Source organism: Clavelina lepadiformis, chromosome 7, assembly GCF_947623445.1.
Source record: "Clavelina lepadiformis chromosome 7, kaClaLepa1.1, whole genome shotgun sequence".
NCBI lineage: Eukaryota > Metazoa > Chordata > Ascidiacea > Aplousobranchia > Clavelinidae > Clavelina > Clavelina lepadiformis.
Window position 1 is genome coordinate 18,289,197 of NC_135246.1, and position 115,978 is coordinate 18,405,174.

Below are 115,978 nucleotides of genomic sequence, written 5' to 3' on the forward strand. Positions count from 1 at the left end.
ACCTATATACACCATTTAAGTCGTGGTGTGTTTCTCCGTAAAGTAACTTTTTTAGCCATACGTGTACTTGCTATGCCAAACATTTGAACTTTTAACACTGGTTTTACACTTCAAGGAACGATAAACTGACTACCGGACCGCATCATTGCGTGCGCACCATCAACACATAACAACTCGATTTTGACAACGTTCCAGATATGAAAGTTTAGGAAGGTCCCAGTTTGTAAAAAACGTGCATAACTTACGTTGTATTTTGCGGCAACACTTGAATTCGCGTGACTGCTTATGTAATGATCCGTTGACTAAGCACACAGCTCAGTTCGAATTTCCATAGTTCTTCGTATCAAATTCATGCCTTTGCTCAGCAGAAATTATGCTCCCTTGCAGTTATTTACATTTATTACACTGTAATAACTTGGCACAGCTTACATCCTGTCGAAGACACATTCCTATGACAAGTTTTTATTTGTATGTGGAGGCACTGATTTAAAAAGAAAGAATTTGATGGTTCCAAAAGATAATTTTCAAAAGGTTTCGTTTGTGATTTTTTATCAAATGTGCAAGCAATTTGAATACATTGAAATGATTACCTTCTATTGGCTCCGTATGAAAAAGAAACTGGTGCGACTCCACCATATCAACTTTTAGAACAAAATTTCTGCCGTTGTGTGCGATGTTTCACAGCTACCAGTATGTCGTTGGATTTTCGACTTGAGATAATTCACGTAAAGTAAAACAAATTGAAGTATTTATAATAAATATGACATCATTCTGTTTTACTATTTTGCGTATCAATCAAATTGATGACAATGTCGTTTTGGTGAAAATTCGAATTCTTTGAGGGTAATAGGTTGATTCCGACTCTTGTTACTAAATATAGAAAGGAGCGAATATTGTTGATTATTGTCGATTTTGGGACATTTAAAAGGTTTCTTCTTCTACAGCTTTCGTTAGTTCAGTGGAAGTGTTAGTTATTGCAGTGACAGCAAAATTTATTTTATTAGTTAAAGTCAAAAGATCATAAACGTAATTAGATCAAAAGGCGATTGTAATCATTTTAATGATGGATAAAGCTCGTTTAAATAACATCTGGTGGTTTTTCTATCGTCGGCTGCGTTCAGCCGTAAGTTGCATTTGCATTGTACTACCTGTAGAAATGAGTTTGTCAGTAACTATATACTAGTTGTTTCCTCAACATGTGTGCGTTATGTTTTTGTTTTGATTCAACTTGATGCATGAAATGTATTAGAAAGCTGTTGTGAATTTTTTATGCTTTGTTTTACGTTTAGCTTTTCGTCATAATTACAAAATTAAAATACTTATTTTTTTCTAGGTGGAGGCGAAAACAAATATGGCTGCCGACTACTTGATAAACGTTAAAGTAAGTAAGAATCTATTATATACACAAAAGAGAAAAATTGTTTGTGTAAATAGGTTTACTCCAAATATTACCATAAATTATCTTGTAGGAATATTACGTCTTTGCAACTTCTTGGTGTCTGATTTATGTTACATTCAATTTTAGTTTTCAAGTCAATTTTCTTAAAGATTTTCCATTGTAGCCAGACTTGGTTTGAGTGCATTGTGTTACGTGGTTAGATCAGAGTCTAATCATCAGAGTCTTTAAATTCAGCAGAATGTCTGGTAAACACGTTTTGCCAGAATATGGGTTCTTCTAGTTGCACTGTTACTCGTTCATCCTGTTTTATGTTAATTTTGTTAATATGTTTTCCTAATTCACGAAGATTATACACGTTTGTGACGTTCGTCTGATCACTCATTTCATGACGTGAATTGTTTCAGTTGATACTAAATCGGAGTAGTGTTAGTAACAGAACATTGTTTATGCAAATATCGAAAAGCTGAAACGGCCTCTGTACATAGTAAGGAGATTGATAAACTATTTCTTGCCAAAAATCCTGTTTCGAGCAACGCATCTCTCTGCAAACGTGATGAAGACCATGGTTTATCGCATTTTCTCAAAATTTGTCAAAACCTTTGAGCTCTTCTGTCGCATTTTCCTAGAAACACTGACCCGATCAGTTAAAGCGATATCAAATATGTTTTTGAAGAGAATAAACGAGGCACCAAGCGCTACGTCCACGCTTGGTAGCGCGGTTTGTGGTCTACTCCTGATAGCCTGGTTCTGCGCCAAGTACTGAACATGGAATACAGCTTGTTTTGAATAGGCGCTCACATTCGATAACGCATTGTTTGTCTAAGTATATAATTATTACCATTGATCCCAGTTACTTTAACGTTCAATGGAGTATTAATCAGCATAAGGTTATGAAATCTTGTGCTTTCCCTTGTCGAATCTAATGATAATTTTGTCGATGGTTCCCAAGGTGTTTTTTGTAAAACATGGCGTCTAACGGCATACTTGAATAGATTAACCTTTCACCGAGTTTCTTTCGGCATTCAAACCGTGCAGGTAAAGAGTTCAAACAACGTTTAGAGTTACAAAAATGGCGTTCCCTTCATCGCGCTTCAGTTTAGAGTCGTTGAGGCATGCTGGCACTTGAAAACGGTATGGTGAATAAGAGCAGTTATAAATACCACCACTTGCCGTTATCTCCAAGTGTAGTTTGACATTTTCCACAAGCTCAAGGCTAGCCAGCTTACAATAAAACCTAAGGCGCGGCCTCTTCAAATTTCGATAAACGTCCAAAATGTGGGGTTGCCGTGGAAACCACTAAAGGTGGTAAAACAGACTCGCGTTTCGAATGAAATTTGATTGATGAGTTTTTGATTGTCTTGATTGGCTGACGACGTTTATGCGATTGTCTGAATGGGGTCTTAAGTTGTACAGCCTCCCTTCTTCTAAGACTAACAACGAAGATACGTGACTTGTTTACGAAGACCGCTCTCCCTTCTGGACACACGAGTGGGCATAATTAAGGCTATATTACGTCATAAAGGATGAGCATAGACATATTTTGTGACGTATCGATGAAACACTTAGAGATCCAGATGCAAATGAGCAATCAAAGATGTGTTATCTTGAATACAAGAAGAAAACTCACCAGTTTTATGGAAGGGTTTACAGTGCCACACAGAACATAGAACCCAATAAAGATGAATTGCCGCCTGTTACGTAATACAGTACATGCAAGGCTGCGCTCCCTGTCTTACGTAATCACTACACATTTTATACATTTCTGCTGTTACATAAGCAGCGTACAATACGCTATCACAGACATCGCATATTGGAAATGGAAGTATGTCGTGTCTTGGCTTCTACTGTAGCTTTGCCTTTCAAAGATGTTGGATAAGCTGCTTCTAGCTAATTGCTATTTGCGGAAATCAACGCACTTCTGATATATGCTGTTGTATAGGTTTGTGGTTCGTAACTATTTTTCAAACTTTGTGAAGGTTTTATTCATCCGGGAGATGTTATTTGTCTAGCTAATGTGTTTGTCTTGTACAAAAGCAAGGCATTTTTATGAAATAATAGGTCTTCAAACGTAAGCCAACAACTTATCATATCACAAGCATTCCCAGTCAGCACAACAATTTCATCGGAAGTTTAACATTTTAACTTCCGTTAGAAAATTTGCTGTATAATCATTACTACGGAGTTTTTATGTAACCGACGCCGGTTTTTTGTATGGAGGGTCGTTTATTACGATGCTACATTGGAGCGAGTCCATTGTTCAAGCATTGGCATACGATGTTCTGGAATTGTTTGTTCTTGTTTTGACGTCACGCGCGTCATATGACTTTACAGAAGAGTGGGAGGTGGCTCTCACACGCTTTCTCTTTTTTCATTCTCTTTATTATCTTGAACGCACGCTCTTTTCTCTTCATGGAGCTTTCGACTCTGCCGAAAAATGTCCAAAGTCGAATTTGTTGACAAAAGATGTTTATCTGAGCACCAGGCACCTGTGTGAATTTGCCTTACCCCGCGCTGTAATATTTGTTAAATCTTTGGTGCTCGCTTTATCACCGCTTTTTGACAGAATCACAATAAGACCTTTATTATTATCTTTTAATTCCTCGTTTGTCGCGCTTTATTAGAAGCGACTTCGTTGAAAGACAAACCCTTTATAGATAAAATCACAGTTCTGTCAGTATTACCACCATAAAGAAATCTTTGTTCTTAAAATTTTGGTGAATTGACTTCCGGTACGAAACAAAGCTTTGCCATCCATCTGCGTCTTAGCTAACGCATTGAGCACGAAAGTCTGTTGGCTAGGTGGCGCTTTTGTTACCGTTGTTCAACTTCATTCCATATCGTGTATTGCAGAAGTTGCATAGATTTTACTCTCTTTTTAAGGCTAGCAATGTTTTAACTCGGCATTTACACTTGAATGGGGTTAAATAAAATAAATTTTCTCTGTTGTCACCACTTTTGCTGTGTCGTAATCCTGTTGTAAACCAAATTTGTTTGAGTTTGATACATTTCTTTCGCTTGCCCTTGAGCCATGAAAATTTCACTTTGCTAAATCGTGACGACCACTTCTTACCTTTTCTATTCTTGCGTCACAAACTTTTTTGATTGAGCAGCCGAGCCCTTTGATCTTAAATATTTTATTATAAACATCGTTGTGACGTAATAAAGCTTAAAATGGAATAAGCCAGAGGGTGATGTTTTTCATTTGTTCGTTGTAAGGTCGAAGTTGTCTAGCCCGGAGCCTGTTCCAATATAGCCGCCTTGTTTTTCCAGAACTCGTGACTCTATAATACTTCATGATTATCGATATTTTAATCGCCGGCCAGTTTGTTTTCACAAAGCCGGTTCTTGCTGGTTTATTACATCATAATGCTGTCATAGTTTAAACACATGCCCTTTCTCCTTTCGCGTGCCTTTTGTCGCCTTCGAAATCTGGCTTCTAGCATCCCTGGAAGCCGAACCATGCATATGTGTGTTGCTTCCCAAGCATTAGAGGTATTCCTGTCTGTATAAGCTTTAATTCATGTTCAATTACAACGTATTGAATCTTATTTAATTCTACCCACTATGGGTGTGTTTGATCAATAATTACAATGGTTAAACACAACGCGAATAAAATACGAGCGTGTGCTGGAGACCCGTATTTCCTTGCTGTGATAAAAATGGGATGGATTGATTTAAAATTGAAATTTATTTCCTTGTCTCTATCTATTTAAATTCATAACCTTTTCGAGTTTGTGTTTGTAACGCGAAGTTAAAAGCATGTCTTATGACGTCAGAAAGGCGGCGTGTTTTAGGACAGAATGAAATCTGAAATTTCCCAGAATTATGTCAAATATAGCGATACATCGTCGTTATATGTATTAATAACCAAAAGTCGTGTGGTGGAACCATGTCATTTGTTGTTGAAATTTTAACTGGGTGAAAGGTGACGTGAAACTGACTGGCTCTTTTTTGTCCCGTGACGCCGTTAGTATTCTTCTCTGTGATTGGCTGAAGAAAAACGTGTAAATAATTAATCGACTTAATGTAAGCACATCCGTTTGCTACGTAACACAGATAAGCGATCTATAGCTCTCCAAGTGTTTCGTTATATCAATGTAAGCTATTAAAGTTTCACTATAAATATAACCGTAAGAATTTCAACATGCTACAGGAATATATTTTCGTGTTTTTTTGAATATCTTGTCATCGTATCTGTCAGACTTTCGGTTAATTTCCGTTGTGTTCAGCAAACTTAGAAATCATTATTTTTCCCTGGTTTCACTTTTCTTTTTAGCTTCTTCGTTTGCAGGTCTAGCTGAAGGGTCAACACTGCAAAAGCTCTATGTTAAATCAATAACAAGATAGGCCACCATGATACTGTGTTTTTTGTTGAAGTAAAAACTTTTCCAGTATGTCGCATGCAAAATTCAAGTTTTTAGATAAATTTTGGCAAATCTTTCGGAAAAAAACAGAAATATTTTCTCTACAAATCAATTTACATATAATTGGTTGTACCCCTCCCCGGTCACTCCGGCCCTTGTAGCTCTCAGCTCCCTTCTTCTGGAACCATCTATTATTACGTCATAAAGGGTCATGTGATCGCACGCTTGATTGCGTTCAAATTTTCCTTGTCATCGTCAGTAGAACGCTCTTGTGAACCAGATGGTGGTTGTCCGATACGCGTTCCCCAACAGAAAATATTTCAAACGAAATAAGCTTTAGAACACCTCGTGGCATTATTTCAGACAAAGGAATTGTTCGTGTTGGCAGCTTTCGTATGGACTTATATTTTGAGCGCTAAGGTTATGTTTATTTATACCGGTAGGCAGTACTGTGCTGGGATGTAAAGTTTGATCTGCGCTGGTAGGCAGGAATGTATTCTCCACCGACTGGCCAAAAGGTTTGGCAGGTTAGCCTTAGGCCATCCGTACTATATTAGCTTAGTAGCATCTGGTTGGTTGTTGACGATAACAGAGTTGATGTAGATCTACCGCTAATCATCTCAGAGGCTGTTTGTTTGAGTTTGGACGGTGACATTCGTTTTTGAATCATTTGTCTACATGTTTTTACAGTTCCTGTAAGTTATTTGTTAAAAATGATCAGTTAAACGTGCAAAAAAAATTCTCTGCAAATGTAAGCTAGAGCTGGTACAGCCAGCGAAGGTTTCCTGATTGTTGAAAAATCCTTTTAAGCTGTGACCAGAAGGCTACAACTGAACACAGATGCAGGTGGAGCGGAGGTGGTGGTTGAAAAAAGATCCCACATTCTATCTTCTCGATATTGCCATTCTGCTGGCAATATTTCGTCAAATAAACAATGACGACCAGTGGCTTGGTGCGCCATATTCTAATTTTATTGAAGATAATGGACCACTAGTTGGCGCTGCACCAACTGTGCACTATCCTCATCAGTTCGATGGGCCGTTGTACTCGAGCAAAATGTTGTCTATTGACTTGGACAGAATCACGAGTGATTATGAAACTGTCATGGCAGATGCACTGCGCAGAATACCTGGCACTGTTCGCTCACAGTTGCGCGGTGCGGACATTACAGCGTTAATGCTTAGAATACCTCGCACTAATGTGACTGCGCACTCAGAATCTTCGGCAAATAGTTTTAACCGTAATTTAACCGAACATACGCAAAATTGGATGAATGCCTGGAATTCAACCCGCTTAGACGTTTTCAACGACACCATGTCAAATGCACATGAACATATCGAAGATTTATTAAGCAATAACTCTCAAATCACTGAGCAATATAATAATTCTGACGATGTAAGATGGCAAAGTTATTTAGCACATCATAACCAAACTGAGAAACACTGTGACCAAAATGATGCAAGTTCAAATTGCACAGACGTTGGCATCTTGGAAGATTTGGAATCTCTGGAAAAAGTCAACAATGATGAAAGTCGTCTTCGTACTACGTCAGTTCGTAGCGTAGAAAGTGGGATTGAAATTGAGTCAGAATTAAGTACTCCTAATTCTCAGAATCACACCTACCATGCTTTTAATACACTACTTTCACCAATTGCTTCTGAAGAATCGCAAAGTACTGAAGATACTTGTCAGAAGCACTCATCCAATAGCAATCATTCAAATCGGCAAAATGCAATATGGTCAGAAGTTGAGGTTTGCTTTTTGAAACAGTCTGCTTGTTTGCTTCTAGATAGTTAGATTATTCTCGTATTTTTTCTGGAATTCTTCGGTTGCATTGTTGACTTGAGGTGGCCTTACCTTTTTGTTTGCTAAATTATCTTTTTCCATCGCCTTCAATTTTGTGTATTCTAAGTTAAGGCAATTGTCGTAAAAGTTATCTATATCTAAAGTCCGTTATGCGGCAACTTAACCATTCTATTTCTCTGCAGGACATGGACTTGATGCAAATGATGTACGAGCAGGATTGTGACATTGGTTTTGACTGGCATCATCTTACCAACGAACCAGTTAAACAAATTAAGGATGTTGATGATGTTAATCTGGAGAAGAACAACAATAGTGCCGTAAGTTACCAGTTTGTTTTTGCTGGGTTTTTGATTTCGGTCAATGCTCTTGAAGAGTCAAGCTATCTTACATTGTAACCTATCATTGTATTTTATCTTTATCAGGATCTTGATAATTTTATCATTGATGGAGAAACAGGAGAACAAATTCCTGTTAAACGCAAGCAAACCCCACAGGTTGGTCCCCATTAAAGAAAATGATCTGTTTGCTGCAATTAATTTGCTCCGAAATACTCAAAACGTTTTTTAATGCCTCGTGTTTTGTTATCATTTCACGCTGAAGTTTTGGTGCAATTATTTGCTTCAAAAGTGATAACAATAATTCATTGTGTTGTTAAGGTCACCATTACCCCTCCAGCACAGCAAATGACGCAATTTGTTAGTAACACCACAACAACCAACAACAGTGGCTTAAACATTGATGATTACTTGGATTTATTCAATGAGTCGGTCAATGAAATGCAAGCACCACCTGGTGAAAACAACAAGGTAATTTTGTGTTGATCATTATCTGTTGGAAAAGGCTATGTTTTGTGACAACTGACAAGTTATGTTAAAGTCCATACATGCTAGCGAGTAGTGCCATTACAAAGCACTCAAACTTGTTTCAAACCATTTCACTTGGCTTACGTAACCTTCAACAAGTGCTGCGGTATCATTAGCCTTGTATAAGAACACTTGGGTTGATCGATATTTTTTCACAAATTCATAACCATTTTCCATCATTTTTCTGTGCTATTTTGTCAGCTCACTCAAGAGGAAAAAAAAGTGATTGTCAACAATCTTACATCGCTGATGAACCAAAGTAACAGCAACAACACAGACATGCAACCGGTAAGTCGTTTTGTGATAGTCCTAGCACTTGCAATAAAAATATCCTGTTAGCATTTTATTCGGCCATTTCCTGTGAAAGACATTTGTATCAGTGACAAATTTAGCCTTAGGTTAAATGTTCAGTCTACCATTAAATTTTGTGTAAAAGCTCAATAATTTCGTCTTGGGTATCATTAACTTATTTGTGGTATTGCTTATATTGGAGATCTTCATTGCCTTGTATTGTTATATTAGAATGAAGACCTATGGGAACAGATTGCCGACCTTTCAGAACTGACTGGGATCAATTTGCAAGGTCAACAAAACGTACAACAATTATCACCACTTCAACACAATGTAATAAATACAAACGTGAGGTAGGCATGTTTTGAATATAAGGGTTTTAAAGAAATTTGTGTGTTGCTGCAGGGAACACCCTTCTTCTTGTATGAAAAAAGTTCAATTGTACTGCAAACCATAATACCCAAACGCAAGCTTTTCTCTTTAAAATTACTTGAGGGTTCACAGAGACTTAGTGATTTGAAAATAAACATGCACCACTAGAATGTATGAAAAGCATACCGTGATGATGCTTGCGTCACGTTTTGGCTTCCTGAAAGCGATGTGAAGATAGGTTACATGAAGTTCAATTCATTGTGAAAACTGTATTTGTAGAGTAAAATGCATGTGCTGGGATATAATGTTTTCCAAGGAAACTTGTAATGTTGAATCTCAAAGTTGAAAAAGGGCTTCCAGAAACGAATTTAATGTTTACTTAAGGGTACAACTTTTCGAGCCATATCTCCGCAATGCGTAACGAGGCACATAGGTTTTCATGACATCATACGGCGCATCGTAACATGCCTTACTTTACAAGAACCGAATATTGAGTTCAAACAAATTAAAAAGTTAAAAAAAAGCTAAACTATTCCATCATTTTCGTTCCAAAATATAATCTGTTGGAAAGTCTGACACAAGACAAAATAGAGCTTACACTTTGCATCACATTTAATTTAACTGTTACAAATATTTTTCCAGCTTAACAAGCCCAAGCATACCACAACCTACAATCATTCAGCACAGGATGTTAGAAGAACCTACAACTAACACATTTAATCAATCATTTAACCAATGCACTGGTAAGTTTGTCCATTTTGTCTTGTTCCAACATTCAAGTAAATTGCTGATTCCTCAAGAACTCTTTTTCTGTACTGTTGGTAACCATGCTTATTCTGATTTTAGATAACCAGTCAGCTTTTAGTAACCCTATTAGCTACGGAAGCCCTACCTATAATAACCCGTTGCAAATGTCCCCCAATTACCTGCCATCCCCTGTCAGCTCAAATGATGGGGTTCCAATGGATGGGGTCAGCTTCTCACCAATGAGCAGTAACTCAGATTTGAGGGTAAGTTTTTATTTTTGAAGTTTCATTTTATCATCGTGTTGAAGGATATATAGGGTGTCTGCTTAAGGTAATGATTTGTATTTGTTCACGTAGGAACCAAACATGCTGCTTGATCAGCTGAACAGTTTCCAGTTTAATATGGACACGAGGGGCTCCTCCCCTCATGACACTACGACCCCCATCACGTCATCTCAATCAGAACCGGGTCAATTGTTTTTCGAGCAGAATCTAACGCAGGATCTGTCGAACACAATATCGGACTTAGTACCAATCAACGCAATTGATCCCTTCCCTAATAATGTGGTAAGACTTTCATGGAGTTCTATTTTCTAGTGCAGTTAACAAATCGTAGTTAACTGCTCAGTGAACCGGAGAATATTTGCAATGCATTGGTTAACCATTGTTAGATTTTCTAATCATACTTTTTCTGTTTAGAGCGGCCCCTACCTAAATCCATCAACCACCCCTTTTCATCCACCTCCCCTGGGCTCGTTGTCGCCTTCTGTGGTCAATTTTTCCAAGGAGTCTGAGCCGTTAGATGGCAGTACAGTTGACCACAGTGCCATCTCAGATTACTGTGAATCTGATTCTGGCATTTCACTGGATCATAGTCCTGGAGGTTTTGGTTTCAAATCTCGGGCACTTAGCGAAGATAAAACTTTTAACAGCAGAGGTTCGTATATTTCTTGAATGGTTGGCATGCTGTCAGTGCTCTGACCTCATTCGCTATGCAATTGTTTCAACAGATTCTGGCATAAAGAGCGAGCTTGGTTATTCTAACCACGACCAAACCTTCAGTTTATCGGAGCTCAAAGCGATCGAACACAATCACACGTACAATGGCACGGCTGGAAAGCCAAAGATCCCTAAAAAGCAAGTATACTTTGACAATGTAGCCATATTCTTTTAACACGCCTTAGTACTTGAAAAATGATGTTATGGTAAAGTAACGAAAGCAGAATAGAAATGCTTACTGCAACCACAAGCGTGTAACTGGATTCATCTTTCAATCCAGGAAGAATGATAAATCTCTTCTAAGTCTCGGGAGGGAGTCTCGCGATGAAAGAAAGGCTCGGGAACTTAACATCCCGTTCACCCTGGATGAGATCATCATGTCTCCCGTCGAGGATTATAACGAGATGATCTCACGCACTCCTCTCACCCCCCCGCAGCAAGCTCTCGTCAAGGACATCCGAAGAAGAGGCAAAAATAAGGTGGATGTTGGCTCTAAGACTCTATGTGATACTCTTACTATTCTATTCTGTTTTATTAAATTGTCATTATTCTACTCTACCTATGCAAACTATTCTATTTATAAACTATGTGGGCCGCTTTGAATATCGCTTCCACGTGTCTTGTGGTCTAATACGACATTGTCAGGAAAATATATGACGTGCGTTTTAAGTCTTTTTGACTCGGCGTAATTCGCAATATTCATAACTTTTTCGATCAACAGGTGGCGGCACAGAACTGTCGGAAGCGCAAGATCGAGACGATCTCGAACATGGAAGACGATGTAGGGGTGCTTCGTATGAAGAAGCAACAACTTGAAGATGAGAAGCTGGAGCTTGAAATGACAAAGGAAAACATGAAGATGCGATACAACAGCTTATACCAGCAGGTAACAATCACCTCTATAACGTCATTAACTATTCACTTTTCCCATCTACGTCATGCCACTATGACATGCTTGTGGAGAAGCTTCTTTATAATTGCTGGTTTAACATTTTGAACCATCCCCGATCGATTTCCTAAACTCTTCATCGTCACTTGTAGATTTTCACGACCCTGCGCGATAACTCCGGTCGTCCCTATGACCCCTCCCGCTTCCGCCTCGAACAGGCGGAGGGCGCTGTTCTTCTCGTTCCACGGATCTTCCACCACGAGCTCCACCATGGCAGCCAGTCCATGGAGCAGGATGAATGCGGAGAGATTGATTTTTCTAAAGTTAAGATCGAAAAGAGTGACTAACTGTGCCATGTAGCTATATACGGACCAGCTGACGTCACAGGCGGTACATCTTTCATGACAGTTTTGGTTTGATGTGGGGATGTAGCTTCTATGACGCCATATTTGATGACGGTTACGTAACTAGGAGCGATAGTTACGTCATACTACGATGGGTTTAGTATTTTTCCTCTTGAAAATTGTTCACTTTTTAAGTTGCAACCTTTTTATTACTTTTTAAATCTATTCTTCTGTCTTTGGTAAGTTGAACTAAACTCTAGAAAAGCTAAAGGGCGCTTTCAGTTTGAATGAAGAACTGGTTTATGCTGCGGGCTTCTTTATTGTACATAAGTAGTTTGTTGCCTTGTGTATCTACTATGTGAATAATAACCCTGGGTCTTTTTCCAATCATCTCTGATTTTTCTTTTGGAAATTTCATCTGTATTTTATCGACACAAGAAACTGCTCAACATTTTTAGAAACTTTCTACAAATTTCAAAATTTAACATTTGAAAATGATCGGAATTATAAATTTTGTTCAATTGTCGCTTTTTGCCTTGCGTAGAAATAAACTTTCAAAATAAAATTTCTGCCTTGTCTTCATTCAGCTAGTTTGTCACCCGCGACTGGGTTATTCTCGTGTGGATCCTGACAGATCCTTTGAATACTCTTAAAGTGGTTCTGGCAAGGAAGCAATTGTCAAAATGAGCAAAGGGAATTGTCTAATAGATTTCATTTTATATTGAGAGCATCGTTGTATGATTGTCCTTCAAGGGAGTTTCTTAGGAATTTAAGCTCTTTCATGCTGTGATGTGTATCTACCAATAAGAGAAAATTAAGAAACTAACTCGAAAAAGCTTTACAGTGATGAACATTGTTGTGTTTTGGAGAAAGTTGCAAAAGCATTCCAATGTTTTATGTAGTAAGCTACTGCATATAGCTCTGACACAGTACCAGATCTTGCAAGAATTCTCTGTAGGGGCTGTAGTACGATTTTCAGTATTTTAAAACGGCAACCCGGCGATTGTTACGAAGGTCGCATGCAAGACGTCACTATAGAAAAAGTATCAATGGTTCCGGTCCAGTGCGCATGTGACCTTAATCTGTGGAGGTTTGCTGTTGTTATGGCGTGTGCGCAGTGTAGGTTCAGGCTAAAGTTAACGTTTTGTGTTGGTTCAAAGTTAAGGCTTTTTGGCTGATTTTTTGGAGAAATGTAAGGGAAAAAGTTGTTAAAAAGTTGAAGCATTTGGTGCGAGAATTTCAGATACGAGAATTTTCTCAAAATACCGCATTAAGTCCTTTTGATCTACATCTCGGCGGATACAAAAACTCAGCAAGGTGACCGGGCTTGTTTAGAAGCAAATTCAAATTGAAAAATTGTACTTTGCATTGTTTTAGATAGGGCTTCAGATGGACCTACAGCCCCTGTAACAGTATTAAAAAATGGTGGGAATGCATGTGAAATGACCGTTAGGTGACAGCAAAAGCACTAATACTTTATTTTTCATTTCATTTGATGTCACTTTATAACGGCACAAGGATGTGCAACTTAAAGCTGTAACCAGAAGGCTACAACTGAACACAGATGCAGGTCGAGCGAAGGTGGTGGTAAAAAAGATCCCACATTCTATCTTCTCGATATTGCCATTCTGCTGGCAATATTTCGTCAAATAAACAATGACGACCAGTGGCTTGGTGCGCCATATTCTAATTTCATTGAAGACAATGGACCACTAGTTGGCGCTGCACCAACAGTGCACTATTTCAAAGAAAAACAACGGAATCGGATAGAAAACTGAAACTCAACCAACTAAAACAATACTATAAACTAAAAACAGAGACACACTACAGCACCGACAGCAGATTAAAAGAAACTTTCAAATAAATCTACAACCATAAATTTATTAACTTATTCATAACTACCCAGACAGCACTTCCCTTGCACAAGTCCAATTCTTAATAGATATGAGAAATATTTATGAGACTTAATTTTTTTTATAGTTTAGTAATTTATTCCAAAAATTAGGTCCTCGAAATCATAACTTTTTTTAACCTTTTACTGTTTTGGTTCGGGGCAAGAATAATTTGTCCTGTCATGAAAACTCATTTTTCATTCTCATTTTTTTGTAAGAAATCCCGAGTTCAGAAGCCTTTCTCCGTGGAGCTAAAAACGGTAGTATTTAGGCCAGGGGTGTCCAACCCGTGGCCCGCCGGAAAGTTCTGAGTGGCCCGCGCAGAATTTGTCGAAACGACTTATATTCTCAACTGAATCGCCTACGTAATTTATGGCGAACTTACATTCCGAGAAATTGACATTAATTGTTTTTTTACTAATTTCTGACAACCATGTGGAAAACTTGCTTCGCATTGCTACATTGTCCATCTCACCGAATATTGCCAAACTTGTTAGAGAAAAACAGTGCCAAACTTCACATTGAAATGTTGACGTGTAGTAGAAACTTTGTTGACTTTACTATATCTTGCTTTGTTTATTGTTCTTATAATTGTAAAAGAGGATGATACGTGTTTCTGAAATTAGAATTTTGATGTGAGAGTTTTAATTCGAAATTAGCAGTAAACACTCAAGTGGCCCGCGCAATCATTCGTAAATCGCATGTGGCCCTTTGGCCAAAAAGGTTGGACACCCCTGCACTATACAATAGTTATATAGGTACTAAAAAGATCCTTGTGAACTATATGGTGCAAAATGTTTAATTCACATTCCCAAAAGTTCTAACGTGCCTCAAAATGTTTATTAGAGTCTAATAAGTAAATAATAAGAGTATAATAGTTAACCAAAAAAAGGTTTGTCTGTTATCGTTAAAAGAACTTAACTACAACATATGCACTATACCAGGGGTCGGCAACCTTTTGCCAGTCACGGGCCAAATGTCGAGTGTACAACTCTTTGGCGGGCCGGAATTTTCATTAATACTATAATTCACACTCACTTCAGTATATTACGCTACATTGCTGCAATCTCAATCATACCAATCACAAAAAGAACAAAATTTATGTATTCACACTTCAACAACACAGCATTAATGTGACACTTCATGCTGCTTGCTTTGTGAAAGTTTTCAACATCTGGTGACAAATCAGATGAAGCAAGAACCAGAACATTTTCTAAATGGGCGTCGGAAATGCGTGATCTTAGCTTGCTCTTCGTGAATTTCGTTGTTGAAAACATTTGTTCACATGTGTACGTGCTACCAAACATCGATGCCATTTCTTTTGCATTGTTGGTCAAGCTGGGATAAAGATCACATTCAAGAAGGTACTTTTTGTAAAAGTCAAGCAGCGATATGCCCTTTGTATGAAATTTTGCCTTCAATTTGTCACTGCATTGCATTTGAAGAAGGTCCATTTGAAATTTTTCGGGAATGGTATTGGCGTCCATATCAAACGGAGTACTGAATAGCCTGAATTTATTTTGTAGAGAACGAATGTCGCATCTCTTTTTGTATCTATAACCACTAGTCTAGTCTAGTCTATAAACAATCTCGTACTTATTACGAGTTACTAGTCTACCGCCTTCGCACCAGATTTATGGCGTAACAATAGACTAGTACGACGTACTTATGGCGTAGCAATACCACAATTTTTTCAAACAGTGCTAACACTGCAGTTTGAAACTCAATAAGAAACGGCGGGCCGTATTCTTGTGATAACTAATTAATATGTCTCGGGCCGGACGATTTCGCATGGCGGACCGTAGGTTGCCGACCCTTGCACTATACAATTATAGTTATATAGATACTAAAAAGACCATTGTGAACTATATGGTGCAAAATGTTTAATTCACATTCCCAAAAGTTCTAACGCGTCTCAAAATGTTTATTAGAGTCTAATAAGTAAATAATAAGAGTATAACAGTTAACCAAAAAAAGGTTTGTCTGTTATCGTTAAAAGAACTTAACTACAACATATGCACTATACCAGGGGTGTCCAACCCGTGGCCCGCGGGCCACATTTGGTCCGCCGGAAAGTTCTGAGTGGCCCGCGCAGTATTTGTCGAAACGACTTATATTCTCAACTGAATCGCCTACGTAATTTATGGCGAACTTACATTCCGAGAAATTGACATTAATTGTTTTTTTACTAATTTCTGACAGCCATGTGGAAAACTCGCTTCGCATTGCTACATCCTCCATCTCACCGAATATTGCCAAACTTGTTTGAGAAAAACAGTGCCAAACTTCACATTGAAATGTTGACGTGTAGTAGAAACTTTGTTGACTTTACTATATCTTGCTTTGTTTATTGTTCTTATAATTGTAAAAGAGGATGATACGTGTTTCTGAAATTAGAATTTTGGTGTGAGGGTTTTAATTCGAAATTAGCAGTAAACACTCAAGTGGCCCGCGCAATCATTCGTAAATCGCATGTGGCCAATTGGCCAAAAAGGTTGGACACCCCTGATTCTGGCCAATTCATTGAAAATTCTTCTACTTTTGTTTGACGCACAATCTGTTGTTTATTGTGTTGGTTTTAAATGTGGCATACATAAATTAGTATGACTACATTCAAGACTTTGCAGTAACCTCCAAAAATGTTATTTTCAACTGATAACAGCTAATTTGACCTTTATTTCAAAAAGGTTGATTTTTAAGCTTCAATCCAAAGTTACTTGTAAACAATGTCGCGTCTACCACCATGATTTGTTGAACTTAAGCGGCACGCCTTAGTATAAATAAAGACGAATTATGTGAATAAGCTTCTAACCTGTGACCACGACGCAGGATAAAAGACATTTGTTTCCTCACAATGCAAATAAGATATTTTCGCGGTTACTCGTTCACAAGCTTTTTAGGCCAAGCTTTGCAAAGTCCTTAATTTAAAGATGTATTGTTTGCAAACGCACAAAGGTTGCGTTTTCGTTGATGTGTGGCTGCTCGCGGTTGGCAAACAAACATTATTAAGTCATTAACAGCAGTTAATCGCTTTGTAATAATTCTTATCATTACGGCTGTTATGTAACATCGCTTAAGAGTTTGTTTGCCATAAGAAGTGACATGTCACATATTCGGTCAATATTTGCAGCACATTGTGCATCCTGACTTGTGATAAGATGAACGTTGAACACCAAATACTGAACCTATGACCTGACCTACTGACATTAACACTAGTTGCTAGCTTTACCAGATCGTATTAAGCAGAACTCACAAGCATAAGCGAAACTTTATCGTGGGTTCCCTGTGCAATTAGTGGTGTATTTAGACACCGGTTTTTGTTTGAGTTCCGCTTTGTGAAGAGAGCAAACATTTTGTTAGAATTCAAGCATCAATTGCTTGATATAGTTGATGTGAAAAACTGCTGTAAAGTTAAGTTTGAACGACAAAAACCAAAGAGCTATTTCGCAAGGTTTGCTTCTTTGCAGTAAAATTGTTTTATGGGATGTTGTTTGATTGATTAGATTGGTTGCTGTTTTGATAATCGCGTACTTCAGAAAATTGTTTTTGCGGATAAGCAGTTTCAGTTCTCTAACAACAACTTCAAAACAAGTGTAAGGCATAATTTCCAGTGTTTCCTTCCTTCAACATATCATGCTTCTTTACATGTTTCGGCTACCGTTGACGTCAGAGCCATCATGGAACTAACCAGGAAGAATTATCTAATTATTTATACGCGAGTAGTAACGTGTTCCATCACAGATTCAGGAGATTATTTCCAGACTTAAACGTGTATGGCAACGAACAGGGCAAATCATAGAAACATCCACCTGTGATGTTTATGTATACTGCGGCCGTGTGGTGGTGCTTTTCATCTCGGTATTTGCTCTCATGACGATTTTCTCGTAACTTACGTCTTTATAAAGGAAGTTGTAAGACCTCTATCAGTGCGTTGTTAGTAGTATTTTAACAGGTGAAACTATTTTCAGCCATTATTAAGCGTTCCATTCTAAATGGTAAAATTTAATTCATGAGCATGCCGTAACTGCATTAGAAAGTTCAAAAAAGTTTTCAAAACCAACCTTGACTAAGGCAGAAAAATCCTGGAAATTATTGAATTGCATTTCACCATGAATGGCTAACACATTAGCTATCAGTCAATTACCTTGATTATGCATTATCTTCATTAGTAGCTTTGATTACGTTATAATTAACCTACATTAGATAAACTGCGACGTTTAAAATGTTGCTTTATAAATGATAAGGTCTTTTAAATGTTGTTAATAGCTAATTGCATAAAATCGCTTGGGAGGTGCATGGCCTACGATTTTTCCGGTACAAGTTTGTTTGGTAAAACGGTGACAGTTTGCTGTAAATATTGTAACATCTTTCAAATAAACACGTTAATTAAGTCCCAATTAGATGCCTATGATGCATTTATAATGCCCTATGATTGCCTTTGACGTTTTTGCCACGGTGGTTCACCAATTAACGAAAATCCCATTTAGCGCCATTAAAACATTCCTCCTACAAGCTATAGCCCTGTCGCTAACTGAAAACATGTTTGATGATGTTACTTATAAGTATTCAGAAAATGCTGTTCACTCATGTGTCTAAACATCTCATAGCGAGAGTGCGTAAATAAATGCCTTAGGGAAGGCCAGAATCAACTCACTTTTGAAAGGATGCTCCGCGAAAAACTGTTCGAATTTCGGAAGCGTTACGATAAACTCGAGAATTTGACCAAATGTCAGGAAATAATGTTCATAAACTGCAAGATTTTCCTGGATGCGATACTTTCGTTGTGATTGGATTCATTCATCATCATCTATAGGGATTAATGTAAAGGATCGGCTTTTCAGAAAAGAATTAAAGTTTCATGCGATTTGTCATAAATTTGCAAGGTTCTATTATAGTTTCAAGCACAGCATTCGCTCATCTCTCAGAAACCAGGTTAACGTTTTAAGTTGAACAAGTTTAAAACCTTTATGTCAGTTGTGTATGTATAGAACCAATGATAAGGTGGTAATGGTAAATTTTCGCGGCAAGTTCTAAAATAAATAGTTGGCTGTGCTTACGTATGTCGGAGGTAAACCACATAAAAATCTTCGATGCTTTTTTTTAGTTTTAATGAGGCCTCGTTGACGCCAAATCTGACTTTGCACGGCGACAACCACATGAACAGACTTTTAAGCAGATTTTATTGTAGCCGGAACGTCTTTTCTTCTAGACCCCATTGCAGTTAAGGTGTAATTAGAGCGTTCCCAAGCAAGGTAGTGGTCGTTATAGACGTGTATTGTGTTCTTATTAATGCTGCGGTTTCTGCTGCTGTACAGCCATTAGGTAGATGAATTATTCAAAGTTACAGATGTCCGATTAATTATTATCAAAAAGAATTCTTCGAGGCTATTAATGCAAATTAGTCGATTAGATGGTTCGACGGCGTTCTTCCTTATAATGTAAAATGTTGAAGTATTGTTGGCATTACAGCACTTACAAAAAAATTGTTGACGTCCCGACGCAAGTCCCTTGTGTAAAAAGTAAGTGATGTGTTTCTGTAAAAACGCCATAAAGCTTCGAAGCCGTAGACCTGCATCATACATGATAAACTGCTTCCAACATTCGTTATAATCAACTCAGTAAATTGGTATTATTGTAATCTGCACTCACTTACCGAGTTGAAATTGGTTCCTACGGAAGCCTAAGGCTACATATACGTTGCCTAGCGCTTATTAAGTAACTTGTAACCGATTTCATTTGCAAAGACTTAACAGCATAAGAAACCATAAAACAGGTAACCAAGTTTACGTTTTCAACAAGTAACCAAGAACCCGGTGACCAATTTTACGCCAATCGCAAGCATACTGTGCAGTGTACATAAAGTACTCACGGCAATAATTTAAAGCAAACAATGACCCAGTATTACGTTCCTCTGACGTATAATCACACGCATGGCGGGATGGCATTTGGGGCGTGCCGCCTCCGCCCCCGAAATTGTTTGCCTTTTAAAAAACTGTACAACTTATCGTGCGTAGCTTATGCTGGTGCAGTAGTGTGAAGTTTAAGGCGGCGACCCGTAATTCACCTACCGGCTCTGCGTGTGCAAAAATTATTCTGCTGATAGCGAATGCATAACTCTGCATGTGCTATAAAGCATAAATGCGCCGATCAGGACGTTCACTGCACATCGCTTATTTGTAAACAAATAATATTGAACTTGCTGCGATGTTAGTTTTACATCCTGTTACGTTTTTTTACGTTACGTAACGTAAATTTCAAAAAAACAGAAAAACTTCGAAAAAGGGCATCGAAGTTGCTGAAGTATAGCGCCGTTATATCCATTGTTAAACTTGAAACTAAAAAAGTTTGATTATGCATATGGAGCAAGATGCTTATTTGCGACAAACATATTCGATTTTGTTCTAATTGTACAGCTAATGCCATGTAAAAATTAAATGATAGCAGACGCCGAAGTGTTTACGATTTTTTTGATTGCTTTAGAAAATTAAATACTTTCGCCTCAAAATGTTTGCTGGGTTCGGGCCGACGATGACGTATTCACTAATTCCCAATCTACCTTTATTTGATGCGGCATGTACTGTACGTTTGCGCAAGATTGAAAAGCATTCGGCAATTTTATGGTATGTCATTAAGATAACGTCACAATCCATTTAGACTCTTTTCAACATTCGCAGGTTGTAGAATCTGTTCGTCTAATACTCTAATTCGTAATCAAGTTACGACGCCCGAAAGCACGATCGGTAGAAAAAAGCGATATGTTTAGAAGATGACCCTATTTTTATAGCGGTTTTATCAGAATTGATTTTGTTTTTGCCACGTTTTGCCACGAAGTGCGGTCCCAAGGCGTTTACCTTCTAATGGCTTGAAGGCGTTGTTTTCATATCTCAAATATCTTAAGTAAATGGGAAGATATTTGATCATTTTGTTGACGAGAAGCTTTTTCAAAAGTTGAAAGTGAATTTTTTTTATATTATCGCGAGTTATACTTTGAGCAGGTAATTTGCATCAAAACAAAAACTATAGACAGACAAGTCAGCAGTTATCGTTGATTGAAATGTGAGTAAGATATTCATTTTAAAGAATCCAGATGTATTGAGTTAGGCTACAGTACGGAACCACTGTTCTCATCGGAACCGGACTAAACCAATGCTTCTTAAGTTCTCCTGGTTGCTACTTACTAACCCATTTGAATTAATATTTTTGTATCAAAACATGTATAGTTCTAAGCATTGCCCGCGCGTAAGTTTGGTTGATTGCTGGTTGGAGTTATAAAGTTTTGGTTTAAAGATGAACTCGGGTGTGACGTAGCTGAAAGATAATAATTAACTAGAACGCTGCGGAGTGACGCGACTCAGAAATATTGGTGCAAGTTTACAGCAAAATGCTAACCTGTAAGTAAATTACATTTTTTAGGCAATTAAACAAGTTTTTCAGTGATTTCTGTAGACAAGTACCACGTAATTGGTATTATAACAATTGGCGGCAGATAGATTCAAAATAAAATATTTATTTTTATTAAACATTTATAGTACAGTTTCGGACGTGATATTTGTCTTTTTTTTCAAAGGAAATTTAGGTTAAAGTTGACTTCACGTTAACAAAACGTTGACAAATGTGAGAGAAATGAGCAAAACCATTCATAACAATCGGTCGAATTAACCCGATGCTTTAATTAGTGTAATTGCAACTATCAAGAGATTTAGAAATCTCTTTAACTTATCCCTAAATAAGTTTTCAATGAAGATAATGTAGATATAACATAGACTTATATAAGTAACGACAATCATCTGTTTTTAGATTAATTTACTTGTACAGTCACAAGTATTTTTCAAACGTCGTATATTTAGAAAATTACTTCTTTGGTCACACAAATCTTTTAATGAGTTAAAAATCTTTGTCTGTGGGTTAATCGCAGCAGGTTTTACTAACACCTTTATGGCTTGAAGCGAAGATTAAAAGATATATGATATAATACTTTGATGAGACGGCACGCGGCACATAATGATAGTAATACTCAGTAAAAAAATCTAAAATACAGGAACAGTTTTCAAATTTTTCGTGTTATTCTATATTCATCATTCCTGTAATAATATTTCACATGTACATTAAGTCCTTTGATATCGTATAGGCTAGTCATGAAATTTATTTGTACAAACGATCTTATTTCGTGGCAAAGTCCTTCGTATTTTGTTGAATAATATGGTTGGATATGGCCATGTACTTATTGCGCCAAAATGAAAGTTATCCTTAGCCAACACCCGAATAACTCCACCACACACTAGAGATATAGCAGAGAAAACAGTAAGATTTTTCAATAATTCCGACAAATGTGACATTTTTGATAAATCTGAGAGTTTGGGTTATGATTTGGGCATTTGCATTGAATAAAGACGAAGAAATGGTCCAAAGTTTTTAGCTCGGTTTCTTACTATAAATATACTATGAATTATTCTGGCGTTATGGGATTAGGATAAGACGTAGGCAGCCTACCTCCAGTCTGAGTTTCAAATGACCAGAAAAATTAAATTCGCAGTGACAGCAAACGCAGATAATTGAACCCATTGTCTTGAAAGGTTTAGTTCGGTATTGGTTGGTGGAATGTTTGTGGCCTCTCTAATAGCAATCGTTTTTCTAGTTAAACGTTTGATTTTATTGCGTTGACTCATCAGTTGTCTCAATTCTGAACGTTTTGAATTAGGATTTAAAATTTGAGACCTTTTTAATAGGATTTTGTAATGTATTGAAGTGCTATCTTTATTGTATTGTCTTATGATGTCTATGTTGGATCCCTACCTTATGGTTTTGACATCCGGGTTAATTCAGTCTTTATAGAATCGTGTTTGTGACTCGCGTGCTAATGATGAATAAAATACAAAAGTAATAGAAAATACGACAGATTTCGGGTCAAACCTCACAACTTTGACAATTATACATAATTTTTTAAGCAATATTGGCGTAGTAAAGCAGAATTTCTTAAAACGATTCTTACTAAACACAACCACTCTAACGCAACTGAAGGAAGTAAAAGCATTAAAGTGAGTGAAAAGTTGAAAAATGGCACGCTACCCTTCAATCTGAGTTGTTTTAAAAAACCGCTCAATCAAATTTAGCTCTAAAGTCATAAAAAGTCAAAAGTGTAAAAATTTTTAAATTGCACTATTTTCACTTTTACCATTTTTTTCGCTTTTAAAGTAAAATTAAAATGATTCGCGGGATTTCATCACGTAAACTTCCTTTTTTGAGATTGAATTTTTCAGCGTAATACTGTATTTATTTTTTAAGTAACGTATTCTGGAATATTATGAAAAAATTTATCGTCATTCTCTCGAAATACTCCTTTATTTTCTAGAAAAATCGATGTGAAAAATAGCACGTGGCACTGCTAGTGGTCAATATATAACCCCTCAAAGCCCTGCCTCAATCTACTTTTGCACACGGCACGTCGGTCGATGACAAACATTTTGCAAGCGGCACTAAGCAGGATTTGTACTGAGTGAAAATGTTTGGTAAGTCTTGTTTTGGTTGTATGTGTTCATATGAGTTGGTGTTTCGTTTACACGATCTACTTAATTTACACTTGGTTTGTTTAATTTTGGGATATTTAGGTTCGTAATATTAAACTTTTTATGAGTGTATAGCCGTAAAATAATGTACTAAGCTAGGCTGCGCCAATAAATCAATTGAGTTTTGTCGTGAATTCTGGTTCTGATTTAGGCCTAATTAACCCAGAATTTTAAAGTTAGACTCATAATTTGAAATACCTACGTTCGTAGTTTTGATTAGTATCCTGTTGTTTTATTATAAACGTTGCTCTATTTTATAGCCTACTTATGCTTACAGTTAAATTACTACAGTGTTATGCTGCTCATGTTTGACTGTTAAATATAATTATTTTATTCAGCTGGATCTACTTCTGTTCACAGTATTGGAACAAAATTATCTCACAGGTATGAATTTGAACATAATTTGCTATGATCAGTATGTGAGGTCTAGTATACAAGTGCGCAATCACAGGATGCCTTTGTATTCTAGACCCCAACTACTCAAATTGTGACGTCATCTGGTTGTGCATTTGTATACCAGACCCAATTTGTGTTTTGCCTAGTTGGTATATACTTGGTCTGCTTGGCAATTAATTTTGCTCAGGCCTGCTGAATATTTAGCTGTTAGCCATTATTTTTTCAATTGATAATCTATTTTTCAATTAATAAATTTATTTGTTTTTGGCTAAATTGGAAAGTTTGCAAAATCTGCTAACGAAATAAAATCTGCAAATGGTTTTTTTGTGCTTTTACCACGAAAATATTTTAAGATAAAAACAGCACATTTTCCAATCAAGTTGTGATTTGCATTAAATTTTATGTTCCATAAAGATATACTTCATTATCAATTGTTTCCCTTTCTTAAAATATATTCGTGAACTAGCAGTTCGTAATCGCACGCTGGTTGTTTAGTTAATAAAATATGCAAGAGCTTTTTTCTGTTTAGTAGATTTTTTATCTTGAAACTCTGTAGCCTAGGCCTATGTTATTTGGAACGTTTTATAAATGTCACTGAGTGTCCACCCACTACTATAATGCTCATCAGTTACTGTTTGCTTGTCACCTTATAACAGTTTTGATATTACAACCAGGTTAAATGGAAATCAAGTTTCAAAATGGTTCTTTTTTGTTTTGTCTGTTCAACTTTTACTATCGACGATTTCTGCTCAAGGTATAGAAATGTAATATTGTTCTGAGTTATGCCTGTTACTACATATGTAATGTAACAAAGTGTGACGTATACGGTAACAAAATTGTTATCTTCTGTAATGGTTCAATATTATCAGTGAACAAAACATATTGGAATGCCTTATGTTTGATTAAGCAGATACCACAGTGGGGCATCCGGTCGGTGAAAGGAGTGCAAGCACACCCACAACCACGCCCACAAGTACATCCGAGCCTGTGAAAGCAAATACAGATAACAATGTTGAACTCAGTGTAAAATGTGAAAGTGGGTCTTGTTTTATACGAACAAAGTCTTCAGAAAAGGTTTGTATATATATATATTTACGTTTATATAAAATTAGGTAAGTTTTAGTTTAAATTATGTTTCATTTCCAGGTTACTTTGGTTGGTGTCGATTACACAAAGAAGATTTTTGAACAATATCTTGATGAAGATGGTAACTTTACTGTGTCCAGCCTCAAAAACTTCATGGAAAACGTTGGAGTTCTTAAAGTGAATGGTCATGAAGATCATGATCATGGTGAACATGAAGATCACGATGAACCCCATGACCATGAAGAAACTCATGATCATAATCATGAAAACAGTGAATCCGGAAATCATGCTCATAAATCAGACGAACTTGAAAAAGAATTTGACTACAGTTACTTAGACTTTTTCTTCATGGACTACGAAGATAAAATGATGGACTACTCAGATGAAGATAAAAAGATGGTAAGCTACTACTGGCTTGTGTCTTGTAACTAAGTGAGATACTTTTTGCATAACTAAAATTTGCACAAGCCCGGTGCATCTACTGTATTTATATTTGCCATTTACAGTGTGGCTCATTGTTTTGGGTTTGTACTAATTACATGTCTTATCCCTTGCCATGAAAATAATCAAGCTAAAAGAAAAATCTCTTGTTGATGAACTCTACATAACCGATAATTTTTTAGTCATTCATAGCTGTTGCTGTTAGTGTTGCTGCAACAATTGAAAAATCTTGATAATTGTTTGACATGTTTCTTTTCTCTTGAAATCAAGCTTAGTTTTGTGTGTCAGTTATAGCTATTCTAGTGGGTTTTTGTGGAAAATAGATGGATAGCAATAAAATATACACAAAAACATTTAACATTTAATAAATATAGTATTACACTGGAACTTTGTAAAGCACATTCATTCATTGACAATGTTTAGTTAATGACTGGTCTCTTACCTTAACCGTATTAAATATTGGAATTCCATATCAACACCAAGCAGGAAACATAAACTGATAGTAGCGTTAGGATAATCAGATGGCTTACTATCATCCTTTCTATGTAGATAATTCATATTTGTGTAATTATGGTATAGCATTTACCCTGTAGCGTGGTATAAGCATTGGATGCAGTGCATGTTTAAATAAGCACTTTTATAATAAGAACTTACAAGGTCAAACCTACTTTAAACAGCATGTAAAATTAATTAGTTTCTTTCTTTGCCATCACGTATACCGGAAAATGTATAACTGGAGAATATATATTTGAACTTAACAATATTTGTGTAGTCATGACTAGAGTTGTGAATGGTTGGTATCACTGCATGTTTAATCATGTTTGACAAGCATTCGTCCTACTGTACATTCCTATATGCTCGATATGTTTTTCTTGGAAGTGATGCTTTGTTTGCTTTCGTTGTTTGAATTCGTGAAATATGCACTCTTGTTGTTGGTGATGTCTAAAGAAGCAAGATCTAGTTGGTTGGTAGAAAAGTTTCTATTGTCTTGTATTTTTTGATTTGTATTAATATTTCAAAGCAGTAGTGATCTATTATTCATCCTTTTTAAACTCCTGGGATTTTTAATGCGTGCACAATTATCAATAATTATGGCTTGTGTGGTAATAAGTTGGCTTCGATACATTTCGAATGAGGAATATTGATTAGGTTAGCTAAGTGGTTCTCTTAACATATAAGAAGAAACAACAGTTCTCGCATTGAAATTATGTCTGCACTGGTTAATGATTCATGACATGTTGGCAGTTTTAAATAAAGCCCTGAGATAGAGCCAAGTAACATAAAAACAACACACTTTTCAATCAGATAGATATTCCCAAAGCAGTTGATAAATTTGAAATCTTTCGCAACTACAACTTGTGTCAAACTGCAAAACTGGCCATGTTACATTGAATTTATTTTGATATTTCATCTTTGAGCTTGTACTGGATTGTAGCATTTAAGTTTGATCTTAGACTTTGACAGGTGTCTTGATTTTGTTTCAATTTGATTGCTATCTACAATTATGTTTCCTGCATTGAAATGGTTTAAATGTTTCAGTGCCTTCAAACACCTGAAGATGTCTTGTCTGAGTTTTATTCGAACACGAGTGCAGACGAGGTCAGAATAACTCTGTCGGACTTTTCTGCAATATTACCGCGCATCATCTTCGACTTGCAATCTCCAGAATGCACCTCTGGCTCAGGATCTGGCTCAGGTAACCTAAATTGCTTGGTTGTTTTTATAATTGTAAGTACCGTAATTGAACATGGAATAAAAATTTTATGATTTGCAGATGCAGAAGAACATCATGAGAGTGAAGCTCCCAAGAACAATCGTGGAGAAGGTTAGTTTTGTTGCGTAATAATGAGCATTGTTCCCTCAAAAGTTTACCTTGTTTGGGTAAATCATAACTAATTCACTGATAGCCGCATCACACAAGGCCGAAGCTGTGTTGAGTTAGAAATGCGCGCATACATTGACTTGTTGTGACAGTGTGGGCCATTACTTTGGGATCAGTGGCAATTATCAGCGCGCTCAGCGTGATCGGAATCATCATCGTCCCACTCATGAGCAAATCGAAGTTCTTCAACCGTTTTCTGTCTCTCCTCGTCTCTCTTGCTGTCGGGACCCTGGTGGGAGATGCTTTGCTTCACTTGCTTCCTCACGTACGTCACGACCTTGTCAATAGCTCACTCTGTGACTCATTTCTCGCACAGTTTCAATATTTTACTTTTTGTAGACGAAGTACACAGCCGTGTAAAAGATCTTATTCTGGCATAATTTTGCCGATTTTCCAAACTTGAGCACAGTGCTAGTGAATACTACTTTCGATATCTTAGCAGTGTATTTAAAATCATGATGCATCGAAATAAGTGATTAATGGACACTGTTGCTTCCACGCAGGCGACAGGCGGACACGATCACGGCGCTCATGACCATGGCAGCGAATCAGACGAGAAAGACACAATCATGAAGAATCTTGTGGCAGTTCTGGGAATATATATATTCTTCGTGTTCGAAAGTGGAATGGGTCTGCTAAGGAAATACAGACGAAATAAGGTAGGGTTGTGTTTATGATGACGTACCCTACATCTGCCAAAATAGCTGTCGTGTGTATCCTTGTACGCAGGTCACAAACTAATGCGTCAAATGTCTCTTTTTGGTAGCTACTGTGTTTTTGCATCACGTATGTAAATATGCCATGTTTGTTATACCCAGAGAGAATAGCAACGCGTGTACGTTTTGTTTCGTTTTTAGCGCAAAGAACAAGAGTCAAAAGAAAAAAAATTCCCTTCTCCCAAAAGCGACGAATGCTTGATAGTGCCTAAGCATGAGTCAGTCGGTAAGATGAGAAGAAAATATTGTTGTTTGGAGCAATCCACCCGACATAACAGTCACATAACTGCGATTTCAGTTCAATTCATAAGGAATTCTTAATTATTTCTATTTGTCAGATCCTTTGCTGGTGAATTCCAAGAAAAAGTCACCAAACCAAGTCGACACATTCGTGGTGGAGTCGCCACACGACAGCGGACTATCACTATCGGTTGGTTAAACGTTGCGAATATTTCTTTATTGGTTCCAACTGCATTGATCTTATCATGTTAGAAATAGCCGAAGAATGTTGTGTTGTGAGAATAGCGCCAAGTATTCACGGTATTTTCTGTATTACTGTATTCACGTTTCAAGTATTCACGGTTTCTGCAAAGCTCTTCAATAAAAATTCATACTTATCACTGATTGTCCGCTTTGAGGCACTGCACAGACTGAATCTGTTGTAAAAACAAATAAAGCAAGCCACGATTCCAAGTATTACGTACGTCAGTGGCAAGAGAGACAACTTGGGGTTAACATAATACTGACTCATTCGTTGGCACTTACTAGGAAATGTTCATGAATCGTACCAAGCGTATCTGTGTTACTGGATCGATATTTGTATGAAACATTTTTACAAAATTTAATCCTGTCACATTTCCTTTAACCTTTATTCACTTTTATAATTAAATATTTTTGCAGAACGGCGCTGTATTTAAATTTCCCAACGCAAGTGAACAAGTGAAAGTCAAACGACAGTTGAGCAACGGTAAGTTTAAATGAAAACCTTGTGAATGAAATAATCCCATAAAACATATCCCGTTAGTCTAAGATTTACCGTGGGGGCCATTTTCAAGGCAAAGATTGGCTTTAATTCAATCACGATTGTTATTACCCCGGGGCGTAATCGTCAGCAAAACGTCAATAGAATTGCGTCATTAGGTTGTTGTGGTTTGTACTGGCTGAGTTAGAAAAACGCAAAATTCGTTCTTGTTCCAGGTACCCGCACACCGCCATTTCCGCTTGATTTGGACGTTTGTGAGAATGGACGCGCAAGCGAAGCCACTACAGGTGATTGGTTGCTACAGTCGTTCGTTGCAGAAGTAATAAATTTAAGCCAGAAAAACGTCGCGTGCAGTGTAACACCTTTTTTATGTCTCCGATAGATTCGCCGTCGTCATGCCAACAACATCACGAAAATGAGACAGCCCACGTCTTGGTGCGTCATCATCATCATCAAGATCACCATCACCACCACCACCATCCCGACCTCTCTAAAGCTCAAGGAGTCAAGGACCTGGCCTGGATGATAATTATGGGAGATGGACTTCACAACTTCAGCGATGGACTCGCCATAGGTCAGTCCTCCAGTAAAAGTGATGCAAATTCTGGTTGTCTTCGATTGTACCTTACTCTAAAATCGCCAAATCGCCAAAAAGGGGCGTAATCACAACGCGCAATCGTCGAAAATTAAATTGGAATTGACACTGAAGAATAAACAAACACTCCTGGTACTCCACCAAACTTATCATACCGAGTTAACCGGTTGACAGTTGGACTGAGTTTAATTGTTTATCCGATATACGCAGTGGTTAGAGACGAAGTGATAAACTACATGAACAAGAACTAATTATTTGACCCGACATATCTGAACCGAAATTACTCCATTGATTAACGTTGAAGCTAAGTTTAACTGGTTAAGTGATGAGGACTTAGCAAACAACTCCCGCGAAATAAAGCGGTTTAATCGCACGTCGGAAAGCTGTGATTGTTGTCGAGTAGTTCTCGGCTTGTTTACGACCTTATCCTTGTATGACCCCGTCAGAATTTGAGCACTTTACACCACGACTAACATGCAAAATATTTTTCAACGAAATTTAAATTTTCGATAACAATTTACCGGAACTCATTTGAAAAATATACCTTGTAAAACAAAAGAGTCAATATTGTCGTAATCGTATTAGAACAACGAATAACAGTTTACATAGCGTTCTATGCAAAACAAGAGAAGACGAGTACAGCAACTCTTTTCCAACGGTGGGATTTGAAAACACTTCAAACTCTTCATCGATCAAAACTTGCGCATAACTGTTCGACGAGGTGGCATAACGACCACGATAAATCCCGCTTAAACATGAACCGAACATTCCCCGAAATAGCACGGGCGGCCGCAAATGAAATCCCAGATAAGCTGCCAAATATTTTTAGCTTGCCAGCTGGCGAACGACATAACTTCATGATTTCCTGTTTTGCGGTCACCTACTGAGTCTCAGTCCAGTCTGCAGGAATTCCCATGCCTTGTGCTAAAAAAGTTTTGCAAAAACACTCAAAAAAACAATAGTATTCAGTTTAAAACAAGAATAAAACTAGAAGCAAGTGTCTTACAACGATATTCACACCAGCTACGCAATGCCCTTCCCAAGAGAAATTGGTCTAAAAAGCCAACGTTGATCACAGGAGCCGCTTTCAGTAGCAGCATCGCAGCCGGACTGAGCACGTCACTGGCAATATTTTGTCATGAACTTCCTCATGAACTTGGGGATTTTGCCATCCTCATTGATGCCGGTATGTCAATCAAGAAAGCTCTCCTTTATAACGGAATGTGCGCCTGTCTCGCTTTTGTCGGAGCTATCATTGGTAAGCCTTCTAAATAGATTCCAATGATCGACTACTAGTGATTATTTACGCTGTAACCAAACTTCAATAAACATTTGTTGCGTTTAGTCCAAATCTTCCTTTTCGGTTTTACAACACAAACCACTGTGCTTTTGATTGACAGGTCTTGTCATCGGAGAATACACGGTGACAGTGAAGCTCTGGATTCTCGCCATCACCGCTGGCGGCTTCCTGTACGTGGGCCTGGTCGACATGGTAGGTCACACCGAATGATTGTCAATTTTAGATATTATTTGCACAACACCGTGCTATTTAAACTTGAACAAAGTCCCCCTTGTAATGACAAAAATAGTAACTTTATAGTAAATAGTAACAAATGACTGACAGGTTTGTGAAATATAGTTACTATTAGTTAGGTTTATGAATAGTATATACCAGTTAAAAGATTTACTTAACGACAATTGAACACAACAAGCCAGGGATGACCCGCGCAATAACGCGACACTCAACGACATTTCTTCACGTGTTTCAGTTATCTCAGATGCTCCAGCATTGTGCTGAGGAGGACGGTTTGAGCCGTTTTATCTTCCAGAACGTCGGATTTCTCGGCGGAGTGACCATCATGCTCCTCATTGCTCTCTACGAGGATTCCTTTATGAGCATATTCGCCTCATCTGGCGTCTGACTCGTGCCAGTAACGTGGCATGGCGCCATGCTTATTTTATTATCTGTATTTCAACGTAGTGGTTCGCGCCGGTGTTGGGAGGATGAGTAAATGTTGTCGTGTTTATGGATCAATCATATTCTCAATCTTTTGCGTTTAGATTAATAGAGCTCCCTCCCTGTCTGAATTGCAGTGTCTTTTTTTCTGGGCCGTTTAGGTTTCCTGCCTCGTATAAGCGTGGTCAGATTCAGAGAATTATTTATTTCTGCCTTTTCAAAGTTTGTTTATCTTTAAGGTTTCACAAAACTGTTTCAATCGAAATTTTACACTTTTTGCTGCTGCACTGTTTGTGTTTGATTTCCAGTTATCGTTTCATCCTATTTATTGTTTGATTTCATAAGAATGACACACGGAAGCAAACCGTCATGAAGTTTATGATGCAATAATACTGTGCTGCTCCTGCATTTCAAAAATTCACTTAGATTGCGTCATCTTGCGATTGTTTTGATTCCGTACTTGTTCGAATGTACAATTCATTTGTGTTTTGTAAAATTTTACCATTTTGTGCTTGTCGCTTATCAAGCAAATTTTGTGTGCGGGTAGTTTTTGCTGTGAATCTTGTTACGTTTAGTTAGATGATGTCTTTGTGTCGGTATCTAGTTCCGATTACGCTGTCGCATTTTCAGCTTTCTGCTTGACAGCTAACCAACCATGTTATATTGTTGTATGCGGCCCTTACAATAAAACATCTTTGTAGATCTATACTTCACACATGCACATCAATACGTGTTATCTCAGCCCATAGAAAGATTGCGTTATTACAAACAGAGGTACATTCCACAGCGGTAGGTAATAGGATGGAGTAGGATAGGATAAAGATAAACGTCTCGGTATTGTCGAGTAGGCCTCTTCTCCGTTTACAGATTCTTAAGTATTTTCATGTCATGATTTGTACAATTCGGCAGCTTCGCTTTACACAAATATTGTTGGATATTTCTCTTTGTACAACTTGAAACATATTTCTGCGTTTGTACTTTCATTGAAATACTTCAGTATATTGTCGAGTTTATTTTCGTCTGCTTGCAACATCTCTAGCAGCAAAGTTTCTTTACGGGATTATAATTACAATGTCTATACCAAATATTGTTACATTATTACATTGTTTATTCGTTTTTCTCTTTGGTACAGGTTTTTAAGATGTTTATTTCCTTTCTTACGTAACCCGTAGCCTAGAAACCTGCAAAATATTTAACGCGTGGTGTCGCTATGGATCTAAAATTACCCATAACCTGTAACCCCGATTTGTTTTGCAAACCCGACATCTCTAGTTGCCTTGTCAGAATTTGTGATAGCTCGAAGCTGCGAATCGTAAATACAAAAAGTATCATTTCATAACCACAAACTGTCAGATGAGTCTGTGAAAACGTCATTCATTCCAACGCAACCGTATTCCCAGATAAGTCTTTCCACAAACCCAAGATGTTTATTTCGTTTCTTATCTAACCCTTAGTCTAGAAACCTGCAAGATGTTTAACGCGTGGTGTCGCTATGCATCTGTAATCTGCAGGCAATGCGGTTCGTAGGGCGGCCAATCTATACTACTGATGTCTTCGGTATCTAGTTCCGATGCCACTGCTCTCGCTGTCGCATTTTTCAGCTTTCTGCTTGACAGCTAACCAACCATGTTATATTGTTGTATGCGGCCCTTACAATAAAACATCTTTTCTTCACACAGTTTTTGTCGTGTTATCTCAGCGGATAGAATGATTGCTTTTTTACAAACAAAGATACATTCGACAGAGATAGGTAATAGGATAGACATAAACGTCTCGGTATTGTCGAGTAGGCCTCTTGTCCGTTTACATATTCTTAAGTATTTTCCTGTCATAATTTGTATAATTCGGCTGCTTCGCTGTACCAAGATATTGTTAGATATTTCTCTTTGTACAACTCTAAACATATTTTCTGCGTTCGTACTTTCATTGAAATACTTCAGTATATTGTCAAGTTTATTTTCGTCTGCTTGCAACATCTCTAGCAGCATATAGCGGGCAGAAAAAAATTTTTAAAGCTTGTAAAAGAGAGCGCTATAGAGCGTAATTTCTACGTTTTCATTCTGTTAAGGTTGAGAATTAGTCAAAAATTAAGCTTTTCATGAAAATATTAAATTCTTGCTGAGGCCTTTAATGATAACTTTTCTAGACCAATCAGAGGGTGATATGGTTATTTTAACTTGTAAACAACCCTCACAGATGGCATGTTTGAAAGTCCCAAGTCGCATCTATTACTTAACCATTACTTAAAATTTGGCACAAGCAGGACGAAAAGTGCTTTTTCATAGCAAAAATTTTAGCCTTGACATTAGCCCTTTGTTACAAGAGCTCGAGTTATGAGATTTTCTCCGTATTCCAATATGAGCTGCTCCTAGTATACTTAATCATGTGCGTAAATTTCCAGAAAGCCCAATAACGGGATTTTTCCAGTAGGCTAATTGCGTTGTTAACTTGTTAGTAGCTTCAAAACGCAAAGAAACAATGTTTGTACTTAAAAGCGATTAGAATTGCAACAACACGAGCAGCAAATATAAGATTAGAACGATAATTTGAATAAGAATTGTCTATCTTCAAAGGTTAAGTTGAGTAAATATTAAAATCGAAGTTGCTCTGGAAGAAGGAAGACGTAAAACTAATTTTACTCAAAAATTTGTTAAGGTATTAAGGTGAATTTGTGAAAATTGGTTGGTATAGGCACGAACCAATTACTTGCACGTATTAGGCCAGTGGTTCTTAACCTTTTTCATTGCTGTACCCCTTTGAAATCACAAACCAATTCTCGCACCCTCTTCCGAAATTAGTTAAGTAACCAAGTAGGCCTAATTGAAATTTAATTTTTATGCAGATAAACTGACTACGCAATAACACAATACTAAAATGTGAGTTAGTTTTGCAGTAGCAAAGAAGTGATTTGATGGATTAAACGTCATAATGGTCATAATGGATGCAACGTATAGAATGGCCTGGTATTTATATAGACCTAACCACGCACCACCTAGGAACAGATCTCGCACTCCTGGTTAAGAAGCCCTGTATTAGGCGGTGTTTATACGGTGTGAGAAAATTTACCAACTTACGTCAGAAATAGATGAAATGAAATGTGCAATTTTCCAAGGTGACTTACATTACGGAAAGTTACATTGCAGAGTTCAGTAAACTTCTTTTTTCTTTGTGTAGAGGGAACCTAGCGTACACCCGTTTGCTGAATGGTAAATTCAAATTCATGCTATCCTCAATGAACAAAAACATTACACTTGGGGAAAATTTGGATTGAAAATAAGAAGAGGCTACGAATTCAAATGCGTTTTCAATAGCGCTCTTTGTACAGCGGTGACTCTCTTTGGTGTTACCAGAACCGCGACTATTAATAAACTTTTTTAATTGTAAGAAATGTTTCCATCCATTGTGTATTGAAATTACACCACAGAGACCTCCGCTAAGGTTTCCTTTCTCATAAAGATTTTTTTAACTCAACTTTGTTGTTTTTACTTTAAATGGACTTCCTTGCTGATTTAAATACACAGCGGTCGAAATAATATTTTTTCCGTGTCATTTACATCGAAGTAAAGACGAATTAAATCACTAGAGACGTTCACCTACTTGCTTACTTCTTCAAACTCTGGCTTAATAGAAACATGATGTACAAAAGTATGTGGCAACGACTTTAGTTTTGCGAATAAAATTGCTGAAAAACTCTAGCCCTTGTTAATTGCAGGCAAGCAGAAAATTACGCAAGACCGCATGGTATGATGTGGAAATGTACAAGTTTTAAAATATATTTATCAGCACTTATTATGGAGATGTCATGCGTATATCACGCAGCAAGTTACACGCTGTTACTTTTCTAACCAATCATGTTTCACTGTAAGCGTGATCAGGATCCAGTTTTGTTTGTTTTTTATATCTGAGATAAGGTTACTCCGTGTCATTGTGCAGCTGCGTTTTCTAGTAATGTTTTCTGTGTTTTTTTTCTCTTTTATGTACAATAAACTTATTTACACATTGTGGAAAAAATGTTGTTTAAATATATTATAAAATATTATAAATTGGATCTACATTTAAAATAAACTACAAGTTTACTAGTACGGTTTTGTGTACCGATATTGTAACACAAGTCTTTAAAATCATTTCAAATAATTTTAATTCCAAATATTTACGTGGAAAACGCCGGACAAGTTGGACAACAATTGTTTCACGGTTGACTGTGCACAGCTCGTAATACAGAGCTTTGCTTCTACAGTTTTCACCGCGAAGGTCATTTACAAATTTCAACTACGTCCTAGTGCAGTGGTTTTTCGTTCACTTAAGAAGCTTTTGTAAGCGTAGTATAGTGTCAAATGTCTTCTAAATACAGCTTCTTTAATGAAAGTAGTTTTGCTTGCAGTCACATTTAGGATAGGAATGCTTTTTCAAAGCAGGATTCTTTTTGACAATATTTCAGTCGGATTTTTTGTGCAATTGCATAGGTTATATTTGCAAGTGTATAATAAGATAACATTTTTTTGAATTAATGAGAAAAAATTACGTATGACTTGCTTTTAAATTTTCTCTGGATATGTGGACGACATACCGTAAGGGTGAAAATTCCTCATTGAATGCAGAACTACATAAAAAAACGAATGTGACAACACTCTTGGGTAAAAGGAGTCTCAGCTTGGCAAATGTATCTTGTCATTTTGTTGTGTACTACACCCAAAATGCTATATTTGATACATTATGCATTTTAGTTTATATGCCAATGGCTGAGAGTGTAAAGAGTTTGTCAAAGGCAGCCTTAGTTTCAAAACTAGCCTATTATTTTAAAAGTTTTGCTTTAGCAGTATGACTACAAATCCTTAGGTCTGTGCTCGAGTTACCGGTGATATTGGTTACCTTAGTAGAATTCATTTTCCATGAAGTTATTAGAAAGCAGCAGTGAAGGAAGTTTAAAAAAGCTCAAAAAATGGTCAGCTTGTTTCAAGCCGTCAACTGAAACATAAATAGTAGAAATATACTAAATTGAAAAAAGTTTGGTATTTGTATGAATACGAATAGGCCTACTACCGGTAGATTATAATATTCTTGTGGATTTGAATTTGCAAACTGTGCCAATTTCATTTAATCAAAATTCCTGAAGAGCAAGAAAATCAAACGTAAACTTATCATGTTGTCAATAACTTTGCTCATTTTGCACTTATACCAAAAATAAAAATGATCACAACCATACCATTGTTTTTACGGTCAATCATACCATAAAAAAGTTGATCATTTTGTTTTTCACTTCATCTTTTATAAATGCAAATCAGAGAATTTCGCCTAAATCTACGTGAAAGATTTGGACTTGTTAGGATAACGAAAATGGTTGATACTCAAGTTTAATATTCAGATTTATGTTCGATTTGACACATTTCTAATAAATAATCATTCAGGTGTGATGTATTTTGTAAGAAAAGGTGTTCACAAATAAATTTTCATTGGTTTTTTGAATTCTCAGTACAAAACATGCCCACTTTGTTACTAAGTCCGTTGGTACAGTTTGTTGTTTTCCCTTTTATTGACAATATTAAGTACTAATACTCTCCACTGTTATTACATAAAATACAAATAGTGAACAAAATGCACATGGCAGATAGCAGATAGCATCATTGGCGATGGTTTAAGTGTCTTTTACCAAAACCTCTGTGGGGAAGTTACATCATGGTTTTACTCAAAATATGACGTGAAAATAATAAGATTAGCTTCCTACAAGATGACGTCACTTCCTACAAGAGTCAGTCAGTTCAGTTGTTACAATCTTCGAAGATTGGTTATGATTATGATGTCATCATACATTTATTTGGGTATAAAATCTTTATATGTTTGATAAGCAGAATTTGAAATCAGCTATTTACGGCGGCAAATTAGTCAGCAGTTTGTAATGGTTCCAGTGTATTAACTGGATGTAACTGCTCAGAATGATTTCACTTTAAATAATTCTCATTTAGAATTATCTGTAAATCTTTGCATTTGTAAATTTAAGTTACAGTTGCTGTTGTTCGAGATTTTGCTAGAGTAGATTATACTGCAGAAAACTTTGTTCTTCATATTGTGGTATTTTTAATGACTGATATTACAAGTAAATCTACATTTTAGGATGGCTTATATCATATGCAGTAAATCTATAGATATAGGTATGGATAGACCTATATATATATATATATATATATATATATTTGCTTCTTTTAGGCATGGTGCTGATTAGATAACAAAATTAGAGAAGTTTTAATCAATTTAGTGAAAACTGTTAACTTCACCTACTGATATTGATGAAAAATGACCCAAATAGTAGATTCACATCAGCTGAGAAACATATTTCTCAAGGTGAGGAAGCGTTCTATTTTCAAACTGTTAAGTTTAATGCCATGGAATCAAGATCCGATTGTCTGCTTTAAAAACTCTTTTGTTTTAAATGTTATATAACAGAAGCCTAATCCATAATTTAGTAAAAACTCAAACATTGGATAAAAAAGTTGTCATTTTAACGCTATATATACATGTTTTTCGAAAGTCATTGATTTTAGCAGCTGAACTACTCTTCACCTTATTGCCACTTATTTTTTACCTAGACAAAATTTTCTATTTAGACCACGTGTATAGAATTGTTTTATTATGTGATATTTTTGTGGAGGCGATATTTTTGCATTGTTATTAGAACATGTTTTAATATAGTTTAATTTGTGTATAAAAACCAAATTCGAATTAGTAAAATAATTAATAATGTCAATAAACAGGAATGAATAACTGACCAATCTACTTTTGAATAAATTGTATAATTGGTGTAAGAAAGGTTCAAAACCACAAATTTTGGCTGGAACCATAATTGAAGGGTCCAAGATTTTTTTTGCAATACCCTAATAGATATACATCAAGACAATTTCAACTTAAAACTTATCATTTCATACTTTACTATATTTGTAAATTTTTAATTTTCCAGTATGCCTCCGTGGAACGGAAGAATGAACACTTCATGACATCATCGGATTTCATTCGATCTTATTTGCTCATGATGCAGCAAGAAAATTATAACAAAGAAACGACTGACCTGCTTGCTGCCGTTGTGGACTCAACTGGTGACGGGTAAGAAGTCAAAAGCCACTTGATCAAACAAGGGTTTTTGGCATTCGCTAAACTTGCACCTTTCATGAATTCTTCGCATCTTAGTAGCATATCCAGTTGTGGTTATTTTGGTATGCGACTAAGTTATTATGTGTTTTTATGACTTAGTCGCACGTAAATGCTTTGATATTTTTAAGGCTAATATCTTGGCCAGAGTTCCAGGCGTTTGAAGCTGTCCTTAGTTTGCCGGATTCATTATATCATGTCGCGTTCCAACTCTTCGACAAGAATTGTAATGGAAAGATTGCATTTGGTGAGATTGTGTAAACAATTAAATAAATGCTATACAAACAGTTGCAAACTAAATAGTTGCAATTTAAAGTTAACTTAAATCAATAATCATGATCCTGTGATTGTTAAATTGTTGGTAGTGCTTTAGAAATATCTCTTTTTACTTTCTAAACATATTACAAAATTTCCCAATCAATAGTTAACTGTCGATTTGTCATATGTATTTTCCAGATGAGGTCAAAGATATATTCAGCAGGACTTTATGCCATCAACATATTCCTTTCAACTGGGACTGTGAATTTGTTAAATTACATTTTGGCGCCAATCACAAAAAAACTATGAATTACTTTGAGTTCACACAATTTCTGCAGGTGAGATAGGATCTGTATCATTGATGCTGTACAATTTTCAAGGAATTTGTATATTTCTAATACATGTCACTGAAATTGTGGTTAATTGTGAGTTTTTCTATTAAAAATATCATTACAAATGTTTGCATAGTGACAGATTAGGAAATGGGTCATGGATCGACATGTCAAAGGTTTTGAAGTATCATATTGTTGTCCCTAACTTCCGCAATTTTGCTTCAAGCGTCAGTTTCGCATTTTCATTTTTTGTGTATCAGGACTTACAAGTGGAACACGCTATTCAAGCATTTGAAATGTACGACATCAACGGTCAAGGAACAATTACATCACTTGCATTTAGAGAAATCATGGAAACCATTAGGCCGCATTTACTAACCGATTTCGTAAAGGAAAAGTTAATTGCTGTAAGATCTCAAACTATTCCACTGCTCTTGTTAAATTCGATTAATTTGTTTGTTCGCTGTGGTAACCAGCAATATTTTCATAATAATAATTTCTAATTTACGTTTGTAACAATTGTTTGCTCGTTTGTTTGTGACTAACATATGCGTCTGCATATGCTTGATAAATGAATATACATAACACCACAAAAAAATAAACATCTGTAAATGACCAATAATTAGAATTAGTTTGCACTATCGTTACTTTCATGTCAATATTTATTTATATTTTGTTGCAGGTAATGGCTGGTTGTGGGCAGCAGTCAGTCAGTTTCACTTACTTCCAAGCCTTCAACTCGTTGCTCAAGAATATGGAACTTGTTAAAAAGATTTATGAGAGCATCGCAGGAAAACGTGAATCTCTCAAAGTAACAAAAGGTAGTAGTTTGTATTTTTAGACATCATATAATTTGTTATTTTGTTAATTTTAATTTGTTAACGTCATCATTTGTTGGTTATTATATGTGATTTGTTTTGCCATTTCATGTTTGCGTTTTTTCTTTTAAGAATGATATATCATACTACACGTTTAGCATCAGGAACATCATGTATTTAAAATAAAATGGCTTTGTTTGTTATGACACTCTGAATTAAGCTCTTAACTGTGGTAATTAATAACGCAGTACAGTAGATTACATCTATCACATATTAGTAGGGATGTGCCGCGAGGAAGATTATTCGGGTTCGTGCGAACCCGAATATCATGAAGGTCGACACAAACGAATCCCGAATCTATTCGTATTAGAACCAAACAATTAAATTTCATCCAAATTTTGTCAAATCTTGCTTGTAACATGATGTAATCGATAAACAAATCGCTTTCTTTCGAAAAATAATGTTTAAAAAAACGATTGAAAAAGAAAAATCGTTAGGCAAACGACCTTCATTATAAGTACTGCTGACTCTAGTTTAGCATTGTCGGGAAACTAGATCATCATTTTTAACAAAAGTCAGTAAATTTATAAGTAATATTGTATTCGGGTTTGCCATTGTTGGTATTCGTGTTCGCCCGAATCTTCCATAAAGGCGATATTCGGCGAATCTATTCGGGTTTGGGTTCGTATCGGCCCATCCCTACATATTAGTGCTCTGCTATGAACAAGGTGTTGCGTAGTGCATGCAGACTTTCTAACATTTTTATTGAGACTCTTTCCACATTTTGCAGAGGAGTTTCTGTTGGGAGCACAGCGAGTGTCTCGTCTCACCCCACTTGAAGTTGACCTTCTTTTCCAGTTGAGTGACCTTGCAGGGGGCAAAGGTCGTATAACAATGAAGACAATTGACATGTTGGCACCGATGGAAGAAGGGTCTATGCCTTACAACATCGCAACCCAACAAGAGGTTTGTGATAGACTTTTTATATGACGGCCTGTTGCTCAAAAATTTTAAAAGACTGAATCTTGTTTATTTGGGGTTTATTCGTCCAGTTAAGAAGTTAAAACCATCATAAAGTTGATTGTTCTGTGTTTACTAGTAGTTCATCTGTTTGCTTTGTTGCTTTAAGAAACGTGATTTAACTATATCGAAAAGCAAATAGTTGTTACTGATGTAGTAATTCTAATCAAGTTTAGTCTTAAGAGTTATCCTTAATGTTGCGCAGGCGATACCGACTTCTCGACCATTTTATATGACGTTGCTGGAAAATGCTTATAGATTTTCTCTAGGAGTAGTTGCTGGAGGTGAGTTGCGCCTGATTATGTGCTGAGCATTTACTCCAGGGCACCTCTATGTTATGCCTGTGCTCTACCCCTACATGTGTCATCGTTGAAACATGCCTTACGTAAGTTATGTGCTCAGGTGCACAACATCATGACCTATGGTGCCCATAGCCCACATGGCATATACAGGTCATGACAATCACAAGTTTGAGGCAGAGCAGGGTAGTCAATGAACAAATAAAATCAACAACTAACTCATAATGGTTGTAAAATTCCATATTTTAATTTGAAGAATAGTAGCAATGCGAAAATATGTTTCAAGCTCGACCGGCAAATATTTATCATCATTACTTTTCAACAACAGGTGTCGGGGCAACAGCAGTTTATCCAATCGATCTGGTCAAAACAAGATTGCAGAACCAAAGATCGTCCGGGTCCTATGTTGGTGAACTGATGTACAGGAACAGCTTTGATTGCTTCTTTAAGGTCAGTGAATAAAATTTTGTTGTTATTTTATTAACTTGCAATGTTTTTTGGTTTGACTACATTTGCTTGCTTTCAAAAGCTTTTGATAATATGTTATGTCGTCTAGGTTTATATGAATTCAACTACAGGTACTTGTTTTAAGCATGTTGTAGAAATCTTATTTCCTTCTGCAGGTGCTACGCCACGAAGGTTTTCTTGGGCTTTACCGAGGTTTGATTCCACAATTGGTCGGCGTTGGTCCTGAAAAAGCGATTAAATTGACAGTAAGTCGAAAAATAAACACACTTCTGGATAACTTTCACTTTCCAGTTATAAATTATAATCAAAGTTAAAAGTCAATTAAGAAGAAATTCATTCAAGAACGCACTCAGTGGACAAAGCAAAGTCAGTGGACTGTTGGCTGAGGTGCAGTGCTGCTCCAGTACCTCTACAAGCTTCAATTCATACATGAAATGTGACATACATAGAAACGATGTAGCAATTGATAGTCTTCTATCTGGCCGTTGAGTTTCGTTCGTGCAAAGACTTGCCCATTCCAAGGACAATACTCTTAATACTATATCGATGCAATTAAGTCAAATTGCTTCTTTCGGATAAGATCATACACCCTTGACAATGAACTTGCTTTTTTCCAGATGAACGATTTCGTAAGAGACCAACTTCGTAGGGATGGGGAAATCCCACTATGGGGAGAGATGATGGCTGGTGGATGCGTGAGTTGGATTTCTTTCTTTACTGAAATGCATCACGCACTAAGTTTCGAATTTATTTGTGTTTATTTTGAGCTGTGATGGCTGGTATGCGGGTTTCACCTGTGCCTTATGTAAAGAAGTAATCACAGTGTTATAAACTAAGATTTCAAGCAGACCTTACAACTTTGTACAGCAGGTTTTGTGTGTGACAGTGTTTTTCAAAGACGCCAGACTGCGAAGTAAACCCGCGCACAAGCCTCAACACTTCCAATGACGTTGTTTTGTAACTTTTTCAGGCGGGCGGTTCGCAAGTTTTGTTCACAAATCCCCTTGAAATCGTGAAGATTCGGCTGCAAGTGTCAGGCGAAATCGCCGGTGGCCCGAAAGTTTCCGCCGTCGGTGTAATTAAGGAGCTTGGTTTCAGCGGCTTATACAAGGTAGGTACCTGATACATTTATCCGCTAGTTGTGGTAGATGTATGGCGGCTTTTAATACTGTGTTAGGTCACTTATATAAGTTAACTGTAAAGTTACGAACCCTGAAACTGTGTCAACGTAGCGCTTGAGTTGAATTTCCTTGCACACGATACTTATTAGCACCCAGATCGCTACCCAGCGAATGATTAAGACGTCGTTAAGATGCGTAACTACGTAATTAATGCGTAAGAATCATGTCGTGCAATCGTACCTAGAAATGGCAACGTTATGCGCGTGAAGAAAAGGTCAAAATTCAGTCGTTTTGCAAATTTATGCTACTGTCCATTGTTACGTAGTTATTACGTTATAAAGCTTCATGTCGTACGTTGCAGAGTGCTATTACCACCACACCTTGTGATTGTTTGTAACGAAACGGTAACGCGTCAACGTATTTGTGATGTAACACAGTTCTGTTTCTTAGACAGCAAAAATAAACCAACCTTTGCAAAACGTAGAATAGACTTAAATTAACAACCGAGTTATAAACAACAAAATGCAGCCTACGAACTGTGTAGTTAACCTTACTCGGATGCCGCACTCAAAAGTTGGTGGCATTCGAACTTAAAAATAGATTGTTTGCGGATATACGCCGTTCTAAAATTGATGGTTCCAATTTTTCTCAAAGTACGCGATAATTTAACGATCATTTTAGAGTAGCACAGTTTGTGGCTGTGTTTAGGAGCAGTTTAGTTCGTTACAGGCGGTGTTGTTGACTTGATCCCATCGCTGCTGAAACGTACGAGACTGACCTGGCAACATTTCGCAAACGAAAGCAGTAACTGGTATAAAGCTTAATTTTACTTAACATCCTATTTCCAGGGCGCGAGGGCCTGTCTGTTGCGAGATATTCCCTTCTCGGCCATCTACTTCCCGACCTACGCCAACATCAAGACCGCCCTTGCCAGTGACGACGGACACGTGTCCGCCTCGAAAGTTCTACTCGCGGGAACACTCGCTGGTTTGTCTGATCGACTTAATTTACTCTGTAAAATCGATCACAATGATATGTAGATTAGAGCGAGATGTTCTACTTCTGTCATTCGCTTAACAATGGCTTTTATCAGCAGTATCTTAGGCTTTTAAATTTCATTCAAGCGATTTCATTTCACAACTTTCTGTGTCAGGTGCCCCCGCTGCCTCACTCACTACGCCGGCCGACGTCGTCAAGACGAGATTGCAAGTTAAAACCAGGGATGGCCAGACAGTTTACAAGGGCATGATCGATTGCTTCAAAAAGGTTAGCGGTGTTTTTAGGTATTTTGGGACGAACTATCATGTCTGATCTGCCATCGCAGCTTTTAAAGAATCCCGTGCACTTAAATCTCAACAACTGCAAATGATTGTCTGACAATATGACAGAAGCTGGAATAACAAATTACACGTACAAAAGAACAATATGATATAGTAACAACAACGTTGTTCCCCAGGTCTACCAAGAGGAGGGGTTCACGGCGTTCTGGAAAGGGGCCCCGGCTCGGGTGTTCAGGTCCTCCCCGCAGTTCGGCATCACCCTACTCACCTACGAGATACTGCAACGATTTTTTAATCAAGATTTCGGTGGCAGCAAACCGATCGGTGAGTGGTTGCTGCTTTCATGCGAATTGCGATGTGTAGTCTGGTACACACCACACCGAGGCGGTATGCATGTAAAATTTGGATCAGTAACAACATGATAGTATACAAACGTAGTCACGTAAGTCACAATGATTGATTAAACTTCGAAATCTCGAGCATATGTTGTGTAGCATTCAGTTACTTCCTTCTTTCTAGGTTCGACTCACAAGCCAAAGTACATCCACGTCTCAGATCTTCCTCCAATCAGTCCTGACCACGTCGGCGGCTTCAGACTCGCTTCGGCCACATTCGCCGGCGTGGAACGTAAATTTGGACTGGCTCTGCCTAGGTTTGAACCCGCGCCTCAAGCTCCTTTGTCTTGAGGGTCTCATTATTGTTTGTTTCCTGCTTCCTCGATCGACTTTTGCAACTGACGTCTCTATGCTTGCGCTCAACGACGCCCACTTGCGGCGTGCATATCCAGCAAGCTTTTGAATCACTGTCGCAGAATAATTTAGATATTTTATTGGTGAGGACGAACCGCACAGTGTGCTACAACGTCGCCACCAACTCGGTTGTATTTCATGTTGGCCGATATCTTTTTTTACCATTGCATTGCATTAGGATCAAATGCTACGAAACGGTTGTGCTGCAATTTCATGTTCAAATCGCTTGCCAGGTCTTTGGAACGAGTTGTTCTTGTTTTCTTTCAAACTGCTTACAGGTTTCTGGGTTTGGTGGATTAGTTACAGCAATGAACGTCATCTAATTTCTAGAATTTCCTGCAGAACCTGCCATGTCTGTTTGTTTGTTTGAATATCAACGCAAAGCATTTTTATATCGTATTTTGAGTAAAAAAGCTTTTACAGTGTTTGGTGTATGAAATGCGTCGATCGTTTTTGGTACTTACTTATCTTAATTGTTTTTTTTTGGTCGCAAAAGTTTATAAACGTTTTTTTGCATTCAATAGTAGAATTAAGACAAAATTGCCTCGATATTTGTGTTTGGCAAGCGAAGTTGCAAGATGGCGGCTTGGCACGGCTGTTCATTTCCGAGCAGCCTGATTCGGCCATTTTTGTTGAAATTTAATGACTCTCGGGCATAGATATCCTATAAAACACGTGTTTTTAAGATATCTATGCTCTCAAGTAGTATGCAAACAGCTGACTGGACAATCCACAAAAACTTATTGTTAAAGTGACGGTGACAATCGTTTAGTTGTTGGTAATAGTCAACAATGCTTGGTAAATAGTCAACAATGCTTCGAAATTCAAAGCGAAAAGTGCCCAGATGTTAGTTGAAATATTTACATGTATCAGCAGATGAATTACACGGAGCGACCTAAACTGTGTTCATCGTTTCTCGATTCGGATTCGAAGTAGCTTAACTCCTAATATTTAGGAATAAACCAAAGTCATTTCCAAAAATTTTGAGCGCGAGCTAACGCTACTCTTAAAACCTCACAGTGCATTCGGCTTCATTTGTATTTTTCGTTGAAAACACGTTTCCTTACAGCAGAAGAAAAGTTAAATCAACGAAATCAAACGTTAAGTAATAATCGATTTTGATGGGGACTTCGGTCGGAATAATTACATTTTCAAGATAATTATTATTATAAGCTTATAAAGATTACATTATAAACTATCAGACTGTAATTTAGACAAATGGTTTGCGTAACAGTTTCATTACAGGTGTATGAGTAATTCGAAGCAAAAAAGAGCCAGTGTGGTCCAGCCACTTATCGATTAGATTTCTTTTGCCACCAAACTATAAAGATGCGGAATGAAGCCGGTAGAATTGACACCGTCGTCAATTACTGGAAGGTTTCTGTCGTCAGGATCGGGTGAAAACTCAAACTTTTGGACCATGGAAACCAAAAACAGAAAAACCTCCATTCTAGCAAGTTGCTCTCCCAGGCAGTAGCGAGGACCGACCGAAAATGGTATCACGTGACTTGACGCTACAAATTCCCCTTTGTCATTGATGAATCGTTCCGGTTGAAATTTTTCAGGTTCTTTCCAATATTCAGGGTCGTTGTGGACCGCCCATATGTTGGGTGCAACCTAAACAGCCCACAAAGCAATCCATGAAAATTTCTAACTTGCTTGCCACTGCGATTAAGTTATTTAAACTAAGCTAAACTATTTAGGCTAACTTGGCAAAGTCGTTGCCTTAAACAATATAAAAAAGTTTTGCAAAAAAAGGTTTTACCAACCACTGTATTTTTAGGAATAAAGTAGCCAAAAAGTTCGGTATCCTCGTTTGTTTTATGAAAAAGACTGAGCGGCACCAAAGTGCGGTATCTCATAAGTTCTTGAATGAAAGCATTTGTGAACGGCATACTGGGCTTGTGCGACATGCTAGCGACACCTTCGGCACCTGCAATTAACAGTATAGTTTTCCAGTTAATTGGTTGGCAATTACAAACACGGTAAACAATGCATGGATAATGAACAATAATGGATATTACTATTCAGCAAGAAGAGCCACTAAAAACACGTCGGCGAGCCGCAGTTTGCCCACCTTTGTAATATAAGCTACAGCAAATTCCACAAACATTTAAGTGAGTATTTGTGAAATCTTGAGAGTTAAATCAGCAAAAAAATAAAATTAGGACATAGGTTTGTTAAATATGCTCTTACTAGAAACAAAATCAAAAGCATAAATTTATACCAATAACATTCAAAACTTCTTCTCTGAGTTTCTTTTGAGATTCAGGGAAATGCAGAAGACATAGGAGAGCCCAGTTCAATGTGCTTGTCGTTGTTTCGGTCCCGGCAATAAAAAGTTCTCGAATGTATTGCAGAAGTTGATTGCCCTGTGCACAACTTTGCTGTATACACGCTTGTAAATATTAAACTCATTTGAAATTCAATTCTGCAAATATCTACAGGTTAAATATGACGTTTTTTTAGTTTTACCGAAAAAGCTTTGCCTTTTGCTTTTTTCATCTCCTTTATAAAGGCGTCGATGAAATCTCTTAAATCCTCTTGGTCGTAACTTTCTTCATGTTGATTGATAATGTCTTGAAGAAACTCTAAATTTATATAAATTATGAACTGGAATGTGTTTCATAAACGAGGAGAAATTTGTTGTGAGTTTTTGGCCATACCGTAGGCCATACTAATCAATTGAACAAGAAATCAGCTTACCGAAAACAACCGCAGAATCGCTTTTGAACATTTCACATATTGAGGATACCGGTGGAACTTTCCTTAACCACGGTGCCAACATGAGAATGCGAATGACAAATGCTACTGCTTGATTTTCGAATCTGAAACGAGCATATAGTTTGTAATTCACGTGGAAGATTATAGCAGGAATAAGATAACGAAAATATTACACGGCCCAATGTGTTCACAGAGCAGCAGACGTTTAGTTGATAAAAAGCTTTTCCTAATTTTTCACTCTGACGATGACGTAATATACATCTTTGCATTTAGGTATTTCTACTTTGAAACATCACTGAATAACCTCTAAGTTACAATTTGAAAAATTTAAATATTTTTTCAACTTCAGGTTAGTTTTGAAATACTGTATCCGTTATTATCATATGTTTTTGCTTACCCTGCCAACATTTTGTGTAAAACCTCTTCAAAAAATTTGTCATCATAGTCGTATCGTTTTCCGAAAGTCACATTGCAAATGTTGTTAGAAATGGCCTTGTGAAGAACATTCTGGAAAAATTAATACAGTAAAACTCGCCTAAGTTGTCTTCGGCTAAGTCGCCAGTTCTCCTAAGTCGCCGCCTATCACATGGTCCCGGCAGAAAGCCTATTGTTTTCTGTAATATCAAGTTCGGCTAAGTCGTCTTCGCTTAACTCGCCACCGTTCTTCGTTGCAATTAGCGAAATAATTCGTTTAACTCAGCACCGTTCTAGCTACTATGACCAAAATAATTTGCATAAATACCCAAACCTTTAATGTACTTTGTCAACGTGATTACGGGGCGAACTTAATCTGCTACGACTACACTACAGCAGTATCGCCCAGCTGTCTGCGATCCTTGTTAACGTAACAGAACCTTAGTATACGTCACAATGTGTATTTATGAAGGACCCGGAAACCTTGTAATTTTAGACGGTTTTTATCAGTTTTAGTTTCTCTGCAGCTAAACATGCTACAGTCTGGTGAAGCGGCCTAGCCAGAGATTACAGAATGACGATGAGAATATATAAGCTAGTCTCATTCTCATCGTCATTCTGTAATCTCTGGCTAGGCTGCTATAGTAAATAGAGAAAGTCGTTTCTATAGCGCAGTTTTGCTTTTGCTATCGAGTGGAGAGTCGTATTCTGTCTTCAGAAAACCATCAAACAGGTTATGATTGTAGCAGCCTAGGACTGCTGGATACGACATAGTGCCTGTTAAGTAGATTTCAATCAATCATTTTGTTTTTCGTCAAAAGCGCGGTGGGGACGAAAAGGTCAAGCTAGTTGCTACTAGTACGCGCCAATGAACGGGAAAAAGTGGCAAAGCTGAAAAGGTTTAAAATGTGCTCAAAAATAATTAGGGTAATAATTAGGGTAATAATTGGTAATAATAATAATTGCCGGTAACAACTAGCGGTCACTAAACCCATTTAGGCTAGGAGGCTGTTCTATGTACAAAATTAAAATCTTAATATCACGACAAACATTAACTTTTAACCAAAAACAATTTACGGAGTTTTTAATCTTAATGTAGTACTTCAAAAAATGCAATAAAAAATTCGGTTTTGTGTTGTTTGTCTAAGTCGCCAGTTGGCGTAAGTCGCCACTTTTCTGTTTCCCTTGAGGTGGCGACTTATGCAAATTTTACTGTACCAAACTAAATCGAAGCTTTTTGAAACAGTTTTTAGAAAAAAATCGTTGGTTTTCACGGAGGTTTTATAGAAGCAAAAAACAAAACAAGTTACTGAGATATTGAAAGCTTTTCCATTTTCAGATCTGATAGCTTCGTTAAGATAAGAAATTTCTTCGGACACCCGATTTTCCATACTTTTTTTTCCAACACCGAAACTGCCATAATATAGAAGTTATAACCGCAAAGGGTTGTTGTTTGTCGTTAAATAACTATTTGGCTACAATTTCAATTCTTGTACTTTTATAAAATAAACTGACCTTAGTAGACAAGTTTTGACCTTTTTTCATTAGAAACCAGTTGAAAAGAAGTAATATTACAGTTTATATCAATTTAATGATTGTTTATTAATAGTAATTAATTATTATAACAATTTTGTGTGTTACATATAAGTTTCTTTATATCTCCACCACACATCGTGGTGTACATAGTAGAGTAATAAGCGTAGTTTCAAAAGCATTTAATACATTGTAAAACTTGCAAAGCCGTAATCAATATTCTAGCAGTTGAAATCCGACCTACCCTCGAAGTGTAGTTACACCAAATTTTCTCTGAGACTTCCACAATGGACCGTAATCGGCCATGGCCATACCGCCACCTTGAGTGAGTTCTTCTAGCAAAGGTGACCTTGGACGTCCTGAAAATTTAGTTGGCTGCTTCACTAAAGCCTGGAAATCAAATTAAACTCAAAGAATTTTATATGTTTCACATATTATATCGATCGCAACTTTAAAAGTTTACTTGACACTGCTAAAGCTGACCTGGTAAATGGACTCAAAGTCGTTGAGCACAAGCATATCTTGCAATCCCATTCGAACCAACATCACTGGACCGTACGTTTTCTTCCATTTTGCCATTGTACGTTCCATGAACTTTCCAACGAATGGATACATCCCGAAGAAGGGAATTCCCCTGGGACCAGGGGGTGAATTTGCTGGGCGACGGTACCAGTATATCGAAAGCAGCACAAACGTTATCAAACTAATTTCCAACCCAGCATTGGGGAGACCAGTTAAGCCCCAAAAGTCGTAGATATAATCAAAAATACCCATTTTTATTGTAATCAATCTTGTCTAAGTTTGCCTGGCTTACAACAAAACAGTTAGAAACAAAGGGGACCTCCTCAAGCAGTGAAACAACAGGCTACTACAAAGAGATAGCAAAGCAAACCATTGCAAACTTTGAGAAAGTCTTTTCATGTTCAAAGTAAAACAAGTTTATCATCAAACTAAAGCAAAGAAAGATAAAAAGTCTACAACGTGTCCGTTCTACTTCTCCCAACATAAGCATATAGTGCACTTATAAACCACTACACAAGTTCATCGGATTAGAAAAACTGTGGCCTCTAAACACCACTCTCTGGATTGGTACTAAAGTAACTCAATATGCCAGAATTGTCAAACCAGCAACTGGAGCTAAAATTGTTGCGTGCAAACGCGTTCTATGGTTAGAATGCTTCGAACGATTTTACCAAACGTTGGTTATGTTGCCGTTCGATTCAAGGCACTTCTTTCTGAAATTGTTCAAAAGTCAAACCGTTACAAACATCTCTCCGAACAACGCACTTACCATCCTGCCATTGATCGCACCCATAGTCAGAAATTCTGTCTCAGGCTGATTTCACTACTTCCACTGAACATAAAAAGCAAGTTTTAAAACTTGGGGTCTGGTGCAAATGTGCACAAACACGTCTTGCATTTTTATATTAGAGCGTCACTTTCCAAATTATGACGTCCTTTAGTTGAGCACTTCTGCACTAGACCCAAAATTTGTAAAGATCCATAGATTCTGTCTTCTGAAATCCAAACCCCAATGTTAGTTCTTTTCCCAGCAAGCATAGTGTAGCCTTTCAAGCAACTGTTAACGACACTTTCCCAAGAAACTTGTATCGAACAGCATTGCACCGACTTAACTAATTCTCACAACAGAACACGTTGCCTATTTGTCTTCGGAAAAGATGCTAGACTAACCAAAGACTACTGCTGTAAGTACCAAAAGCGAGTTAGTCATGTTCAACGTTTCACATTCATGAGAAAATGAGCAAAAGATGAGAACCCGCAGCCAATCGCAATCAAGATAAATATTTACCTGGTAAATATGATGAATTACGTCACAAAGCTCGTCGTGATACAGCTGTAGCTGAAACGTTTTCCGCAACAATTTATCTGTAAAATTAATTCTAATCAAAATAAAATCATTCATAGACCCTTGTAGCTGTACAAAACTCTTTTACTTGGTATAGGGTTCTATACAGTGGTGGGATTCAAATATTTTAACATCCGGTTCTCTCACTAGCAGCATGCCATAGTGACCCGGGGCCGATATACACATAGGCCTATCCTATACACACGCTTGTTAACAACCGGTTCTCGGAGGTCATTAAAATTCCAAGAACCGGTTGAATCCCACCACTGGTTCTATACATACAGTACCTATGTTGGCGTGGGCAGCAGAGGATTGTGTGCGTGCCCATTTGAATGCTATTTACGAGTCCGAAACTACAGCATTAAACAAAATCTACTCTTTTTATCTACATTTACTTGCGATTATATTCTCTTCAGCAAGTTTGTTGCACTTGGAAACAAATTCAAAGCCCACCTGCCCTGTCTGTGCGAGAAATACGACCGACTGGTAGGAATTTCCCAAGTTTTATTTTTGTTCCATAAAAAGCGGAAAGAAGCAAAGCGAGTTGAAATGTGCAACTTGAAATACCCAGATTTAAAAACAGTTGAAAACGGAACAAAAAACCCAATCTACACAGCACACACACTTAGCAAATCACAGGATATTCACTCGTATTTTGCGTGAAGAGTGATTGTGTGTTGCTCTGTGGCGCAGCTACAAAAATGTACAGTGAAATAAGCAAAGCAGACACGGGCATCGAACATAAGTTCGACAGTAACTTGGCAGTCCTATCTACAACCCGAGCGGCAGAGAGCAACACCAGGAACTTAACTCTCGTTCGCATCAGGTGCGATGGAAAACATTTTCGAGCATCATATTGTGGAGATCCTAGTATTACATTTGAAGCAGCACTACGGTAAACTTCAAGAAGAATTGTACTGAATATATTGCGAAGCGCACGATTGATTAAAATGGAAGAATTAAATGGAACGAAACAACAATTGCATAAGCGCAATTACTTTGTTCTGCAGATGACTGCTACGAACTAGCAGCTTGAATCGACGAACGAGAGAGTCTGAAAAAGAGAAAAAGTGTTTAAAATATTGAATATTCTGGATTTTGGTTACGAAAAACTATGGGAAAGTTCTCGCAAATTTAATGCTTTTGCATTTTATGATATCTCTATGTTTTTTGAATGATTACAGCGGTCTAACTCTACTTTACCAAATACTTGGCACCATTGGTATGAAAACTTGTCACATAACATACAACCCTTATCATTTTTAAACATTCCAGTCATTAAACCACTCGAAAGACTTTCTGAAAATGAAAAATTCCCCGCAATACTCGCCATTGATTGGTTGAAATTATACAGAGGTTGGTCCTCGCCTTCCAGCTCATCCGGTTCACTGCCGTCCGATTCGACGGTTGCGTTACTGGGACTTCCCCTCAAGTTCAGGTTACTTCTGGACATTGAATTTGGATAATCTTCCCTTGACGCCGATCTTGGGGACAACTGGGTGTGACCAAAAGCCCTGGATTTCTGTGTTATTGAAAGATCTAAATGTCACTTAACTGGTAAGGAATTTGGGACAGTTGCAATAATTATTCGGTAAGAGAGCCAGCGTTTTGTAAAAGTTTATCAAAACGATATTGAAGAACATATTTAAACGATTAAAAAGTTGTTTTATTTACGAGCAAGCTATTAACAAATAATTCTATAATTCAATTTGCACCAAAGTGCCCTAGTTTTTAATAGATAACGACAGAGCTATTATACCCGGCAACGATGCATAGCAAGATGACATACCCAGGACAAAAATCGATCTTTCCATTTCCTGAAACTAGATTTGTTTTCCTCGATCCTGCTCCTCTGACGTTTCGCGAAGTTTATGAAAACGTCATCGAGGGTCGTCTGGCTGACCGAGTAATCTTCGACTTTTAAATCCTCGCGTCTGTCCTCCAGGAGTTGGAAGACACGCGCCAAGCTGGAGGACCCGTCCTCCTGCGCGAATGACAGCTGGAAGACGGCTTTGTGATAATGCTGTTCCTTCAGCACAGCATCCGGGAATTCGTCGCCGAAGACTTGGACGACTTTATCAGGCTGCTGAGAACGAACCTAAGGAAGGGAGATGACGTGAGATGATGCAAGGGACTTCCCCAAACATGAAACCACACGTTCTGTGCAGCTCAACACCTTAATATACTCAAAGGTTTTATCACGTCACAAAGGTCCGTACTACGTAATAAAAATAATTGTTAGTAAGAAAAATGGCGGCAGTAAAGGTGATTGAATTATTGTTGCAGACTTACCGACACCATATAGCCGTCGCCGAAGCGAGTTTTAAGATGTTGGGTTGGTCCAACACACTCGAACTTGCCATTCACCATGATGGCGATTCTCCCGCACAAGACCTCACACTCTTCCATGGAGTGCGAAGTGAGGAGGACGGCTCTTCCGGACTTTGTAACATCCAGGATCAGATCCCATAAGAATCTACGCGCTCCAGGGTCCATGCCTTTCAAGGGAAATAAATTAAAACTTTTTTGCGCGGATGTCGTCGTTATCGCAGTGATAGTGACGTAGCTAAAGTGAAGGGTCGATTAATTCTCGACGCTTAAACACGAAAGAGAAATCTTTTCCGACAAGTTTTCGCGAAATTAAACCCGGTATTACATGACGTAACAAAAAATTAGAGTCTTAAACAATTAGAAGATTGTTCAAGCATAAAGAGTTGGAAATACGGGAAAATAACAGACCGGCTGTGGGTTCGTCAAGCAGCACGACCGACGGATAACCGACAAGCGCGATCGCCACTGAAAGTTTTCTTCGATTACCGCCGCTCAATTCGCCGGCTATTTTGTCTTTATGACGTAGTAAGTCCAGTTTCTTTATCGCCCAATCAGCGACGCGCTTTTCGTCTTTATGAGGAATGCCGCGTAATCTGAAATTCAAAAAAATTTAGTTGTCAGAAAGAGTCTCATGTAACGCTTGTAATTCGTATCAGCGAGTCTACTGCGTTAAAGAAAAATAAGCGTAATCCAAACTACTAAAATATCTTGTAAGAAATCGCTTCGTCAGCTCTGTCTCTCAGCTCATCACATCAGTCTGCTGTGAGTCAATCAAACCCATACCAGCAGCCTTCCAGGTGCATTGTGGGACAAGTGCGAAGAGCGCGGCCTTTGCATGCCTACCTGGCGTACAAGAGGATGTGTTCCGTCGTTGTCAGCTCGTTGAAGAGGGCGTCGAACTGCGGGCAGTAGCCGGTGGCTTGCTGCGCCGACAACCTTTCTCTTGCCCGCCCGGTCGCTATGTTGTGGCCGGCTACCTTGATGTCACCTTGTGTCACCTCTGAAGCACCTGTGCGTCATAAAGGGTATCAATTGCGTAACACTTGTCATTGTCACGCCGAAATAAGGTCGATTTTTTACCTGTTATCACGTGGAACGTGGTTGTTTTTCCCGCCCCGTTAACCCCAAGCAAACCAAAACATTCTCCCCGGCCGACGCTGAAGGAAAGGCCGTCGACAGCTAGCACCCGGCCCTGGGTGAAAACGAGTGAATTTATTGGACAGGTTATAAAAGATTTGACCATAAATTGGTTAATAATTAATAATAAATCGTGCAAACAACAAGCAGCGATCTGGAGTCGTTTCTACATCGAAGAGTCGCCAACAGACGCAGTTGCTCTCATGGAAGGAATATCACAAAGCACCATCCCACCTGCTTCTTGCTGTAGACCTTGGACATGTTGTCGACGATGATCATCTCATCTGGCTCCGGATGTTCTCTCATCTGCTCCACACGATGGCGCTCGTTAGCGACATCAACATCTTCTCGACGCAAACTTCTGCTCCTCGTCGACGAATCCTTGCTCCTGGATCTTCTTGTGAAGAAGCGGACTTCGAAGAGCAACGTGATGAGGAAGAAGACCACACCCTCGATCACCATGGCAACCAGTTGCCTCGTGATCAGCTTCCACGCAAACGGCGACTGGACCTTGTCCAACTGGCCGATCTGTAACAATCGCGCACTATAACGTCACAATGCAATCAAAATAACTTAACAGAAGAAAAGTGTTTTTATTAACTAATGAAGAAAATTTCATTTCCACACAAATAACCATTAGAATGTCAAGAATGGCAAACAGATGAAGGTTTTAAGTTTTAACTCCGTATTCTTTATTAACACGCATACCCTGTAAGGCGTAAATAAGACAAACTTATTTGCGGCAAAGTGCATCGGACAAATCAAGCAAAAGCTATATGTTTGCTGCTTGTGAATCAAACAATCAACATATTTCGGCCATCATCTGAATTTGACATTGTACAAGTATCCACGCGGCACCGTACCTTGGTGTAATATTCGTTCATGTACTCGATGAAGGTCAAATCCATGAGACCTTTGCCCAGGTTGTAGTTGGGGAAGAGGAGGAAAGCGATCTCGAGCTTCTCGTTGAGAGCGAGGAGGTGATTATCATCGCGGAACTGCGCGATCATGAATGTTGTCACCACGGTGGTGATCCCGAAGAACAAGTTGAGCACAATGAGGCAGACGTAAGCGGTGGATGGGACCGTGAAGTAGAATGATGCGGGATACATCATCGGAGTCATCGACCATCCGTACAGGAGGAAGAGTGCGACGACGGCGTAAGCGTTCTCTCCTCTGCAAAGATGAAGATTGAAGATGAAAAACACTGCTGTAGTCCATATATGATGATTTCAAAGAAAGTCGCGATAGATCTGTGACCACGACAGCCAGCAAGGTCTCAACCGAAGAACAAACCCGCACCACCACCCAAAAAAGATCAATGAAAGACGTGCGAATGCGTCTGCTCAGCCTAACCTTGTGTAGGCGGGCAGGTCAAAGAGCTGAAGTATCATGATGCAGAGCAGGGCAGGAAAGAGATAATTGAGCATGTCCCACAGGTAATTTGCCAGCCAATAGGTGACAGGGCCGGTCCCGCTGATGAACTGAAGGTGTTTAGCCCGGCTCTGTTTCTCGGCGACCAGGAACACCAGAAAACTGGCAGGGACGAAAGACATCGCGACGATGATGAATATTGCTATTATGACGTCAGAACCAGAGCGCAAGAAATCCAATGACAGCGCGCCTGTAATGGGTGACGTAATAATACGCTGTTAGTTTGATGTCATAGAGAAAAATAAAAAACATGACACGTCACAATGAATAATTACCAGCTGTTTTGTTCATAGGGTGGTTAGTGACAGTGATGCCGTAGGCAGCAGGGTTTCCCTTTGATTTCGGAAGATTAGCCCTTAATAGCGCGTTGTTAAATACGTTCAGATATATTGGCATTGAATGGTAACCCTGGAATAAAACACAGAAATGACAATAATAAAACTATAAGAAATCTATAACTTTTGCAATTTAACCACCAATTCAAGCAAAACAATATTCACGTCGAACAAAATCTATAAAATATCATTTTTAAAGATCGCATCTTGGTAATGACTAATGACGCGTAGTATTTACAGCTTATAGAGGTTGCCCACCATACCATATATAATATCATGTGAGATACGATATTCCCATAACTCACCTTGTGGTTGTAGATCACTTGGGCTGCGTCACGTACCGCTATCTTCCTCAAAGGGGACGGCCAACCGGGGAAGTTTTCCTTCACCCCGTCCTTGATCTCCCCCAGCGATAGAGCCCCGTAGCGGTGCAGTCTGTAGTCGTCGGTCGTGTACTTGAGGTAGGGTAAGATGGGTTCCTCCCCCGTGACGTCAACCAACCTGTCCCCAGTCACAACCTTTCGTGTTTTGACCGACTCTCCGTAACCCTCCCGACACACGTACGAGTTCCCGTCTGCGGCACATTTGCAGGGGGTGTCCTTGTCCAAGGTCTCGCTCATGTTTGACCCCGGGGTTACTTTTGGGTTGGTTGGGGGCACAAACTGGGACAAGGGAATTCCCCGGGTAAATGAGGATTGGCACTCAGGGTTAAAATATTTCAACACCAGCTGCATGTCGCCGGAAGCAGCCGAATTGAGGGTGACATTGAGGTCAAAGTTGAAAGTCGAGTCACTTTTTAAAACACAGGTGGCCCCGACCCCCGACGCTAACCAGAAAGTGTTGATCAAGTCCCCGGGGCCCGCATCATCTCGCTTTGCCCCATGCAGCGGGTAGATCACAGACTGATCCGAATAGGGGATAAAGTTACCCCGCGGTTGGGTTAAATTGTGGTACTGGGATGGGGAGAGCAATATAGGTGGGGGATCTCCCGGTTTAGGAACAGTGAGGGCCACGGTCATGGCAATGATGACAAAAAGAGCAGGGAGCATGATCTGGTAGAAAATTGCTTTCCTGTTCCTCCTGGCATAGTGGAATCTCTTCATGAGCAGACCCTGCACAAAACACGAATCCTTATCAAGTCACAATCACAACTGTTAACGGAACATGAAACTTCAAAGACCACCAACAAAAAAACTTGAGTACAAATCATGTGTGAATGCGCCAGCAGTAATCAGAACACACGGAAACAAAGTGACGTGTTTTTGCTTATCTTATAATAATTAACGTCAACACAACTGATGAGTTTGATGGAACCTGTGCATGATGGATGACCTTCTACATACTTCCATCAAAGTTGTAATCAAGTCATTTTTTTCTGACTCGAGTTACTTCGAGTTGTGACTCAAGTCGAGTCTATTTACACTGTGACTCGACTTAAGTAAAGTCAATGACTTGAGTCATTACAACACCAGTTTCCATTAATACGGTTGTTCCGTTTTACGCTTTCTCTCTTCACCTGTAAAATCCTGATGTTGTGAACGTGAGAGGAAAGCTCGTAGCTTCCCTGACCCTCGTTCATCTGACCCTCTTCATTCAAATCGAGCAATGGAACATCATCGTCGTCATTTGGAATCGATTCAACCGTTTCTGAAAGTTTAGTACAACACTTTGAAAGTGACATTGACACCTGGACCACATGAGCCCTGTGTTTGTTTTATCACAAACTTCGCGTTTGTTTATAGCAGCAATGTTACCTTATACAGATTCTTTAAAAGAGAAAAAACATTTGTATCAACCTGGGACTGGGTTCAGTGGAGTTGGATGCAGACCGGTCGTTGTTTTTCTTTCGAGATCGGATAAGTGATGTGTGAATGACGAATCTCCGAACGCAAAGTCCAAGAGCATAGCTTCATCATCTTCTTCGCGATGCTCTGCTACATCGAACGAGTCCTTAACTGGAGCGGAGTTGAGCCATTCCAGTGCAATTTCTGTGTCCCTGTTATCACCGGATGTGGGAGCAAGCGTGGATGTTTGAGGAGGAAGGTATCCCTGAGCAGGAACGCTACTTTTGAATGAGGTAGCTCCATCACTTGTGCTCAGACTAGAGGAGTAAGAGCATCTGGGAGAACTCTGGGATGAAGAGGAAACTTGGTGAGAGTCTTGGTTCAACCTTCCAGTCAGGGAAGAGGAAGATTTTAATGATGATCGAGACGGACTCATCCCAAGTTTGTCTCCTTTCTCAGGAAGCGAGCTTGATTCACTTTCCCATCTGAAGTGGAAGATGACAAGAGGGATGATTACGGATTCGGATCAGCGGATTCGGACAACAGCCATATATTTATGTAACATTATGTTAAATTGAACTTTTGATATTAGTTGAAGATGTTAAGTAAGAAAGTAATATTGTACTATCTCATGTTTAATCATTGAAGTAAGTATACAAAATAAGAACAGTTACAGCAAAGTTTAAGGTGGAGATTATGCCATAGAATAATGATAACCTGAAGACAAAAACACAATTCCTTACCATGACATGCACTGCCATAACAGTATCACTGACTACACAATTTCAAAAAAAGACCTGTTCTTTTCGTCCACTTTAAGGAAAACTTCCTCCAGTGTTGTGTCACTCAGCCCATAGCTGGACACATTTAACTCCTCCATGTTACGAGGGAGCTCCTCGAACAAGTGATGGAAGCATCCCTTCCTTGCTGCTTCGAATGGGAGGTTGTACGAAGTTTGATTGGCTGAGTTGTAAGTAACCAACGCTGATGGTACATGGCGGTGCACGAACCTGCCAAACACACACACAGCATGACACAGATAAAACATGTGAAGAACTGTTTACACAGAACTGGATGATGGTTCAGGAGGTCGGCATGTCATGACATATAAACAGAGTAAGCCAGAGATAAAAGATGCAGCTCATCTTTGAGCAAAGTGACGCTCACAAATTTTAACTTATTCACATAAATTCAAACTTTTTCTGAAGAGTGCGTAGGGTGACCTACTTTGTTAATTTATCCTGAGTCACTTCATTCTCATTGGATGGTTCCTGTGGTCCATGTGATGAATCAGCAATGTTTTCACTATTGGGCTGCATCTAAAATAAGGGATATTGTCATATCAGTCTCCCATAATAATAGTAAATAGAACACTATTTATCACAAATGCATTCTGCCAACAGTGTCACAGGCCGGGCTACAGGTTACCAAACACAACAATATATGATCATATTTAAAACGTGACACTTTTTCTCTCAATTCTTTTTGCCTCATCCTTTACCGCGTCCTGAAGAGGCAGAACAAACAGAATGAGCCATACTGACGACGACTGGGTTAATTGTGCGATCTACAGCTGCCAACAAGCACATGGCCAATGGCCACCTCATATACAGTTGCTCAGTTAGTGTCCAAAGTAGCACAAACCTTCTTTAGAAGAGTGAGTGAATATCCCTCCCCATACATGCTTTTAAGGAACAACGAGCTGCCACAGCATTGCAACTTTCCGTTCGATATTATCGCGATTCTATCGCCTGCAAGTTGAGAAAGCAGTGTAACCATAATATTCCTTGTTTGTGTAATTTTGACAGTCATATGTGCAACATGGAAAGTTTGATGTCGTGATTCGAAAACAAACAAATCGACGAAATCGTAAACAAATTCGAGTCACCCACCAAGTAAATCGGCTTCATCCATGTGATGGGTCGAAAGCAAGATTGTTCGTCCTTCCTTGTATTTGATGATCAAATCCCAGATTGCTCTGCGTGCGTAAGGATCCACTCCTGCTGTAGGTTCATCGAGGATGACGGTACGTGACCCGCCCACGAATGCTGAGGAAAGATTAAACTGGTAATTGTTCCATTCGCGCTTCATTATCACGATACAGTGAATGTGAAATATGAAATGAAAAATAGAATTTATGATACAGATTTTCCAAAAGAATATGAAGAAATTAGAACTCGACTGACCTATAGCAACCGATAATTTTCTCTTCATTCCTCCAGAAAGCGTGTTCACTTTTGACTTTCTCTTCTCTTCAAGACCAACATCAATCAAAAATTGATCCATCTCTTTCAGAATGGTCTCGGATCCAACTCCCTGGTGATGAGGAGCAAATATTATTTAACTCAAAACCAGGACACACTTTGAGCTCTGTGCATAGCACCGGGAAAATGTGGCTAAAATGTTTAGAAAAAGTTTGTTGACTTGGTTGTCCTATAGTTTGTGACTGCTTGGTGTGCTACAAATTTATGTGCTTGGGGCAAGATGCAAGTGTCCCCTCGCTGTGCTGCTTTCAACTGCAAAGCAAACTTCTATTTACAGCACACTGTTGTTGCACCATGTGTCAATTGTTTAGTTCGTGCATCAGATTGTTTAAGAGTCCAAGTAAGGCTATGTTCAGTGTTTTCCTGTATGTCTTATTTTTGCCTCATCATTTTTTCTTTGTTAGGTTGTGTTCTGGAGTTTTCCACATTTTCACAGTCACAGTCTGGTACGGTGGTAGGCCTACAGCAGGGGTGTCAAACTCAATCGCACCAAGGGCCAAAACTCAAAACTTATTTAACGCCGCGAGCCGAATGGATAAAACTTGATTGAACGTTTCCTAACACGAGTTCATGAACTGGAACAGGCAGCAAAACAACAAATTTTTCATGTTTTTGACGATTTTTGACTGGGCTATTTTTGATTATTCTTCTCTTACGTCATTATGTTTCATTCATCTCCTTGCAAAAGCATTAAAGAATTAACAAACAATAAAGATAAAAGCAGCCCAGATTACAGGCGTTAGAATAAATCTATTTATTCTATCGTATGGTGGGGCAACTGCTGTGCTACTCTATTGTGCGATTTGTTATAATCTTGTTTCTTGCTTGAAAAAAGTAAATTATACTGTACAATGATCTCGCGGGCCGGAAAGAGTTCAATGTATAAAATAACATTGTCGGTCAAGTTTTATTGTAAAGCGGGCCGGATGTGGCCCGCGGGCCGGGAGTTTGACACGTATGGCCTACAGTGTTCTTCACTAATATACTGACCACTCTGCTATTTTTAAATTATTTTTCAATAATTTAGTGATGGAATTTTTCACAATGCCATCTAATAAAAATCTTACAAATACATGTATGCTGAAAAAGTTTTCAGTAGTTGTCTAAAAATTTTATTATTTATGTGTAAAATTAGTTTCTTTGATATTTGTCATATAATATAGTGAAACAAAGTCATAAAATAACTTAGTTATGGGAAATATTTGTCTGCTAAACTGAATATTTATTTGCACAGTGAAAATTGTTTGTTTATTTCCTTACCTTAAGCCTTGCATAGAACCAAAGGTGCTCCTGGACAGTGAGGACATCAAACAGCGCATTGTGCTGTGGACACATACCCAGGCTCTTCCTGATGTTTAGCATGTCGTTTCTGATGTCACAATCGTACACATAGGCTGTGCCTGAGGTGGGCGGGAAGAGTCCTGGAAAAATAAAGAAAAGTTTGATGATCGATAATTATGATAAAATATTCAAACCAAAAACTTCAAAGACATAACTCATTAAGCAATTACGTTAGTGAAAACATCCAATGACAAGTTCAGGGAACAATTATTATCATGAGTTGGTCAAAGCAGAAACAACAAACAATACTAACAAAGTAGTTACTTTGCCATACAGTAATACCAATGTTGACTACACTGGTTTATCTGTTCGCCTGCTTTCTTTGTACATTCTTTAACACTGTGATGATATAAGTGCACTAACCTGTAAGTATCGACAAAGTTGTTGTTTTTCCCGCTCCGTTGTGTCCAAGAAATGAAGTGATTTGATTTTCGTAGAAATTTAGCGACAACCTGTCCACGGCCTTCTTTCCACGACGCTTGTAAATCTGAAAAGTGAACAACGATAACAACAACAACCTACCACCTGTAGGCAATCTGCTACTATGTTGTACTCTTGTTACCGTTGCGATAGATTGTTGCACGCCTTACTCAAACACAAAATTACGACATTAGAAAACTCGAGCAAATTGTTGAAAGCTTCCGCAAGTGTGAAGAACAAAGTCAAAATAATCAATCAGTAACGCTAAATTTCTGTATAAATACAACGACCACTAGCAAAGCAAAAATAATCACATAATTAGTTGGACAGACTGCTGAAGTTACGAAACCTCACCTTTGTCAACTTCTGTATGCTGACTCCTAGTTTCAGATGCACTGGTTCTGGTTCAATGTCGGCGTCTTGCTGATGGTTGTCGATAGCAACCGCTTGATCTTCTTCCATGATGCTCCAACGTGTGGGTTGGAAGAGTCGTTTCCATAACGATCGGGGTGAGGGGCATTCACTCTCCGTACCACCGTGACCCATCCAGTAAGACTGAAATAATTGAGAACTGGGTTGAAAAGTTTTGATGTTGTTTCTACTTAAGGGGTAACAATAGGGTTTATGTGATCAGGGTCAACATTCTGGAAACAAAAATCTTCACGCACCCATGTCATTGGGAAGTACCATGGTCTGGGAAGGCCGTACTGGCCTGGGAAAACCGCTTCTATATACCAAGTGAGAAATGCGTAGACCACGAAATCAACAGCCAGCATGAACATCGACTGTGAAAAGATAAATTGCTGTAAACGAGTCTAAGTAAATAAAAATAATATTTTCAGAAAACATATTCTTTTGAAGCCGGAAAAATAAGCATAAGTTAAACATATCGTACATAAAACTTAAAATGAAAATTAACACAATCAAGACATTATGCACCAGAAACTAGAAAAACCAACTGAAAAAAAATGGCAGCTAAAGGGTCAAGGCATTCAAACTGAACAATAACTGTAGCAATCAGAAAAGCATTATGGATCTTGGCGTTACCTGTTGTAAGCTAAAAGTGTCGCCTTCAATGGGAGATTGAGCCAGATTGTCCCACTGAATGCCATATCCAGACAACTCATAGACAGCAAAGTATTTTGCTCCCAAACCAAACGCGGTGGTCGATAAAAGGCTCTGCAGACATAATCCAGCATGAGCAGCGGGTGATGTTAAAAAATATGGTGTAACACTATAACTTGGATAAAACAAAGTATTACGTAAGGGAAGTAGTTTGTTACATTTTCTACGATCACCAAAAAGCATGTTTAGATAATTGGCAGACATATGCATTTGCATAAATGGAGACACTTGTTGATGGCCGTGTGAATAAAGATGGCTGATTATTATGCTCATCATATGCTGATATTTTCACACACTTTTGAAACAAGATAGCAAACCATATTAGCTTACTCCAAAGTTTTTCGCAAGTGAAGATATGGATTCGTGTAAAACGAACTCCTGAATCGACATGTATGCAAACGGCAGGTAGGACATGAAGTAAATAATCCCGCTACAGGCCGAAGCCACTTTTGCTTTGGAAAACAAAACACTGACGAGGAAACTGAAAAAAATTAAATTACAGGATATTTAAAATCACCAGCTTTTGGTGTGTATAGAATATGCGAATTGCATATTTAATTTATACTCAGTTGATAAGGACACAATATGCATTGTTATTGTAGCAGAAAAACAACCGTGACAGAGTGCGTTCTATTAAGAAAAGTATTCGCTAAGCAAGCTAATTCTAAAAGTAAGCAACTGGCAAAACGTTCAGTGAAATTCAAGACATACCAAAACATTATGGTAGCGGCAGCATAGACAGTGAAGAACAACCAAATTATCAGAAAGTTGCTTTTCGGAAGAACCCCGCCATAATCCATGTGTGGAAGGACACCGTACTTTAGCAGCAGGGCAATCACAGTGACTGTTACTTCGAGCTGTAGGAAAATTGAAATGAACCACGCCAGCCAATGGATACCGTTGGACAAGCCCATTATTTTCATCACCTGAACAAGAAAACATGTTTTTTTAACAACAGAGGTAGAAATTCCTTGAGAGTTGAGACATCGTGAAAGAATATGATGTAATGTGAGCATTTCATGCAATTTCGGTATTATCATAAAAAGTCAACAACAAGAAATAGTCACCATCATAATTCAGCAATAATAAGTAATTAACAAAGGTTCAAATAGCTCTTAAAGTGATTGAATAAGCACAAAATCGTAAACCTCCTTCAGTCTTCGTTCCTTTTCATAGACAATATGTTGGACAAACATGGCCACCGTGTAAACCCAGGATATTATCATGGCTAATGGTAATATGTGTTCGAGGTTCATCGTGAATCTAGGACACAATTACAGATCACATTTCACACCTTCCCAAATACAGTTTTTAAGTTTGTAATTTAACTACTGCAGCTAGTTGTGGAGTCATAACACAACGAATGGTTCTTACGCGTCATATCGAAAGCACGGATACGGCATCTCATGTACGTATGCTCCAGGACTTACAACATCGTGTCCGACATGGAACCAGATGATCGCGCGTTCGATCACATCTTGCAACCAGACAAAACCAAACTGGGGGAAAAGCGTAACTTTATTCATGTAAACAAATTATCCCATTATAAACAGTAGACGATTATATAATGGAAAATATATAATGTGGTATGATATAAAACATATTATACATTACACACAAAATTAATTTCAGTATTTCAAATAGATTTGTATTGGTATTTTGCTAGTAAAATATTAACCAATAAAATTATGCACTTGGTTAGGATAGAAATGTGATTTAAACTGTGACAAATATTGACTTTCTATAAAAGTGTTATAAGAAACTCAACAAAACCAACCCACCATATAATACAGAAAATTCCAAGCATAGGGTTCTGGTCTCCAGTAAGACAAACGTATCAGGGTCGTGTCTTGGGTGAAGCTCGCGTTCTGACGAATTTTGTATTTCACATGAGATGGCAGCTTGCCTTCTTTGTCGACCTCAAACACCAACGCTACAAAATAACGGTCGATTTTAGCGTTAAACCACGACTGGAATCAAACAACTACATATTACCTGACACATCAGGTTTTTATTATATTTGAAAAATAAATATTAAAGCAGGCGCTTCAAGTTTTGCATAGCACATTGTTAATTGAGCAACAGAAACCATGTATTTAAATATAGCATAATGTTGGCAAAAAGATACGGGTAACATATAAGACAATTGCCAGATTTTTGAGTAATAATAATTAATCAACAGACGCCAGGTGATGATTAACATAAGGTAACTGGACGTGGCTGGTTTCAATAACCTGGTATTCATACTTGGAATAATCCACTGTTCCCAACACTAGGACCCAGTTTGATATTAGGTTAACATTAAAGTTGTAGACTTACTGGCAAAGACAGTAGCATTGTCGTGATAAGCCTCAGAGGTAGCGTACAGAACCGCGTCATTCTCTGTACTGAAGCCTTTGAACCAATTTATACTAATTCCGGATACAAACTGTAACGAAATACAAAGATATTACCGTTAACATGGTCGTACGAAGTATTACAATTTACTTTGTAAATCGATCGGGAGATTAAAGAAAACACAAAAATATGTGTTTTAACCATCAGCACATTCCCGATCTTTATAGATATATCGGTGATCTGCTTCGTTGCAACGTACAGTAAATGGCCTCACAACCTGCTAAATCCCTAACAAAAAAATGAATAGAGTAAAGAAATACACCAAAACTTCTTTACCGTTTTCCACCCACATGCGGCGTTGTCAATTTCATCAAGTTGTTTCTCGATATGAGTTCGATTTGGCAGGGTTTGGTTGTCTAACACGAAGTGTTGAAGCACAGGATTTCCCAAAGTCAAATTAGAGACAAGATCCGGATTTCTTCTGTATGCTCCTTGCAACTAAGCACATGAAATGAGATATACACAGAAGCACATATGAACCAGTTACTCCAAAATCAACAAAGTATTTGAAGTGGCATTTTTGAACATAAATCACTTTAGACAAGGTATTCATAAATGTATCTAACAGACAACTGCTCTTTGTTTTGTAGAAATCCATAGAACTATAAAATTTCTTCATATTTAATTAATTCCTCACATTTTGAAAAAAGTTAAGAGTTTCCGTCACAGTTTTAGAGTTGAGATTTTTACGAATTTCTTTTGACATATTCCTCCACATATCTCCTGCTCTTGTAATGTTGTCGATAATCGCAAAACTTGTATTCGCCTGACAAAAATGCAACATCACACTCAAGTGTTGATGGTTCGAAGAATTTGCCATAATTAAACAGAATTATCATCCGAATTTCTGAGATTATAGTTTATTGATAAAGATGCCACAGAAACTGAAAAAACCTTTCATTTGGCGAAACATTTATTTTTATTTCAAGGCTAATATCTTGAAGAATTTATTTATAGTTGTACTTTATGAAATACCAGTAAGTAGTAAAGCAAGGGTTCATGAACAATGTTACTTTGTAAACTCACATTTTTAATCACTTGGTCAACCTGCGTGTTATTAGGCGCATAAAGAATCTTTGGGTTACTGGTTAATACATGCAAAAGCAAACCGAGGTTATGCTTCTGTGCCCAGGTTAGATGCTCTTTGGATACATTGGAATTGGTCAACGTTTTCAGATCGAACTTTCTGTGTTAGGAGAAAAATATCAAAATGCTGAAGTAAAAATAAAAACTCATGTAATTCTAATGTCACTTAAGGCACATGTAGTCACTACATAGTTCGAGTAGAATTAATTTTACGAAATAAATTTAGATAAATATGAATTAGAATTAGCATGAGAAACATCTCATTATGAAAAATTGTCAGCTATAAAAATCATCTTCATTAATCTTTAACTTGGACAACATAAGCACAGTGGGTCTCTGTTAGATGAAAGATGATGAGTGGGTAGATAGACTCAATAGACTTTTGAGTCAACAAACCTAACGTAACAAGCAATGTACCAACGATAACATTGCCACAAAAAACACAGCATCGCACAGAAGTTTGAGATTTTGTAAGCACCAGAGTATATTGTCAACACACATAATAAGTCTCAATTTAACTTCTGAAGTTAGTAAAATGAACAGTACATCAATTAAGTGACACTACACCATGCCGTGTATCGTACTCAAACCTACTGTTGACAACTGTTGTAGCCTACTTACTTCTTTTGGCCACAAATAAGCGGCTGTATTGACAACCATAGCCCCAAATAGTCACGTGATGGGTTGGATTTTCTTGGCGGTGCTTCAGTAGTTATTGGTTGAGGAGGGACAATAGTGGTGTAATTCTGAAATGGAACCGAAGCGTTCGTGGCCTTGTCTGCAAGGAAAAAGTACGTAGCCATATACATCTGTACCACTGGAAGACTTAAAATACAAAACTATTCTGGTAACGACTAAAACACCTATTCAAGAAAAACGTATGCTTACAGCACAAGTTTTGTTTTCAGGCAATAACAATAAGGACCTTTATTAGCCTTCAGTATCAAACTAATTATCCAGCAACCTTACCACCTGTTACATTATGCACTGAGGAAGTGTCTGAAGTTTTCGGATGTTCAAAACTAGCGCAAGAATTTTTTGGAACAATTTTAGCGATTTCGGCCAACGAATTCACGAATGTTTCAAGTTTTCGAAGTTCATCCAGCTAAAATAAGGTAAGATTTACGCCACATACAATGCAAAGCCAAGTACACGGTCAAAGCTTCGTCTCAGCAACAAACACCATGCAATTATCACAAACAGCATATACCCTGGTTTACTGAATGACATTGTCTTTATTATACAAGGACAATTTACATCACGTATGACTGCTTCCAATGCCTTTATGTAATTGCCATCCACCGCTGGGGCGTAGTTATTAGTTTCATCAGTAATATCTTCAAGCAGGGCCGAGTTGTTGATTTGCGAGAGAAGTTCTTGCGACAATAAATCAAACTTGTCATTGTCTTCATTGCAGAGAGTATCAGTTACATTGTTCTGTAAAACAAAAGTAAACAATTTATTCCGATAGATCTTTTTTGACTTTTTATGACTATGCTTAGTTCAGTGGCTCTCAACCTTCTCCTACATGCGGACCTGTAACTTCATTAGATGTAATAATTCCTTTCTCATGGACCCCTAACTTCAGAATTGTTAGTTAGAGGGCCATTGAACCACAGACCCCAGGTTGGGAACCACTGTGATGAGTTTCCTGTGCATAATGCACCAACCCACAAGTTAGCAGCAAAGGCAGAACAGTATCCGGGACTCAGTGTTACTGTAGAGCCGGTACGTCACTGAACACACATACCTGGAGTGTTCTATTTGCGCTTTCTGGCATCTTTATGATGTCATAATGAGATTGGCAAACAAGGGACCGTAACACGTGGGGTTGGAGAAGGATATGCTGAAAGACATAAAATGTTCATGATGTGAAGTCAACGAGAAAATATTATCCAACAAAGATTTAAGTTTTCCACCTGTAACGACACTGAGGCTTAAATTTATTTATCGTATATGCTTCTACATGCCAAAGTGTGCAATTATGTTCTTGTGTTCCTTTAAATGACCACATATGATAAATGTTACAAGAATTTGGTAGTGAAGCTTCCTTACCTCTAAGGCGGTAAGTTGTGCAACCTTTCCTTGTTTCTCTTTCCAATTGCTTGAATGAGTAAAAATGCCTTTGTATAAGGCTGACTGCAGTAAGGAGTTTATGGCACTTTTGGAAGGCTGTATTGCAATTAAACTGAAAGTTATTCGAGCAGTTTTGAAAGTTGCATGATGAATACATACATCAAAAGACAACTTCCGAGAATAAATACATACTTATTTTGATTTAGTCCAAAGCTTAACATTTATTAATAATTAATTAATTGATTATTTGTAGATTTAATTCAATGATTATTTTTGACTAAGTGATGGCACAGAAATGAAAGATCTTAAAAAGAATGTGTTAAAAATCGCCAACTGCATATTACATTGTCACGTTTATAGTTAAGAACTCAAAACGGTCTGGATCTTAGACCCTTACTTTGTACTGAGAATGTTTTATCAAATCACTTGAGGTTCGCAGAGGTTTTTCATTATCATCGAAAAGGTTAGAAAATGGCACAAAGAATGGAACACTCCGCTTGAGTCGATGCATCTGTTCTGATTTTGGCAACAGGTTTGGCAACAGCAGATCTTCAGAGTCTAAAGCTTCGAATACCTATAAACAGCATAAATTACCAAAGGTACTAATCAAAGGTATGCAGTCAAAGGTACTAATTCAAGCAAAACGACAAGAGAAACTTGACTGTTAATGACAGGAGACATGTAACTAATTATTATGATTAAATTTTGTAACTGCAAAGCCACCATGAACATGGAATCATTCAAATTGAGTTAAAATGCCAAACTTGTGCACAAATGCAGCCACGTCTGCGCACATACCGGTAATTGTAAACTTACGCTTTTAAAATTAATTGTAGAGTTTAGCAAAGATGTTGCATCCTCTGAAGACAATGACACGTTATTGATTAGAAAACGTTTTAGTTCTTCAGAATTTTTAACGATTTGGAAGACATGCTGCCCTAATAAAATCATATTTCAATTTTTTAGTTAATCAATAAGATCAAAGGAATTTATGCAATTATAGGTGATTGCATAAAATGAGAAATTTAATTAAATGAACATTAACATAAATAATTGACAAAATACGACAGGTTTATCATAAGGAAAGATTATAATAATGAATCATTTAAAATATGAAGAAATAAATCAATACTTTAAAATAGCATACTTACCTCTTATTTTATTGTTATGAAAAATGTGATTTAAATTATTTGAATCTTTGCTCATGTTTGACCAGGCTTGATTGAACTGATCTAAGGCTTTAGAGAAATTTAAATTTTTTTGAGCAGAGGAGCTGTTTTCCCACACATGGTGAACATGGTCCAAAAATGGACCAACCCTAGCAAATACACAAATATGGTGAGAAAATCAACAAAAAAAGCAAACACCAACAGCAAGTGAACTCACATTGAGTTCTTATGGACAGAATAACCATATTTATCTGTCCCATCATCCGACGGACAGAATTCCTGCAGGACAGACACCAACCCAGCACTGGGAAGTGGCCTTGGGTGAAAGTAACCTTCAATCAAGATGAAGTGGTTTAACTCAGCTTTACGTGAAGTCAAATCACACTACATGTACGTATGATAATAATACAGCAAGAGAAAAGCTTTATTTTTTCTTGTTATGATGTCACGCTTGTCAGTATGTACTGACAGTATCAAGTGTTAACAAATTTAGACTATAAATAGCATATCGATATTAACTATGCTTCGATTGTGTTAAGAGAAGAAAGCTTAGAGAATTTATTCACATTTAGTGTCCGAACACAATCAAGAAACAGAAACACCGATTGTCTATTGAACAAATCATTCACTTCACCAAAATAGGTGCATCGCCATTTCTAAACACAATTAGCTACCCAGTTTGAAAGGTTATTTAGTCATAAGCTAATTGATAAAAACTAAATTACTTGAAAAACTTACTGCCTTGAAGAAACTTAATAGGTTCTTTTGCACGAAGACCGACCAAAATCAAGAAAAGGGCTATGGGCGTCGTAAGCTCGAATATTGTCACCCACTAAAAATAAAAAATATTAGCCTGTTATGAAAATAATTTCATGTGGTTTTGGTATGGACAGGAACTTTGAAATACTTGAATCGTGTCATGTATTTTGTACAAATCAATCTGTACTTGGGTGTAACATTGTTATATCAGTATTACTGGCATTGATTCGGCAAAGAAAAATGCTAAGCACAGATCCAGAAAAGTAACGTAACATAAATAAATAAAACGCGTCGCGATAAATCACTAAGAACAACCAATATCTTCATCATATAACATTACATGAAGAAACCACAAAACACCGCATGATTAAGCACCGAAAGTATGGAGCCATTTAACAGCGTTCGATGTTAAACTAATGAGCAGGAGTTTAACGCACTTCAGTGCAAGCTATACTTCGTGCTCACTCAAGCGATAACATGTTGTTTTTCTCGGCGACATAATGTTCAGAAGACACGTGGGGAATCAGCTGTTTTCTTTGTTGCGTCACGTTGGGAAAGCAATCGTGGGCAAATGAACTTACCAGCGAACTTCTTTTCAGTATCAGGTTCTTCCACAGCAAGACAAAAAGCGCGTGATCGAAGAAATTGCGGGCATAACCGCCTTCTGTCGGCATCATTCAAATATAAATAAACACATAACCGTCAGCCTAAAGCGTTGTAAATGAAAAACAATTAAACGGAAATCTACGTAACATGACCAATGACATATATTGCTGCGTATACTGGGATTGTCTATCGATAGAATGTATTTGCCAGCAGCTGAACTGTCAAGCAGACGAACATACAGGATTAGGCGGTAACCTTTGGAATGTAACTGCAATCGCACAGTAAACGTTAAATGCTGTAGCAAGTAGGTCCTCACAAATCCATGTTACGGTACTGGCACGAAAATCTCGCATATCGTATATTTCTGTGACTGCAAAATTTCTTTAAATGAATTTCCTTAACTGATGTTCGGATCGCCAAAAAACTTCAGTCAAGAAAATAATAAACCAGAACATACATTACCAAAAATTGCCAAAATGTCTTTTTTAAATTTGTAAAACGAATTCTAACAATCTAGATTCACTGTTTCTATTTCCATTGATGTGATTTTCCTCACTCGAATTCTCAGCGCGTCGCTTCTAAACTGCACCAACCAACTAGAAAAACTTCATCTCTGTTTCAACCACCGAAAATGTTCTGCATCGCTATACAGTCAACTCGGCAAAAAACTGCTAACACAGTTAACAGACTAACGCGAATCCACGTGAAACAACAAGACCGTTAAACCACACACCAACGGTAGCGGTATATTATATAAGAAGTCATGGTAGGATGAATGTGAATGCAACTCTTAAGTGCGATTCGTTAAACGTCGCACGAGTCTTATGTAGGTCAACTGTTTCCTGGTAACAAGACGTTTCCGACTTTCTGTCGATACGACATCTTACACCCGCTAAGCCAGGCTACCAACGATGCAGCTGGAATAGGTTTTCTATATCGTATTGTCATTTCCTGCGATGGCGTAGCAACCATGTACTTGAATAACGACTTTGTAGCCTTGGGGGCACAGCTGAATGAGCTGATAGCTAGACTATGGGTGGAGTTGTGTGTCTGATTTGAAAACTTTGCGTTTTAAGCATTATAACTCACATCATGGCGAAGAAAATAAACTAAAACTATACGTCTATCTGCCATTTACACCGGATCAAATCTTCCGCATTCTTATGTCATAAACAGTGTCATACAATCACGGTTACTCGAATATCTTTCTGCCAGTAGTAACAGAGCACCAACCAAAGTGGTATCATGCTTCTTACGTTATTGACTCAGCAAAAGCCAAATGATCACCCGAACGCAAGAAAGTTATAGCGTGGGCAAAGAATAGGAAAAAATGAGCGAACAGTGGAATCCGAAATCTTTATGGACATTAAACAAACCGCGCTTCGTACAAAAAACAACACTTTAACTGCCACAACGCGGACTGTTGCTGCGACCAAGACAGAATAAACTAATGGGAATAGGATGGGTCCCCTGTCAGAAAACGAGCTTTTGTTAGAAGTGGCTCAGTCAGCAGATAATTAATTATTGCAAGAACAAAGCTTTATTGCAAGACGCTTTTTCGTCATCTACATTCGGCACCGCATTGCCGCATGGAACGTATTAAACGATCAAAGGTGCTAAAACATGAAATCTTTGCTAATCGCTATCTCAACGTGCTGCGTTCGGTCTCTTCTGCTATCTTCCTCATACGAATCCCGTTAAATGCAGAATAACTAAACTTACTTTCTACGGGACCAAGAAATGAAACAACGTCGGTATCAGGCTGTCTTCAAGCCACCTGCTGTACGCAAAGATTGCCGATTTTTTCCTACTTCACTATCGTCAACGATTCAACAGTTTTTTTTTTCTAAAAAGAAATACCGCAGTTTCAATTACGCTTCCGTCTTCTGGGAACCTCATAAAAGAAAGAGGAAAGGGAATGGCGCTAAAAGTATTAAGCGAACGTGTTAATGAGTCATCGTCGGTCTTTGATAGATACGTCACGTTTTGGTGTGATCGGCATAGAACAGGTCTGATTTCCCGCTGAATTAAAATAATACAACGGGAATTTAAGCAAATCGTCTCCTCTTTTTACTTTTTCACCGTCACCGAGTTTTAATGGACCCGGTATCGCTTTCAGTTCAAACAACAAAAGAAAACATTCTCACTGTTCAAACTCTCCCTTTAAAACTGGTGTCCGTTTACAGACCAAATGAACACTCATCTGAAACCACCCAATGCTTGAGAACTGGGCTCATTTCTAAGAGATGTTTCTTTAACTGCCACACAGGATTGCCAGCAACCTTTAATGCTCTTAGCTTATTTTCGGTAAGGTAATACGATAGTTGATTAGTGCTTAGTTCATTGTTTTTTAAAAGCTGCGGCAACAAACATAGCAACCTACTGCATGCAGCTGAACTGCAGAGCAAAGTCTGGCAACTGATCTATGGGGCTGTGAGTTTTGAGATTAGCCATTTGCATAGTAAAGACACGTTTTCCTTTAATGACAAAAGACGGTTGTTGCCTAACTATAAAGGATGTTTTGGTAAGACAGCCGGTTATTGTTATGGCCGGTTATGGTTATTTAAAAAAATATCAGGCTTTTAAACTCTTGTATGATAGAACGTGATATCACACCACGCACGTTATAAAAAACAGCTCCGAACTACAAGAGCTTAGTAATAACTTGATTGCAACTGGTTGTTTCCTATAGTCACGTTCATGATTGGTGACCACATGAACGTTTTACAGGGTAACTAAGCACGGACTAATTTTCACATGAAATATATAATCAGTTACAGTAATTATGGATTCAGCACCCAGTCCCTTGCCAGTGGTATTTTGCATTAATTTATGAGAATCCTTTTTTAGGTTTACACAAAAATACACCATCTGATACAACATGTTTTGATGCAGGCACAGGTATTCGTGGCATTACAAAAATTCCCTTTTGTTATATTCAGAAACAGAACCGAACTTGAAACTTGTAAATTAAGAGTGACTTCAAACAAAAAATCTCTAGATGTGAACAAACAGCTCTTAGGATAGGTACGAAGGTGGCAACGTGCTAGACTTAACCAAATATATAAAATCCCAGGTCTCAAAGTTTGCCACACAACCTTATGTTGCTGCTGTTCACAGCACGTTACCTTAAGGCAACAACAAGTCTGTAGTTGACTTTCACTTTATTGGGGTTACACTAAAGAAAAACTATTTTAGGTTACTAAAACTACACTATACAACCTGAACCGTAACAGCCAGTTGTTAAAGAAAGGCGGTTTGATATTGAAGTGAATATATTCATTATATATATGTAAGAAGTTAAAATTAAAATCTTACGCCTATTAATACAAGACCAAAAAACGTCAGTGAAAACTCCACTCAAAAATATGACAAAATGCTCTTTGCCTACAATGAAGTTTTAACCTGCTCTTTTTACATAGAGCAATTTGTCTTTCCGGAGAGGCAATTGCCAGCTCTGTTAAATTACTGTGGTTAAATAAATTTCAATATTTCATGTATATAAATACCTAGCTGTTAAGTTTGTAAAGTGCAGGCAAAATATCTCATTGCTTCATATGCCAGAAGTAGAATATATTTTGTGCGCACTGCACCTTTAGCTATCTGGTATATATGTACATATATACAGGTATATACTAGCACTCACATAACACAGGTCAACAAAATTTCACTTTTTTTTAAACAAAAATGCAAGTATATTATTTGAGATGTATTTTTTGCTCTGATTCCGAATCTGCCTTTAGTTTTTCTTTAGCTCATCACATTTTCAAGATATCGTCGAATCCGTGTTTTCAGAAAAAAGCATTAAACACTATACACCGCTATGATACATGGCACTTAAAAATGTTTAGCATATGACTTTCTTTTGTACACATGACTGGGGTCATCACGATATAACGTCCAGCAAAAGTCCCCCATCATTCCCTCATTCCAAAAACCTTCAGTTTATGAAGTTCAACCAAACAGTTTATTTCAAATTTTCTGCTGCTTTGCTATAAGCACTATCTACATGTGGAATTAACTGCTTAATAAATCACTTATTTCGCAAAAGGTTGGCAAAAGATTCTCCCTATAATAGCATCACAACTAAAAATTTAAAATGCAAACATCTTAAAAAACCTGATGTGCTAGAAACAAAATAAGGGCATTTTCGGAATCAGCGTCAAAAACCCCTCAAGAACCACCTAATCGCATCTCCATTTAAAATTGGCTGTTGACCAGTGAACAATTGTAGGTATTTTGGGATTCAATGTAAAAACACAAGCCAAGTGACAATGTGGTTTAGGACACATAAAGTTGCACTAAAACTAAGACATCAAGCACATAAACATAGTGAACTCAAACATATTACACACCATAAACTTCAATTTTATTATGTTATAATTCAAATAGGCCTATAATGCCTCATTAAATTCAATTTAAGCAATACCATAAATATAATAATAAAGTATTTACCAAATGTCGTTTCTTTATGGTCCAATTCTTCCAAAGTAAAACCAAAAGCTGATTGAAGAAACCCATTATAAAAGCGGCATCAATTCAAGTGAACATGCTCAATGAATATTAGCATTGGCTAATGCAGCAGTAATGCAGTAGTGGGACCCAATTGTTGTTGTAGTGTACACAATTCAAATGTAAATTTCCAGCATTTCAACAATAACGAAAAGCAAGTTCGATTATTTCAGGTCTTAAACGAGCATAAACTTTCCAATTACAGAATTAAGCCACAAAGGTCTGGAGTCTGGAAAAAAATGATGCAGTACAGACATATTTCTTTTCTGTCTGTATGACATGAATATACAGCTGGTCCGGTGCTAACTAGCCTAACTGCATATTGCTCAAGCTAAGCTGTGTCGTCTTTGTTAATCTTCGTAATTTACATTGCCAGCAACATGCCATGAACTTGCGTAAGCGAAATGAATTTTGCTAACGTGCCGCAAAGTTTGCACAAATGCCTTTAAAACAAAAGCTTTCACAAAGCGTAATACATGGTGACGTCATAATCTCGAAACCTAAACTGCGATCAACAACATCGGTAAGCCAGCTGTTGGGAAAAGCGTTATATATGGTGACGTCATGATCTCGAAACCTAAACTACAATCAACAACATCACGGAATATCGTACTTATTTTGTATGCAGGAATTATTTCACTTGATGTAAAATATGTTTTCTTGAACTGATCGAGGAAACGAGCATGCTTAATGAAAACATGTTTGCTACAAACCCAATGAACACATCGGTTGCTATAGCATAGCATCTTCAAAATCCATAGTTCAAATAAACTTTTTGATACAATGGAATTATCTATTATTCCCGTCACGCTTCATTTACATTAAAAACCCAGGGAGAAAGATTTCAGCGTTGTCGTATTACCGTTTTGTATACTGTATGAACATTTTTGGCTAATTGTCAACAAATATTTTACTTTTAAGTAGCTAAAAACTTTGGGTATTACACGAGAATTTTCATCAGATAATTTTTTAGACTTTGAATAGTCTGCGTTTGTTTAGTGATTTGTTTTTCATAATGCGGAATTCAACCGCATTTTTAATGACTGGAAAGATTTCTATATGTGTTACGGTACATCAAAGGCCAAAACAAGCATTGAGATATTTTCTGGTTGAGATGGTCGCTTGATCGGGATTTGCTAATTTGTGCTGCATCATTGCAAGGTTCTATAGGTTTGGTGATAAGTGCGTTTTAGCTTGTTAATTTGCAAGACCATCCTGATTAGCCTACGCATATAGTTTGTTAATACGGCTGCAAGACACGGCAGAAACTCTGGAAAGACCAGCCAAAAGATCCAGGTCTGATTTTATAACGTTCTGTTTTGTTTGGTCTATATTCCTCTCTTCGTTGTTTTGCTTTACTACATTTACATATTTTATTTTTTGACCTTGTCTTGTCAATTTTTCTACTGTAATATGCTGGTAAGTTTGTGTGCTTGTGTTTTACGGTTTTATTTTATGGCCTAATATTTCGTCATGGGCTTTGGCAATTGGGTAGTTAAGAAGTTTTTTTCCTTGCGAGTCTGTCTGCTTAATTGCTGTCACACTTTGTACGCGGTTGATGATTTTATCAGTTTTATTTGCTTAAAAATTTTTTAAAACCCAAATAAAGTACACAAAAATTGTAGTCTAGTGCAGAGTATGCCTTTGAATACTTGATCCCATCCACTCAAATTATGGCGTCATCTGGTTAAATGCACTTCTGCTCTGGACTAAAAAAATTGTTTCCCACATTGTCACAATGACATCAATTTTGATCAATAATCTAAAATTTTATGTTTCCGGCTAAAGTATAACGTATAACGACAAGCAGTTATAACGCTACAAACACAGGCTAGTCTAGTTAGCTAATGTCAGACAGATTGTCAACTCTTAAATCCATTTTTTGTTCAATAATGCAAATTCTGTCAATAATAATCAACGAAAATTTGTTCTTTTATCACTCAAAATTGCCTTAATTCTTCCTCTTTCAACTCTTGAAAGTTTTACGGTTTTATTTGCACTACGTACTTCTCAAAATATTTTTTATTATTTTGACCTCATCAGGGTTTTAGCAAAGCAGACCTACTGTATCTCCTTGTAGCTGAGACAGTCACTGCAATTTGCGGAAGATCTAACCTTTTTTAATGATTTATTTTTCTCTTGTAATAGCTTATGGTACGGTTTTTATTGGCATGTAAAAACAAAGGTGTTTAAAAGTACCCCAAACCGGATGCCTAGCTGAAGGGGTAACTAAACTTACCGTATTTTACGGACCATAAGGCGCAATTTAAATCCTTTTTTTTCCTCATAAATTGATCGTGCGCCTTATAAGCCGGTGCGCCTAATGTATGGATCAAGTAGTGCTTTATTGCCTAATGCTTCAGTGTTTTATTGTTTAATGAGCTTTATACGGTAACCCATACTCCTTAAAATACGTTGCGTTCTATAGCCCGGTGCGCCTTATGTATGAACAAAAAACTAATCAAAGCAATTTATTGACAGTGCGCCTTATGGTCCGTAAAATGCGGTAATAAGAAAATTACCTTTGTCAAGATTACTGATTTGATGCGATCATGCAGTAATGCAGTTGCAAAGATCTAAACAGCCATCAATTTGATCTTTTTATTTTCTGGTAGACATAGGCTAATAACGTTTTCATTTTAAGCATTCCGTTAATATCTTATTCTTAGTTTTAAAATGAAAGCAGAATATTTGATAGTACTTTAACGTTACCTTTTATTAATACATTCTCGACACAATTTTATTCTAGTATGGTAGTCCATATCCTTGTGAAAAGGACATCACAATTAGGTCAGTGATCTGTATATAGTAGATGCGGTTTTTGCACTCCCGTACTAAGCCCCATATTTTTAAGCGATTTAATGACAATAAAAATGTCACCGCACCATGAAATTGAGCCAGTCTTGTTCTTTAAGTCATTGGAAGTGGAACTGTTTCATAGCATAGTGTGACTGGCAGTATTATATATATCATGTCTTTAAAATTTTAGGTTTGGCTGAAAGTAGGTTTTGACTGATAATTGTTATTCTGGTTTTTATTCCAGGCTGATGTCTGGTGAATCATTAGAAAATGATCCTCCAACCTTGGACCGATCGAAAAATGGAATTTCTTTGCGCGGTGTGCAGTCACCTATTGGTACGAAACCAGGAGGCGCCAAGAAGTTGACCATTAAAAACTTCAGAGGTTAGCACATACCCGCTCTGATCCATAGCAAATTTTTTAGGCTCAACTATTGTATATGTTATATACATCTTACTCTGTGCATATGAGAATTAGTTCATTTTAGCTTGGTTTAATTCCATCTTTCTGTTTTATTTCTTGCCGTGACGATTACTTATTTCTGGTCAAATGATACATCTCTGATTCGCTGCAGTATTGCTATGTTAAATAAACCTTGCTTTTAAACGTTGGCTGCTTTATGAGAATAATATTACTAATTCATGTTGTAAAAAGCTTTGATAAAAATGCTGATAATTAAGGATTTATTGAAAAATATATAATTTTGGTTTTCATCAATTTTCAGCCAAACCAACCTTACCTGAAAATTATGAAAAGGAAACTTGGAGAAAGCTTCAAGAGGCAGTGTCAGCCATACACAGGTGAAGTTTAATTCACTTCTTACTGCACTGCTTAAATGTGCAAGTTGTTGTCTTACTGCAAGCCAAATATTACTTGCAATTGCTCTGTTTCTTTTAAACAGTTTCTGAGAGTCTTATTATTTGACACATGTCGTAATGAATATGCCCCAAATGTAATGTAGTAAAATCATAATTATCTTGTAAGTGATTTAATCCATGTACCAGTTCGTTGCTGAGCCATTCTGTCGTGCCTGAAACTCAGTTCATGTGGGTTACATTTATCATGGCATCCCACGCCATAATCGGTGCGCATTGCTTTTCTTGGGCTATAATGGGTCATTCTAGTTTTGCGGTTGTAATAAAAGCTTCGCTGTTTCTGACGCCTAATGTCATTAATAAATCATTACTCTGTAACTACCTAACTTGAGACGACACATTTGTGCAGGTCATCATTTATTCGCTACAGTTTAGAGGAATTGTATAAAGCAGTGGAGAATCTTTGTTCTCATAAAATTGCAAAAAATCTATATTCTCAGGTGAGTAAACTTGAAAAACATTGATTTTATTGTCGTTGCTTGCCGCTATCATCATCATTTGCCATTATTTTGTCGAGTAACTTGCCCTGTGCTCAAATCACGGAGAACTTCGTTTACTTTTATCGTGTTTTTATAACTTGATTTTATTGAATTAGCTGAAAGAAGTGTGTGAGAGCCACATAAAGCAGCAAGTTCATATCTTTGACGACGACGTGGACGGAGAAGCGTTCTTGAGGAGATTGGATCAACTTTGGCAGGATCATTGCCAACAGACGGTCAGTCCTGTCATAACCTTGTATTAACTTGTAGTCAGTGTCTTAACAGATGCTTATGACATGGTTCACAACTTCACGTACAAATTTTTTATCAAAATTTGGATGCAAGCTTGAGTTGCTTTTCCTTGCTTGTCTTCGCAGATAATGATCCGATGCATTTTCCTTGTGCTTGACCGGACTTACGTTTTACAAAATTCTATGCTGCCTTCATTGTGGTGAGTTTAAGTTATTTTCCTCTAGCATAGGTGGGCAGTATAGCTGTACTACAGTACCAAATTACTGTACTTTTTTAGCACCGATACCGGTACTGTCGGTACTATTTTTCAAAAGTACCAAATTACTTTTTTCAAGAAATTTCAATTCATCTCGGCACGTTTCATACGATAATTTCAAAATTTTAACAAGTATCATATGTTTTCAAAAATACATCTTAATTAATCCTTATGACTAATTTTAGCGTCTGTTGGTATTTTTTAATCTAGAAATGTCAACTAAAGTTGCAAGCGATGGACGTTACATATGTTTTAACTTGGAGTAACCTTTACAAGGGACATAATTGCTGCAAATATTGCATTTGCAGCATCATCTTTTACACAAAAAGTACCGAGTACCGACAAAGTACCGAACTACTTTTTTAAAAATAGTACCGGAACCGTCGGTACATTTTTTGCCAAATACTGTTACCGTTACTGACGGTACTTTCAAAGTACCAACTGGCCACCAGTATGTACAAAAAGTATAATATATATGGTCAATAAAATTGTTCCTGGTACTGTCGATGCAAAGGGTTTAATCTTAATGGCAATGCTAATAATTACTTACCAAAGTTGGAATTTATTAAATTTATTTGTTTGATGGTAAACTAGGTTTTTGCGTTGTATCATTCAATATAGCTTTTACGTTCTTTTATATGGAGTTAAATCGTGTGTAGGGACCTTGGGTTGGACTTATTTCGAGAAAATGTTTTGAATCTTGAACATGTCCGAGATCGTAGCTTGGGAGGATTGCTTCAACTTATAAAGCGTGAGAGACACGGAGACACAATTAATCGAACCCTGCTCCGGAATCTCTTGTCCATGTTCAGCGATTTACAGGTAACATACATACAACTTGTCATATTTTTATTCGTTTTCATAGTTGTTGTAATTCCTTGCTTATAAGATTGAGCTTTTATTTGTTTGTAACGGTGTTGGTCTGCAAGGGACTTGTATAGAATGGTTGGCATAGTTTTTGTGATTTGTGTGTCCCTTCATCAACAAATGAAATGGCAGATTTACCATTCGCTATTCGAGAAAAGATTCCTGATAGAAACCGAGCAAATGTATGCTGAGGAGGGGAGGGCAAAGAAGAATGAGCTCGAGGTCCACGACTATCTTCTACACACTGAGAGGAGGATAGCAGAAGAGCGGGATCTCTGTCTCTCATGCATGGACAGCTCCACCTTGTAAGGATCTGAAATACTTTGAATTTTTGTCGTCTTATTCATGACATTTTTGTCGTGATTGTTTGAGTCATGTCATTTGGTTTTCCTTCTTTATTATATCTACCCTATGGCTGACTATGACTGCTGTTGAAGTAAATGGACTGGATTTGCTGCCATGGGTGGGAAATTTACTAAATGTTCATCAATATTTCACAGACCCCTTCTTATAACTCGAGTCGAAGAACAACTTATTGCTGAACACACGGAGTCGCTACTGAGCAAGGGTTTTAGTTACCTTGTCGTTGAAAACCGAACTGATGATCTGAAGAGGTTTTACAAATTGCTCTCTGCCGTAAAAGATGGGACAAAATCATTATGTGCACATTTCAACAAACATGTCAAAGTACTTGGACTAGATTTAGACTAGATACTCGTATTTAAAAATTACCAATTCTGATTCTCAGATCCATAGTTTTATGCCTAAGTTAAAACAAAGTTTCAGTGGAAAGTATGATAGTATTGAATTTTATCAAAAGCACAAGTTTAAGTAGTTAATGAAGAATCATGTTTGGATACGCATCACGCTTCCTACTTCGCGTTCTACCCTACTCTGTGAGGTCGATAGTTAAAGTTGACTCACTGCCATTGTATTATGTCCATGTCATATGAAATATTCACGCAGAATGTTGCTTCGTCCATTGTCCTTGACACGGCGGCTGACAACTCGATGGTGCAGGATTTATTGGATCTTAAAGAAAAACTCGACCACATTGTTGAGATTTGCTTTGAAAAAGATCCTAAATTTGTTGAAAGCTTGCGAGAAGCTTTTGAAAGTTCGGTGAACAGGAGACAGAACAAACCAGCAGAATTAATAGGTGAGATTGCTGCCACTTTTGGTATCGTTTTGTATGTTGTGTGTTTGGTTGTGCCGATATAACATTCAGTAAACCTGACAACGTAATTTTAAGCATAATAACTGAAAAGTTACTTTTAACCATAAAGATTGAATTGTCAGCAATGAAATTGGGTACAATTGCTTCGATTTTCAAGTAGAATAAGCTTATTAACAAGCTTAGTCTTGTAATGTTTAATTCAGCTCCAAGTCTGTTTACCATGTAATGGACATCCATAATAATTGTTCTCTACAGCGAAATATGTTGACCAAAAAATGAAGTCGGGCAACAAGGAAGCCACTGAATCGGAACTCGATCGCACGCTTGATCGAATCATGCTGCTCTTCCGATTTATACACGGTTTGCTTGATTTCTATCCTGTGCATTTTGGTATTGTGTTTATAATCCACAGATATGACTCTCACCGAAATCCCCCTGCATATGGCAAACTAATCTTTTATTATGACACGGAGCGTGACTTTAGTCGCAAACCTCATTATAACCTGTAGTTGATGTTTTAATGTTTAATAATATATATACACAAGCAATATGTTTTGTATGAATGTAGGAAAGGACATTTTTGAGGCTTTTTACAAGAAAGATTTAGCAAAACGACTTCTGGTTGGAAAAAGTGCATCAGTAGACGCAGAGAAGTCGATGCTGTCCAAGCTGAAGCAGGAGTGCGGCGGAATGTTCACAAGCAAATTGGAAGGCATGTTTAAGGACATGTCTCACTCCAAGGAACTATTGTCTCAGTACAGGCAGGTTAGATCAAATCATGCATAATCTCTAGCATAGCGAATTGTGTTAAGTTCTAGGATTTTACTCACTTAAGTATGCGCACGCACTTAACGTAGTTGCACACGGTGATTAATGCTGCAATTAGACAGCGCACGATTTAGTTTATGAACCTTTCAAAGGAACCACTTTCAGTAATAACAGCAAAGCTCACCTTGAGAAAGCATAATCCATATATAAGCCTAAAGCAGTCTTTGTCCCTGCAATTCAGCACCAAGCCAATAAGCCTGACATGGAAAGCTGTGGTGTTGAGATGACGGTCAATATTCTAACTATGGGATACTGGCCGACATACACGCCGCTGGAAGTTCGACTCCCAACCTACATGGTAAGCAACTACTACATTAGACTGTTGTAATAGAAGGATTAATATAGTTTGGTTTATGTCCAGCTATAATAAACGATGAGCTTCACTGCTGTAAGCTTAGTTGATGTTCTCGTAAACAGCTGCATGATGTTATCTTTCACTTTTCTCCAAATAACTTTGAGCACGATCTTGTATTTATTGCTCATTAATAAAATGTCTTGTTGATGAGCGGTTCTTTGTTTTTAACTACAGGTACAACTACAAGAAAGTTTTCGAAAATTTTACCTGAGCAAACACTCAGGCAGGAAGCTGACGTTTCAATCAACTCTCGGCCACTGTGTGTTAAAAAGCAAATTCAAAAATGTAATTGTCAAGATGCATTGTTTTGTGAATTAGTAAATCATGAATAGTCACTAAGTTAATTATTATTGTGTTGTTCATTTTTACATTTCACCAATTTTTGTTTCTGTTCTTATTTCCTTGTTCATAATTGAGAAACTTTTGCATCATCATCACCAGGGCAACAAGGAGCTGCAGGTCTCTTTATTCCAGACCCTTGTGCTCCTCCTCTTCAACGAGGGAGACTCATTTTCCTTCCCTGAGATCAGTGATGCGACCGCGATCAGTGAAGCAGAGTTGAAGCGGACACTCCAGTCTCTCGCTTGCGGAAAAGCTCGCGTTCTCACTAAAGTAAGTCCCACATCACTCTGTCCAATGCATGGGCAATGGACTAATTCTTTGATATAGTTATAATTTGCCTGATTTGAAGTTGTACATTTTGTTCTTGGTATTTTCTCTGCTGTTGTTCCTCTGTTAACTGCTTGACTGTATCCAGGGTGGCTGTGTCAGCTTGTTTTTTGTTACCACCCTCTTGAGTTTCTTTACTTTAAGGTTCCAAAAGGTAAAGATGTTGCAGTAACTGATCGCTTCGAGTTTAATGCTTCGTTCAAACACAAACTTATCCGAATCAAAATCAACCAAATCCAGTTAAAAGAAACGGTAACCTTACTATCATTTCAAAGTTCTATTGTCAAATCACTTTTGTATCAAACAACTAAAAGATGTTTATTGTTTATGGCAGATACATGTTGATATTTTATGTTTAATTGTTTATATTATTGTAATTTAAAATAACAATCTCGTCGTTCTATCTTCAGGTCGAGGAAAACGTCGACACGACCGAAAGAGTGTTCCAGGATCGTCAATATCAGATCGATGCTGCCATCGTGCGGATAATGAAAATGAGGAAAACGTTGTCTCATCAACTCCTCATGTCCGAACTATACGAGCAACTCAAATTTCCACTCAAAGTAAGTCAAATTAAATTTCAACTTTCAGTAATCCCCGTTACAGTATAGTCATGCACAGTAGCAATAACAAAAGTTTGAAGATGAACCAACACTGATAACAAACGAGTTTTAATCATTTTGATCTCAGTGATACCGAGTTATAAGTTATAACTTTATTATAGCGTTGAACTAGATCTCTAGATGTTGGTTCCTGGTGTTTATTCTTTACACAGTAGTGGTTGGTTGGTTCGTAGTTAGACTGTTACTGTGTATGTGGGTCGTAAGTAAATCTTTTAATGATCCGACAAACCGACATTGGCGTTTGTGTGACTGTGTACAATTATACATTAACTTATTGTCAGCGTAATTAAAGTAAAGTTTTTAAAAAATTGATCGCATTCATTGTTCAAACTCACAGCACTATTTTTCAAGCGTGTAATTGAGTTCTTTTTCTTACAACAGCCGACCGACATAAAGAAACGCATCGAGAGTCTCATTGACAGAGATTACATGGAGAGAGATACAGACAATACGACGCAGTACCATTACGTAGCCTAATAATTAGGCCTAAGATAGCAGTGTTATGCGCGAAGAACTATTGTGACCGCCACACTGAGACGTTTACGGATGCACAAACTGATTTATGCCCCGCGAAAGTTGCGAATAAGAGACTTTTGTTTCGGAGACGGTCTAGACTCTAGAATAATTAAATTTGAAATCATGGTTTAATTCCTATCTCGCTGCAGAACACAATAACTGTTGATGCTGCGTTTCTGTTTACTTTTTGGTAATGACCAAGCTATGGGAGTTGCAGAGCGATGACGACACTGACGTAATCGGTATGACGCTGCAAGATTATGAAACCGCAGAAAATTGCTCGCGATTCGCTCTCAGCAGTGCTTACTTGGTCACTTGGCAAGCGTTGAATTCTTCTTTCTCAGCGTGACGCCCAATTAAGTCACACCAATAGGCAATTTATTCCTGTTGCAAACATGTGCATTCGTTTGTTTTCACGGGCTACGTCTGTGAAAAACAATGACCTTTGACCTCCATATCACATTGCTTATTTCGACAAGAAGCGCTTTCAGCAGAGCGATCGTTGCTGTCTTTATGGAGTTGTTTGTATCAATATAGAGAGGGATTAACGCCTTTTTGTAAAAAGCTTTTCGGTCATTTATTGCCACTTCTAAAGTTTCCATGGTTCTAAAATTTCTTTCGCTAAACGCTTTTACGGACAATAAACGTTCTACTGGAGTTGGCTGTGTTCTTGCTTTTGAGAAGTTGAGCAGATGCAGTTGGCAATAGTCTGTCTGGTGGAAGGCGATTTAACGCAAATAAAACGTTTTTTTCACGAGCGAATTACAATATTTTCATGAGATGAACCACCTTAAGAATCGTTGAAATGGATACAGAAAGTTGCTAGGAGAAAATCTAGAAATATTCTAATGCACACTCGATTACGATGATAAAGAAATAACAGCGGTTTACTCCAACATTAGAAAGTTTGGAATTTCTATGTGATTCGTTACAATGAACAGAATCATCGACACGGAAACAATGAAAATGATTAAAATGCTTGGAAAGGGAAATCAAGAAATATTCTACTGCGTGCAATTACAACATGAAGCTTGACACGAAAAACACAAAGTACTTTCATTGTAACAAATCAAGGCACTAAAAGGTTTGGAATAAAGGTAGCATTTGATAAGTCAGCCTTCTGCATTAAGTCAATTTAGCATAATACATAATTAATAATATTGGCATTGGAATAGGATGTATATTGAATGACGTCACTGCATTCGCTTAAGAACATATATGTTCATGACAAATCAAGAAACGCATCGAATACCAGGATAAGCAACAGCAATTTTGAAAACAGGTCTACTGTATCTGGCAGTTTTTAATCAGGTTTGAGAGACAAAAGCTTCCTTTTGTTTATCTCTCTAGTGAGTCTAGTTCCACGTAAAAATGACTTTCCGACATTCAACTTTGCATGAGTTTACATGTATGAATTATCAACACAAGAGACAAGCTGACTAAAGTTGTTCGTCTATTTCTTAATGCCATTTCAGTACTCTGTTATAGTTAGTTAGTTAGTTCTTATGAAAGTTTACTTGCACTTAAATACTTAACGGAAATCAGATGATACGTTTTTGCTATTTGGATTAAGATATCTTGTTTTACACATAACTGCATAAAGTATTAAACACCCGGAAAAATTTGAAGTAGTCTATAAGTTTATGGTGCTTGCACTATAATTTGCTAAATGCTTTCCACTTTGGACTAAATTCTTTATCCACTTTAGCTTTCCTGTTTACACTTATTACGTCACGACCACATAATGATGTCATCCCAAGTTTATCTAGAATGTGGTTAAAATTCAGACTCAAAAAGAGAATAAAATATGACTTTGTCATTTTGAGGCAATGAAAACTACAACTTGTTTTAACTAAATAAATAAACACAATAAAACAAAACGTCTGAATATTGCATTTTATTATTTAATCACTTTATAACCAGTAATGTCTGCCCAAATAGCTGTTGGCGTTTTCCTTCTGAAAAATAAAAACGTTTGAAAAACGTTATTGTTTAAAGTGTACTCACATGAAGCGAAGATGTTTAGAATAACAAACTAAAGAAGTCATATTACTTGCTAATAGCGGATACAACAAGGACAGAAGGAGCGGCAACAACAAGCACAGAAGGAGCGGCAAATAGTGCAACACTCGCCTTCAATATAGGAGTCAGCTGCAAAATATGATTGATCCACAACTTAAGAATAAGTTAAAGCAAAAATACTGACTACATTGAGTTTATTTAAGTCACAATATTTAGCTTAATTAGTTCTACTGTATACCGATATTTTAGGTGCAAAATAAAACACGAAAACTCAAGTTAAAATGACTTACCGCTCACTTTTAATGGGATTCTACCATCGTTGTTTCTGCATTTGTGACAAAACTACTTAACTCAACACATATTTCAAAATTACTACAATAATTTGTTAAAATACAAAAGTTAAAATCAAATAAACTTAATCGTTAAATCACCAAAACTTGATCTTACTTGAAGTAGGGCACGGCAGAGATTGTGGCTGCGCACAGAAGTGCAAAGACAACGACGTAGATGAGAAGTTTGTTCATCGTCAAAGTGGAAGAAACTTTCAGGAACAAAAATAATTCTACTTCTCTTCAGTTTTACGGATGCTGAACTAAGCTCATATCACTCACAAATGCCTTCAAGTCTAGAATTTACTAAAAAACACTTCTTTCTTCACTTCGCGTGCTCACATGCAGGTTTGTCACGTTTCGCAATCATGTCAGCTACAGACGTTCTATATATAACAGTTTATTTAGATACAGAAAAATCTTGTCCGACTTCCATTTAAAATTTTACAAAGCATCACGTCTGGCATTTATAGGTTATAGAATGTAAAGTAAATGAAACGTAACTAATGTACGAAAAGTGGATGTTACTTAATATCTTTAAGTTTTTTGTCAAATTACTTTGTCTCCAATAATTAGCTTCAATTTTTATTTAATTTTCCGATGCATTTGTAAGTGTCTAATTACGTTCAAACTTTGTTGTACATCGGTTGACGATTGTATAGGATGGACGATTGTAGCAAATACAGAAGGTGTGAATATACATGAACATTTTAGGATGTTTGACATTGCTGACTACTTGTACATTCTGACGAAAATGTGTATGAACGGAGAAATAGGCAAAACTCTGTCTCTATAGATACAAATGGGTGATTTTATTCAAGCTTCTGTTGCATTGAAGATAAGTAGAGTTCGCATTTGTTCAAAGGGGAGTAACTGCTTATCTTACTAGGCAAGCTTTCTTTTGCATTTAAAATAAACTGTTGCACACAGGAAGTCAGTGACTAAACGCATGCTTTCAAAACGTGACAAATCTAAGCACGAACTAGTGACAAAAAACGGATTTTTGGCAAAATACCAACTTAAAGACAGTTGTTAGTAACATGAGTTTAGTTGATAAGTAAATAAGTTGAGGAGAAGTAGAATTATTTTTGTTTCCAAAAGTTTATTCAAGTTTGACGATGAACAAGCTTCTCATCTACGTCGTTGTCTTTGCACTTCTGTGCGCAGCCACAATCTCTGCCTTGCCCTACTTCAAGTAAGATCATGTGTTAGTGGTTTAAAAATTTATTGGCTTAACTGTCTTATTAGTCATTTACTTTAGACGATTTTAAATTTGTAAAACAAAATTATTTGTTTAATTTATAGAAACACTGCTGGTAGGGGTCTATTGCGAGAGAGCGGTAAGTTTTCTAAACATATACAATATATTTACATGTACTATATATCTAAATTAGTTATGTAGGCTAGTGTATAATTTAATTAAACAAAGTTTTATAACTGAACTCGATCCACAGTAAAGCTTAATCGTTGCTATTTTTCTGCAGCGAATGTCGAAAATCCTGGACGTTTTTGTATTCCTATTTGCGGTTCGCCTTACTGTTGTATCGCTTAGAAGCAAATGATATAATAAAATTCCTATGCAGACATTTTTATTGTACTCGGACAATTTACAAATATGGGAGTGTTGTTTTTAATGTCTACTTTCAATTTCATTAACAACCTTTACATATGGTCACGAAAACAAAGAAAAATCATTGCTCGTTATAAATGAAATAAAATAAAATTATCGGATGCTTTGAAGGTTTTATTTTGTTAACATTCGTTTAGTTATGTTCACATTTTCAAAAGTAGAAAAGTGTTACGTACCGAGAAATATACCAGGAAAAAAATTAGGGTGACAAAACTGGCAATCATTTTTATCAGCAAAAGTTTTAAGTTTATAACTCATTTTCAATGCAGTGGACAACCTTAAGCAAACAGGGAATATAGGAGGAATTAACTTCTGGCGGAAAAGAAGGACTTATGGTTGAAAAAAATAAGTTTAAAAAGTGTTTGAGATCTTTTGTTTGGATATTTGTTTCGCTTTTATTCTTTTTCGAGCGGAAGTTTTAAATCCAGCTTTAACATATTTTGATCGTACCTACATGAATAGCAAACAGCGTTTGTAATGATGACGTCAAAACACGACTTTCAAATCAAATGTAAGATGTCGCTGTGAAAAGGTAGAGTTATTCAACGGTAAAAAACTCTTTATAATTCTCTAGAAGACCACCAGAGTCGCAAACAGGAATAGTAGGTGATCAAGGAAACTTCTTGAACATACAATTAATGTTATTCGCTTGAAAGCCATGACATGACGCAATTATTTCTGACATAAGTAATAACACGCGCAGAAATAAATCCAATTTCTAACCAAAAATTCGCTGACATTCGATGATGATCAGACATGTCCTAGGAGCACGTCAACTTATGTCGGCGTCAAAACAAAGAAGTCATTAAAATTGGCTTGAAGGGTGTAAATATTTTGTAATCAATAATTCGATGCAAATATGGCAACGTGCAGGTCTGCCTATGTGGCGTATATATAACTCTACGTTAATCATCAGTTGTGCACATCTGAAAAGTTTAGGTCTAGATTTGAATGTAAAGTTACAAAGCTGCAAAAAGTTAGTTAGTGCAGCTCAACAGACGAGGAGCATTTTTCTGAAACCATCAAATTTGTACCAAATCCGAAAGAGACGGAAGATACTTTGGGTCCATTCTCTAATACTGTACGCTATAAGCTTTTTCTTAATTGCTGTCTATGACGCAACAATTAATGGATCAAAGTGACGCACCGGCGACACAATTTTCGGAGGAGACTTCGATGATGATTTTAATTTTTGGACTGCTCCTTTTCCTTGCAACGAAAATTTACAGGTTGAATTTTCTGCCAGGTTCTATTTGTTAAATTTTATGGTAAATCTTCACCCATTTTTCGCAAACCTCGAGAAGGGAATATTTGTATATATCACGTGAACAATTGTGGGAAGACGAAACAAATACTTTTGTCTTCTAAATGCGGAAGTTCAGGGAGCTTACCGTTAGCTTAGGTCATAGAACATAAAGTAAATGAAAGGTAACTAATATACGAAAAGTGGATGTTACTTAATATCTTTAAGTTTAATGTCAAATTACTTTGTCTCCAATAATTAGCTTCAATTTTTATTTAATTTTCCGATGCATTTGTAAATGTCTGATTACGATCAAACTTAGTTGTTTAAGATTTTATTGTTCTGGCGAATAACATGCTTTAAATAATTATTTATAATAACGATTATAATCGTTGTCAACAGATGAACAAGTGCAAGACTGGAGCGTTGCCACAAACAACATTTTTCCTTAAATGCTGAAAGAAACACGATTATAGGGATCAATAACCTATGCTGCTGTAACTTAGGACTGAAAAATGTGAAAATATGAAAGTTGCAGTCTTTCTATTACATGGTATCCGTATTACGCTTCTCTCAATCGATCAGAAGATGGTTGCTTATACTAACAGCCCATAGCACTATAACGAGTTATATGACGGGCAGAAAACATTTACCGTGATAATGAAGGTAAAAGTGGTTTAACTTTCTTGCTATAACTATAGACCGCAGACAAAAAAAACCACAAAGATATTACGTAAATACGCGATCGTTGGCTTAATATTTGGCTGCTAAATGTTTCAGGAGTTGTTAAAATTTTAATTTGTCAAACGAATACGTTAATTTTATCGTAACGATCGCAACGAGCGACTTAAAGTGTAAAAAGGAAAGCTACTTCAACAAAAGATGATACATATACTTGCACCAACATGTACAGTGTGCATGGTTTTGTTTGCGGTATTTTTGAACAATTCTGAGGATTGTAGCAAAACATTATAAGGTTTTATCCTGAAAAAGTTTTAAAAGAGATGAGTTTGGTGATCGTAGAAACGCGGTTGCAGGCACAAAGCATTGTTATTTCCTTGCGCGAATGTAAAAGCAAAACCAACTTTTCAGAAACGTAATTAATTTTCTCTTTGTTTCCGGCTTCTGACTGCGTCATGCTTCCACAACGTGACCGAAATAAACACGAACTATCAACAAGATAAATTGTTTTTCATCAGATTTTGAACAACAATCTACAGCAAACCGCGGAGAGTCAGTTGACAAAGGAAGAACTGTTGTTTTCAGCAGCTTGTAAACTTACGAGCGTCTTTTGACGAAAAGTGCAGTCTTTAATCGCAAAAGCTCCTTCCACTTTGACGATGAACAAACTTCTCATCTACGTCGTTGTCTTTGCACTTCTGTGCGCAGCCACAATCTCTGCCTTGCCCTACTTCAAGTAAGATCAAGTGTTAGTTGTTTATCGATTAAGTTTGTTTGATTTTAACTATTTATTTTAATAAATTGTCGTAGCTCTTTTGAAATATGTGTTGAGTTAAGTAGTTTTGTCATAAATGCAGAAACAACGATGGTAGAATCCCATTAAAAGTGAGCGGTAAGTCATTTAAACTTGAGTGTTCTTGTTTCATTTTGCACCTAAAATCGGCATAGAGTAGAGCTAATTAAGTTAAATATTGTGACTTAAATAAACTTAATTTTGTCATTATTTTTGCTTTAACTTATTCTTTAGTTGTTGATCAATCATATTTTGCAGCTGACTCCTATCTTGACAAGGGTTGTTGCGTTGTTTGCCGCTCCTACTGTACTTGTTGTTACACCTAGAAGCAAGTAATATGACTTCTTTAGTTTCTTATTCGAAACATCTTAGCTTCATGTGAGTACACATTAAACAATAACGTTTTTCTAACGTTTTTATTTTTCAGAAGAAAAACGCCAACAGCTATTTGGGCAGACATCACCGGTTATAAAGAGATTAAATAATAAAATACAATACTCAGACGTTTTGTTTTATTGTGTTTATTTATTTAGTTAAGGCCAGTTGTAGTTTTCATTGCCTCAAAATAAAAATGTCATATTTTTTTCTGCCCCTGTTTATCATATATTGTGATCACCCGGAGTACTTAAATTGAAAATTCTAACCATCACATTCTGGATAAACTTGGGACGACATCATAATGTGGCCGTGACGTAATACGTTTTTGCATAGGAAATTTTAAGAGGAGAAAGCATTCAGTCAAAAGTGATAGCATTAGCACATTAAGCTTATATGTCGAAAGTATGATGTAAATTAAAACAAGAGCTATGCTGCACAACGAACGAGAAAGGTGCATCACAAATTTAGTTTAGGCCAGGGCTAGATCCAAAACTATTGCGTAGAAAGCGGAGGAAGACTCGATGTGAAATGTCTTGTAAGCTTTTCATAAATGAAAACGTGCATATGTGCATGAGAATATAACAGACGTTAAAAAGAAGGATTGGTTTGGTTGCAAGAATGCAATGTAGGCCCAATGCGGCGTCACCATCTATGCCACGTCTCTGAAACCTGTTTCCATATTGCAGTTGACTCGAACTACGCCGGACAATGTTGCTTTGCTTGCCTTCATGCTGGGCTTGCTGTTACGTCTTGAGGTGAACAACTCTCACTATACTTTGTACGCTGGATATTTAAGCTTCATTTGAGCACATTTTAAGCGATAAGTCGTCGATTACTTTTTGGTTGTGTGGAAAGGGAAACAACAAGTTTACTGCCAGACGCTACTGATTGTTTAAGAATGGTAATGTCGTTAAATAAAGCACAATTTTCCAACGGCTTCTTGTTTAATTTTTCTGTACGTTGGTGTTCACAGTAAAATCATAAGTTTAATATTTGGAGACATATTTGAATTGTTTATAGTTTGTGTGACGAAAAAGGCTTCCTTGTCATGTAGTGTCTACTGTTTTTATTGTCGCTGACTTCAACTGCACGCAAGTGACGCAATAATAATATCTTGTCAATTCTGTTTCTGATAAATCTTTTCGAAACTAAGCTTTTGAGTTTTGAGGTTTTTCTAGTTTTAAGGACGTGACGATAATCTTTTAACAAAAAACATATTTTGCTGTTCATTTTCTCTATGTGTTGTAATAACCACAACAACATTTGCGTCTTATGCATTCTCCTTGAAGACGCGTGACGCTGTTTCCTAATTAGAAAATAAGCAATTGCATGATGCTGTGATTTGTATGGCTCATAACTATAAACACAATTAATTAACCTGCGCACTTTATTAAGATTTTGTTTAAATAAACACAATTAAACTTGACAGCGAAATACTTTAGTGTTACATTTCATATTTCTTCACATTATTATTCTTGAAGCCAGTCTGAAAATACAAAACAATATTAACAAAATTCATTAATTGAAAATAAAGTATCATATGCTGAAAAATAAAACGTTTTACGGTTCAGCTTTATGATTCTTAAACGTTTTCCCAGAACAGACTTTTAAATTTTTACAGAAAACATTTGTCATGTTGACCTCAACAGCTGGCGCCTATCAAGTTTAATTATCATCATATTGGATAGTTACAAATGTTACATAGCCTAGTTTTTAACGTACATGTTATAAAATCAGAACAAATGCCAAAAGCTATACAAATACTTAACATCTAAATTATCAACGCAAGATCCATTCAAAAACACAACGCTTTTCTGTCAAAACTAGGAGGTGAAGCACATAAATTCTCATTCACAATGGTCTACCCATCCCGAAATATACTGAAGTAACAGGAATACGAGACTGACAAATGTTTAAGGTTAAAAACTAGAAACAAACTTCAAATCCAACTCTACAAGTTTTACGTGAACGAAAATTTAAGTTTTTGTTTGTAGAATGCGGCAAAATGTTTCCATATCCAGCTCTGATAGCCCATCAATTACTCTACACAAGCTTATGTTCAGCTTCGGTTGAAAACCATAATACTTTAAAGGCAAAATTTGAAAACCTACCGCAGTCTGGAGAACATTCAAAACTGGGGTATTTGGCATCGACTGCAAAAAAATTAACATTTGTATCCAAGCACAGTAGTAATTTTTAAATATTTTTCACATATTTTTACAAACATTTGTTTTGACAAGCTGAATGTTAAGTGTAATATTGAGGAAGAGAATTGGCAAAGAAAATATGCAACACCAAAGAACAACTTACCGCTCTTTTCTAAGGAAACCTTTGCATCGACAGCCCTGCCAATAAAACAGAGAACTTAGTTTACGAACCTACTCAGTAGTAGTCCAACGTTACGACTCGCAAAAGCACTCAAACATGATCTTACTTGAAGTAGGGCAAGGCAGAGATTGTGGCTGCGCACAGAAGTGCAAAGACAACGACGTAGATGAGAAGTTTGTTCATCGTCAAAATGGAAGAAACTTAGGAACAAAAATAATGCTCAATTCTCTTCAATTTAGCGAATGCTGAACTGAACTGGTATCACTCACAAACGTTTTCAAATTTAGAAATTTCTGCAAAAAGTGTCTTCCTTTACTTTCGTGCCTATAGCTTTGTCACGTTTCGCAATCATGCGCTTGTAGACTTGGAACAAAAAAGCTTGGCCAGTAAGATAAAAGATCACTTCCGTTTGAACTTTAGTCTTTTACAAAGAAAGTCTGGCATTAAGGGAAAGAATATCAAGTAAATTGAACGTGATTACTTTCAGAAAAATTGATGTTATGGGCAAAATAAATTTTTTGGTAAAAACGCTTTGTCCTTAATAATTAACTTGTGCACTTCTCGTCAAAGATGATCATATAAAATTGCTCATAACGATCTTAGAGTTTACAAACTGCTGAAAAAAACTTCTTCCTTTGCACTAGATTTTCTGGCCTTTGCTGGACTGTTGCGTGTAAACTGGCCTGAAGACAGTTTTCCTGTTTTCTAATTGATGTATATTTTTGTAAAGTTCTGAAAAATCGGTTTGATTTTTTTTATTTTTACAGGAAAGTCGCAATGCATCATGCCTGTAGCCACGTGTCTACGATCACCAAATTTGCATCTCTTTAAAATTGTTTGCTGATGAAACCGGATGATGTCTTTATCTACAAAGTTCGCAATCCTTCGAAAATACTGCAAAGAAAAATACATACACTTTGGTGCAAGTGCATGAATCATTTGTAAGTCGCTTTGTGGGGAATTGAAGGAGTCGTCAACTTTGTAAATATATTTAAAGACAAGTTGGTAAAATTGACTTGACTTAATTGCTACTATTAGCGGAATACTATATACGCGCTTTTTGATCTCAATTACATATGATTATTAATAACCAATCAAGCCAAAGCGGCAGGCACAATTAGGGGCAAAGTTTAATCGTGAAAAATTTCAGAAACTATATAATTACAAAATAACAGCAACTTGTTTGCGCACAGTTATTCGACGAGTAGAAATTTTATGTAATTTATCATCTCTTTCCACTTTATTTCGGAGATATGCACACACTAATGTTCAGATATATTAAAACCATGTTTAAACAGGGTAACGTCAAACAGACAGCTTTAAAACTGTATCAAATGATTCGTCACATCATGGCTTTATCACAAGTGTAAAGCAAATTGGCTGGAACTAGTTTTGTCGAGAAGACATAAGACTAAACACATAAGACAAGATGGAGCAAGTCTAACTGCCATGAAGATATCTCATCTAAGCCTAATCTTCTGAGGCCAGAAAACACTTAAACATATTAATTCACAATGTTTATTTTGTTTCTTTTTTAACAGCTTTTTTAGCAGTTTTTCCAATTGTTGGAATGCAGAATACATCACGATCGAGGCCGAAGTCAGGATAATGTCAAGTTCAATAACGTTCAAAGAAAAACAAAATGCCACTGCATGATTCCATTCTATTTGAATGAATAAGACAACTGTCGATAAAACAAAGAAATGATTAAAATTGCTGAGTAAATCCAAAGAATATCTTATAATCAATAATTCGATTCCTGCAAAACCATTCATTGACCATGACTGTGACATAAATATGCGTTTGATGTAGGTGAAGGTGCAGTTTGATGTTCTCATGAAGATGGAGATTTTTAGTAGATTTTAGATGTTATGGTTTCATTTTTAGTTTACGACTCCAGGTTTCATTCAATTTGCAGCAGAGTGATTCATAAAATAAACAATAAACTTTTCACAATAACCTTTATGGTGGTTATGAAAAGCATGATTATTATAAGCACGTATAAATTGCATATCTCTGCACAAAGGCTGTACGGCATGGTTAAACATCTGCAGTTCTACAATTTCACGATTCTACGTTTAAAATTACCCTTACATAAGACCTACGTTGCTATACTTTTATTTGTTTTATAACAGACCTTTTTTCAGTCAGAAGTTTTCGAATAATTATAAATGTTTTATGGAAAAGGATGTGGAAGCACAAACGTCAAAAAATTAATTTATACAGAAATTAATATTTCGATAATTAACATTCCAAACTTCGTAATATAAATCTTAAAGCAAATTATTTTGACATTTCTTTATCAATTTTATTTAACTCTATTGATCAAACTAATTCAAATTCTTCAATTTAACCAAAAATATCAGAATTTTTGACCTTTTGTTTTATCCCATTTGCTGTTGGGATATTTCAGTGTAGTTAATATATTTACGTGTAGTAACATTTTTTCTGGCCTTAAATATGCAAAAGATAGTTTTAAAAAGATAGTTTTGGTTTTAAAATTTGTAATATATTGTTTTGTCACAGTTTCGTTGATGACGCCAATCATCGATGGATCAAACTGCTACAACTGAGACGACTTTCTACTCAGAAGAGATTTTGGTGACGATTCTTGTCTGCGGACTGTTCATTTTTCTTTTTCTTAAAATTTATAGGTTCGGTTATTGCTGATTATTACGTAGTTGATATCTTCACTCGTCTAACATGTTAAGTTAAATTTAGCTACTAAATTTGTAAAATGAACTTTAATTTTCTAAAGGAGGGATTAAGATAGCCTACATATATATGTTTAGATATTAGTACAGTATGTACAAACACTAAACGTGTATTTATTTGTCATTTAATGTTACTTTGCAAAGGACATCTTCGTTCGCCTTTGTTACGACAGTGCTTTAATTATAGTCTCCAATCGCCATTGACAAACGTAACACGCGCGCGTGTGCAATGTTTCTTAATTATGACGTAATTGGCTCATTACCTTTGCGGTTGGCTGTGGTTCAGTCATAAGCTGACAACTGTTTCAGTTTTCGCCTTGAGTGCTGTCTGCTTCTTCTTGTAAAGCTTTAATTCTCTTTTGAGCACCGAGAAAATACGAGAATGTGTTGAGGCTTTTCCACTGGCGTTAACAACGTTGTAACAACGACTTATACTGTGCAACGAGACCTTCTACGGAATACACAATAACAGCTGCGCAGAAGTGACGCGACAGTGAGTTGTGTAGATTTTAAGGTTTTGAAGCTCAGTTGCTTGTATACGCAGGTGTGCAAAGATGATCATTGACCCGTACGGCAACATAGATGCGGAGGCTTTGTCAAATCTCGAGAAAGGAACTTTGCAAAGTTTCATGTGAACGATGGTGGAAAACGAGAGGAGATTCTTTCGTAACCCAATTAGGAAAGCTGTTAAATTTCCTGATTTTTGGTTTCGGCTTCTGATGAAAAAGAGCGGCAGCTTAAACATGACGATTCATCGTTGACGACAACTCGAATTTCTTCTCCAACGCTGCATTATCGGTTGAACCAACGATATGGTTGAACTATCACTATAATGGCAGTTGCAAAAACACTTTGACCTTGTCGTTAAATAAGTTGACAAAAGACTTCAACATCAATTAGAGTTTGAATTTCAGCAAGTTTTATTTCGTTTTTTTTGTGTTTGTTGGTGTTCTTGTTTGTTAATTTATTTTGATATCCCACCCCGGTGCAATTTAAAACTTTAGACAATTAATTATGAAAAGAAAACTCAGTCGATTTGAAAGAAACTTAAAGTAGTCTGCAAACGTAGAAATGTGATCGTAAAGAAATTTGTTTTCTTTTAATTTATAAAGAAGGTCAATCTATAGCCCTTGACAACATGTTTTTCTATGCACACCCCAGAATACGATTACGGACGTGTAGATGAAACACGGAATTTCTTGTTTGCTTTTGATCAAGTAGCTTTTTGATCGGTTTGCGTTTGAGACAAATTTTCCACATTGTCTTGGTGATTTTTTCATTTTGACGCATTGTTTGTGTTTTCCGTGCAGGTATACTCGCGCACAGCTGGAGTGCAACATAAAAATTCCATAGCTTGAGCGTGCGTGTCCATACGTTATGGGCAAACTCAGAATTAAACCGCTGTTTTAGAATCTTGGCGAAAAGTTCAACAATCGATCATTCATTTTACTTTGATCATTTAGCAACAATCATTCGCTTAATTCGTGGCTTGTCTATACTTATGGTGTTCTTAATTGATTATTGATTTCAATTAAAAATCTTATATGCTCGTGGCGTCGCTCCATTATCCTTGTGGACGTTCTAGAATTAGGCTGCTGTAATTATACAACATGTTAAAAACTAAATTTGCAGTATTTAGGCGTGCAATTATCCACATGTCCAAGAACAGGAAATAACTTTTCGCGAAAATTTGTGATGTGATAAAATTACAAAATGTTTCGTAGCGTAAGGGGCAAATTGAACATGCCATGCAGGATTACCAATCCAGGATCAGTGTTATAAGCCCTAACGGTAATCGGTAAATACGGAAAACAGCCAAGTAAAATTGCACCCTTAGGCTTAAGGATTTGCAATAATCGTTTAGAAATAAGACACGTTTATGAAATTTATAACTAGGTTTCTCCGTTAGTTTCATGTGTGAGTGACAACTATAGAAATTCTCCAAATGACATGTTTTTCATTCACAGCACGGCATTGTAGGAAGAGAAAGGTCGTCTCCGTAGAAGAACGTTTGAAGATCTTTTGATCGATTTAAATGTTTCTGCTTTCTATGTTTGAAATATTTATTGTCTCCTTAGTATTTTTTCTATATAGTGCAAAGGTTAAAGACTTTGTTTATTCGTGGAACCCTTCGCTTTCCGTCCACAGCTCCCTGTTTGAAGCCAGATATGTTTATTTTTGGAAATTCGTTCTTGTGTTGGTGTCACTTGAAGTAGGGCAAGGCAGAGGTCGTGCAGGCTGCGCATAAAGGGTCAAGCACAACGACGTAGAGAAGTTTGTTCATGGTCAAACTGGACGATTGTAGAAAATACAGAAGGCGTGAATGAATATGAACATTTTAGGATGTTTAACATTGCTGACTACTTGTACATTCTGACGAAAATGTGTATGAACAGAGAAATAGACAAAACTCTGTCTCTATAGATACAAATGGGTAATTTTATTCAAGCTTTTGTTGCATTGAAGATAAGTAGAGTTGGCATTTGTTCAAACGGAAGTAACTCCTTATCTTACTAGGCAAGCTTTCTTTTGCATTTATATAAACTGTTGCACACAGGAAGTCATTGACTAAACGCATGCTTTCAAAACGTGACAAACCTAAGCACGAACTAGTGACGAAAAACTGATTTTTGGAAAAATACCAACTTAAAGACAGTTGTTAGTAACGTGAGTTTAGTTGACAAGTAAATAAGTTGAGGAGAAGTAGAATTATTTTTGTTTCCAAAAGTTTATTCCATTTTGACGATGAACAAACTTCTCATCTACGCCGTTGTCTTTGCACTTCTGTGCGCAGCCACAATCTCTGCCTTGCCCTACTTCAAGTAAGATCAAGTTTCGTTGTTTGTCGATTAAGTTTGTTTGATTTTAACTTTTTATTTTAACAAATTATCGTAGCTATTTTGAAATATGTGTTGAGTTACGTAATTTTGTTATAAATGCAGAAACAACGATGGTAGGATCCCATTGAAAGTGAGCGGTGAGTCATTTAAACTTGAGTTTTCTTGTTTCATTTTGCACCTTAAAATCGGCAAAGAGTAAAGCTAATTAAGTTAGATATTGTGACTTAAATAAACTTAATTTTGTCATTATTTTTGCTTTAATTTATTCTTTAGCTGTTGATCCATCATATTTTGCAGCTGACTCCTATCTTGACAAGGGTTGTTGCGTTGTTTGCCGCTCCTACTGTACTTGTTGTTACGCCTAGAAGCAAGTAATATGACTTCTTTAGTTTCTTATTCTAAACATCTTAGCTTCATGTGAGTACACTTTAAACAAAAACGTTTTTTAACGTTTTTATTTTTCAGAAGGAAAACGCCAACAGTAATTAGGGCAGACATTACCGGCTATAAAGAGATTAAATAATAAAATGCAATATTCAGACCTTTTGTTTTATTGTCTTTATTTATGTAGTTAAGACCAGTTATAGTTTTCATTGCCTCAAAATAAGAAAGTTATATTTTTTTCTGCGCCTGTTTATCATATATTGTGGTCACCCGGAATACTTAAGTTGAAAATTCTAACCATCACATTCTGGACAAATTTGGGATGACATTATAATGTGGTCGTGACGTAATACGTTTATGCCTAGGAAATTTTAAGAGGTAAAAGCATTCAGTCAAAAGTGATACCCTTAGCACATTCAGCATAAATGTCGAAAATATGATATAAATTGAAACAAGAGTTATGCTGTAGAACGAACGACAAACGTGCATCACAAATTTAGTTTAAGCAAGGGCTAGATCCAAAACTATTGCGTAGAAAGCGGCGGAAGACTCGATGTGAAATGTCTTTTAAGCTTTTCATAAATAAAAACGTGCATATGTGCATGAGAATAAAACAGAAGTTAAAATGAAGGATTGGTTTGGTTGCAAGAACGCCATGTTATGCGAAGCCACCATATCTGCCACGTCTCTGAAACCTGTTTCCATATTGCAGTTGACTCGAACTACACCGGATAATGTTGCTTTGCTTGCCTTCATGCTGGGCTTGCTGTTAAATCTTGAGGTGAACAACTCTCACTATGCTTTGTACGCTAGGCATTGAAGTTTCTTTTGAACACATTTGAAGCGATAAGTCGTCTATTCCTTTTTTTGCTGTGGAGAAAGGGAGACAACAAGTTTAGTGCCAGCCGCTACTGATTGTTCAAGAATGGTAATGTCGTTAAATGAAACACAATTCTCCAACGGCTTCTTGTTTAATTGTTCTTTGCGTAAGTGTTCCCAGTAAAATCATAAGTTTAATATTTGGAGCCATATTTGAATTGTTTATAGTTTGTGTGACGACAAAGGCTTGCTTGTCATGTAGTATCTCGTGTTATTATTGTCGCTGACTTCAACTGCTCGCAAGTGACGCAATAATAATATCTTGTCGCTTTTGTTTATGACGAATCTCTTCGAAAATAAGCTTTCGAGTTTTGAGGCTTTTCGAGTTTTAAGGACGTGACGATAATTTTTTCACAAAAAACATATTTTGCTTTTCATTTTCCTCTATGTGTTGTAACAACAACAACAACATTTGCTTCTTATGCATTCTCCTTGAAGACGCGTGACGCTGTTTCCTAATTAAAAAAAAAGCAATTGCATGATGCTGTGATTTGTATGGCTCATAACTATAAGCACAATAAATTAACCTGTGCACTTTATTGAGATTTTGTTTAAATAAACACAATTAAGTTTGACAGCAAATTACTTCAGTGTTACATTTCATATTTCTTCACATTATTGTTCTTGAAGCCAGTCTGAAAAAACAAACCAATGTTAACAAAATTATTATTTAAATAATAAAGTATCTTATGCTGAAAAACCGAAAAGTTTTACGGTTCAGCTTAATGGTTCTTAAACGTTTTCTCAGAACAGACTTTTAAATTTTTACAAAAAACATTTGCCACGTTGACCTCAACAGCTGGCGCCTATCAAGTTTAAATATCATGATATTGGATAGTTACAAATGTTACATAGCCTAGTTTTTTTACATACATGTTGTAAAATCAGAACAAATGCAAAAAGCTATACAAATACTTAACACCTAAATTATCAACGCAATTAAAAGATCCATTCGAAATCACAACGCTTTTCTGTCAAAACTAGGATGTGAAACACATAAATTCTCATTCACAATGGCCTACCCATCCCGAAATATACTAAAGTGACAAGAATACGAGACTGACAAATGCTTAAGGCTAAAAAGTAGAAACAAACTTAAACTCCAACTCTACAAGTTTTACGAGAACGAAAAATTAAGTTTTTGTTTGTAGAACGCGGCAAAATGTTTCCATATCCATCTCTGATAGCGCATCAATTGCTCTACACAAGTTTATGTTCAACTCCGGTTAAAACCCATAATACTTAAAAGGCAAAATTTGTAAACCTACCGCACTCTGGAGAACATTCAAAACTGGGGTATATGGCATCGACTGCAAAAAAATTAACATTTGTATACAAGCACAGTAGCAATTTTTAAATATTTTTCACATATTTGTACTTACAACAATTTTTACAAACATTTGTTTTGACAAGCTGAATGTTAAGTGTAATATTGAGGAACATAATTGGCAAATAAAATATGCAGCACCAAAGAACAACTTACCGCTCTTTTCTAAGGAGACCTTTGCATCGACAGCCCTGCCAATAAAATAGAGAACTTAGTTTACGAACCTACTCAGTAGTAGTCCAACGTTAGGACCCGCAAAAGCACCTAAACATGATCTTACTTGAAGTAGGGCAAGGCAGAGATTGTGGCTGCGCACAGAAGTGCAAAGACAACGACGTAGATGAGAAGTTTGTTTATCGTCAAAATGGAAGAAACTTAGGAACAAAAATAACTCTCAATTCTCTTCAATTTAGCGAACGCTGAACTGAACTGGTATCGCTCACAAATGTTTTCAAATTTAGAAATTTCTGAAAAGCATTTCTTCCTTTACTTTCGTGCCTATAGCTTTGTCACGTTTTACAATCATGCGCTTGTAGACTTAGAACAAAAAAGCTCGGCCAGTAAGATAAAACGTCACTTCCGTTTGAACTTTTAGTCTTTTACAAAGAAAGTCTGGCATTTAGGGAAAGAATATCAAGTAAATTGAACGTGATTACTTTCAGAAAAATTGATGTTATACGCAATATAAATTTTTTGGTAAAAACGCTTTGTCCCTAACTACGCTTTCTTTTGCATTTATATTCTTTGTCCCTAACTACGCTTCCTTTTGCATTTATATAAACTGTTACACACAGAAAGTCAGTGACTAAACGCATGCTTTCAAAACGTGACAAAACTAAGCACGAACTAGTGACGAAAAACAGATTTTTGGTAAAATACCAACTTAAAGACAATTGTTAATAACGCGAGTTTAGTTGACAAGTAAACGAGTTGAGGAGAAGTAGAATTATTTTTTTTTCCAAAAGTTTATTCAAGTTTGACGATGAACAAGCTTCTCATCTACGCCGTTGTCTTTGCACTTCTGTGCGCAGCCACAATCTCTGCCTTGCCCTACTTCAAGTAAGATCATGTGTTAGTGGTTTAAACATTTATTGGCTTAACTGTCTTATTAGTCATTTACTTTAGACGATTTTAAATTTGTAAAACAAAATTATTTGTTTAATTTATAGAAACACTGCTACTTTGATTCCATTGCGAGAGAGTGGTAAGTTAAACATATACAATATATTTACATGTACTATATATCTAAATTAGTTATGTAGGCTAGTGTATAATTTAATTAAACAAAGTTTTATAACTGAACTCGATCCACAGTAAAGCTTAATCGTTGCTATTTTTCTGCAGCGAATGTCGAAAATCCTGGACTTATTTGTAGTCCTATTTGTGCGCCTTCCTGTTGTATCGCTTAGAAGCAAATGATATAATAAAATTCCTAAGCAAACATTTTTATTGTACTCGGACAATTTACAAATATGGGAGTGTTGTTTTTAATGTGTAGTTTCAAATTCATTAACAACCTGTACATATGGTCACGAAAACAAAGAGAAATCATTGCTAGTTGTAAATGAAATAAAATAAAATTATCGGATGCTTTGAAGGTTTTTTTTGTTGACATTCGTTTAGTTATGTTGACATGTTCAAAAGTAGAAAAGTGTGAGGAACCGAGAACTATACCAAGAAAACAAATAGGGTGACAAAACTGGCGATCATTTTTATCCTCAAAAGTTTCAAGTTTATAACTCATTTTCATTTCATTGTAATGATGACGTCAAAACACGACTTTCAAATCAAATGTAAGATGTCGCTGTGAAAAGGTAGAGTCATTCAATGGTAAAAAACTCTTTATAATTCTCTAGAAGACCACCAGAGTCGCAAACAGGAATAGTAGGTTATCAAGGAAACTTCTTGAACATACAATTAATGTTATTCGCTTGATAGCCATAACATGACGCAATAATTTCTGACATAATTAATAACACGCGCAGAAATAAATCCAATTTCTAACCAAAAATTCGCTGACATTCGATGATGATCAGACATGTCCTGGGAGCACGTCAACTTAAGTCGGCGTCAAAACAAAGAAGTCATTAAAATTGGCTTGAAGGGTGTAAATATTTTGCAATCAATAATTCGATGCAAATATGGCAACGTGCAAGTCTGTCTATGTGGCGTATATATAACTCTACGATAATTATCAGTTGTGCACATCTGAAAAGTTTGGGTCTAGATATGAATGTAAAGTTACAAAGCTGCAAAAAATTAGTTAGTGCAGCACAATAAACGAGGAGCATTTTTCCGAAACCACCAACTTTGTACCAAATCCGAAAGAGCCGGAAGATAATTTGGGTCCATTTTCTAAAACTGTACGCTATAAGCTTTTTCTTAATTGCTGTCTATGACGCAACAATTAATGGATCAAAATGGCGCATCGGCGACACAATTTTCGGAGGAGAGTTTGATGATGATTTTAATCTTTGGACTGCTCCTTTTCCTTGCAACGAAAATTTACAGGTTAACTTTTCTGCCAGATTCTATTTGATAAAATTTATTCAGCCATTTAACATGGGCTTTTGACATTAAAAATTAAACGTTTGCGAATGGAGGCTTATTTGCTACGACGCACTAATAGCTGACTGTAGAATTTGTGAAGGTTTATGAGAAAACCTTTAACACATATATATTTTTAATTTGATCGTTACAAGCAATTTGTTATGAAATAACGAGATCGCGTTGAGTCAATTTTAAAAGCGTCTGTTTAATATCAACCTAAAAGAATTAATTAGATCCCTGAAGGATACACTTATTCACAGCCAGTATTTTTAAAAGGCGTCGTCACAGCAACGTAAAAGCGTATACCAGAGAATCATGTACATTTCGAGATTTTGACGCTCAGTTATATACACAGGTGTGCAAAGGTGATCGTGGATCCATACGGCGATCTAGATGACGACGTTTTCACAAACCTCGAGAAGGGAACATTTCCATATATCACGTGAACAATTGTGATAAAACGAAACAAATACTTCCGTGTTCTAAATGCGGAAGCTCACGGAGCTCACCGTTAATTGTTTTCAGCTTGTGAAAAAAATTAATTTAAATCAAACTAAATAAAACAAACGGAAAGTTAATTTTGCCAAATCTTTGATTACGAAAACACATTTGCTTTCCCAGTATTAGATTTATCGATTTGACTTATGACCATGAATAAGTATTTCTTGCCGTTTCACAGACTTAAAATTTGATAAAATGATACAACAGGTCGACTTTCGGAAAAAGTACCCCGTAGCTTTTGAAGTTTATGTTAATGTCTGTCTTCAATATTTCAGGCAATGTTTTGAGATATTGTGCCCAACCGATTGGTAAAATAACGGCTACTAATTAGATAATTATTAGTACTAATTACTAGTAATTAACTATTTATGCAAATAACCTTAACCTTAATAAGAAATTTGTAATATCGTACTGAAAATTATAAGTCGTCCACAGCATAGAAAACAAAACATCTTTTTCCCGCTTCTTGATATCGGAAGAATTTCGGCAGTGAGATTTGGCCTGATGTGTGGCCTGGATTGATAACGGAATGTTGGAAAATGACGACTACACTTCTCGTTTTTAAGCTGTGATTCAATAACTTGCTTTGAAAGCTAGATGGCGCACTTTATCCAAAGTTTATAAAATGGAAAACGAATACATGATTGTTTCGACACAAGTTTGAAAGTAAATTACCAAAATATCATAAATATGAAACTTAAAATTTAAAATTTTTCCCCCTACCCTTCAATGGGCTTTGGCGCTGGCATCAGGAATCGTCCACAAAGGATTTGTCATGATATGTTGATGGTTGTCGTTCAGGAACAAAATATTACGATGCATCATTACACGTTAAATTGATAACTGCGCAACTGAGTAACATTTTTTCAGATCAACTCTCTTGCGAAGAGAGGTATTCAAAGTTAATTAAATAATGATGGTTAAACTTATATATCATTGTTGTGAGTCACTTGTTTAAATAAAGTCGTGTCTTAATAGATTGGTATACAGATGTAGATGGATAGATGCATGGACATAGATGGTTATAACAGAAATGCAAGTAATTCGAATATGTTGCTCTGTGGAGTGTATGCTTTAATAAAATGATTCTATTAATTTGTTGACGTTGATTTTTCGGTTCAAAAGTCAAATCGTTGACCGACATTTCTCGGTGAGTTATCTGCTGAACAATATTTTTACTCGTAAGTGTTCATGTTGATCACGAATCAAATCATCGACATGTTCATGCGGGACATTTTAATGGAATTCTTGGATATTCAGTGGTAAAAAACTTATCAGAGACGGTGGCCATTTAAGTAATCCATTTCGAGAATAATGTAGACAAAAACAAAACAACCGTGACAACGAAATTCCCAACAATGAATTCGACGATTTGAGTCATATTTTCATCGAACGACGACTTGGCTTAGGTTCACAGCAAAGAGGTCGTGAATTGATTAAAAAGCTTGCAAGAAATATATAAATCAATAATTGGATACACTTCTCTTGCAACGACGCGAACCTGGTGGCAAAGTTGGGTTACTCTGAAGACGAAGTTGCTTGGCGCGGTTATGTAGAAAAAGATTTTACTTGAGATAAACAAGTAACAGATATAGGCTACAACTGTTACGATGGATCTGCTGTTAACAAAAACACAAACTTAGATAATCGTGTAATATCGTATCTTAAATACATGATTCATTAACGCAAAACTGTCAGGCAATTTTATTTTGTCAATCTTTCTCAACTATACGGTAGAATAACTATAGCAGGAAGCTTATTTTACAAACAAAGTCCCTTGGGATGAAATGATCTCCTTTTTTTGGGCGTTAACAATCTGTCAGGCAGGAATACTCGCCTGGGACCTTGATTAACGACTGCAATGATAATAATTTTTTAGGCGCTTGGTCTGAAATCCCAGCCGAATAGGTTTAGCATAGCAGCTGTGAAAAGGTAAAGCGTTGCAAATGAAGGCACAGAGTCTATGTCAAGCATCATCAAGAGTTCAGAGGTCAGTAAAAATAGAGGCAGTCTAAATTTTATGTAACTGCTTACCAGCAGTTTTCCGTGTTTTAGATTACATCCTAAAAATGTTTTGCGTCTTTTTAGTTCAATTCCGTACTAAAATAAATCATTTCCTGTATGCTCTGACCTTTCTGGCGGATTATATGATGGGCCAGTTATCAACAGATGACGCTTACTTCTGGGGAGGATTGGAAGAATTTTTCATTGTGCTCCTACTCGTCGGTTTGGTCGTTTTTCTCCTCCTGCAAATTTACAGGTTTGAATTCTGCTGGTTATGTTAACTAATTTGTGGTTTACTTGCTGTGGTTAACTACATTAAACTTATATGTTAACTTAAACAGTTAGTGCAGTTTGTATTTAATGTGTTCAGATATGATGTCAACATAACAAGACTTTTGCATATTTATGAGGTCTTACGCAAAAGTGACGTAACGTAGAGTGGCGTTTACTTCGAGATTTTTAAAGTTCAGCTGTCAATGCAGGTGCGCCATGGTGGTTTTGGATCCCTACGCCAACCTGGACCAAGAAGCTTGGGCGGAGAACCTCGGGAAGGGAACTCTGCAAAGTCTCGTGTGAACCGGAAGTAAACGATAGTGAGAAAATTGACGAAAAAGTTTCGTCACTGAAACGCGGAAGTTACCGACAAAAACAATTCACGTCACTCTAGGACTTTGACTTGATGACTGGACCGGTCCCAAGTTGGCAGTATGTCAAAATATAGGCTAATAAGCGAAGAAAGACATGTAAGTTGATAAATTTCTCAAGAAAGTCAAAACTGGAAACTTTGCGTTTCACTGAGTAAATTTGGTAATAGCCTATGCACCAACAAAATGTTTTGACGGCTTTCCAATATCGTAGTTATTAATTTGGTTTAACTGTTTTCCAATAAAACAGTGTTGTTTGAACATGAAACATAGGTTGATTTGACTACGACTAATCACAAGATGTCAAACTACGCATAAGGTTTGTAATATTCATTTATAAGGCAATCTAGTGTAGTCTAACGGATGTTATGATAGCCTATTAAGATATCTTCTAGAATCTAGATCTTTTTTCACTTTAGTAAAACCTTCAGTGCAAGCTCTTGTGATATAAGGGAATGTTTACGCAAAACTTTACACACGCAAAGAACATAATTATAACTGGTTATGTTGGTGAATAACAGGAGCAGCCTTACATATACCTTGCGATGGTGTAATTGAAGAACTCTACCGGCTCATTTTAATCTAATTGTTCTTATTACATTAGCTACGTCATCGCGTAATACCATGCAAGTAATAGCGACTGCTCATTTTGCAGCGTGTGTGCTTTATTTGGTGAAGTATAGGTTGTTCAATATAGAGCTGTTCTTGTAAGTGCTGTCATAACCGTGCATTTGATTGGACGTATATGGCCAACTTGTACCTACTGTGTTGATAGAATTATCTCAAGCTCGTTTTGTGAAATGTGCCATGCAAAAAGAATGTGGTTTTATTTACCGTCAATAAATAGATGATAATTGTACCGCGAAAATAGCTACAGAACGATAATAAAGGTTTATATTTTGCCTGCTTAGAATATAATATGAAGGTCATGGCGTCATTACGTCATTGCTCTTTGGATCTAGTCTTCGACCCAAGTGTTAAACCATTCCTTGCATTTCTTATTGACCCGGTTCAGAGACGCCGCCTCTTGGCTGCAGCGTTTTTGCATTATGACGTAATAAGGTGAGGTAGAATTGGCGGGCAACGTTGTCTGCCCGATGCGTTGGTTATGATTGGTTCGTTTGAAATAAGTCGCTGACAAATTAGGCGTCATTTCTTTGTTTGAAAAGAATAAGTTGGGATTTCCGTAGTGTGCTTTCCGCCATTTTATTTCTTGCTGCTCCCTGTGTGACGCTTCTAAAATCTGTCTGTGACGTAATAATAGAGCGTGATGACCGGAAGCGAGACCGGTGGGTCGTTGTTGGCCACGTGGGTAGCGGGCGGGAAGTTCGTAGGCGGACATGTTTTCGGCACTCCTCGATATCCGCGGAAGGATTCCGGCGGAGAGATTTTGCCCGACGTACGGAGGAGTTTGACGCGAAGAATGCTGGGAGCTGATGGCGATGCTTCTCGTTTTTAAACTGTGATCCCAGAATTGGCGCTGAACGCTAGGGGGCGTGCTCTCCCTGGCACTTCGCCGTCGCAAGCGATCATCTGTCAGGCTCCTATTGAAATAAAATCATTTAAAATTACGACTGTTTTATAATTACGTACAATTTCATCATTATGGGAGAAGCAGCCCACTTTCAACGCCAAATACTGGTCGCCGATAATTTTGATGACGTCAGCAACTTTAACTGATAAACATCGACGTCATTTCCGGTTAAGAAAATAGATGTAAGTGTGAGATTTTGGGCAACCAGTATGCGAGATTAATGCGGAGCAAATTGCTATAGATTTTCTCGCAAAAAATATTTATCATCACCTTCTTGTGATGAACGGGTCGCTCCCTAACTCCATCCTGCGGTCCACCGTCTTCCCGTTTGACGAATTCCTCATCTCTCCTGTCTGCTGATCGAGATAATACTTCTTCAGGATGTTCGGACTTCTCGAAGCCATCCTCTTCAATCTTCCGTCCTCGCTGGATGACAAGCTTCGGGCTTCTGAGTAAACAAAAGAAATTCAATCTCATTGTTTTGTTGTCAGTGACGTAACAACGACTTCAGTTGTGGGACCAACTTTCAGGCTTAAAACTCAGTTTTTAACAAAATGTTTTATTTATTTTTTTAACTTATTTAGCAAAATTACATTTTCTTACGAGAAATTTTTGACAATATAATCGGCGTCATGTTTTACGGTTAAAGTTTGTTTGAGCAATACAACGCAAATGTGATCTTTGACCTTGAGGTTTTTGGTTTACGCAGTTTTCATTCAACATCTGTTGCCTTCGCCACATTGCTTCATTGCGCCACCCCACGGTTGATTTTCCTAAAGAGTTTGTCCGCAAGGTAACGTTGCTGTGCTGTCTTCCCACATTGCGAGGTGATGTGGAATGAGTTCCCATTGATGGTGACATCATAATAGACTTATCACGGACTACTCAAATCGTTGATACAAAAGCATTGTCAAGAATAATTCATTGTTACATGATCGATTACACGTTGTTCTAGAAACTCTTATGTCGACGCTTTCATTCATCTACAGAATAAAAGAATGTGATAAAATAAACAAAAGCCTAATAATTTACCGTTTTCAAATTCCATTCAAACTTGGCAAGAAATTTTGCGTTTGCTTCCAGTTTTGAGTTAATAGCCCAAGGGTAATTTATATCAACACGAATATGATAATTTAACAAGAAATGCGTCTCTTTTTAAAAATCCATGCATTGCAATGTGTACATTGTGCGGTTCTGTACGTTATATTCACCGCGCAGTTTATGAGCAATGCTCGTGTAATGTGTATTGTACGGTTCCACGACAATTAACCGTGGGAAATTGACCGCGAACAAACTCACCGGGGACAACTGACCGGGGGACAACTGACCGTGACGTAAATTTACCTAGAACCAACTGACCTTAAATCATATTATCACTTAAATCATATAATTTGAATAAACAACAATGCTAATTTGCGTAAAAAATAAAAATAAAATGCGTAGCGGTTGATTTGTGTCGCCGGCCAATTTGTTGCCGGTCAGTTGACCACGACCAATTGTCGCCGGTGAATTTGTTCACGGTCAATTGACGTGATCCCGTATTGTACACGAGGCGCGCATATTCTGCGCGTTGCACGCTCAATAGACATTCTTTAAATGCGCAGCTTTGCACAGGTACAGCGTAGCAGCGATTAATTAGAAGAAAGAATTTAAATTTACATTGAATAGGGCGCATTGCAAAAATCGTACAAGTTTTAAGCTCATTTGTAAAAACAGATTTTAATCTAAAAAAGGATAAAAAATGTTGAAAAAGAGAAGCTCTTCGCAATTGTCGGACTAATCTCTGATAGGTGACATATGATAGCATCGCTTAGTACACCCGGGATTAATACCAGTCAGAAATCACAAAAGATTTTGCCGATTTGTTCAGGATTTGCGTGGTGCTGTTCGGCAAATAATCAAATATTAGAAGTCGCGATCTTGTACAAACACTTCTGACAACTGGGATTTGTTATTTTCGAATTTTTTCACCTTTCTCACGCGGAAACCTACTTTATATCAAAGGGGTTTTTAACCGATAGGCGTCGCTTACATGGCACATTCGACAGGTAATTAATCCAGACGTCAATCTGAAAATTTAAAAATCCATTCCATCCAATTAGGTTCCTTCTCTATCGCCTCCTAATGATGTAAATTAGTTGGAAGACAGTGATTTTAAGATGTTCCGGTCAAAAATCAAAAATTTCTTTCAATTGGCCCACCGGTAAATTCTTTCACAGACAATGGCCACAATTTTTATTACAGTCTTTTTTTTATTCTAAGGCGTTGTAAACAGCGTTGACCGACCCTATACCTATCGCTACCAAGCACACAATGGATGATCATCGAGGCCCTTTATTTCGGAATGGTCACTTTGTTATTATAAGTTGTATTTACCACACGGTTTCTATGGCGACCAGACCTTTTCCTATAACGTCGCGTTTTAAAGATTCGACGCCGATCGAGATTGCGCCCTCAAAGTATAGCTCTGTTTGACAAACAGGGAATTGCGTTATATCTAACCTGCTATTTTAAACAGCAGCACAGCTTTAACAATTTCGATTATGACGTCATAATTGTAATATTCTAGCCACTAAATCGTCGAGTGACGTAATAAGTAACTCAAAGTTATCATCAGATCGCAAACACAGGGATAACGGGAAGCAATTTTCGATAAAAAGGGCGATTTTAGTCTACATTTCGGCCACACTCTGCAAAGATGAAAACAATGATGTCCATAAATTTCACGTCTTTACAACAATGCGGAACTCAGAGGCCGTACCGATGATTTTCGTCGTTTGAAAACTCGTTTCATGCTTTGTCGTAAACGAACTGTTACGAGATAGACAATTTATTACGACGGTTATACGTTTTGTTTAACTCCAAAATCTTCTGTTTGATGAAGCCCTCGTTACAAGATTTAATAACTTGTAGTAGGCTCATCAACCGACGCATAACAACATATAAATAGATACTTGAAAGCAATTTATATGTTCGGCCTTTGGGTTGCTACAACAATGTAAGACAACAATCGCTCCTGTTACAGATGGTTGAAAAGCCGTCAATTATTCAACCGAGATCATTAAATATTAATACTTTTTGCTACTTGTTTTTCTTAAACCTATTTTTCATTTGACTTGTAGATGGTGGAGCGCAAATATAAAACCAATTTTCAATTCAACGTACTTGAAAAATTTCGAGGATTTACCGACATAAGCCTACATGTATTTTTTTGTTTGTTACTATCTCTGCTATTAAGGTAACTTATCCCTATAATCCGACTTTTAAATTTGTCAACTATTCTGCAAGTTCTTTAGTCGAATTTTGTCAGCAGTTTTCTACATCGACGCCATTGCAATTCAGGACGATCTATCTGTTTGTTTGTGATTTCATGACTTATCTGAAACTCAACAAGAGCTTGATTGCCTAATATGCTTGGCATGCGCGAACCAAACAGTTGTGCACCTGCTTTGCTTAAGCGCCAAGCTATTATCTGTTTGTCATGCCTGAGCGTACCATAAAAATCACAGGATACACTGATCTTTATGACATCATAAACTATTGGTTCAAATCCTTTGATGACAGGTGTTGTTTGTTTTATCTAGCAGTACAAGAAACTCTATAAATCTTTTATTACCGTTAGCAGAAGGCGGGCTTTCAGATAAAATTTAATAAACAATTTATCATGACATATGTGCAAATAGAGCTGATTTCCAGTTATCAGAGCATCCTTCCTAAGCAATTTTAACAAAGTAACTAACGAAGCAAACAATGGCGTAGATTTTGGCCGGTAAACAGATTCCCGCTGATATTCAGAATTTACGAGAATAAATATTCCTTGCGAGTCAATACGAAACGTAACTCGTTTGTTCAAACTCATTTCGGGCGGACCCAAAAATAATTGCGCTTTAAGGATTCTTACAAATGAAATATGTCTCTTATGTGCACGATGCTATTCTAAATATAATATACCAATTAAGTTAACGAGGGCAAATTGCTAACACATCTTTCGATATTTATTAAATGTGCCAGTATTTTGTCATGTCAACTAGTTACAAGCCAAAGCCTTCCACACCCAGCACATTATCTTGTTAAGAGTAAACTCAAAATTACTTGCTCAATTGCTATGCCTCAGTTGTTGCCACTTATACCCATTGAGGTGAAAGTGCGCAACGAAGGATATTGTTTGTCTTATTATATCGTCATCTTTTCACTAAATATTCTCACAATTTGCCCTTTGTTATGTCATAATTAAGCTGCGTAAAACTGCGTTTGTGCGATTTCTGCAAACTGCTGTTTGATAGAGCTTTGACAGTTGAAACGAAATGGATTTTAAATCCATACAACTGTCTAAACAGGTCTGATTTTAATGCATTTTAGATCTGAAAACAATGTTTAGTATCTTACATTTCTTTGCTGAATCGGACGTAAACCCAACTATTTTGCTGCAAAAATTCTTTTGAAAGGACTAGCCTAGACAGCAATTACTGTAAGGTAAAATGCGCTAAAATCGGTCTTACTAACTATCACCTGTATAAAAACAAAATAAAACACAGCCCTGATCAAACACAGAAATGTGGCCTACACATCGGTCTGTACGTTTCATAGACAACGGTGCAAGGGAAAGGTATAATGTCGCTTTCGGCTCACAGTATTACCGTTGTTTCTCTCTCTCTCCTTTTCAAGTAGTTTCCACTTCACTAACACTTTATCATTATTAGCAGAATGTTGTAGGCTTCAATAACTTTACAAATTTTTCAAGTGAAAACAAAACAAAGGAAACGTAATATTTCCTATAAATTTAAAACGCCTTTGCTGCTGTTTGCTTATCATCGAAGAGAAGGCCGATTGAAATACTGTATAAAAAGTGAGAACGTCCTTCAGCTTCAAATTAAGCCTCAATCGACGACACTTTGTACAATATTTCGAATGCATCTTGCAATAATGAACTTGTCTTTAATTCGTCGGATTGCTAAATTAAAAAAATTCAAATCGAATATTTAACTTAATTTAAAAATGACATTAAACTTCAACTAGTGCATAACAGCCGAATCGGCAAAGAAGTAGTCTCGACGTTATGTTCACTCAAAAGGACAAACGCAAGTGAAAAGCCGGTACTTGACAATCAGCAAACGCACAAAAC

At 37.1% G+C, this 115,978-nt stretch overlaps 7 protein-coding genes and 7 long non-coding RNA genes across 25 annotated transcripts in view; 9 read left to right on the forward strand and 5 right to left on the reverse strand.

The window, feature by feature from the left end:
* LOC143464745 (uncharacterized) overlaps positions 1 to 12,640 on the forward strand; it is a 14,694-nt gene extending 2,054 nt beyond the window's left edge. For 2 of the 3 annotated variants that reach the window (XM_076962699.1, XM_076962698.1), the window contains exons 2-15: positions 1,334 to 1,381; positions 7,752 to 7,886; positions 7,992 to 8,063; positions 8,226 to 8,375; positions 8,634 to 8,720; positions 8,955 to 9,076; positions 9,738 to 9,838; positions 9,942 to 10,105; positions 10,199 to 10,408; positions 10,541 to 10,778; positions 10,852 to 10,982; positions 11,125 to 11,319; positions 11,562 to 11,726; positions 11,882 to 12,640. In XM_076962699.1, the coding sequence (XP_076818814.1) occupies positions 1,352 to 1,381; positions 7,752 to 7,886; positions 7,992 to 8,063; positions 8,226 to 8,375; positions 8,634 to 8,720; positions 8,955 to 9,076; positions 9,738 to 9,838; positions 9,942 to 10,105; positions 10,199 to 10,408; positions 10,541 to 10,778; positions 10,852 to 10,982; positions 11,125 to 11,319; positions 11,562 to 11,726; positions 11,882 to 12,076 (1,995 nt within the window). In that variant the 5' untranslated portion in view covers positions 1,334 to 1,351 and the 3' untranslated portion in view covers positions 12,077 to 12,640. Of the gene's footprint in view, positions 1 to 1,333; positions 1,382 to 6,440; positions 7,516 to 7,751; positions 7,887 to 7,991; positions 8,064 to 8,225; positions 8,376 to 8,633; positions 8,721 to 8,954; positions 9,077 to 9,737; positions 9,839 to 9,941; positions 10,106 to 10,198; positions 10,409 to 10,540; positions 10,779 to 10,851; positions 10,983 to 11,124; positions 11,320 to 11,561; positions 11,727 to 11,881 lie in introns of those variants that run through there. The other variant, XM_076962697.1, reaches the window with a different exon arrangement.
* An 8,566-nt stretch (positions 12,641 to 21,206) lies between these two features.
* On the forward strand, positions 21,207 to 32,296 carry LOC143464998 (zinc transporter ZIP6-like). 2 transcript variants are annotated; one of them, XM_076963098.1, is made up of 18 exons: positions 21,207 to 21,356; positions 23,315 to 23,471; positions 23,867 to 23,912; positions 24,599 to 24,678; positions 24,835 to 24,998; positions 25,071 to 25,409; positions 26,991 to 27,147; positions 27,226 to 27,276; positions 27,426 to 27,598; positions 27,837 to 27,992; positions 28,191 to 28,275; positions 28,388 to 28,479; positions 28,950 to 29,016; positions 29,247 to 29,318; positions 29,414 to 29,605; positions 30,705 to 30,884; positions 31,027 to 31,118; positions 31,396 to 32,296. In XM_076963098.1, the coding sequence occupies exons 2-18, from the start codon at positions 23,465 to 23,467 to the stop codon at positions 31,546 to 31,548; spliced, it is 2,106 nt and encodes a 701-aa protein (XP_076819213.1). In that variant the 5' UTR covers positions 21,207 to 21,356; positions 23,315 to 23,464; the 3' UTR covers positions 31,549 to 32,296. The 2 variants fall into 2 exon arrangements, with proteins under 2 accessions (XP_076819213.1, XP_076819212.1); XM_076963097.1 differs by lacking the exons at positions 21,207 to 21,356; positions 23,315 to 23,471 and adding an exon at positions 23,484 to 23,570.
* Positions 32,297 to 37,782: 5,486 nt separating this feature from the next.
* On the forward strand, positions 37,783 to 45,605 carry LOC143465699 (electrogenic aspartate/glutamate antiporter SLC25A12, mitochondrial-like). Its single transcript, XM_076964129.1, has 16 exons — positions 37,783 to 37,919; positions 38,533 to 38,675; positions 38,852 to 38,967; positions 39,177 to 39,316; positions 39,571 to 39,717; positions 39,993 to 40,131; positions 40,919 to 41,094; positions 41,354 to 41,432; positions 41,776 to 41,897; positions 42,071 to 42,160; positions 42,533 to 42,610; positions 42,886 to 43,026; positions 43,885 to 44,023; positions 44,190 to 44,302; positions 44,493 to 44,640; positions 44,836 to 45,605. The coding sequence occupies exons 1-16, from the start codon at positions 37,872 to 37,874 to the stop codon at positions 45,000 to 45,002; spliced, it is 1,986 nt and encodes a 661-aa protein (XP_076820244.1). The 5' UTR covers positions 37,783 to 37,871; the 3' UTR covers positions 45,003 to 45,605.
* A 480-nt stretch (positions 45,606 to 46,085) lies between these two features.
* Positions 46,086 to 51,010, reverse strand: LOC143464509 (cytochrome P450 2U1-like). Of its 2 annotated transcripts, XM_076962304.1 has the most exons (9): positions 50,220 to 51,007; positions 49,981 to 50,126; positions 49,514 to 49,616; positions 48,187 to 48,296; positions 47,772 to 47,893; positions 47,541 to 47,656; positions 47,293 to 47,437; positions 46,835 to 46,998; positions 46,086 to 46,682 (listed from the first exon to the last, which is right to left on the reverse strand). In XM_076962304.1, exons 1-9 carry the CDS (start codon positions 50,508 to 50,510, stop codon positions 46,365 to 46,367), a joined length of 1,515 nt encoding a protein of 504 aa, XP_076818419.1. In that variant the 5' UTR covers positions 50,511 to 51,007; the 3' UTR covers positions 46,086 to 46,364. The 2 variants fall into 2 exon arrangements, with proteins under 2 accessions (XP_076818419.1, XP_076818420.1); XM_076962305.1 differs by lacking the exons at positions 48,187 to 48,296; positions 49,514 to 49,616 and having other exon boundaries at positions 50,220 to 51,010.
* A 1,082-nt stretch (positions 51,011 to 52,092) lies between these two features.
* LOC143464508 (ATP-binding cassette sub-family A member 2-like) lies at positions 52,093 to 76,621 on the reverse strand. Of its 3 annotated transcripts, none has more exons than XM_076962303.1 (44): positions 76,323 to 76,621; positions 71,241 to 71,334; positions 70,720 to 70,834; positions 70,485 to 70,651; positions 70,150 to 70,271; positions 69,731 to 69,907; positions 69,313 to 69,429; positions 69,008 to 69,103; positions 68,515 to 68,694; positions 68,227 to 68,362; positions 67,879 to 68,035; positions 67,198 to 67,357; positions 66,809 to 66,937; positions 66,448 to 66,609; positions 66,094 to 66,202; positions 65,556 to 65,707; positions 65,149 to 65,273; positions 64,923 to 65,037; positions 64,486 to 64,700; positions 64,105 to 64,255; positions 63,697 to 63,828; positions 63,318 to 63,434; positions 63,004 to 63,204; positions 62,593 to 62,716; positions 62,149 to 62,309; positions 60,811 to 60,940; positions 60,517 to 60,672; positions 60,269 to 60,375; positions 59,852 to 59,943; positions 59,422 to 59,634; positions 58,637 to 59,109; positions 58,357 to 58,487; positions 57,146 to 57,952; positions 56,781 to 56,913; positions 56,428 to 56,695; positions 55,935 to 56,247; positions 55,306 to 55,599; positions 55,015 to 55,126; positions 54,778 to 54,943; positions 54,343 to 54,527; positions 53,896 to 54,101; positions 53,393 to 53,701; positions 52,934 to 53,125; positions 52,093 to 52,657 (listed from the first exon to the last, which is right to left on the reverse strand). In XM_076962303.1, exons 1-44 carry the CDS (start codon positions 76,386 to 76,388, stop codon positions 52,628 to 52,630), a joined length of 7,797 nt encoding a protein of 2,598 aa, XP_076818418.1. In that variant the 5' UTR covers positions 76,389 to 76,621; the 3' UTR covers positions 52,093 to 52,627. The 3 variants fall into 3 exon arrangements, with proteins under 3 accessions (XP_076818418.1, XP_076818417.1, XP_076818416.1); XM_076962302.1 differs by lacking the exon at positions 76,323 to 76,621 and adding an exon at positions 71,843 to 71,982 and having other exon boundaries at positions 68,230 to 68,362; XM_076962301.1 differs by lacking the exon at positions 76,323 to 76,621 and adding an exon at positions 71,843 to 71,982.
* Positions 76,622 to 77,488: 867 nt separating this feature from the next.
* LOC143466150 (cullin-4A-like) lies at positions 77,489 to 86,732 on the forward strand. The gene is made up of 18 exons (XM_076964781.1): positions 77,489 to 77,675; positions 79,423 to 79,562; positions 79,903 to 79,978; positions 80,403 to 80,493; positions 80,649 to 80,768; positions 80,910 to 80,983; positions 81,700 to 81,862; positions 82,040 to 82,212; positions 82,408 to 82,594; positions 82,874 to 83,066; positions 83,340 to 83,444; positions 83,653 to 83,849; positions 84,094 to 84,210; positions 84,442 to 84,552; positions 84,709 to 84,879; positions 85,081 to 85,188; positions 85,347 to 85,499; positions 85,941 to 86,732. The coding sequence occupies exons 2-18, from the start codon at positions 79,427 to 79,429 to the stop codon at positions 86,034 to 86,036; spliced, it is 2,271 nt and encodes a 756-aa protein (XP_076820896.1). The 5' UTR covers positions 77,489 to 77,675; positions 79,423 to 79,426; the 3' UTR covers positions 86,037 to 86,732.
* A 1,225-nt stretch (positions 86,733 to 87,957) lies between these two features.
* Positions 87,958 to 95,767, reverse strand: LOC143466151 (uncharacterized). Of its 3 annotated transcripts, none has more exons than XR_013118712.1 (4): positions 95,586 to 95,767; positions 88,388 to 88,422; positions 88,129 to 88,226; positions 87,958 to 88,033 (listed from the first exon to the last, which is right to left on the reverse strand). It is a non-coding gene; the product is annotated as an uncharacterized LOC143466151 (long non-coding RNA). The 3 variants fall into 3 exon arrangements; XR_013118713.1 differs by lacking the exon at positions 95,586 to 95,767 and adding an exon at positions 88,545 to 88,826; XR_013118714.1 differs by lacking the exons at positions 87,958 to 88,033; positions 88,129 to 88,226; positions 88,388 to 88,422 and adding exons at positions 94,521 to 94,637; positions 95,263 to 95,304; positions 95,462 to 95,496 and having other exon boundaries at positions 95,586 to 95,758.
* On the forward strand, positions 89,453 to 90,157 carry LOC143465364 (uncharacterized). Its single transcript, XR_013118606.1, has 3 exons — positions 89,453 to 89,621; positions 89,732 to 89,766; positions 89,911 to 90,157. It is a non-coding gene; the product is annotated as an uncharacterized LOC143465364 (long non-coding RNA).
* LOC143466155 (uncharacterized) lies at positions 92,506 to 93,276 on the forward strand. Its single transcript, XR_013118720.1, has 4 exons — positions 92,506 to 92,716; positions 92,838 to 92,872; positions 93,032 to 93,105; positions 93,201 to 93,276. It is a non-coding gene; the product is annotated as an uncharacterized LOC143466155 (long non-coding RNA).
* Positions 95,768 to 100,818: 5,051 nt separating the features above from the next.
* Positions 100,819 to 101,574, forward strand: LOC143466154 (uncharacterized). Of its 2 annotated transcripts, none has more exons than XR_013118719.1 (4): positions 100,819 to 101,015; positions 101,136 to 101,170; positions 101,331 to 101,400; positions 101,499 to 101,574. It is a non-coding gene; the product is annotated as an uncharacterized LOC143466154 (long non-coding RNA). The 2 variants fall into 2 exon arrangements; XR_013118718.1 differs by having other exon boundaries at positions 100,840 to 101,015; positions 101,331 to 101,404.
* Positions 101,471 to 104,347, reverse strand: LOC143466153 (uncharacterized). Of its 3 annotated transcripts, none has more exons than XR_013118715.1 (5): positions 103,904 to 104,347; positions 103,780 to 103,814; positions 103,565 to 103,606; positions 102,894 to 102,931; positions 101,471 to 102,751 (listed from the first exon to the last, which is right to left on the reverse strand). It is a non-coding gene; the product is annotated as an uncharacterized LOC143466153 (long non-coding RNA). The 3 variants fall into 3 exon arrangements; XR_013118717.1 differs by having other exon boundaries at positions 102,883 to 102,931; positions 103,904 to 104,161; XR_013118716.1 differs by having other exon boundaries at positions 102,824 to 102,931; positions 103,904 to 104,157.
* Positions 104,348 to 104,520: 173 nt separating this feature from the next.
* On the forward strand, positions 104,521 to 105,211 carry LOC143466156 (uncharacterized). Its single transcript, XR_013118721.1, has 3 exons — positions 104,521 to 104,682; positions 104,793 to 104,827; positions 104,968 to 105,211. It is a non-coding gene; the product is annotated as an uncharacterized LOC143466156 (long non-coding RNA).
* A 3,311-nt stretch (positions 105,212 to 108,522) lies between these two features.
* LOC143466158 (uncharacterized) lies at positions 108,523 to 109,977 on the forward strand. The gene is made up of 3 exons (XR_013118722.1): positions 108,523 to 108,664; positions 108,763 to 108,934; positions 109,161 to 109,977. It is a non-coding gene; the product is annotated as an uncharacterized LOC143466158 (long non-coding RNA).
* A 136-nt stretch (positions 109,978 to 110,113) lies between these two features.
* LOC143466157 (uncharacterized) lies at positions 110,114 to 111,835 on the reverse strand. Its single transcript, XM_076964784.1, has 3 exons — positions 111,543 to 111,835; positions 111,127 to 111,304; positions 110,114 to 110,866 (listed from the first exon to the last, which is right to left on the reverse strand). Exons 1-3 carry the CDS (start codon positions 111,718 to 111,720, stop codon positions 110,281 to 110,283), a joined length of 942 nt encoding a protein of 313 aa, XP_076820899.1. The 5' UTR covers positions 111,721 to 111,835; the 3' UTR covers positions 110,114 to 110,280.
* Positions 111,836 to 115,978: the final 4,143 nt, after the last annotated feature.

Excerpts from the sequence above, each read along its gene's own strand:
- LOC143466150 (XM_076964781.1), top strand. The coding sequence starts at position 79,427 with ATGTCTGGTGAATCATTAGAAAATGATCCTCCAACCTTGGACCGATCG. Across the intron at positions 80,494-80,648 it reads CAAAAAATCTATATTCTCAG|CTGAAAGAAGTGTGTGAGAG; the intron begins GTGAGTAAACTT and ends TTATTGAATTAG. Across the intron at positions 84,553-84,708 it reads TAAAAAGCAAATTCAAAAAT|GGCAACAAGGAGCTGCAGGT; the intron begins GTAATTGTCAAG and ends CATCATCACCAG.
- LOC143464508 (XM_076962301.1), bottom strand. The coding sequence starts at position 71,938 with ATGATGCCGACAGAAGGCGGTTATGCCCGCAATTTCTTCGATCACGCG. Across the intron at positions 65,274-65,555 it reads GGAATTTTCTGTATTATATG|TTTGGTTTTGTCTGGTTGCA; the intron begins GTGGGTTGGTTT and ends CTTTTCCCCCAG. Across the intron at positions 53,126-53,392 it reads AAGATCGATTTTTGTCCTGG|AAATCCAGGGCTTTTGGTCA; the intron begins GTATGTCATCTT and ends TCAATAACACAG.
- LOC143464998 (XM_076963097.1), top strand. The coding sequence starts at position 23,492 with ATGTGTTCATATGAGTTGGTGTTTCGTTTACACGATCTACTTAATTTA. Across the intron at positions 25,410-26,990 it reads CAGATGAAGATAAAAAGATG|TGCCTTCAAACACCTGAAGA; the intron begins GTAAGCTACTAC and ends TAAATGTTTCAG. Across the intron at positions 30,885-31,026 it reads TTTTGTCGGAGCTATCATTG|GTCTTGTCATCGGAGAATAC; the intron begins GTAAGCCTTCTA and ends TTTGATTGACAG.
- LOC143464509 (XM_076962304.1), bottom strand. The coding sequence starts at position 50,510 with ATGGGTATTTTTGATTATATCTACGACTTTTGGGGCTTAACTGGTCTC. Across the intron at positions 49,617-49,980 it reads GGTGTAACTACACTTCGAGG|TTTCGGTGTTGGAAAAAAAA; the intron begins GTAGGTCGGATT and ends ATATTATGGCAG. Across the intron at positions 46,999-47,292 it reads AGAAGTTTTGAATGTTATTG|GTGCCGAAGGTGTCGCTAGC; the intron begins GTATAAATTTAT and ends TGTTAATTGCAG.
- LOC143466157 (XM_076964784.1), bottom strand. The coding sequence starts at position 111,720 with ATGATGTCACCATCAATGGGAACTCATTCCACATCACCTCGCAATGTG. Across the intron at positions 111,305-111,542 it reads CGTAAACCAAAAACCTCAAG|AAGCCCGAAGCTTGTCATCC; the intron begins GTCAAAGATCAC and ends TTGTTTACTCAG. Across the intron at positions 110,867-111,126 it reads GACCCGTTCATCACAAGAAG|GAGCCTGACAGATGATCGCT; the intron begins GTGATGATAAAT and ends TTATTTCAATAG.
- LOC143465699 (XM_076964129.1), top strand. The coding sequence starts at position 37,872 with ATGACCCAAATAGTAGATTCACATCAGCTGAGAAACATATTTCTCAAG. Across the intron at positions 41,095-41,353 it reads ACATCGCAACCCAACAAGAG|GCGATACCGACTTCTCGACC; the intron begins GTTTGTGATAGA and ends AATGTTGCGCAG. Across the intron at positions 44,303-44,492 it reads TGATCGATTGCTTCAAAAAG|GTCTACCAAGAGGAGGGGTT; the intron begins GTTAGCGGTGTT and ends GTTGTTCCCCAG.